This window comes from Pseudophryne corroboree, unplaced genomic scaffold, assembly GCF_028390025.1.
Source record: "Pseudophryne corroboree isolate aPseCor3 unplaced genomic scaffold, aPseCor3.hap2 scaffold_735, whole genome shotgun sequence".
Taxonomy (NCBI): Eukaryota; Metazoa; Chordata; class Amphibia; order Anura; family Myobatrachidae; genus Pseudophryne; species Pseudophryne corroboree.
Genome location: NW_026970316.1, coordinates 143,332 through 287,510, shown reverse-complemented (window position 1 = coordinate 287,510; position 144,179 = coordinate 143,332).

Here is a 144,179-nt window from a genome sequence, read left to right as displayed (position 1 = left end):
AACGTCACATGGAGGTTTTGCCGTATAAAGGGGAGGAGTTATTTGGAGTTGGTCTATCAGACTTGGTGGCCACGGCTACTGCCGGGAAATCCACTTTTTTACCTCAAGTCACTCCCCAACAGAGAAAGGCACCGACCTTTCAACCGCAGCCTTTTCGCTCCTACAAAAATAAGAGAGCAAAGGGCTTGTCGTACCTGCCACGAGGCAGAGGAAGAGGGAAGAGACACCAACAGGCAGCTCCTTCCCAGGAACAGAAGCCCTCCCCGGCTCCTGCAAAAACCTCAGCATGACGCTGGGGCCTCTCAAGCGGACTCGGGGACAGTGGGGGGCCGTCTCAAAAATTACAGCGCGCAGTGGGCTCACTCGCAGGTAGACCCCTGGATCCTGCAGATAATATCTCAGGGGTACAGGTTGGAATTAGAGACGGATCCTCCTCATCGTTTCCTGAAGTCTGCCTTACCAACCGTCTCTTCCGAAAGGGAGAGGGTGTTGGAAGCCATTCACAAGCTGTACGCTCAGCAGGTGATAGTCAAAGTACCCCTATTACAACAAGGAAAGGGGTATTATTCCACTCTATTTGTGGTACCGAAGCCGGATGGCTCGGTAAGGCCTATTCTAAATCTGAAGTCCTTGAACCTCTACATAAAAAAGTTCAAGTTCAAGATGGAGTCACTCAGAGCAGTGATAGCGAACCTGGAAGAAGGGGACTTTATGGTATCCTTGGACATCAAGGATGCGTATCTACACGTTCCGATTTACCCCGCACACCAGGGGTACCTCAGGTTCATTGTTCAAAACTGTCACTATCAGTTTCAGACGCTGCCGTTCGGATTGTCCACGGCGCCTCGGGTCTTTACCAAGGTAATGGCCGAGATGATGATTCTTCTTCGAAGAAAAGGCGTATTAGTTATCCCATACTTGGACGATCTCCTAATAAGGGCAAGGTCCAGAGAACAGCTGGAGACAGCTTTAGCACTATCTCAAGAGGTGCTAAGACAACACGGGTGGATTCTGAATATTCCAAAATCCCATTTAATCCCGACAACTCGTCTGCTGTTCCTAGGAATGATTCTGGACACGGTTCAGAAAAAGGTTTTCCTTCCAGAGGAAAAAGCCAAGGAGTTATCCGATCTGGTCAGGAACCTCCTAAAACCAGGAAAAGTGTCAGTACATCAATGCACAAGAGTCCTGGGAAAAATGGTGGCTTCTTACGAAGCAATTCCATTCGGCAGATTCCATGCAAGAATATTCCAAAGGGATCTGTTGGACAAATGGTCAGGGTCGCATCTGCAGATGCACCTGCGAATAACCCTGTCACCAAAGACAAGGGTGTCACTTCTGTGGTGGTTGCAGAAGGCTCACCTATTAGAAGGCCGCAGATTCGGCATTCAGGATTGGATCCTGGTGACCACGGACGCCAGCCTGAGAGGCTGGGGAGCAGTCACACAAGGAAGAAACTTCCAGGGAGTATGGACGAGTCTGGAAAAGTCTCTTCACATAAACATTCTGGAACTAAGAGCAATCTACAATGCTCTAAGCCAGGCGGAACTTCTCCTGCAAGGAAAGCCGGTGTTGATTCAGTCGGACAACATCACGGCGGTCGCCCATGTAAACAGGCAGGGCGGCACAAGAAGCAGGAGTGCAATGGCAGAAGCTGCCAAGATTCTTCGCTGGGCGGAGAATCACGTGATAGCACTGTCAGCAGTGTTCATCCCGGGCGTGGACAACTGGGAAGCAGACTTCCTCAGCAGACACGATCTTCATCCGGGAGAGTGGGGTCTACATCCAGAAGTCTTCAACATGTTAATAGACCGTTGGGAAAGACCAATTGTAGACATGATGGCGTCTCGCCTCAACAAGAAACTGGACAAATATTGCGCCAGGTCAAGAGATCCACAGGCAATAGCTGTGGACGCACTGGTAACTCCTTGGGTGTACCAGTCAGTGTATGTGTTTCCTCCTCTGCCGCTCATACCAAAGGTATTGAAGATCATACGGCAAAGAAGAGTAAGAACAATACTAGTGGTTCCGGATTGGCCGAGAAGGACTTGGTATCCGGAACTTCAAGAGATGCTCACGGACGAACCGTGGCCTCTACCTCTGAGAAGGGACCTGCTACAGCAGGGTCCCTGTCTTTTTCAAGACTTACCGCGGCTGCGTTTGACGGCATGGCGGTTGAACGCCAGATCCTAAAAGGGAAAGGCATTCCAGAAGAAGTCATTCCTACCTTGATTAAGGCACGGAAGGAAGTCACCGTGAAACATTATCACCGCATTTGGCGAAAATATGTAGCGTGGTGCGAGGATCGGAGGGTTCCGACGGAGGAATTCCAACTGGGTCGTTTCCTACATTTCCTGCAATCAGGATTATCTATGGGTCTCAAATTGGGATCCATTAAGGTTCAAATTTCGGCCCTGTCAATATTCTTCCAAAAAGAATTGGCCTCTGTCCCTGAGGTCCAGACTTTTGTCAAGGGAGTACTGCATATACAGCCTCCTGTGGTGCCTCCGGTGGCACCGTGGGATCTAAATGTAGTTTTAGATTTCCTCAAATCCCATTGGTTTGAACCATTGAAAAGGGTGGATTTGAAATATCTCACATTGAAAGTGACTATGTTACTAGCCCTGGCCTCTGCCAGGAGAGTATCTGAATTGGCGGCTTTATCTTATAAAAGTCCTTATCTAATCTTCCATTCGGATAGGGCAGAACTGCGGACTCGTCCGCATTTTCTCCCTAAAGTGGTATCAGCATTTCATCTGAACCAACCTATTGTGGTGCCTGCGGCCACTAGCGACTTGGAGGACTCCAAGTTGTTGGACGTTGTCAGAGCCTTAAAAATATACATTGCAAGGACGGCTGGAGTCAGAAAATCTGACTCGCTGTTTATATTGTATGCACCCAACAAGTTGGGCGCACCTGCTTCTAAGCAGTCGATTGCTCGTTGGATTTGTAACACAATTCAACTTGCACATTCTGTGGCAGGCCTGCCACAGCCTAAAACTGTAAAAGCCCACTCCACAAGGAAGGTGGGCTCATCTTGGGCGGCTGCCCGAGGGGTCTCGGCATTACAACTCTGCCGAGCAGCTACGTGGTCGGGGGAGAACACGTTTGTAAAATTTTACAAATTTGATACCCTGGCAAAGGAGGACCTGGAGTTCTCTCATTCGGTGCTGCAGAGTCATCCGCACTCTCCCGCCCGTTTGGGAGCTTTGGTATAATCCCCATGGTCCTTTCAGGAACCCCAGCATCCACTTAGGACGATAGAGAAAATAAGAATTTACTTACCGATAATTCTATTTCTCGGAGTCCGTAGTGGATGCTGGGCGCCCATCCCAAGTGCGGATTATCTGCAATACTTGTACATAGTTATTGTTAACTAATTCGGGTTATTGTTAAGGAGCCATCTTTAAGAGGCCCTTTCTGTTGTCATACTGTTAACTGGGTTTAGATCACAAGTTGTACGGTGTGATTGGTGTGGCTGGTATGAGTCTTACCCGGGATTCAAAATGCCTCCCTTATTGTGTATGCTCGTCCGGGCACAGTACCTAACTGGAGTCTGGAGGAGGGTCATAGGGGGAGGAGCCAGTGCACACCACCTGACCTAGTAAAGCTTTACTTTTTTGTGCCCTGTCTCCTGCGGAGCCGCTATTCCCCATGGTCCTTTCAGGAACCCCAGCATCCACTACGGACTCCGAGAAATAGAATTATCGGTAAGTAAATTCTTATTTATTTCAGTATGTGTAACAATCGGTGATATATTATCTCAGTATGTGTGTCCATCGGTGATGATATATTATCTCAGTATGTGTGGGCATCGGGGATGATATACTATCTCAATGTGTGTGGCCATCGGGGATGATATATTATCTCTGTGTGTGTGGCCATCGCTGATGCTATATTATCTCAGTGTGTGTGGCCATCGGTGATGATATATTATCTCAGTGTGTGTGGCCATTGGTGATGATATATTATCTCAGTATGTGTCACCATCGGTGATGATATATTATCTCAGTGTGTGTGGCTATCGGTGATACTATATTATCTCAGTGTGTGTGACCATTGGTGATGATATATTATCTCAGTGTGTTTGGCCATAGGTGATGATATATTATCTCAGTATGTGTGGCCATCGGTGATGATATATTATTTCAGTATGTGTGACCATCGGTGATGATATATTATCTCAGTGTCTGTGGCCATCGGTGATGATATATTATCTCAGTGTGTGGCCATCGGTGATGATATATTATCTCAGTATGTGTGGCCATCGGTGATAAAGTATTATCTCAGTATGCGTGACAATCGGTGATGATATATTATCTCAGTATGTGTGACCATCGGTGATGATATATTATCTCAGGATGTGTGTCCATCGGTGATGATATATTATCTCAGTATGTGTGGGCATCGGGGATGATATACTTTCTCAATGTGTGTGGCCATCGGGGATGATATATTATCTCAGTGTGTGTGGCCATCGGTGATGCTATATTATCTCAGTGTGTGTGGCCATCGGTGATGATATATTATCTCAGTGTGTGTGGCCATCGGTGATGACGTATTATCTCAGTGTGTGTGGCCATCGGTGATGATATATTATCTCAGTATGTGTGGCCATCGGGGATGATATATTATCTCAGTGTGTGTGAGACCATCGGTGATGATATATTATCTCAGTGTGTGTGGCCATCGGTGATGATATATTATCTAAGTATGTGTGACCATCGGTGATGATATATTATCTCAGTATGTATGGCCATCGGTGATGATATATTATCTCAATATGTGTGATAACTGGTGATGATATAGTATCTTGGCATGTGTGGCCATCAGTGATGATATATTATCTCAGTGTGTGTGGCCATCGGTGATGATTAATTATCTCAGTGTGTGTGACCATAGGTGATGACATATTATCTCAGTATGTGTGACCATCGGTGATGATGTATTATCTCAGTATGTGTGGCCATCGGTGATAATGTATTATCTCAGTATGTGTGACAATCGGTGATGATATATTATCTCTGTTTGTGTGGGCATCAGTGATGATATACTATCTCCATGTGTGTGGCCATTGGGGATGATATATTATCTCAGTGTGTGTGGCCATCGGTGATGCTATATTATCTCAGTGTGTGTGGCTATCGGTGATGATATATTATCTCAGTGTGTGTGGCGATAGGTGATGATATATTATCTCAGTTTGTGTGACCATTGGTGATGATATATTATCTCAGTGTGTGTGACCATCGGTGATGACATATTATCTCAGTATGTGTGACCATCGGTGATGATATATTATCTCAGTATGTGTGACCATCAGTGATGATATATTATCTCAGTATGTGTGACCATCAGTGATGATATATTATCTCAGTATGTGCGGCCATCGGTGATGATATATTATCTCAGTATGTGTGGCCATCGGTGATAATATATTATTTCAGTATGTGTGGCCATTGGTGATGATATATTATCTCAGTATGTATGGCCATCTGTGATGATATATTATCTCAGTATGTGTGATAACTGGTGATGATATAGTATCTTGGCATGTGTGGCCATCGGTGATGATATATTATCTCAGTGTGTGTGGCCATCGTTGATGATTAATTATCTCAGTATGTGTGGCCATCGGTGATGATATATTATCTCAGTGTGTGTGGCCATCGGCGATGATTAATTATCTCAGTGTGTGTGACCATAGGTGATGACATATTATCTCAGTATGTGTGGCCATCGGTTATAATGTATTATTTCAGTATGTGTAACAATCGGTGATATATTATCTCAGTATGTGTGTCCATCGGTGATGATATATTATCTCAGTATGTGTGGGCATCGGGGATGATATACTATCTCAATGTGTGTGGCCATCGGGGATGATATATTATCTCTGTGTGTGTGGCCATCGCTGATGCTATATTATCTCAGTGTGTGTGGCCATCGGTGATGATATATTATCTCAGTGTGTGTGGCCATTGGTGATGATATATTATCTCAGTATGTGTCACCATCGGTGATGATATATTATCTCAGTGTGTGTGGCTATCGGTGATACTATATTATCTCAGTGTGTGTGACCATTGGTGATGATATATTATCTCAGTGTGTTTGGCCATAGGTGATGATATATTATCTCAGTATGTGTGGCCATCGGTGATGATATATTATTTCAGTATGTGTGACCATCGGTGATGATATATTATCTCAGTGTCTGTGGCCATCGGTGATGATATATTATCTCAGTGTGTGTGGCCATCGGTGATGATATATTATCTCAGTATGTGTGACCATCGGTGATGATATATTATCTCAGGATGTGTGTCCATCGGTGATGATATATTATCTCAGTATGTGTGGGCATCGAGGATGATATACTTTCTCAATGTGTGTGGCCATCGGGGATGATATATTATCTCAGTGTGTGTGGCCATCGGTGATGCTATATTATCTCAGTGTGTGTGGCCATCGGTGATGATATATTATCTCAGTGTGTGTGGCCATCGGTGATGATGTATTATCTCAGTGTGTGTGGCCATCGGTGATGATATATTATCTCAGTATGTGTGACCATCGGTGATGATATTTTATCTCAGTGTGTGTGAGACCATCGGTGATGACATATTATCTCAGTGTGTGTGACCATCGGTGATGATATATTATCTCAGTATGTGTGGCCATCAGTGATAATGTATTATCTCAGTATGTGTGAAAAACGGTGATGATATATTATGTCAGTATGTGTGGCCATCGGTGATGACATATTATCTCAGTGTGTGTGACCATCGGTGATGACATATTATCTCAGTATGTGTGACCATCGGTGATGATATATTATCTCAGTATGTGTGACCAACAGTGATGATATATTATCTCAGTATGTGTGACCATCGGTGATGATATATTATCTCAGTGTGTGTGACCATCGGTGATGATATATTATCTCAGTATGTGTGGCTATCGGTGATGATATATTATCTCAGCATGTGTGTCCATCGGTGATGATATATTATCTCAGTATGTGTGGGCATCGGGGATGATATACTTTCTCAATGTGTGTGGCCATCGGGGATGATATATTATCTCAGTGTGTGTGGCCATCGGTGATGATATATTATCTCAGTGTGTGTGGCCATCGGTGATGATATATTATCTAAGTATGTGTGACCATCGGTGATGATATATTATCTCAGTATGTATGGCCATCGGTGATGATATATTATCTCAATATGTGTGATAACTGGTGATGATATAGTATCTTGGCATGTGTGGCCATCGGTGATGATATATTATCTCAGTGTGTGTGGCCATCGGTGATGATTAATTATCTCAGTGTGTGTGACCATAGGTGATGACATATTATCTCAGTATGTGTGACCATCGGTGATGATGTATTATCTCAGTATGTGTGGCCATCGGTGATAATGTATTATCTCAGTATGTGTGACAATCGGTGATGATATATTATCTCTGTTTGTGTGGGCATCAGTGATGATATACTATCTCCATGTGTGTGGCCATTGGGGATGATATATTATCTCAGTGTGTGTGGCCATCGGTGATGCTATATTATCTCAGTGTGTGTGGCTATCGGTGATGATATATTATCTCAGTGTGTGTGGCGATAGGTGATGATATATTATCTCAGTTTGTGTGACCATTGGTGATGATATATTATCTCAGTGTGTTTGGCCATCGGTGATGATATATTATCTCAGTATGTGTGGCCATCGGTGATGATATATTATCTCAGTATGTATGGCCATCGGTGATGATATATTATCTCAGTATGTGTGATAACTGGTGATGATATAGTATCTTGGCATGTGTGGCCATCGGTGATGATATAGTATCTCAGTGTGTGTGGCCATCGGTGATGATTAATTATCTCAGTGTGTGTGGCCATCGGTGATGATATATTATCTCAGTGTGTGTGGCCATCGGTGATGATTAATTATCTCAGTGTGTGTGACCATAGGTGATGACATATTATCTCAGTATGTGTGACCATCGGTGATGATATATTATCTCAGTATGTGTGGCCATCGGTGATAAAGTATTATCTCAGTATGCGTGACAATCGGTGATGATATATTATCTCAGTATGTGTGACCATCGGTGATGATATATTATCTCAGGATGTGTGTCCATCGGTGATGATATATTATCTCAGTATGTGTGGGCATCGGGGATGATATACTTTCTCAATGTGTGTGGCCATCGGGGATGATATATTATCTCAGTGTGTGTGGCCATCGGTGATGATATATTATCTCAGTGTGTGTGGCCATCGGTGATGATATATTATCTAAGTATGTGTGACCATCGGTGATGATATATTATCTCAGTATGTATGGCCATCGGTGATGATATATTATCTCAATATGTGTGATAACTGGTGATGATATAGTATCTTGGCATGTGTGGCCATCAGTGATGATATATTATCTCAGTGTGTGTGGCCATCGGTGATGATTAATTATCTCAGTGTGTGTGACCATAGGTGATGACATATTATCTCAGTATGTGTGACCATCGGTGATGATGTATTATCTCAGTATGTGTGGCCATCGGTGATAATGTATTATCTCAGTATGTGTGACAATCGGTGATGATATATTATCTCTGTTTGTGTGGGCATCAGTGATGATATACTATCTCCATGTGTGTGGCCATTGGGGATGATATATTATCTCAGTGTGTGTGGCCATCGGTGATGCTATATTATCTCAGTGTGTGTGGCTATCGGTGATGATATATTATCTCAGTGTGTGTGGCGATAGGTGATGATATATTATCTCAGTTTGTGTGACCATTGGTGATGATATATTATCTCAGTGTGTGTGACCATCGGTGATGACATATTATCTCAGTATGTGTGACCATCGGTGATGATATATTATCTCAGTATGTGTGACCATCAGTGATGATATATTATCTCAGTATGTGTGACCATCAGTGATGATATATTATCTCAGTATGTGCGGCCATCGGTGATGATATATTATCTCAGTATGTGTGGCCATCGGTGATAATATATTATTTCAGTATGTGTGGCCATTGGTGATGATATATTATCTCAGTATGTATGGCCATCTGTGATGATATATTATCTCAGTATGTGTGATAACTGGTGATGATATAGTATCTTGGCATGTGTGGCCATCGGTGATGATATATTATCTCAGTGTGTGTGGCCATCGTTGATGATTAATTATCTCAGTATGTGTGGCCATCGGTGATGATATATTATCTCAGTGTGTGTGGCCATCGGCGATGATTAATTATCTCAGTGTGTGTGACCATAGGTGATGACATATTATCTCAGTATGTGTGGCCATCGGTTATAATGTATTATTTCAGTATGTGTAACAATCGGTGATATATTATCTCAGTATGTGTGTCCATCGGTGATGATATATTATCTCAGTATGTGTGGGCATCGGGGATGATATACTATCTCAATGTGTGTGGCCATCGGGGATGATATATTATCTCTGTGTGTGTGGCCATCGCTGATGCTATATTATCTCAGTGTGTGTGGCCATCGGTGATGATATATTATCTCAGTGTGTGTGGCCATTGGTGATGATATATTATCTCAGTATGTGTCACCATCGGTGATGATATATTATCTCAGTGTGTGTGGCTATCGGTGATACTATATTATCTCAGTGTGTGTGACCATTGGTGATGATATATTATCTCAGTGTGTTTGGCCATAGGTGATGATATATTATCTCAGTATGTGTGGCCATCGGTGATGATATATTATTTCAGTATGTGTGACCATCGGTGATGATATATTATCTCAGTGTCTGTGGCCATCGGTGATGATATATTATCTCAGTGTGTGTGGCCATCGGTGATGATATATTATCTCAGTATGTGTGACCATCGGTGATGATATATTATCTCAGGATGTGTGTCCATCGGTGATGATATATTATCTCAGTATGTGTGGGCATCGAGGATGATATACTTTCTCAATGTGTGTGGCCATCGGGGATGATATATTATCTCAGTGTGTGTGGCCATCGGTGATGCTATATTATCTCAGTGTGTGTGGCCATCGGTGATGATATATTATCTCAGTGTGTGTGGCCATCGGTGATGATGTATTATCTCAGTGTGTGTGGCCATCGGTGATGATATATTATCTCAGTATGTGTGACCATCGGTGATGATATTTTATCTCAGTGTGTGTGAGACCATCGGTGATGACATATTATCTCAGTGTGTGTGACCATCGGTGATGATATATTATCTCAGTATGTGTGGCCATCAGTGATAATGTATTATCTCAGTATGTGTGAAAAACGGTGATGATATATTATGTCAGTATGTGTGGCCATCGGTGATGACATATTATCTCAGTGTGTGTGACCATCGGTGATGACATATTATCTCAGTATGTGTGACCATCGGTGATGATATATTATCTCAGTATGTGTGACCAACAGTGATGATATATTATCTCAGTATGTGTGACCATCGGTGATGATATATTATCTCAGTGTGTGTGACCATCGGTGATGATATATTATCTCAGTATGTGTGGCTATCGGTGATGATATATTATCTCAGCATGTGTGTCCATCGGTGATGATATATTATCTCAGTATGTGTGGGCATCGGGGATGATATACTTTCTCAATGTGTGTGGCCATCGGGGATGATATATTATCTCAGTGTGTGTGGCCATCGGTGATGATATATTATCTCAGTGTGTGTGGCCATCGGTGATGATATATTATCTAAGTATGTGTGACCATCGGTGATGATATATTATCTCAGTATGTATGGCCATCGGTGATGATATATTATCTCAATATGTGTGATAACTGGTGATGATATAGTATCTTGGCATGTGTGGCCATCGGTGATGATATATTATCTCAGTGTGTGTGGCCATCGGTGATGATTAATTATCTCAGTGTGTGTGACCATAGGTGATGACATATTATCTCAGTATGTGTGACCATCGGTGATGATGTATTATCTCAGTATGTGTGGCCATCGGTGATAATGTATTATCTCAGTATGTGTGACAATCGGTGATGATATATTATCTCTGTTTGTGTGGGCATCAGTGATGATATACTATCTCCATGTGTGTGGCCATTGGGGATGATATATTATCTCAGTGTGTGTGGCCATCGGTGATGCTATATTATCTCAGTGTGTGTGGCTATCGGTGATGATATATTATCTCAGTGTGTGTGGCGATAGGTGATGATATATTATCTCAGTTTGTGTGACCATTGGTGATGATATATTATCTCAGTGTGTTTGGCCATCGGTGATGATATATTATCTCAGTATGTGTGGCCATCGGTGATGATATATTATCTCAGTATGTATGGCCATCGGTGATGATATATTATCTCAGTATGTGTGATAACTGGTGATGATATAGTATCTTGGCATGTGTGGCCATCGGTGATGATATAGTATCTCAGTGTGTGTGGCCATCGGTGATGATTAATTATCTCAGTGTGTGTGGCCATCGGTGATGATATATTATCTCAGTGTGTGTGGCCATCGGTGATGATTAATTATCTCAGTGTGTGTGACCATAGGTGATGACATATTATCTCAGTATGTGTGACCATCGGTGATGATATATTATCTCAGTATGTGTGGCCATCGGTGATAAAGTATTATCTCAGTATGCGTGACAATCGGTGATGATATATTATCTCAGTATGTGTGACCATCGGTGATGATATATTATCTCAGGATGTGTGTCCATCGGTGATGATATATTATCTCAGTATGTGTGGGCATCGGGGATGATATACTTTCTCAATGTGTGTGGCCATCGGGGATGATATATTATCTCAGTGTGTGTGGCCATCGGTGATGATATATTATCTCAGTGTGTGTGGCCATCGGTGATGATATATTATCTAAGTATGTGTGACCATCGGTGATGATATATTATCTCAGTATGTATGGCCATCGGTGATGATATATTATCTCAATATGTGTGATAACTGGTGATGATATAGTATCTTGGCATGTGTGGCCATCAGTGATGATATATTATCTCAGTGTGTGTGGCCATCGGTGATGATTAATTATCTCAGTGTGTGTGACCATAGGTGATGACATATTATCTCAGTATGTGTGACCATCGGTGATGATGTATTATCTCAGTATGTGTGGCCATCGGTGATAATGTATTATCTCAGTATGTGTGACAATCGGTGATGATATATTATCTCTGTTTGTGTGGGCATCAGTGATGATATACTATCTCCATGTGTGTGGCCATTGGGGATGATATATTATCTCAGTGTGTGTGGCCATCGGTGATGCTATATTATCTCAGTGTGTGTGGCTATCGGTGATGATATATTATCTCAGTGTGTGTGGCGATAGGTGATGATATATTATCTCAGTTTGTGTGACCATTGGTGATGATATATTATCTCAGTGTGTGTGACCATCGGTGATGACATATTATCTCAGTATGTGTGACCATCGGTGATGATATATTATCTCAGTATGTGTGACCATCAGTGATGATATATTATCTCAGTATGTGTGACCATCAGTGATGATATATTATCTCAGTATGTGCGGCCATCGGTGATGATATATTATCTCAGTATGTGTGGCCATCGGTGATAATATATTATTTCAGTATGTGTGGCCATTGGTGATGATATATTATCTCAGTATGTATGGCCATCTGTGATGATATATTATCTCAGTATGTGTGATAACTGGTGATGATATAGTATCTTGGCATGTGTGGCCATCGGTGATGATATATTATCTCAGTGTGTGTGGCCATCGTTGATGATTAATTATCTCAGTATGTGTGGCCATCGGTGATGATATATTATCTCAGTGTGTGTGGCCATCGGCGATGATTAATTATCTCAGTGTGTGTGACCATAGGTGATGACATATTATCTCAGTATGTGTGGCCATCGGTTATAATGTATTATTTCAGTATGTGTAACAATCGGTGATATATTATCTCAGTATGTGTGTCCATCGGTGATGATATATTATCTCAGTATGTGTGGGCATCGGGGATGATATACTATCTCAATGTGTGTGGCCATCGGGGATGATATATTATCTCTGTGTGTGTGGCCATCGCTGATGCTATATTATCTCAGTGTGTGTGGCCATCGGTGATGATATATTATCTCAGTGTGTGTGGCCATTGGTGATGATATATTATCTCAGTATGTGTCACCATCGGTGATGATATATTATCTCAGTGTGTGTGGCTATCGGTGATACTATATTATCTCAGTGTGTGTGACCATTGGTGATGATATATTATCTCAGTGTGTTTGGCCATAGGTGATGATATATTATCTCAGTATGTGTGGCCATCGGTGATGATATATTATTTCAGTATGTGTGACCATCGGTGATGATATATTATCTCAGTGTCTGTGGCCATCGGTGATGATATATTATCTCAGTGTGTGTGGCCATCGGTGATGATATATTATCTCAGTATGTGTGACCATCGGTGATGATATATTATCTCAGGATGTGTGTCCATCGGTGATGATATATTATCTCAGTATGTGTGGGCATCGAGGATGATATACTTTCTCAATGTGTGTGGCCATCGGGGATGATATATTATCTCAGTGTGTGTGGCCATCGGTGATGCTATATTATCTCAGTGTGTGTGGCCATCGGTGATGATATATTATCTCAGTGTGTGTGGCCATCGGTGATGATGTATTATCTCAGTGTGTGTGGCCATCGGTGATGATATATTATCTCAGTATGTGTGACCATCGGTGATGATATTTTATCTCAGTGTGTGTGAGACCATCGGTGATGACATATTATCTCAGTGTGTGTGACCATCGGTGATGATATATTATCTCAGTATGTGTGGCCATCAGTGATAATGTATTATCTCAGTATGTGTGAAAAACGGTGATGATATATTATGTCAGTATGTGTGGCCATCGGTGATGACATATTATCTCAGTGTGTGTGACCATCGGTGATGACATATTATCTCAGTATGTGTGACCATCGGTGATGATATATTATCTCAGTATGTGTGACCAACAGTGATGATATATTATCTCAGTATGTGTGACCATCGGTGATGATATATTATCTCAGTGTGTGTGACCATCGGTGATGATATATTATCTCAGTATGTGTGGCTATCGGTGATGATATATTATCTCAGCATGTGTGTCCATCGGTGATGATATATTATCTCAGTATGTGTGGGCATCGGGGATGATATACTTTCTCAATGTGTGTGGCCATCGGGGATGATATATTATCTCAGTGTGTGTGGCCATCGGTGATGATATATTATCTCAGTGTGTGTGGCCATCGGTGATGATATATTATCTAAGTATGTGTGACCATCGGTGATGATATATTATCTCAGTATGTATGGCCATCGGTGATGATATATTATCTCAATATGTGTGATAACTGGTGATGATATAGTATCTTGGCATGTGTGGCCATCGGTGATGATATATTATCTCAGTGTGTGTGGCCATCGGTGATGATTAATTATCTCAGTGTGTGTGACCATAGGTGATGACATATTATCTCAGTATGTGTGACCATCGGTGATGATGTATTATCTCAGTATGTGTGGCCATCGGTGATAATGTATTATCTCAGTATGTGTGACAATCGGTGATGATATATTATCTCTGTTTGTGTGGGCATCAGTGATGATATACTATCTCCATGTGTGTGGCCATTGGGGATGATATATTATCTCAGTGTGTGTGGCCATCGGTGATGCTATATTATCTCAGTGTGTGTGGCTATCGGTGATGATATATTATCTCAGTGTGTGTGGCGATAGGTGATGATATATTATCTCAGTTTGTGTGACCATTGGTGATGATATATTATCTCAGTGTGTTTGGCCATCGGTGATGATATATTATCTCAGTATGTGTGGCCATCGGTGATGATATATTATCTCAGTATGTATGGCCATCGGTGATGATATATTATCTCAGTATGTGTGATAACTGGTGATGATATAGTATCTTGGCATGTGTGGCCATCGGTGATGATATAGTATCTCAGTGTGTGTGGCCATCGGTGATGATTAATTATCTCAGTGTGTGTGGCCATCGGTGATGATATATTATCTCAGTGTGTGTGGCCATCGGTGATGATTAATTATCTCAGTGTGTGTGACCATAGGTGATGACATATTATCTCAGTATGTGTGACCATCGGTGATGATATATTATCTCAGTATGTGTGGCCATCGGTGATAAAGTATTATCTCAGTATGCGTGACAATCGGTGATGATATATTATCTCAGTATGTGTGACCATCGGTGATGATATATTATCTCAGGATGTGTGTCCATCGGTGATGATATATTATCTCAGTATGTGTGGGCATCGGGGATGATATACTTTCTCAATGTGTGTGGCCATCGGGGATGATATATTATCTCAGTGTGTGTGGCCATCGGTGATGCTATATTATCTCAGTGTTTGTGGCCATCGGTGATGATATATTATCTCAGTATGTGTGGCCATCGGTGATAAAATATTATTTCAGTATGTGTGGCCATTGGTGATGATATATTATCTCAGTATGTATGGCCATCTGTGATGATATATTATCTCAGTATGTGTGATAACTGGTGATGATATAGTATCTTGGCATGTGTGGCCATCGGTGATGATATATTATCTCAGTGTGTGTGGCCATCGTTGATGATTAATTATCTCAGTATGTGTGGCCATCGGTGATGATATATTATCTCAGTGTGTGTGGCCATCGGCGATGATTAATTATCTCAGTGTGTGTGACCATAGGTGATGACATATTATCTCAGTATGTGTGGCCATCGGTTATAATGTATTATTTCAGTATGTGTAACAATCGGTGATATATTATCTCAGTATGTGTGTCCATCGGTGATGATATATTATCTCAGTATGTGTGGGCATCGGGGATGATATACTATCTCAATGTGTGTGGCCATCGGGGATGATATATTATCTCAGTGTGTGTGGCCATCGCTGATGCTATATTATCTCAGTGTGTGTGGCCATCGGTGATGATATATTATCTCAGTGTGTGTGGCCATTGGTGATGATATATTATCTCAGTATGTGTCACCATCGGTGATGATATATTATCTCAGTGTGTGTGGCTATCGGTGATACTATATTATCTCAGTGTGTGTGACCATTGGTGATGATATATTATCTCAGTGTGTTTGGCCATAGGTGATGATATATTATCTCAGTATGTGTGGCCATCGGTGATGATATATTATTTCAGTATGTGTGACCATCGGTGATGATATATTATCTCAGTGTCTGTGGCCATCGGTGATGATATATTATCTCAGTGTGTGTGGCCATCGGTGATGATATATTATCTCAGTATGTGTGACCATCGGTGATGATATATTATCTCAGGATGTGTGTCCATCGGTGATGATATATTATCTCAGTATGTGTGGGCATCGGGGATGATATACTTTCTCAATGTGTGTGGCCATCGGGGATGATATATTATCTCAGTGTGTGTGGCCATCGGTGATGCTATATTATCTCAGTGTGTGTGGCCATCGGTGATGATATATTATCTTAGTGTGTGTGGCCATCGGTGATGATGTATTATCTCAGTGTGTGTGGCCATCGGTGATGATATATTATCTCAGTATGTGTGACCATCGGTGATGATATTTTATCTCAGTGTGTGTGAGACCATCGGTGATGACATATTATCTCAGTGTGTGTGACCATCGGTGATGATATATTATCTCAGTATGTGTGGCCATCAGTGATAATGTATTATCTCAGTATGTGTGAAAAACGGTGATGATATATTATGTCAGTATGTGTGGCCATCGGTGATGACATATTATCTCAGTGTGTGTGACCATCGGTGATGACATATTATCTCAGTATGTGTGACCATCGGTGATGATATATTATCTCAGTATGTGTGACCAACAGTGATGATATATTATCTCAGTATGTGTGACCATCGGTGATGATATATTATCTCAGTGTGTGTGACCATCGGTGATGATATATTATCTCAGTATGTGTGGCTATCGGTGATGATATATTATCTCAGCATGTGTGTCCATCGGTGATGATATATTATCTCAGTATGTGTGGGCATCGGGGATGATATACTTTCTCAATGTGTGTGGCCATCGGGGATGATATATTATCTCAGTGTGTGTGGCCATCGGTGATGATATATTATCTCAGTGTGTGTGGCCATCGGTGATGATATATTATCTAAGTATGTGTGACCATCGGTGATGATATATTATCTCAGTATGTATGGCCATCGGTGATGATATATTATCTCAATATGTGTGATAACTGGTGATGATATAGTATCTTGGCATGTGTGGCCATCGGTGATGATATATTATCTCAGTGTGTGTGGCCATCGGTGATGATTAATTATCTCAGTGTGTGTGACCATAGGTGATGACATATTATCTCAGTATGTGTGACCATCGGTGATGATGTATTATCTCAGTATGTGTGGCCATCGGTGATAATGTATTATCTCAGTATGTGTGACAATCGGTGATGATATATTATCTCTGTTTGTGTGGGCATCAGTGATGATATACTATCTCCATGTGTGTGGCCATTGGGGATGATATATTATCTCAGTGTGTGTGGCCATCGGTGATCCTATATTATCTCAGTGTGTGTGGCTATCGGTGATGATATATTATCTCAGTGTGTGTGGCGATAGGTGATGATATATTATCTCAGTTTGTGTGACCATTGGTGATGATATATTATCTCAGTGTGTTTGGCCATCGGTGATGATATATTATCTCAGTATGTGTGGCCATCGGTGATGATATATTATCTCAGTATGTATGGCCATTGGTGATGATATATTATCTCAGTATGTGTGATAACTGGTGATGATATAGTATCTTGGCATGTGTGGCCATCGGTGATGATATAGTATCTCAGTGTGTGTGGCCATCGGTGATGATTAATTATCTCAGTGTGTGTGGCCATCGGTGATGATATATTATCTCAGTGTGTGTGGCCATCGGTGATGATTAATTATCTCAGTGTGTGTGACCATAGGTGATGACATATTATCTCAGGTTGTGTGACCATCGGTGATGATATATTATCTCAGTATGTGTGGCCATCGGTGATAAAGTATTATCTCAGTATGCGTGACAATCGGTGATGATATATTATCTCAGTATGTGTGACCATCGGTGATGATATATTATCTCAGGATGTGTGTCCATCGGTGATGATATATTATCTCAGTATGTGTGGGCATCGGGGATGATATACTTTCTCAATGTGTGTGGCCATCGGGGATGATATATTATCTCAGTGTGTGTGGCCATCGGTGATGCTATATTATCTCAGTGTGTGTGGCCATCGGTGATGATATATTATCTCAGTATGTGTGGCCATCGGTGATAATATATTATTTCAGTATGTGTGGCCATTGGTGATGATATATTATCTCAGTATGTATGGCCATCTGTGATGATATATTATCTCAGTATGTGTGATAACTGGTGATGATATAGTATCTTGGCATGTGTGGCCATCGGTGATGATATATTATCTCAGTGTGTGTGGCCATCGTTGATGATTAATTATCTCAGTATGTGTGGCCATCGGTGATGATATATTATCTCAGTGTGTGTGGCCATCGGCGATGATTAATTATCTCAGTGTGTGTGACCATAGGTGATGACATATTATCTCAGTATGTGTGGCCATCGGTTATAATGTATTATTTCAGTATGTGTAACAATCGGTGATATATTATCTCAGTATGTGTGTCCATCGGTGATGATATATTATCTCAGTATGTGTGGGCATCGGGGATGATATACTATCTCAATGTGTGTGGCCATCGGGGATGATATATTATCTCAGTGTGTGGCCATCGCTGATGCTATATTATCTCAGTGTGTGTGGCCATCGGTGATGATATATTATCTCAGTGTGTGTGGCCATTGGTGATGATATATTATCTCAGTATGTGTCACCATCGGTGATGATATATTATCTCAGTGTGTGTGGCTATCGGTGATACTATATTATCTCAGTGTGTGTGACCATTGGTGATGATATATTATCTCAGTGTGTTTGGCCATAGGTGATGATATATTATCTCAGTATGTGTGGCCATCGGTGATGATATATTATTTCAGTATGTGTGACCATCGGTGATGATATATTATCTCAGTGTCTGTGGCCATTGGTGATGATATATTATCTCAGTGTGTGTGGCCATCGGTGATGATATATTATCTCAGTATGTGTTACCATCGGTGATGATATATTATCTCAGGATGTGTGTCCATCGGTGATGATATATTATCTCAGTATGTGTGGGCATCGGGGATGATATACTTTCTCAATGTGTGTGGCCATCGGGGATGATATATTATCTCAGTGTGTGTGGCCATCGGTGATGCTATATTATCTCAGTGTGTGTGGCCATCGGTGATGATATATTATCTCAGTGTGTGTGGCCATCGGTGATGATGTATTATCTCAGTGTGTGTGGCCATCGGTGATGATATATTATCTCAGTATGTGTGACCATCGGTGATGATATTTTATCTCAGTGTGTGTGAGACCATCGGTGATGACATATTATCTCAGTGTGTGTGACCATCGGTGATGATATATTATCTCAGTATGTGTGGCCATCAGTGATAATGTATTATCTCAGTATGTGTGAAAAACGGTGATGATATATTATGTCAGTATGTGTGGCCATCGGTGATGACATATTATCTCAGTGTGTGTGACCATCGGTGATGACATATTATCTCAGTATGTGTGACCATCGGTGATGATATATTATCTCAGTGTGTGTGACCATCGGTGATGATATATTATCTCAGTATGTGTGGCTATCGGTGATGATATATTATCTCAGCATGTGTGTCCATCGGTGATGATATATTATCTCAGTATGTGTGGGCATCGGGGATGATATACTTTCTCAATGTGTGTGGCCATCGGGGATGATATATTATCTCAGTGTGTGTGGCCATCGGTGATGATATATTATCTCAGTGTGTGTGGCCATCGGTGATAATATATTATCTAAGTATGTGTGACCATCGGTGATGATATATTATCTCAGTATGTGTGGCCATCAGTGATAATGTATTATCTCAGTATGTGTGAAAAACGGTGATGATATATTATGTCAGTATGTGTGGCCATCGGTGATGACATATTATCTCAGTATGTGTGACCAACAGTGATGATATATTATCTCAGTATGTGTGACCATCGGTGATGATATATTATCTCAGTGTGTGTGACCATCGGTGATGATATATTATCTCAGTATGTGTGGCTATCGGTGAGGATATATTATCTCAGCATGTGTGTCCATCGGTGATGATATATTATCTCAGTATGTGTGGGCATCGGGGATGATATACTTTCTCAATGTGTGTGGCCATCGGGGATGATATATTATCTCAGTGTGTGTGGCCATCGGTGATGATATATTATCTCAGTGTGTGTGGCCATCGGTGATGATATATTATCTAAGTATGTGTGACCATCGGTGATGATATATTATCTCAGTATGTATGGCCATCGGTGATGATATATTATCTCAATATGTGTGATAACTGGTGATGATATAGTATCTTGGCATGTGTGGCCATCAGTGATGATATATTATCTCAGTGTGTGTGGCCATCGGTGATGATTAATTATCTCAGTGTGTGTGACCATAGGTGATGACATATTATCTCAGTATGTGTGACCATCGGTGATGATGTATTATCTCAGTATGTGTGGCCATCGGTGATAATGTATTATCTCAGTATGTGTGACAATCGGTGATGATATATTATCTCTGTTTGTGTGGGCATCAGTGATGATATACTATCTCCATGTGTGTGGCCATTGGGGATGATATATTATCTCAGTGTGTGTGGCCATCGGTGATGCTATATTATCTCAGTGTGTGTGGCTATCGGTGATGATATATTATCTCAGTGTGTGTGGCGATAGGTGATGATATATTATCTCAGTTTGTGTGACCATTGGTGATGATATATTATCTCAGTGTGTGTGACCATCGGTGATGACATATTATCTCAGTATGTGTGACCATCGGTGATGATATATTATCTCAGTATGTGTGACCATCAGTGATGATATATTATCTCAGTATGTGTGACCATCAGTGATGATATATTATCTCAGTATGTGCGGCCATCGGTGATGATATATTATCTCAGTATGTGTGGCCATCGGTGATAATATATTATTTCAGTATGTGTGGCCATTGGTGATGATATATTATCTCAGTATGTATGGCCATCTGTGATGATATATTATCTCAGTATGTGTGATAACTGGTGATGATATAGTATCTTGGCATGTGTGGCCATCGGTGATGATATATTATCTCAGTGTGTGTGGCCATCGTTGATGATTAATTATCTCAGTATGTGTGGCCATCGGTGATGATATATTATCTCAGTGTGTGTGGCCATCGGCGATGATTAATTATCTCAGTGTGTGTGACCATAGGTGATGACATATTATCTCAGTATGTGTGGCCATCGGTTATAATGTATTATTTCAGTATGTGTAACAATCGGTGATATATTATCTCAGTATGTGTGTCCATCGGTGATGATATATTATCTCAGTATGTGTGGGCATCGGGGATGATATACTATCTCAATGTGTGTGGCCATCGGGGATGATATATTATCTCTGTGTGTGTGGCCATCGCTGATGCTATATTATCTCAGTGTGTGTGGCCATCGGTGATGATATATTATCTCAGTGTGTGTGGCCATTGGTGATGATATATTATCTCAGTATGTGTCACCATCGGTGATGATATATTATCTCAGTGTGTGTGGCTATCGGTGATACTATATTATCTCAGTGTGTGTGACCATTGGTGATGATATATTATCTCAGTGTGTTTGGCCATAGGTGATGATATATTATCTCAGTATGTGTGGCCATCGGTGATGATATATTATTTCAGTATGTGTGACCATCGGTGATGATATATTATCTCAGTGTCTGTGGCCATCGGTGATGATATATTATCTCAGTGTGTGTGGCCATCGGTGATGATATATTATCTCAGTATGTGTGACCATCGGTGATGATATATTATCTCAGGATGTGTGTCCATCGGTGATGATATATTATCTCAGTATGTGTGGGCATCGGGGATGATATACTTTCTCAATGTGTGTGGCCATCGGGGATGATATATTATCTCAGTGTGTGTGGCCATCGGTGATGCTATATTATCTCAGTGTGTGTGGCCATCGGTGATGATATATTATCTCAGTATGTGTGGCCATCGGTGATGATGTATTATCTCAGTGTGTGTGGCCATCGGTGATGATATATTATCTCAGTATGTGTGACCATCGGTGATGATATTTTATCTCAGTGTGTGTGAGACCATCGGTGATGACATATTATCTCAGTGTGTGTGACCATCGGTGATGATATATTATCTCAGTATGTGTGGCCATCAGTGATAATGTATTATCTCAGTATGTGTGAAAAACGGTGATGATATATTATGTCAGTATGTGTGGCCATCAGTGATGACATATTATCTCAGTGTGTGTGACCATCGGTGATGACATATTATCTCAGTATGTGTGACCATCGGTGATGATATATTATCTCAGTATGTGTGACCAACAGTGATGATATATTATCTCAGTATGTGTGACCATCGGTGATGATATATTATCTCAGTGTGTGTGACCATCGGTGATGATATATTATCTCAGTATGTGTGGCTATCGGTGATGATATATTATCTCAGCATGTGTGTCCATCGGTGATGATATATTATCTCAGTATGTGTGGGCATCGGGGATGATATACTTTCTCAATGTGTGTGGCCATCGGGGATGATATATTATCTCAGTGTGTGTGGCCATCGGTGATGATATATTATCTCAGTGTGTGTGGCCATCGGTGATGATATATTATCTAAGTATGTGTGACCATCGGTGATGATATATTATCTCAGTATGTATGGCCATCGGTGATGATATATTATCTCAATATGTGTGATAACTGGTGATGATATAGTATCTTGGCATGTGTGGCCATCGGTGATGATATATTATCTCAGTGTGTGTGGCCATCGGTGATGATTAATTATCTCAGTGTGTGTGGCCATCGGTGATAATGTATTATCTCAGTATGTGTGACAATCGGTGATGATAAATTATCTCAGTATGTGTGGGCATCAGTGATGATATACTATCTCCATGTGTGTGGCCATCGGGGATGATATATTATCTCAGTGTGTGTGGCCATCCGGGATGATATATTATCTCAGTGTATGTGGCTATCGGTGATGATATATTATCTCAGTGTTTGTGGCGATAGGTGATGATATATTATCTCAGTATGTGTGACCATCGGTGATGATATATTATCTAAGTGTGCGTGGCCATCGGTGATGATATATTATCTCAGTGTGTGTGACCATTGGTGATGATATATTATCTCAGTGTTTTTGGCCATCGGTGATGATATATTATCTCAGTATGTGTGGCCATCGGTGATGATATATTATCTCAGTATGTATGGCCATCGGTGATTATATATTATCTCAGTATGTGTGATATCTGGTGATGATATAGTATCTTGGCATGTGTGGCCATCGGTGATGATATATTATCTCAGTGTGTGTGGCCATCGGTGATGATTAATTATCTCAGTGTGTGTGACCATAGGTGATGACATATTATCTCAGTATGTGTGACCATCGGTGATGATGTATTATCTCAGTATGTGTGGCCATCGGTGATAATGTATTATCTCAGTATGTGTGACAATCGGTGATGATATATTATCTCAGTATGTGTGGGCATCAGTGATGATATACTATCTCCATGTGTGTGGCCATCGGGGATGATATATTATCTCAGTGTGTGTGGCCATCGGGGATGATATATTATCTCAGTGTGTGTGGCTATCGGTGATGATATATTATCTCAGTGTGTGTGGCGATAGGTGATGATATATTATCTCAGTATGTGTGACCATCGGTGATGATATATTATCTCAGTGTGCGTGGCCATCGGTGATGATATATTATCTCAGTGTGTGTGACCATTGGTGATGATATATTATCTCAGTGTTTTTGGCCATCGGTGATGATATATTATCTCAGTATGTGTGGCCATCGGTGATGATATATTATCTCAGTATGTATGGCCATCGGTGATGATATATTATCTCAGTATGTGTGATATCTGGTGATGATATAGTATCTTGGCATGTGTGGCCATCGGTGATGATATATTATCTAAGTGTGTGTGACCATCGGTGATGATTAATTATCTCAGTGTGTGTGACCATAGGTGATGACATATTATCTCAGTATGTGTGACCATCGGTGATGATGTATTATCTCAGTATGTGTGGCCATCGGTGATAATGTATTATCTCAGTATGTGTGACAATCGGTGATGATATATTATCACTGTTTGTGTGGGCATCAGTGATGATATACTATCTCCATGTGTGTGGCCATTGGGGATGACATATTATCTAAGTGTGTGTGGCCATCGGTGATGATATATTATCTCAGTGTGTGTGGCCATCGGTGATGACATATTTTCTCAGTATATGTGACCATCGGTGATGATATATTATCTCAGTATGTGTGGCCATCGGTGATAATATATTATCTCAGTATGTGTGACAATCTGTTATATATTATCTCATTATGTGTGACCATCGGTGATGATATATTATCTCAGTGTGTGTAGCCATCGGTGATAATGTATTATCTCAGTATGTGTGACAATCGGTGATGATATATTATCACTGTTTGTGTGGGCATCAGTGATGATATACTATCTCCATGTGTGTGGCCATTGGGGATGATATATTATCTCAGTGTGTGTGGCCATCGGTGATGCTATATTATCTCAGTGTGTGTGGCTATCGGTGATGATATATTATCTCAGTGTGTGTGGCGATAGGTGATGATATATTATCTCAGTTTGTGTGACCATTGGTGATGATATATTATCTCAGTGTGTTTGGCCATCGGTGATGATATATTATCTCAGTATGTGTGGCCATCGGTGATGATATATTATCTCAGTATGTATGGCCATCGGTGATGATATATTATCTCAGTATGTGTGATAACTGGTGATGATATAGTATCTTGGCATGTGTGGCCATCGGTGATGATTTATTTTCTCAGTGTGTGTGGCCATCGGTGATGATTAATTATCTAAGTGTGTGTGGCCATCGGTGATGATATATTATCTCAGTGTGTGTGGCCATCGGTGATGACATATTTTCTCAGTATATGTGACCATCGGTGATGATATATTATCTCAGTATGTGTTGCCATCGGTGATAATATATTATCTCAGTATGTGTGACAATCTGTTATATATTATCTCATTATGTGTGACCATCGGTGATGATATATTATCTCAGTGTGTGTGACCATCGGTGATGATATATTATCTCAGTATGTGCGGCTATCGGTGATGATATATTATCTCAGTATGTGTGGGCATCAGTGATGATATACTATCTCCATGTGTGTGGCCATCGGGGATGATATATTATCTCAGTATGTGTGGCCATCGGTGATAATGTATTATCTCAGTATGTGTGACAATCTGTTATATATTATCTCAGTATGTGTGACCATCAGTGATGATATATTATCTCAGTGTGTGTGACCATCGGTGATAATATATTATCTCAGTATGTGTGACAATCGGTGATTATATATTATCTCAGTATGTGGGGGCATCAGTGATGATATACTATCTCCATGTGTGTGGCCATCGGGGATGATATATTATCTCATTGTGTGTGGCCATCGGGGATGATATATTATCTCAGTATGTGTGACCATCGGTGATGATATATTATCTCAGTGTGCGTGGTCATCGGTGATGATATATTATCTCAGTGTGTGTGACCATTGGTGATGATATATTATCTCAGTGTGTTTGGCCATCGGTGATGATATATTATCTCAGTATGTGTGGCCATCGGTGATGATATATTATCTCAGTATGTATGGCCATCGGTGATGATATATTATCTCAATATGTGTGATAACTGGTGATGATACAGTATCTTGGCATGTGTGGCCATCGGTGATGATATATTATCTCAGTGTGTGTGGCCATCGGTGATGATTAATTATCTCAGTGTGTGTGACCATAGGTGATGACATATTATCTCAGTATGTGTGACCATCGGTGATGATGTATTATCTCAGTATGTGTGGCCATTGGTGATAATGTATTATCTCAGTATGTGTGACAATCGGTGATGATATATTATCTCTGTTTGTGTGGGCATCAGTGATGATATACTGTCTCCATGTGTGTGGCCATTGGGGATGATATATTATCTCAGTGTGTGTGGCCATCAGTGATGCTATATTATCTCAGTGTGTGTGGCTATCGGTGATGATATATTATCTCAGTGTGTGTGGCGATAGGTGATGATATATTATATCAGTTTGTGTGACCATTGGTGATGATATATTATCTCAGTGTGTTTGGCCATCGGTGATGATATATTATCTCAGTATGTGTGGCCATCGGTTATGATATATTATCTCAGTATGTATGGCCATCGGTGATGATATATTATCTCAGTATGTGTGATAACTGGTGATGATATAGTATCTTCGCATGTGTGGCCATCGGTGATGATTTATTATCTCAGTGTGTGTGGCCATCGGTGATGATTAATTATCTAAGTGTGTGTGGCCATCGGTGATGATATATTATCTCAGTGTGTGTGACCATCGGTGATTATTAATTATCTCAGTGTGTGTGGCCATCGGTGATGGTATATTGTCTCAGTGTGTGTGGCCATCGGTGATGATTAATTAACTCAGTGTGTGTGACCATCGGTGATTACATATTTTCTCAGTATATGTGACCATCGGTGATGATATATTATCTCAGTATGTGTGGCCATCGGTGATAATGTATTATCTCAGTATGTGTGACAATCGGTGATGATAAATTATCTCAGTATGTTTGGGCATCAGTGATGATATACTATCTCCATGTGTGTGGCCATCGGTGATGATATATTATCTCAGTGTGTGTGGCCATCGGGGATGATATATTATCTCAGTGTATGTGGCTATCGGTGATGATATATTATCTCAGTGTTTGTGGCGATAGGTGATGATATATTATCTCAGTATGTGTGACCATCGGTGATGATATATTATCTCAGTGTGCGTGGCCATCGGTGATGATATATTATCTCAGTGTGTGTGACCATTGGTGATGATATATTATCTCAGTGTTTTTGGCCATCGTGATGATATATTATCTCAGTATGTGTGGCCATCGGTGATGATATATTATCTCAGTATGTATGGCCATCGGTGATGATATATTATCTCAGTATGTGTGATAACTGGTGATGATATAGTATCTTGGCATGTGTGGCCATCGGTGATGATATATTATCTCAGTGTGTGTGGCCATCGGTGATGATTAATTATCTCAGTGTGTGACCATAGGTGATGACATATTATCTAAGTATGTGTGACCATCGGTGATGATGTATTATCTCAGTATGTGTGGCCATCGGTGATAATGTATTATCTCAGTATGTGTGACAATCGGTGATGATATATTATCTCAGTATGTGTGGGCATCAGTGATGATATACTATCTCCATGTGTGTGGCCATCGGGGATGATATATTATCTCAGTGTGTGTGGCCATCGGGGATGATATATTATCTCAGTGTATGTGGCTATCGGTGTTGATATATTATCTCAGTGTGTGTGGCGATAGGTGATGATATATTATCTCAGTATGTGTGACCATCGGTGATGATATATTATCTCAGTGTGCGTGGCCATCGGTGATGATATATTATCTCAGTGTGTGTGACCATTGGTGATGATATATTATCTCAGTGTTTTTGGCCATCGGTGATGATATATTATCTCAGTATGTGTGGCCATCGGTGATGATATATTATCTCAGTATGTATGGCCATCGGTGATGATATATTATCTCAGTATGTGTGATATCTGGTGATGATATAGTATCTTGGCATGTGTGGCCATCGGTGATGATATATTATCTCAGTGTGTGTGGCCATCGGTGATGATTAATTATCTCAGTGTGTGTGACCATAGGTGATGACATATTATCTCAGTATGTGTGACCATCGGTGATGATGTATTATCTCAGTATGTGTGGCCATCGGTGATAATGTATTATCTCAGTATGTATGACAATCGGTGATGATATATTATCACTGTTTGTGTGAGCATCAGTGATGATATATCATCCCCAATGGCCACACACATGGAGATAGTATATTATCTCAGTGTGTGTGGTCATCGGTGATGCTATATTATCTCAGTGTGTGTGGCTATCGGTGATGATATATTATCTCAGTGTGTGTGGCGATAGGTGATGATATATTATCTCAGTTTGTGTGACCATTGGTGATGATATATTATCTCAGTGTGTTTGGCCATCGGTGATGATATATTATCTCAGTATGTGTGGCCATCGGTGATGATATATTATCTCAGTATGTATGGCCATCGGTGATGATATATTATCTCAGTATGTGTGATAACTGATGATGATATAGTATCTTGGCATGTGTGGCCATCGGTGATGATTTATTTTCTCAGTGTGTGTGGCCATCGGTGATGATTAATTATCTAAGTGTGTGTGGCCATCGGTGATGATATATTATCTCAGTGTGTGTGGCCATCGGTGATGACATATTTTCTCAGTATATGTGACCATCGGTGATGATATATTATCTCAGTATGTGTGGCCATCGGTGATAATATATTATCTCAGTATGTGTGACAATCTGTTATATATTATCTCATTATGTGTGACCATCGGTGATGATATATTATCTCAGTATGTGTGACCATCGGTGATGATATATTATCTCAGTGTGCGTGGCCATCGGTGATGATATATTATCTCAGTGTGTGTGACCATTGGTGATGATATATTATCTCAGTGTTTTTGGCCATCGGTGATGATATATTATCTCAGTATGTGTGGCCATCGGTGATGATATATTATCTCAGTATGTATGGCCATCGGTGATTATATATTATCTCAGTATGTGTGATAACTGGTGATGATATAGTATCTTGGCATGTGTGGCCATCGGTGATGATATATTATCTCAGTGTGTTTGGCCATCGGTGATGATTAATTATCTCAGTATGTGTGACCATAGGTGATGACATATTATCTCAGTATGTGTGACTATCGGTGATGATGTATTATCTCAGTATGTGTGGCCATCGGTGATAATGTATTATCTCAGTATGTGTGACAATCGGTGATGATATATTATCTCAGTATGTGTGGGCATCAGTGATGATATACTATCTCAATGTGTGTGGCCATCGGGGATGATATATTATCTCAGTGTGTGTGGCCATCGGGGATGATATATTATCTCAGTGTATGTGGCTATCGGTGATGATATATTATCTCAGTGTGTGTGGCGATAGGTGATGATATATTATCTCAGTATGTGTGACCATCGGTGATGATATATTATCTCAGTGTGCGTGGCCATCGGTGATGATATATTATCTCAGTGTGTGTGACCATTGGTGATGATATATTATCTCAGTGTTTTTGGCCATCGGTGATGATATATTATCTCAGTATGTGTGGCCATCGGTGATGATATATTATCTCAGTATGTATGGCCATCGGTGATGATATATTATCTCAGTATGTGTGATATCTGGTGATGATATAGTATCTTGGCATGTGTGGCCATCGGTGATGATATATTATCTCAGTGTGTGTGACCATCGGTGATGATTAATTATCTCAGTGTGTGTGACCATAGGTGATGACATATTATCTCAGTATGTGTGACCATCGGTGATGATGTATTATCTCAGTATGTGTGGCCATCGGTGATAATGTATTATCTCAGTATGTGTGACAATCGGTGATGATATATTATCACTGTTTGTGTGGGCATCAGTGAAGATATACTATCTCCATGTGTGTGGCCATTGGGGATGATATATTATCTAAGTGTGTGTGGCCATCGGTGATGATATATTATCTCAGTGTGTGTGGCCATCGGTGATGACATATTTTCTCAGTATATGTGACCATCGGTGATGATATATTATCTCAGTATGTTTGGCCATCGGTGATAATATATTATCTCAGTATGTGTGACAATCTGTTATATATTATCTCATTATGTGTGACCATCGGTGATGATATATTATCTCAGTGTGTGTGGCCATGGGTGATAATGTATTATCTCAGTATGTGTGACAATCGGTGATGATATATTATCACTGTTTGTGTGGGCATCAGTGATGATATACTATCTCCATGTGTGTGGCCATTGGGGATAATACATTATCTCAGTGTGTGTGGCCATCGGTGATGCTATATTATCTCAGTGTGTGTGGCTATCGGTGATGATATATTATCTCAGTGTGTGTGGCGATAGGTGATGATATATTATCTCAGTTTGTGTGACCATTGGTGATGATATATTATCTCAGTGTGTTTGGCCATCGGTGATGATATATTATCTCAGTATGTGTGGCCATCGGTGATGATATATTATCTCAGTATGTATGGCCATCGGTGATGATATATTATCTCAGTATGTGTGATAACTGGTGATGATATAGTATCTTGGCATGTGTGGCCATCGGTGATGATTTATTTTCTCAGTGTGTGTGGCCATCGGTGATGATTAATTATCTAAGTGTGTGTGGCCATCGGTGATGATATATTATCTCAGTGTGTGTGGCCATCGGTGATGACATATTTTCTCAGTATATGTGACCATCGGTGATGATATATTATCTCAGTATGTGTGGCCATCGGTGATAATATATTATCTCAGTATGTGTGACAATCTGTTATATATTATCTCATTATGTGTGACCACCGGTGATGATATATTATCTCAGTGTGTGTGACCATCGGTGATGATATATTATCTCAGTATGTGTGGCTATCGGTGATGATATATTATCTCAGTATGTGTGTGCATCAGTGATGATATACTATCTCCATGTGTGTGGCCATCGGGGATGATATATTATCTCAGTATGTGTGGCCATCGGTGATAATGTATTATCTCAGTATGTGTGACAATCTGTTATATATTATCTCAGTGTGTGTGACCATCGGTGATAATATATTATCTCAGTTTGTGTGACAATCGGTGATGATATATTATCTCAGTATGTGTGGGCATCAGTGATGATATACTATCTCCATGTGTGTGGCCATCGGGGATGATATATTATCTCAGTGTGTGTGGCCATCGGGGATGATATATTATCTCAGTATGTGTGACCATCGGTGATGATATATTATCTCAGTGTGCGTGGTCATCGGTGATGATATATTATCTCAGTGTGTGTGACCATTGGTGATGATATATTATCTCAGTGTGTTTGGCCATCGGTGATGATATATTATCTCAGTATGTGTGGCCATCGGTGATGATATATTATCTCAGTATGTGTGGCCATCGGTGATGATTAATTATCTCAGTATGTATGGCCATCGGTGATGATATATTATCTCAATATGTGTGATAACTGGTGATGATATAGTATCTTGGCATGTGTGGCCATCGGTGATGATATATTATCTCAGTGTGTGTGGCCATCGGTGATGATTAATTATCTCAGTGTGTGTGACCATAGGTGATGACATATTATCTCAGTATGTGTGACCATCGGTGATGATGTATTATCTCAGTATGTGTGGCCATCGGTGATAATGTATTATCTCAGTATGTGTGACAATCGGTGATGATATATTATCTCAGTATGTATGGGCATCAGTGATGATATACTATCTCCATGTGTGTGGCCATTGGGGATGATATATTATCTCAGTGTGTGTGGCCATCGGTGATGCTATATTATCTCAGTGTGTGTGGCTATCGGTGATGATATATTATCTCAGTGTGTGTGGCGATAGGTGATGATATATTATCTCAGTTTGTGTGACCATTGGTGATGATATATTATCTCAGTGTGTTTGGCCATCGGTGATGATATATTATCTCAGTATGTGTGGCCATCGGTTATGATATATTATCTCAGTATGTATGGCCATCGGTGATGATATATTATCTCAGTATGTGTGATAACTGGTGATGATATAGTATCTTCGCATGTGTGGCCATCGGTGATGATTTATTATCTCAGTGTGTGTGGCCATCGGTGATGATTAATTATCTAAGTGTGTGTGGCCATCGGTGATGATATATTATCTCAGTGTGTGTGACCATCGGTGATGATTAATTATCTCAGTGTGTGTGGCCATCGGTGATGGTATATTGTCTCAGTGTGTGTGGCCATCGGTGATGATTAATTAACTCAGTGTGTGTGACCATCGGTGATGACATATTTTCTCAGTATATGTGACCATCGGTGATGATATATTATCTCAGTATGTGTGGCCATCGGTGATAATATATTATCTCAGTATGTGTGACAATCTGTTATATATTATCTCATTATGTGTGACCATCGGTGATGATATATTATCTCAGTGTGTGTGACCATCGGTGATGATATATTATCTCAGTATGTGTGGCTATCGGTGATGATATATTATCTCAGTGTGTGTGGCCATCGGTGATGATTAATTAACTCAGTGTGTGTGACCATCGGTGATGACATATTTTCTCAGTATATGTGACCATCGGTGATGATATATTATCTCAGTATGTGTGGCCATCGGTGATAATGTATTATCTCAGTATGTGTGACAATCTGTTATATATTATCTCAGTATGTGTGACCATCAGTGATGATATATTATCTCAGTGTGTGTGACCATCGGTGATAATATATTATCTCAGTATGTGTAACAATCGGTGATGATATATTATCTCAGTATGTGTGGGCATCAGTGATGATATACTATCTCCATGTGTGTGGCCATCGGGGATGATATATTATCTCAGTGTGTGTGGCCATCGGGGATGATATATTATCTCAGTATGTGTGACCATCGGGGATGATATATTATCTCAGTGTGCGTGGCCATCGGTGATGATATATTATCTCAGTGTGTGTGACCATTGGTGATGATATATTATCTCAGTGTGTTTGGCCATCGGTGATGATATATTATCTCAGTATGTGTGGCCATCGGTGATGATATATTATCTCAGTATGTATGGCCATCGGTGATGATATATTATCTCAGTATGTGTGATAACTGGTGATGATATAGTATCTTGGCATGTGTGGCCATCGGTGATGATATATTATCTCAGTGTGTGTGGCCATCGGTGATGATTAATTATCTCAGTGTGTGTGACCATAGGTGATGACATATTATCTCAGTATGTGTGACCATCGGTGATGCTGTATTATCTCAGTATGTGTGGCCATCGGTGATAATGTATTATCTCAGTATGTGTGACAATCGGTGATGATATATTATCTCTGTTTGTGTGGGCATCAGTGATGCTATATTATCTCAGTGTGTGTGGTTATCGGTGATGATATATTATCTCAGTGTGTGTGGGCATCAGTGATGATATACTATCTCCATGTGTGTGGCCATTGGGGATGCTATATTATCTCAGTGTGTGTGGCTATCGGTGATGATATATTATCTCAGTGTGTGTGGCGATAGGTGATGATATATTATCTCAGTTTGTGTGACCATTGGTGATGATATATTATCTCAGTGTGTTTGGCCATCGGTGATGATATATTATCTCAGTATGTGTGGCCATCGGTTATGATATATTATCTCAGTATGTATGGCCATCGGTGATGATATATTATCTCAGTATGTGTGATAACTGGTGATGATATAGTATCTTCGCATGTGTGGCCATCGGTGATGATTTATTATCTCAGTGTGTGTGGCCATCGGTGATGATTAATTATCTAAGTGTGTGTGGCCATCGGTGATGATATATTATCTCAGTGTGTGTGACCATCGGTGATGATATATTATCTCAGTATGTGTGGGCATCAGTGATGATATACTATCTCCATGTGTGTGGCCATTGCGGATGATATATTATCTCAGTGTGTGTGGCCATCGGTGATGCTATATTATCTCAGTGTGTGTGGCTATCGGTGATGATATATTATCTCAGTGTGTGTGGCGATAGGTGATGATATATTATCTCAGTTTGTGTGACCATTGGTGATGATATATTATCTCAGTGTTTGGCCATCGGTGATGATATATTATCTCAGTATGTGTGGCCATCGGTTATGATATATTATCTCAGTATGTATGGCCATCGGTGATGATATATTATCTCAGTATGTGTGATAACTGGTGATGATACAGTATCTTCGCATGTGTGGCCATCGGTGATGATTTATTATCTCAGTGTGTGTGGCCATCGGTGATGATTAATTATCTAAGTGTGTGTGGCCATCGGTGATGATATATTATCTCAGTGTGTGTGACCATCGGTGATGATATATTATCTCAGTATGTGTGGCTATCGGTGATGATATATTATCTTAGCATGTGTGTCCATCGGTGATGATATTTTATCTCAGTATGTGTGGCCATCGGGGATGATTTACTATCTAAATGTGTGTGGCCATCGGGGATGATATATTATCTCAGTGTGTGTGGCCATCGGTGATGCTATATTATCTCAGTATGTGTGGCCATCGGTGATGATATATTATCTCAGTATGTGTGGCCATCGGTTATGATATATTATCTCAGTATGTATGGCCATCGGTGATGATATATTATCTCAGTATGTGTGATAACTGGTGATGATATAGTATCTTGGCATGTGTGGCCATCGGTGATGATATATTATCTCAGTATGTGTGGCCATCGGTGATGATATATTATCTCAGTATGTGTGGCCATCGGTGATGATATATTATCTCAGTATGTATGGCCATCGGTGATGATATATTATCTCAGTATGTGTGATAACTGGTGATGATATAGTATCTTGGCATGTGTGGCCATCGGTGATGATATATTATCTCAGTGTGTGTGGCCATCGGTGATGATTAATTATCTCAGTGTGTGTGGCCATCGGTGATGATTAATTATCTCAGTGTGTGTGGCCATCGGTGATGATATATTATCTCAGCATGTGTGTCCATCGGTGATGATATTTTATCTCAGTATGTGTGGCCATCGGGGATGATTTACTATCTAAATGTGTGTGGCCATCGGGGATGATATACTCTCTCAGTGTGTGTGGCCATCGGTGATGATTAATTATCTCAGTGTGTGTGACCATAGGTGATGACATATTATCTCTGTGTGTGTGACCATCGGTGATGATATATTATCTCAGTATGTGTGATAACTGGTGATGATATAGTATCTTGGCATGTGTGGCCATCGGTGATTATATATTATCTCAGTGTGTGTGGCCATCGGTGATGATTAATTATCTCAGTATGTGTGACCATAGGTGATGACATATTATCTCATTATGTGTGGCCATCGGTGACGATATATTATCTCAGTATGTGTGACCATCGGTGACGATATATTATCTCAGTATGTGTGGCCATCGGTGATAAAGTATTATCTCAGTATGTGTGACAATCGGTGATGATATATTATCTCAGTATGCGTGACAATCGGTGATGATATATTATCTCAGTATGTGTGACCATCGGTGATGATATATTATCTCAGGATGTGTGTCCATCGGTGATGATATATTATCTCGGTATGTGTGGGCATCGGGGATGATATACTATCTCAATGTGTGTGGCCATCGGGGATGATATATTATCTCAGTGTGTGTGGCCATCGGTGATGCTATATTATCTCAGTGTGTGTGGCCATCGGTGATGATATATTATCTCAGTGTGTGTGGCCATCGGTGATGATATATTATCTCAGTATGTGTCACCATCGGTGATGATATATTATCTCAGTGTGTGTGGCCATCGGTGATATTATATTATCTCAGAGTGTGTGACCATCGGTGATGATATATTATCTCAGTGTGTTTGGCCATCGGTGATGATATATTATCTCAGTATGTGTGGCCATCGGCAATGATATATTATATCAGTATGTGTGGCCATCGGTGATGATATATTATCTCAGTGTCTGTGGCCATCGGTGATGATATATTATTTCAGTGTGTGTGGCCATCGGTGATGATATATTATCTCAGTGTGTGTGGCCATCGTTGATGATATATTATCTCAGTGTGTGTGGCCATCGGTGATGATATATTATGTCAGTATGTGTGGCCATCGGTGATGATATATTATGTCAGTATGTGTAGCCATCGGTGATGATATATTATCTCAGTATGTATGGCCATCGGTGATGATATATTATCTCAGTATGTGTGATGTCAAAGTCAGAAAAATGTCTCTATGCACGTTGCCATATTTGCACCGCACACTGGTCCGCGCTGCGCATGCGTACGCTCTCCCGTGAAGGCGCATACCCGCAATAGCGTGCACTCGCAGGCGCGGTATGCGTATTTACGGTAGAGTTTATGTAGTCGTAGCGTGCGACTCATTCGTTACATATTTTCACAATTAATGTAGTTTATAGATCATGATCCCTTTGATAGTTTCTGAAAGTTTGGTTAATATAGAAGGTCCCTGAGCTGAGGAGTCCCTCTTTGCATCGTACGAAGGGTTTAACAGGAATCATACAGCAGTGTTTGGTACCCATCGGAAGAGTATTTAATTAGCAATATTCCGGTGTTGGTTTGGAGCGTATTAATCGCTCGTGCGAATAGTTATGGACATAAGAAGTTTATGTCCATTTCTATTATTTACTCATACTCAGGTATGCGGCGGGAAACCCAGTTTCCCACCCACCTGAGCTGTTGGAAATCGTCACAGCCCACCTGTATGAATCACCCTATGACCTTTTGTTATGATGCAGGGCCGAATTCCTTCGGCCAATGGACAATGGGATTGTAGGGACTATGAGATTGCATTGTGTGTGGGGCATAAATAGGCAGGCCGACCATATCCAACTTCACTCACTCTCATCAACGGTTATCTGCTGATAGCCGGGAGCTGGATATCGAGGCGCAGGCGATCATACCCTTTGTGCGTAAGTTTCTCTCCGTAATCATTGTCTTTCTGTGAGCCAATTTCTCTCATCCCTCTCCGTCTCTCTCTCTCTCCCTGTTCTTTTCTCTCATATCTCCCCTAGACTAGGCTAGTATTGTATTGTATTAGATAGTATTGTATTGTATTGCATTTAGGTCAGAGTAGTATTGTCTTTTAGTATTTATTGTTTAGGTCTGTGGTTAGGAAGTCTCTGTTATATTGTAGTGTATCATTTGTACTGTTATCCCCTTTTACAAGTATATTAGATATAATACAGTTAATAGGCTTTGGAACCTAAACCAGTATCTGTGTATTTTCTATAGTGTTAAGTGTTCACTTGAGCGTCGGTGACGCTCAAGCAGCTTTGTAGTTAGTCAGGTTACACAAGGTTGCACTTACACCCTGTACTCACATTAAGGTATTCAGTGTATTTCATTGGTATAAGGTCTTAACATAAAGGTATAGTGTTGTGAGCGTCTGCATCGCTGGTGACCTCCTCGTGGTCTCGAGCGTATGCTACGCCATAGCGAATCATTCCCCTAGTCATAACCAATAACGTGTCCTGTGATCACTGGGCCGCGAGCGAACGTGACGCTTGAGCGTCTCGCCTACGGCTGAGCGATCGTTACGCAGATAGCGTACCCATACGGTATTTCTTAAGCAAACAGCGTACAGTGTTCTTAGCTTCATAAAGGGTTGTTTATACGACAAAGGAATTTAGCATTGTCAATTGGGGACTCGTCCGATCCTTCTCATATCTGCACTAGGTAGATCAGCAGACATTATCCCTCCAGCAAAAGGGTGGGAGGTTGTCTCGCAGTTGCTGACGGGATAAGCGTCTGCTTCGCTTAGATAAAGAGTGCTGAAGGAATCCGGGAACCGGAAGTAAGAACAAAACGCTTGTGTCTTTTTAAAACTGTTTTATTCCTCTTCTGTCTTGCGTATACACGCACGCATACATATATATCTGCATTTTCTGTTTCATTTTCGTATATCACTATTCCTGTTTGCCAATTTTATAGTTGATAGAAAGTGCTAAAAGAGATTTGCTGTTATTTCATAGTAAAGGTAATAGTTAAAGTATAGAACAACACACGGTTTGTCTAGGAGACAAGGCAGTCAGTGTGAATTGCGGTGGATGATCAGGGATCATTTACATTGATAAAAGTATATATTGTGTTACGGTGGATCTTTACATTGCGTACACGTGTCGCTAACAAAGACTAGCGTACGCAATCCAAAAGGCAGACGCACGCAGCGTTCATTACGCAACGTAGCGTCCGGTTACGCCCACGTAGCTCAAGTCACGAAAAGCGATAATTAGCGCAAAGGCGATAAGTAACGCACAGCGGTAGATAACGCGACGCGGTAAATAACGCAAATCTATTTTTGGAAAATCTGAAATTTAGTTTAACAGATCCTGCTCCTAATTGGTAACACTGTTGGACTGAAGACAATTTCTGCGCAGAAATAGATATAGAAACAAAGTGTACATGTGTTGAGTGAGTGTGGTTTTGTATACATAAGTTTATACAACTTTAAGGTGGAACCAAAAGGAAAGCCGGGTACTCGTCAAGGGACATACGTGTAAGTGACATATACGGTGGCTAGGGAGGCATCCCTGGTTAAATAATATTTGAGCATTAGAGTATAGCGGACCATAAGGTAACAGACCAGGAGGTCATTTAACAAGACCAGGAGGTCGTAAGGTACTAAAGAGGTCCGCTATAAAAGTCCAGTGGCACAACGCCTGGGGTGTTGGTGCAGAACCCATATAGGCCATACAAGCTCTTGCTGAAGGAATCGCGGCCGGAAACATCGATTCCATTGATCTTTCAGTACATGACAAGTAGTGCTCGTGTACTGAACGATTGGACCACACGTAATTGTGTGCAGTAGTTAGTAATCTGACCTAATACCATTAGAGTAAAGTGGTCACAAACGCTATTTGTACATTCTGACGTGATTTGTGTAATTTTTTATTTTTGGAAGGGAAGTTCGCTGGTCACTCAGGAACTATCTAACAACCCCAACTTTACTGGAAAGAGTAAGTGTCCTGCGGGTAACCCTCATATGTTCCAGTAAACTGAAGGTTCCATAGGGGCCCTGTATCGAGTACGCTGGCATCATAACGGTGTTTACAGGTCGTATTGGTCGAGGTGGGCGAGTGAGTGGGGTACTCGGTAAACCGCCACCGCCGGCCTACTGTGGAGTAATTTGGTTGTCTGTAAAGGCTTGCTGAAAACCTTGATACAGAAATCCAAGGAGTAGTAAGCAACACCTGCAGACTATGGGGGCCAGTTGCTCAGGTAGGGGGCGATCAACCCAGGTTCAGGTTGATTCTGTGAACCGACCAGTTGGGTCGGCACGATATGTAATGTGTGAAAAATATGGAAGTCACACCGAATCTTTATGTGATGAATGGGAAAGAATGACTGCACAAGACAGGGACAAATTCCCAAGAATAGGTAGCTTTAGTCCAGAAGTGTTACAAAATTTAAGGAGGAGGATATGTCTCGTAAAATCATCAAAGAGACGAATTCAGCATCATGATTACTTACAGTTATGGCACCAGGAAGGTGAGATACAGAGAGGTTTGGCTCTGGCGGCGGGATCTGGGGCAGTCAGGAAGCTGATAGCCACAGCTCCTCCTCCACCATACATTGCAGGAGAGAAGTTGATTGCGGAGAGAAACGCACTGGGTTGTAAAACACAAACTCTTAGTAACCCTGTAAATGTTAATGATGTTAACCAAATAACTCATGCAAGTATTAACCCGTGCAAGATGTACCCTGTTTTGAACCTTCCTCAGGAGTGTGATCAAGAAGAAGATTCGGCAACAATTTCAGCTCTCTCTCTTGCGGCCACCATAGCAGAGACCACAGTAGGCACAGCGACACCCACGAGATTAGTGAAAGCCCCTAGCGGAGGGATAGGTGAGGTCGTGTCAACGGGTAAGTACGGCACCATGCACTACACTGAAACAATTGTACCACAAGTTGTAGAATCTATGCAGAATGAGGAGGCTGTTAGAATTGCTCCTGTAAGGGTAATAGCAGTTCCCAATGGAAAAACAGATGTGTCTGGAGCCACTCCCATAAGGAACATTGCCATGTACACTCCATTTTCCAGAATGGAATTAAGAACAATAGTGTCCGAATTTCCTGACCCCAGGAAGGACTTAGTTGCTAGCCAAAAATACATCAGGGATCTAGGTAACACTGCAGAACCCAACAACAAGGATTGGCAGATACTGCTAAGAGCTTGTTTACCTTCCAATGTTGATGCAACTCAGTTCTTAGCTGACTGTGCATTGGATAAAGATGTACCGCTTACAGACGTGTACAACAAGGATAATGTAAAAAGGATAAATCTGCAGCTAAAGGAGTATTTCCCAGCCGTTGTTAAATGGAATAAAATATTTTCCATTAAGCAAAAGGAGTCCGAAACGGCAATAGAATATTTTCACCGGGCACTATTAGAAATGGCAAAGTACACTGGTATAGAAGACATAAAGACCAACCCAAACCATCGAGAAGTAGCAGTATCTGTACTGATGGATGGTTTGAAAGAAACATTAAAAGCTAGGGTACAGACCACGCAACCATGCTGGCGAGGTCTGTCAGTATCCACATTGAGAGAGGCTGCTATTGATCACGACAGAAACATCACTAGGCACAGGGAGTCGCAAAGTGATAAGTTGATGTCCGTAAGTATACAGGCGCTGACCACAAGGCAGCCTGCGTATGTACCACCGAATCCTGTGGGTAAGGCAAGTGTAATAACATGTTTTTCTTGTAACAGACCGGGACACTTTGCATGAGAATGTAGAACAAAGAATGTACAAAGATCTTTTCAACCCCCTAGACAACAACACAACACACGACATTGGGAGCAGGGTCCACAGAGGCGGAGTTTTGAGCCACATACAGGGGAAACAAAAAGATACCCCCCGAACAGAGATTGGCATGCCTCTGGTAGTTCCCAGCTAACTCCCCCACAAATAGTCGCTGCCAATGGGATTCAGGGAGGTCAGCATACCCACTAGGGGTGTGGCCATACCTGTAATCTGCAGCCAGTTAAATTGATTGCCAGTCTTGGAAGTGAACCAGAGATTGCAATCAATGTGGCTGGTAAAACTTTAAATTTTCTTGTAGACACAGGGGCGGCCAAGTCAGTGATAAATTCGACAGTGGGCATGAGAACCACTGGTAGGACAATTCCAGCCATGGGAGTAACAGGAGTAGTCCAGCACTACCCTGTTAGCAAACCAGCCGAGATTACAATAGGGCCTTTGCATACCAAGCATTCCTTTTTGCTGGCTGCATCGGCACCAACTAATCTCCTGGGTAGAGACTTACTATGTAAAATGGGTTGCGTCATTTATTGTACTCCTGAAGGTGTATTCTTGGATATCCCTGAGAATCACGCTCAGGAAGTACGAGACATGTTAGACTCCCCATCAAAATTAATGTCACATTCCATTATGACAAATAGGAATCCTTCCCAAGTAGAAGAGATGACATCTCAGATACCAGAGTCACTTTGGACAAAAGATGGACAGGACACTGGATTAATGGCAAACGTAGCTCCAGTAGTAGTACAAGTAAAAGATGGTAGGATAGCTCCAAAAATCCCACAGTATCCTCTGAAGCCAGAGGTGGAGTTAGGAGTTTTCCCAGTGATAGAGCGCTTGCTACAACAGGGCATTCTGGTAAGAACGTCCAGCACAGCAAATAGTCCCATCTTCCCTGTTAAAAAGAGTGGGGGGAGGGGTTACAGGCTAGTGCAGGATCTAAGGGGGATTAACAAAATAGTCGAGAGTCAGTTCCCCGTAGTGCCAAATCCAGCTGTCATCCTAATGCAAATTCCTCCCACTGCCAAATTTTTCACTGTTATTGACCTCTGCTCCGCATTCTTTTCGGTACCTCTGCACCCTGACAGCCAATATTTGTTTGCATTCACATACAGAGGAGTCCAATACACGTGGACTCGGTTACCCCAAGGTTTCATAGATAGTCCAAGTATATTTTCTCAGGCTTTGCATGATTGTTTACAGTCTTTCCAACCAGAGAGTGGATCAGTATTGATACAGTATGTGGATGATTTACTGCTGTGTTCAGATTCACTGGAAGCTTCCCTGAAGGATACGAAACAGCTCCTGTTTCATCTTTCAGACACGGGTCACAAGGTTTCCAAAGACAAGTTACAATTATGCCAGACTAAGGTAAAATATTTGGGACACTGTCTAACACAAGGACTGAGACACCTGACCGCTGATAGAATCCAAGCCATTAGAGACATGACACTGCCACAAACCCAGCAACAGATCAGGACGTTTTTAGGAATGTGTGGGTATTGCCGTAATTGGATCCCAGGGTTTTCCATATTGGCGCTACCTTTGCAGGAAATGGTCTCCTCAAACAAACCTGATCGGATTTCGCATACAGACGAATCCGAAACAGCATTTGAGAGACTCAAACAGTGCCTAACGCAGGCACCAGCACTAGGTATGCCAGACTATGGGAAACCCTTTGAACTATACGGAACAGAAAGTGCTGGGTGCGCAGCAGGTGTACTAACACAAAAACACGGTGATGCCAGCAGGCCAATTGCATACTACAGCGCCCAGCTAGACACGGTAGCGCGGTCCCTCCCCGCATGCTTGCGTAGCGTTGCGGCGATAGCATTGCTAGTGACGAAAAGCGAAGATGTCGTGCTAGGCCACAACCTCACAATCCATACACCGCATGCGGTATCTGCCTTATTGAATTCTGCCCAAACCAGACACGTCTCATCAGCAAGGTTTACAAGATGGGAATTGGCATTAATGGCCCCCGTAAACATCACCATAAGGAGATGCAGTGCATTAAATCCTGCAACTTTTCTCCCAGGTGTGCCTGGTCAGGCACAAAGGGTGGAAGGTGAGAGTGATGGGGAAGGAGGATTTAATGCAAAGGAAGATACACATGATTGTATGGAATATTTGACCCAAAATTTTACCGCAAGGCCTGACATCAGTGACAATCCACTGGAAGATGCAGAACTCACGTTCTACACGGACGGTAGTTGTCACAGACAGTCAGACTCGGGAGACTTGTGTACTGGATACGCAGTCGTAGATGACCAAGACACCATAGAAGCGGAACCGCTAGGCCCACCTCACTCAGCCCAGGTTGCTGAACTGGTCGCCCTAACCAGAGCATGTGAATTGGCTAAGGGTAAGTCTGCCAATATCTACACCGATTCTAGATACGCGTTCGGGGTAGTCCATGATTTCGGAGCCCTATGGCGGCTCAGAAATTTCATGACGGCGGCTGGTACACCGATAGCGCATGCAGCTCACATAAAAAGGCTTCTAACAGCGATACAGGAACCCGACAGAGTGGCTGTTATCAAATGTAAAGCACATACATATAGTCAAGACCCAGTGTCACTTGGTAACAGCCGAGCAGACGAAGCCGCAAAGCTTGCAGCTGCTACCCCCATACGGACAGACACCACACAACTGATGGTATTTAATACCATCAACACACAGAAGTTGTGTGAGATGCAGAATTTGTGTTCCACACAGGAAAGAGCAGTCTGGAAGGCAAAGGGATATGGCCAGGAGTCCTCAGGGCTCTGGACGGATGGACATGGTAAACCAGTGGCCCCCAGGGCATACCTTCCATGTCTGGCTGAAGCAGCTCACGGGCTGACTCATCTAGGCAAGGAGGGGATGTGCAAATTGGTAAGAGCATACTGGTGCGCCCCAGGATTCTCCTCTCATGCTAGTAAAAGAGCAATGTCATGCCTTACCTGTCTGAGAAAGAATATTGGAAAAGCAATACCTACAGAACCATCCCATATCCCACCTGCCGGCGGCCCTTTCCAAGTAATACAAATTGACTTCATTCAATTACCCCCATGTCGAAATTTGAAATATGTACTTGTCTGTATAGATGTTTTCTCGAATTGGGTCGAAGCTTTTCCAGCAGCTACAAATACCGCTATGTTTACAGCTAAGAAAATTGTGCAGGAATTTGTATGTAGATATGGTATCCCTAGAATCATTGAAAGTGATAGGGGTACCCATTTTACAGGTGATGTCTTTCAAGGAATGTGTAAGTTGATGGGAATTGATAGCAAGCTGCACACTCCGTACCGTCCACAGGCGAGCGCGAAGGTCGAAAGAGTGAACAGCACTATTAAAAATAAATTGAGTAAAGTAATGGCAGAGACAGGATTGACGTGGCCAGAAGCTTTACCCATTGTTTTGTATAGCATCAGAACCACTCCCAGGTCCCCTCTTAATCTGTCTCCTTTTGAAATTCTGTTTGGTCGACAACCGCATGTCATGATTAACCCTCAGGATGATTTGAAATGTAACAATGAAGTAACTGTAAAGTACTTGATTAACATGAGTAAACAGTTGAGGAATCAAAATGATAACCTGAAGTTGGTGATTCCTGATTTACCAGATAGTAATTGTCATGACATTGAACCTGGGGATTATGTAATGATACGAAATTTTCTACGCTCAGGTTGTCTTATTGATAGATGGGAAGGACCATACCAGGTCTTATTGACTAGCACCACAGCATTGAAGGTTGCTGAGAGAGAGACTTGGGTCCATTCATCCCACTGCAAGAAGGTTGCTGATCCCGAGAAGTCCCGTGAGAAGGAACAGACGGTAGAGGTTGTATCACTGGAGTGTCTGTTCCAGGAGGACTGAGGCGGCACCTGAGCCTTGAAGACCGGAAGCAGTTGTCGACTCCCCTCTCCCTTTTATTGTTTTTCTCCACTTCCCATCCCCTCTCCCTTAAAATTTCTTTTTCCCCCTTCTCATTCTTCTCTATTTCCTCCTCAAAGATGGACTTGCCCCAAGAGACTGTGATCCGGATTTTGATGTTAACCATGATGTTGACCAGAGCAGTCTGTTCCGGCGAGAGTACCATAGAGGTCGAGAGAGGTTCTGGAATGGGTTCCGATTATGATGATGGAGGCGTAGTTTTCCAAGATCAACCAAACCAACAAGCAAAGGCGAGTATCAGAAAACGATCCGATAGAAGAAATTGTGATGGATTGTTAGCTGAAGAAAATTGTATCTGTAGGCTCTGTGATAATTTGGTTGAAGATGGATGCATAAAGAAATGCCAATCTAGTTTTAATATCCATATGGACCGGCATCCATTGAGTGACTATCACTCCTTAGTGGGTAACGTGTTAAACCAAACAGATTGTTGGGTATGCTCTCAAGTACCTCAGGGTCATAGCAAATCAGGGCTAGTACCATTTCCTTTAACGTTAGGGGAGGTACTTGAGCTAAGTGGTGGGAGACCGGTGGACCGGAGGTTTAACATCTCCAGCCCTCCTAGTTTGAAGCTCCACCAATACCATGTGGATAGGTCCCTCATATGTTTTAATATCTCCAATCCTAGAAAACCGGGAAATTGGGAAGTGTCATGGAGTAACCACACCATGACCTTTTCACACAGAGCAGATAGAATGCCTACAGATACAGAGCTGGTACGCCACATAGCCAGTAGAGGAAAATCTTTCCGATATCGATATACCTTAGGAAATAGGATTACTAGAGTTGGAGAGGTATCACCAGGATACTGTGCACATATCGTACAAACCGATACGTGCATTAAGCAGATGGAAGAATTAGGGTCAGGAGATTTCACCTGGAAGGTTTGTAACATGGTCATGTCCTTCTCCGTCCCTTATGTTCTCCCCAATGATGCATATTTCATATGCGGGAGAAAGGCGTACAAATGGCTTGCCCCAAACTCTGAAGGATTGTGTTATATTGGAAAAGTATTGCCTGAAGTGATGACTGTTACACATGACAAAATGAAGGACATACACCGTGGTGCCCAAGCTCCTTATACTCACACTCATTACGAGCACCGAGTTAAAAGACAACTGTCAGAAAGGTTAGAGCATCCGGCCTCTGATCTTATCCATGAATCCACCGGGATTCAGGTTCTGGTAGCGTTAGATTTCACTCGTACCGCTCGAGGAGTGATGAATTATAGATACATTTCCGCACTCGCCAATTTGTTAGATAATATCACTGAAATGTATGATGACACGTTTAGATACACTGGAAGAGAACTTCAAGCTTATAAAACAGAACTGGTTCAGCATAGGATGGTTCTTAATTATCTTACAGCAGTAACAGGCGGATATTGTGTTACATTGGCAACACAGTACGGCATAAAGTGTTGCACGTATATCACGAATAGCACCGAGGATCCGGTAGAGGTCATAGACCAAAAGATGGATGATAGTCTCCAATTGAAGTGGGAATTTCGTCGAAAACACAATCTCACCCTTGCTGCTGTAGGTAATGAGCTGACTGGTTGGGTGTCATGGTTGAACCCGCGAAATTGGTTCTCCGGTTTGGGAGAATGGGCTCAAGGAGTCATAATGGATGTTGGAAAGTTTCTACTATGTATCTTGGGTGTCATTATATCAATTGGATTGATATTTAGATGCGGGCAGGCTTTAATGAGGTGCAAACAAAGTACAAAAGTGATGAGCTTGAGGAGTGAGGAAACCGTAATTAACCTGGATTTGATTTATGACCCAATGATAGAAACCAGAATGTGATGAAAATGCGATTATACGGTCCGTTTCTTTCACCTGTTTTTCTGCTTTTCTCCAAGATATAAAGACCCCCTTGGACGAGGAAGTTGACGAGACGGTATACAGACAAGACAACAGACAAGACCAAAGATGAAGCTTTTGACCACTTGAGAAATGGACACTTGATGAACTTTGCCATGGATCCCCAGTTTCCCTAGTACATTTAAACTCACGCTAGCCCAACATTTTTTGTAAATCTGATGGCTCAGACAAAGCTATTTGCTCATGCCCAAGGAGCAATACAGCGCAAAGAAGACGACTCTCAACAGATACCGAACACAACTTCGACGACAGATGTACATTTCCCTGACATAGAATATCGTTGCATTTTCCATAAGTGTTCTTTATCTTCATCTCTACAACACTCAGGTAATGACACACATAGTCGATAGGGAATACAGGCACAGATATCAGCAACCACATACCTCCCCCATTCATGTATCATCAACTAAAATGTGCATCCCCATTTTGTTACAACCATAGCCGAAATGAGCTCGGTAGAGTTTGACAGCCCATCCACAGACCCTTAGTACGGGATAAGAAGGAATTCAAATGTATACTTCGCAATACCTCGAAGCTTGATTTACCACACGTACGGCACGATGATACATGACCCTCCAAACATGGACTCATACACACATGCTTCTACTTTCTCACTAGGTCATACCCTTTTCACACCTACTCCTCTCTTCTTCCTTACCCCACCATGGAAATCAATTAACCCCTGACTTACATTTTTCTCCTTAAATGTTTTGTGGCAGTTATTATTGACTGCCAAAGGGTGGACTGTCAAAGTCAGAAAAATGTCTCTATGCACGTTGCCATATTTGCACCGCACACTGGTCCGCGCTGCGCATGCGTACGCTCTCCCGTGAAGGCGCATACCCGCAATAGCGTGCACTCGCAGGCGCGGTATGCGTATTTACGGTAGAGTTTATGTAGTCGTAGCGTGCGACTCATTCGTTACATATTTTCACAATTAATGTAGTTTATAGATCATGATCCCTTTGATAGTTTCTGAAAGTTTGGTTAATATAGAAGGTCCCTGAGCTGAGGAGTCCCTCTTTGCATCGTACGAAGGGTTTAACAGGAATCATACAGCAGTGTTTGGTACCCATCGGAAGAGTATTTAATTAGCAATATTCCGGTGTTGGTTTGGAGCGTATTAATCGCTCGTGCGAATAGTTATGGACATAAGAAGTTTATGTCCATTTCTATTATTTACTCATACTCAGGTATGCGGCGGGAAACCCAGTTTCCCACCCACCTGAGCTGTTGGAAATCGTCACAGCCCACCTGTATGAATCACCCTATGACCTTTTGTTATGATGCAGGGCCGAATTCCTTCGGCCAATGGACAATGGGATTGTAGGGACTATGAGATTGCATTGTGTGTGGGGCATAAATAGGCAGGCCGACCATATCCAACTTCACTCACTCTCATCAACGGTTATCTGCTGATAGCCGGGAGCTGGATATCGAGGCGCAGGCGATCATACCCTTTGTGCGTAAGTTTCTCTCCGTAATCATTGTCTTTCTGTGAGCCAATTTCTCTCATCCCTCTCCGTCTCTCTCTCTCTCCCTGTTCTTTTCTCTCATATCTCCCCTAGACTAGGCTAGTATTGTATTGTATTAGATAGTATTGTATTGTATTGCATTTAGGTCAGAGTAGTATTGTCTTTTAGTATTTATTGTTTAGGTCTGTGGTTAGGAAGTCTCTGTTATATTGTAGTGTATCATTTGTACTGTTATCCCCTTTTACAAGTATATTAGATATAATACAGTTAATAGGCTTTGGAACCTAAACCAGTATCTGTGTATTTTCTATAGTGTTAAGTGTTCACTTGAGCGTCGGTGACGCTCAAGCAGCTTTGTAGTTAGTCAGGTTACACAAGGTTGCACTTACACCCTGTACTCACATTGAGGTATTCAGTGTATTTCATTGGTATAAGGTCTTAACATAAAGGTATAGTGTTGTGAGCGTCTGCATCGCTGGTGACCTCCTCGTGGTCTCGAGCGTATGCTACGCCATAGCGAATCATTCCCCTAGTCATAACCAATAACGTGTCCTGTGATCACTGGGCCGCGAGCGAACGTGACGCTTGAGCGTCTCGCCTACGGCTGAGCGATCGTTACGCAGATAGCGTACCCATACGGTATTTCTTAAGCAAACAGCGTACAGTGTTCTTAGCTTCATAAAGGGTTGTTTATACGACAAAGGAATTTAGCATTGTCAGTGATAACTGGTGATGATATAGTATCTTCGCATGTGTGGCCATTGGGGATGATATATTATCTAAGTGTGTGTGGCCATCGGTGATGATTAATTATCTAAGTGTGTGTGGCCATCGGTGATGATATATTATCTCAGTGTGTGTGACCATCGGTGATGATATATTATCTCAGTATGTGTGGGCATCAGTGATAATATATTATCTCAGTATGTGTGACAATCTGTTATATATTATCTCATTATGTGTGACCATCGGTGATGATATATTATCTCAGTGTGTGTGGCCATCGGTGATAATGTATTATCTCAGTATGTGTGACAATCGGTGATGATATATTATCACTGTTTGTGTGGGCATCAGTGATGATATACTATCTCCATGTGTGTGGCCATTGGGGATGATACATTATCTCAGTGTGTGTGGCCATCGGTGATGCTATATTATCTCAGTGTGTGTGGCTATCGGTGATGATATATTATCTCAGTGTGTGTGGCGATAGGTGATGATATATTATCTCAGTTTGTGTGACCATTGGTGATGATATATTATCTCAGTGTGTTTGGCCATCGGTGATGATATATTATCTCAGTATGTGTGGCCATCGGTGATGATATATTATCTCAGTATGTATGGCCATCGGTGATGATATATTATCTCAGTATGTGTGATAACTGGTGATGATATAGTATCTTGGCATGTGTGGCCATCGGTGATGATTTATTTTCTCAGTGTGTGTGGCCATCGGTGATGATTAATTATCTAAGTGTGTGTGGCCATCGGTGATGATATATTATCTCAGTGTGTGTGGCCATCGGTGATGACATATTTTCTCAGTATATGTGACCATCGGTGATGATATATTATCTCAGTATGTGTGGCCATCGGTGATAATATATTATCTCAGTATGTGTGACAATCTGTTATATATTATCTCATTATGTGTGACCACCGGTGATGATATATTATCTCAGTGTGTGTGACCATCGGTGATGATATATTATCTCAGTATGTGTGGCTATCGGTGATGATATATTATCTCAGTATGTGTGGGCATCAGTGATGATATACTATCTCCATGTGTGTGGCCATCGGGGATGATATATTATCTCAGTATGTGTGGCCATCGGTGATAATGTATTATCTCAGTATGTGTGACAATCTGTTATATATTATCTCAGTGTGTGTGACCATCGGTGATAATATATTATCTCAGTATGTGTGACAATCGGTGATGATATATTATCTCAGTATGTGTGGGCATCAGTGATGATATACTATCTCCATGTGTGTGGCCATCGGGGATGATATATTATCTCAGTGTGTGTGGCCATCGGTGATGATATATTATCTCAGTATGTGTGACCATCGGTGATGATATATTATCTCAGTGTGCGTGGTCATCGGTGATGATATATTATCTCAGTGTGTGTGACCATTGGTGATGATATATTATCTCAGTGTGTTTGGCCATCGGTGATGATATATTATCTCAGTATGTGTGGCCATCGGTGATGATTAATTATCTCAGTATGTATGGCCATCGGTGATGATATATTATCTCAATATGTGTGATAACTGGTGATGATATAGTATCTTGGCATGTGTGGCCATCGGTGATGATATATTATCTCAGTGTGTGTGGCCATCGGTGATGATTAATTATCTCAGTGTGTGTGACCATAGGTGATGACATATTATCTCAGTATGTGTGACCATCGGTGATGATGTATTATCTCAGTATGTGTGGCCATCGGTGATAATGTATTATCTCAGTATGTGTGACAATCGGTGATGATATATTATCTCTGTTTGTGTGGGCATCAGTGATGATATACTATCTCCATGTGTGTGGCCATTGGGGATGATATATTATCTCAGTGTGTGTGGCCATCGGTGATGCTATATTATCTCAGTGTGTGTGGCTATCGGTGATGATATATTATCTCAGTGTGTGTGGCGATAGGTGATGATATATTATCTCAGTTTGTGTGACCATTGGTGATGATATATTATCTCAGTGTGTTTGGCCATCGGTGATGATATATTATCTCAGTATGTGTGGCCATCGGTTATGATATATTATCTCAGTATGTATGGCCATCGGTGATGATATATTATCTCAGTATGTGTGATAACTGGTGATGATATAGTATCTTCGCATGTGTGGCCATCGGTGATGATTTATTATCTCAGTGTGTGTGGCCATCGGTGATGATTAATTATCTAAGTGTGTGTGGCCATCGGTGATGATATATTATCTCAGTGTGTGTGACCATCGGTGATGATTAATTATCTCAGTGTGTGTGGCCATCGGTGATGGTATATTGTCTCAGTGTGTGTGGCCATCGGTGATGATTAATTAACTCAGTGTGTGTGACCATCGGTGATGACATATTTTCTCAGTATATGTGACCATCGGTGATGATATATTATCTCAGTATGTGTGGCCATCGGTGATAATATATTATCTCAGTATGTGTGACAATCTGTTATATATTATCTCATTATGTGTGACCATCGGTGATGATATATTATCTCAGTGTGTGTGACCATCGGTGATGATATATTATCTCAGTATGTGTGGCTATCGGTGATGATATATTATCTCAGTATGTGTGGGCATCAGTGATGATATACTATCTCCATGTGTGTGGCCATCGGGGATGATATATTATCTCAGTGTGTGTGGCCATCGGTGATAATGTATTATCTCAGTATGTGTGACAATCTGTTATATATTATCTCAGTATGTGTGACCATCAGTGATGATATATTATCTCAGTGTGTGTGACCATCGGTGATAATATATTATCTCAGTATGTGTGACAATCGGTGATGATATATTATCTCAGTATGTGTGGGCATCAGTGATGATATACTATCTCCATGTGTGTGGCCATCGGGGATGATATATTATCTCAGTGTGTGTGGCCATCGGGGATGATATATTATCTCAGTATGTGTGACCATCGGGGATGATATATTATCTCAGTGTGCGTGGCCATCGGTGATGATATATTATCTCAGTGTGTGTGACCATTGGTGATGATATATTATCTCAGTGTGTTTGGCCATCGGTGATGATATATTATCTCAGTATGTGTGGCCATCGGTGATGATATATTATCTCAGTATGTATGGCCATCGGTGATGATATATTATCTCAGTATGTGTGATAACTGGTGATGATATAGTATCTTGGCATGTGTGGCCATCGGTGATGATATATTATCTCAGTGTGTGTGGCCATCGGTGATGATTAATTATCTCAGTGTGTGTGACCATAGGTGATGACATATTATCTCAGTATGTGTGACCATCGGTGATGCTGTATTATCTCAGTATGTGTGGCCATCGGTGATAATGTATTATCTCAGTATGTGTGACAATCGGTGATGATATATTATCTCTGTTTGTGTGGGCATCAGTGATGCTATATTATCTCAGTGTGTGTGGCTATCGGTGATGATATATTATCTCAGTGTGTGTGGGCATCAGTGATGATATACTATCTCCATGTGTGTGGCCATTGGGGATGATATATTATCTCAGTGTGTGTGGCCATCGGTGATGCTATATTATCTCAGTGTGTGTGGCTATCGGTGATGATATATTATCTCAGTGTGTGTGGCGATAGGTGATGATATATTATCTCAGTTTGTGTGACCATTGGTGATGATATATTATCTCAGTGTGTGTGGCCATCGGTGATGCTATATTATCTCAGTGTGTGTGGCTATCGGTGATGATATATTATCTCAGTGTGTGTGGCGATAGGTGATGATATATTATCTCAGTTTGTGTGACCATTGGTGATGATATATTATCTCAGTGTTTGGCCATCGGTGATGATATATTATCTCAGTATGTGTGGCCATCGGTTATGATATATTATCTCAGTATGTATGGCCATCGGTGATGATATATTATCTCAGTATGTGTGATAACTGGTGATGATATAGTATCTTCGCATGTGTGGCCATCGGTGATGATTTATTATCTCAGTGTGTGTGGCCATCGGTGATGATTAATTATCTAAGTGTGTGTGGCCATCGGTGATGATATATTATCTCAGTGTGTGTGACCATCGGTGATGATATATTATCTCAGTATGTGTGGCTATCGGTGATGATATATTATCTTAGCATGTGTGTCCATCGGTGATGATATTTTATCTCAGTATGTGTGGCCATCGGGGATGATTTACTATCTAAATGTGTGTGGCCATCGGGGATGATATATTATCTCAGTGTGTGTGGCCATCGGTGATGCTATATTATCTCAGTGTGTGTGGCCATCGGTGATGATATATTATCTCAGTATGTGTGGCCATCGGTGATGATATATTATCTCAGTATGTGTGGCCATCGGTGATGATATATTATCTCAGTATGTATGGCCATCGGTGATGATATATTATCTCAGTATGTGTGATAACTGGTGATGATATAGTATCTTGGCATGTGTGGCCATCGGTGATGATATATTATCTCAGTATATGTGGCCATCGGTGATGATATATTATCTCAGTATGTGTGGCCATCGGTGATGATATATTATCTCAGTATGTATGGCCATCGGTGATGATATATTATCTCAGTATGTGTGATAACTGGTGATGATATAGTATCTTGGCATGTGTGGCCATCGGTGATGATATATTATCTCAGTGTGTGTGGCCATCGGTGATGATTAATTATCTCAGTGTGTGTGGCCATCGGTGATGATATATTATCTCAGCATGTGTGTCCATCGGTGATGATATTTTATCTCAGTATGTGTGGCCATCGGGGATGATTTACTATCTAAATGTGTGTGGCCATCGGGGATGATATATTCTCTCAGTGTGTGTGGCCATCGGTGATGATTAATTATCTCAGTCTGTGTGACCATAGGTGATGACATATTATCTCTGTGTGTGTGACCATCGGTGATGATATATTATCTCAGTATGTGTGATAACTGGTGATGATATAGTATCTTGGCATGTGTGGCCATCGGTGATTATATATTATCTCAGTGTGTGTGGCCATCGGTGATGATTAATTATCTCAGTATGTGTGACCATAGGTGATGACATATTATCTCATTATGTGTGGCCATCGGTGACGATATATTATCTCAGTATGTGTGACCATCGGTGACGATATATTATCTCAGTATGTGTGGCCATCGGTGATAAAGTATTATCTCAGTATGTGTGACAATCGGTGATGATATATTATCTCAGTATGCGTGACAATCGGTGATGATATATTATCTCAGTATGTGTGACCATCGGTGATGATATATTATCTCAGGATGTGTGTCCATCGGTGATGATATATTATCTCGGTATGTGTGGGCATCGGGGATGATATACTATCTCAATGTGTGTGGCCATCGGGGATGATATATTATCTCAGTGTGTGTGGCCATCGGTGATGCTATATTATCTCAGTGTGTGTGGCCATCGGTGATGATATATTATCTCAGTGTGTGTGGCCATCGGTGATGATATATTATCTCAGTATGTGTCACCATCGGTGATGATATATTATCTCGGTGTGTGTGGCCATCGGTGATATTATATTATCTCAGAGTGTGTGACCATCGGTGATGATATATTATCTCAGTGTGTTTGGCCATCGGTGATGATATATTATCTCAGTATGTGTGGCCATCGGCGATGATATATTATATCAGTATGTGTGGCCATCGGTGATGATATATTATTTCAGTATGTGTGACCATCGGTGATGATATATTATCTCAGTGTCTGTGGCCATCGGTGATGATATATTATTTCAGTGTGTGTGGCCATCGGTGATGATATATTATCTCAGTGTGTGTGGCCATCGTTGATGATATATTATCTCAGTGTGTGTGGCCATCGGTGATGATATATTATGTCAGTATGTGTGGCCATCGGTGATGATATATTATGTCAGTATGTGTAGCCATCGGTGATTATATATTATCTCAGTATGTGTGACCATCGGTGATGATATATTATCTCAGTATGTGTGGCCATCGGTGATGATATATTATCTCAGTATGTATGGCCATCGGTGATGATATATTATCTCAGTATGTGTGATAACTGGTGATGATATAGTATCTTGGCATGTGTGGCCATCGGTGATGATATATTATCTCAGTGTGTGTGGCCATCGGTGATGATTAATTATCTCAGTGTGTGTGGCCATCGGTGATGATATATTATCTCGGTGTGTGTGACCATCGGTGATGACATATTATCTCAGTATGTGTGACAATCGGTGATGATATATTATGTCAGTATGTGCGGCCATCGGTGATGATATATTATCTCAGTATGGGTGGCCATCGGTGATGATATATTATCTCAGTATGTGTGGCCATCGGTGATGATATATTATATCAGTATGTATGGCCATCGGTGATGATATATTATCTCAGTATGTGTGATAACTGGTGATGATATAGTATCTTGGCATGTGTGGCCATCGGTGATGATATATTATCTTAGTATGTGTGGCCATCGGTGATGATATATTATCTCAGTATGTATGGCCATCGGTGATGATATATTATCTCAGTATGTGTGATAATTGGTGATGATATAGTATCTTGGCATGTGTGGCCATCTGTGATGATTTATTATCTCAGTGTGTGTGGCCATCGGTGATGAAAAATTATCTCAGTGTGTGTGGCCATCGGTGATGATATATTATCTCAGTGTGTGTGGCCATCGGTGATGATTAATTATCTCAGTGTGTGCGACCATCGGTGATGACATATTTTCTCAGTATATGTGACCATCGGTGATGATATATTATCTCAGTATGTGTGGCCATCGGTGATAATGTATTATCTCAGTATGTGTGACAATCTGTGATATATTATCTCAGTATGTGTGACCATCGGTGATGATATATTATCTCAGTGTGTGTGACCATCGGTGATGATATATTATCTCAGTATGTGTGACAATCGGTGATGATATATTATCACTGTTTGTGTGGGCATCAGTGATGATATACTATCTCCATGTGTGTGGCCATTGGGGATGATACATTATCTCAGTGTGTGTGGCCATCGGTGATGCTATATTATCTCAGTGTGTGTGGCTATCGGTGATGATATATTATCTCAGTGTGTGTGGCGATAGGTGATAATATATTATCTCAGTTTGTGTGACCATTGGTGATGATATATTATCTCAGTGTGTTTGGCCATCGGTGATGATATATTATCTCAGTATGTGTGGCCATCGGTGATGATATATTATCTCAGTATGTATGGCCATCGGTGATGATATATTATCTCAGTATGTGTGATAACTGGTGATGATATAGTATCTTGGCATGTGTGGCCATCGGTGATGATTTATTTTCTCAGTGTGTGTGGCCATCGGTGATGATTAATTATCTAAGTGTGTGTGGCCATCGGTGATGATATATTATCTCAGTGTGTGTGGCCATCGGTGATGACATATTTTCTCAGTATATGTGACCATCGGTGATGATATATTATCTCAGTATGTGTGGCCATCGGTGATAATATATTATCTCAGTATGTGTGACAATCTGTTATATATTATCTCATTATGTGTGACCACCGGTGATGATATATTATCTCAGTGTGTGTGACCATCGGTGATGATATATTATCTCAGTATGTGTGGCTATCGGTGATGATATATTATCTCAGTATGTGTGGGCATCAGTGATGATATACTATCTCCATGTGTGTGGCCATCGGGGATGATATATTATCTCAGTGTGTGTGGCCATCGGTGATAATGTATTATCTCAGTATGTGTGACAATCTGTTATATATTATCTCAGTGTGTGTGACCATCGGTGATAATATATTATCTCAGTATGTGTGACAATCGGTGATGATATATTATCTCAGTATGTGTGGGCATCAGTGATGATATACTATCTCCATGTGTGTGGCCATCGGGGATGATATATTATCTCAGTGTGTGTGGCCATCGGGGATGATATATTATCTCAGTATGTGTGACCATCGGTGATGATATATTATCTCAGTGTGCGTGGTCATCGGTGATGATATATTATCTCAGTGTGTGTGACCATTGGTGATGATATATTATCTCAGTGTGTTTGGCCATCGGTGATGATATATTATCTCAGTATGTGTGGCCATCGGTGATGATTAATTATCTCAGTATGTATGGCCATCGGTGATGATATATTATCTCAATATGTGTGATAACTGGTGATGATATAGTATCTTGGCATGTGTGGCTATCGGTGATGATATATTTTCTCTATCGTCCTAAGTGGATGCTGGGGTTCCTGAAAGGACCATGGGGAATAGCGGCTCCGCAGGAGACAGGGCACAAAAAAGTAAAGCTTTACTAGGTCAGGTGGTGTGCACTGGCTCCTCCCCCTATGACCCTCCTCCAGACTCCAGTTAGATTTTGTGCCCGAACGAGAAGGGTGCAATCTAGGTGGCTCTCCTAAAGAGCTGCTTAGAGAAAGTTTAGTTTAGGTTTTTTTCTTTACAGTGAGTCCTGCTGGCAACAGGATCACTGCAACGTGGGACTTAGGGGGAAAGTAGTAAACTCACCTGCATGCAGAGTGGATTTGCTGCTTGGCTACTGGACACCATTAGCTCCAGAGGGATCGAACACAGGCCCAGCCGTGGAGTCCGGTCCCGGAGCCGCGCCGCCGACCCCCTTGCAGATGCTGAAGCGTGAAGAGGTCCGGAAACCGGCGGCTGAAGACTCCTCAGTCTTCATAAGGTAGCGCACAGCACTGCAGCTGTGCGCCATTTTCCTCTCAGCACACTTCACTGGGCAGTCACTGAGGGTGCAGAGCGCTGGGGGGGGGCGCTCTGAGAGGCAAATATAAACCTTATACAAGGCTAAAAATACCTCACATATAGCCCATAGGGGCTATATGGAGATATTTAACCCCTGCCTGACTGGAAAAATAGCGGGAGAAGAACCCGCCGAAAAAGGGGCGGGGCCTATCTCCTCAGCACACGGCGCCATTTTCTGTCACAGCTCCGCTGGTCAGAACGGCTCCCAGGTCTCTCCCCTGCACTGCACTACAGAAACAGGGTAAAACAGAGAGGGGGGGCACATTAATGGCTATATATATATATATTAAAGCAGCTATAAGGGAGCACTTAATATAAGGATATCCCTTGTATATATAGCGCTTTGTGGTGTGTGCTGGCAGACTCTCCCTCTGTCTCCCCAAAAGGGCTAGTGGGTCCTGTCTTCATTAGAGCATTCCCTGTGAGTTTGCGGTGTGTGTCGGTACGTGGTGTCGACATGTATGAGGACGATATTGGTGTGGAGGCGGAGCAATTGCCAAATATGCAGATGTCACCCCCCAGGGGGTCGACACCAGAATGGATGCCTTTATTTGTGGAATTACGTGATGGTTTATCTTCCCTTAAACAGTCAGTTGAGGACATGAGGCGGCCGGACAATCAATTAATGCCTGTCCAGGCGCCTCAAACACCGTCAGGGGCTGTAAAACGCCCTTTGCCTCAGTCGGTCGACACAGACCCAGACACGGGCACTGATTCCAGTGACGACGGTAGAAATTCAAACGTATTTTCCAGTAGGGCCACACGTTATATGATTTTGGCAATGAAGGAGACGTTACATTTAGCTGATACTACAGATACCGTAAAACAGGGTATTATGTATGGTGTGAAAAAACTACAAACAGTTTTTCCTGAATCAGAAGAATTAAATGACGTGTGTGATGAAGCGTGGGTTGCTCCTGATAAAAAGTTGATAATTTCAAAAAAGTTATTGGCATTATACCCTTTCCCGCCAGAGGTTAGGGCGCGCTGGGAAACACCCCCTAAGGTGGACAAGGCGCTCACACGCTTATCCAAACAAGTGGCGTTACCCTCTCCTGAGACGGCCGCACTTAAGGATCCATCAGATAGAAAGATGGAAGTTATTCAAAAGAATATATACACACATGCAGGTGTTATACTACGACCAGCTATAGCAACTGCCTGGATGTGCAGTGCTGGAGTAGTTTGGTCAGAATCCCTGATTGAAAATATTGATACCCTAGATAGGGACAATGTTTTACTGTCGTTAGAACAAATAAAGGATGCATTTATCTATATGCGTGATGCACAGAGGGATATTTGCACACTGGCATCTCGGATGAGTGCTATGTCCATTTCAGCCAGAAGAGCCTTATGGACACGACAGTGGACAGGCGATGCGGATTCAAAACGTCACATGGAGGTTTTGCCGTATAAAGGGGAGGAGTTATTTGGAGTTGGTCTATCAGACTTGGTGGCCACGGCTACTGCCGGAAATCCACTTTTTTACCTCAAGTCACTCCCCAACAGAGAAAGGCACCGACCTTTCAACCGCAGCCTTTTCGCTCCTACAAAAATAAGAGAGCAAAGGGCTTGTCGTACCTGCCACGAGGCAGAGGAAGAGGGAAGAGACACCAACAGGCAGCTCCTTCCCAGGAACAGAAGCCCTCCCCGGCTCCTGCAAAAACCTCAGCATGACGCTGGGGCCTCTCAAGCGGACTCGGGGACAGTGGGGGGCCGTCTCAAAAATTACAGCGCGCAGTGGGCTCACTCGCAGGTAGACCCCTGGATCCTGCAGATAATATCTCAGGGGTACAGGTTGGAATTAGAGACGGATCCTCCTCATCGTTTCCTGAAGTCTGCCTTACCAACCGTCTCTTCCGAAAGGGAGAGGGTGTTGGAAGCCATTCACAAGCTGTACGCTCAGCAGGTGATAGTCAAAGTACCCCTATTACAACAAGGAAAGGGGTATTATTCCACTCTATTTGTGGTACCGAAGCCGGATGGCTCGGTAAGGCCTATTCTAAATCTGAAGTCCTTGAACCTCTACATAAAAAAGTTCAAGTTCAAGATGGAGTCACTCAGAGCAGTGATAGCGAACCTGGAAGAAGGGGACTTTATGGTATCCTTGGACATCAAGGATGCGTAGCTACACGTTCCGATTTACCCCGCACACCAGGGGTACCTCAGGTTCATTGTTCAAAACTGTCACTATCAGTTTCAGACGCTGCCGTTCGGATTGTCCACGGCGCCTCGGGTCTTTACCAAGGTAATGGCCGAGATGATGATTCTTCTTCGAAGAAAAGGCGTATTAGTTATCCCATACTTGGACGATCTCCTAATAAGGGCAAGGTCCAGAGAACAGCTGGAGACAGCTTTAGCACTATCTCAAGAGGTGCTAAGACAACACGGGTGGATTCTGAATATTCCAAAATCCCATTTAATCCCGACAACTCGTCTGCTGTTCCTAGGAATGATTCTGGACACGGTTCAGAAAAAGGTTTTCCTTCCAGAGGAAAAAGCCAAGGAGTTATCCGATCTGGTCAGGAACCTCCTAAAACCAGGAAAAGTGTCAGTACATCAATGCACAAGAGTCCTGGGAAAAATGGTGGCTTCTTACGAAGCAATTCCATTCGGCAGATTCCATGCAAGAATATTCCAAAGGGATCTGTTGGACAAATGGTCAGGGTCGCATCTGCAGATGCACCTGCGAATAACCCTGTCACCAAAGACAAGGGTGTCACTTCTGTGGTGGTTGCAGAAGGCTCACCTATTAGAAGGCCGCAGATTCGGCATTCAGGATTGGATCCTGGTGACCACGGACGCCAGCCTGAGAGGCTGGGGAGCAGTCACACAAGGAAGAAACTTCCAGGGAGTATGGACGAGTCTGGAAAAGTCTCTTCACATAAACATTCTGGAACTAAGAGCAATCTACAATGCTCTAAGCCAGGCGGAATTTCTCCTGCAAGGAAAGCCGGTGTTGATTCAGTCGGACAACATCACGGCGGTCGCCCATGTAAACAGGCAGGGCGGCACAAGAAGCAGGAGTGCAATGGCAGAAGCTGCCAAGATTCTTCGCTGGGCGGAGAATCACGTGATAGCACTGTCAGCAGTGTTCATCCCGGGCGTGGACAACTGGGAAGCAGACTTCCTCAGCAGACACGATCTTCATCCGGGAGAGTGGGGTCTACATCCAGAAGTCTTCAACATGTTAATAGACCGTTGGGAAAGACCAATTGTAGACATGATGGCGTCTCGCCTCAACAAGAAACTGGACAAATATTGCGCCAGGTCAAGAGATCCACAGGCAATAGCTGTGGACGCACTGGTAACTCCTTGGGTGTACCAGTCAGTGTATGTGTTTCCTCCTCTGCCGCTCATACCAAAGGTATTGAAGATCATACGGCAAAGAAGAGTAAGAACAATACTAGTGGTTCCGGATTGGCCGAGAAGGACTTGGTATCCGGAACTTCAAGAGATGCTCACGGACGAACCGTGGCCTCTACCTCTGAGAAGGGACCTGCTACAGCAGGGTCCCTGTCTTTTTCAAGACTTACCGCGGCTGCGTTTGACGGCATGGCGGTTGAACGCCAGATCCTAAAAGGGAAAGGCATTCCAGAAGAAGTCATTCCTACCTTGATTAAGGCACGGAAGGAAGTCACCGTGAAACATTATCACCGCATTTGGCGAAAATATGTAGCGTGGTGCGAGGATCGGAGGGTTCCGACGGAGGAATTCCAACTGGGTCGTTTCCTACATTTCCTGCAATCAGGATTATCTATGGGTCTCAAATTGGGATCCATTAAGGTTCAAATTTCGGCCCTGTCAATATTCTTCCAAAAAGAATTGGCCTCTGTCCCTGAGGTCCAGACTTTTGTCAAGGGAGTACTGCATATACAGCCTCCTGTGGTGCCTCCGGTGGCACCGTGGGATCTAAATGTAGTTTTAGATTTCCTCAAATCCCATTGGTTTGAACCATTGAAAAAGGTGGATTTGAAATATCTCACATTGAAAGTGACTATGTTACTAGCCCTGGCCTCTGCCAGGAGAGTATCTGAATTGGCGGCTTTATCTTATAAAAGTCCTTATCTAATCTTCCATTCGGATAGGGCAGAACTGCGGACTCGTCCGCATTTTCTCCCTAAAGTGGTATCAGCATTTCATCTGAACCAACCTATTGTGGTGCCTGCGGCCACTAGCGACTTGGAGGACTCCAAGTTGTTGGACGTTGTCAGAGCCTTAAAAATATACATTGCAAGGACGGCTGGAGTCAGAAAATCTGACTCGCTGTTTATATTGTATGCACCCAACAAGTTGGGCGCACCTGCTTCTAAGCAGTCGATTGCTCGTTGGATTTGTAACACAATTCAACTTGCACATTCTGTGGCAGGCCTGCCACAGCCTAAAACTGTAAAAGCCCACTCCACAAGGAAGGTGGGCTCATCTTGGGCGGCTGCCCGAGGGGTCTCGGCATTACAACTCTGCCGAGCAGCTACGTGGTCGGGGGAGAACACGTTTGTAAAATTTTACAAATTTGATACCCTGGCAAAGGAGGACCTGGAGTTCTCTCATTCGGTGCTGCAGAGTCATCCGCACTCTCCCGCCCGTTTGGGAGCTTTGGTATAATCCCCATGGTCCTTTCAGGAACCCCAGCATCCACTTAGGACGATAGAGAAAATAAGAATTTACTTACCGATAATTCTATTTCTCGGAGTCCGTAGTGGATGCTGGGCGCCCATCCCAAGTGCGGATTATCTGCAATACTTGTACATAGTTATTGTTAACTAATTCGGGTTATTGTTAAGGAGCCATCTTTAAGAGGCCCTTTCTGTTGTCATACTGTTAACTGGGTTTAGATCACAAGTTGTACGGTGTGATTGGTGTGGCTGGTATGAGTCTTACCCGGGATTCAAAATGCCTCCCTTATTGTGTATGCTCGTCCGGGCACAGTACCTAACTGGAGTCTGGAGGAGGGTCATAGGGGGAGGAGCCAGTGCACACCACCTGACCTAGTAAAGCTTTACTTTTTTGTGCCCTGTCTCCTGCGGAGCCGCTATTCCCCATGGTCCTTTCAGGAACCCCAGCATCCACTACGGACTCCGAGAAATAGAATTATCGGTAAGTAAATTCTTATTATCTCAGTGTGTGTGGCCATCGGTGATGATTAATTATCTCAGTGTGTGTGACCATAGGTGATGACATATTATCTCAGTATGTGTGACCATCGGTGATGATGTATTATCTCAGTATGTGTGGCCATCGGTGATAATGTATTATCTCAGTATGTGTGACAATCGGTGATGATATATTATCTCTGTTTGTGTGGGCATCAGTGATGATATACTATCTCCATGTGTGTGGCCATTGGGGATGATATATTATCTCAGTGTGTGTGGCCATCGGTGATGCTATATTATCTCAGTGTGTGTGGCTATCGGTGATGATATATTATCTCAGTGTGTGTGGCGATAGGTGATGATATATTATCTCAGTTTGTGTGACCATTGGTGATGATATATTATCTCAGTGTGTTTGGCCATCGGTGATGATATATTATCTCAGTATGTGTGGCCATCGGTTATGATATATTATCTCAGTATGTATGGCCATCGGTGATGATATATTATCTCAGTATGTGTGATAACTGGTGATGATATAGTATCTTCGCATGTGTGGCCATCGGTGATGATTTATTATCTCAGTGTGTGTGGCCATCGGTGATGATTAATTATCTAAGTGTGTGTGGCCATCGGTGATGATATATTATCTCAGTGTGTGTGACCATCGGTGATGATTAATTATCTCAGTGTGTGTGGCCATCGGTGATGGTATATTGTCTCAGTGTGTGTGGCCATCGGTGATGATTAATTAACTCAGTGTGTGTGACCATCGGTGATGACATATTTTCTCAGTATATGTGACCATCGGTGATGATATATTATCTCAGTATGTGTGGCCATCGGTGATAATATATTATCTCAGTATGTGTGACAATCTGTTATATATTATCTCATTATGTGTGACCATCGGTGATGATATATTATCTCAGTGTGTGTGACCATCGGTGATGATATATTATCTCAGTATGTGTGGCTATCGGTGATGATATATTATCTCAGTATGTGTGGGCATCAGTGATGATATACTATCTCCATGTGTGTGGCCATCGGGGATGATATATTATCTCAGTATGTGTGGCCATCGGTGATAATGTATTATCTCAGTATGTGTGACAATCTGTTATATATTATCTCAGTATGTGTGACCATCAGTGATGATATATTATCTCAGTGTGTGTGACCATCGGTGATAATATATTATCTCAGTATGTGTGACAATCGGTGATGATATATTATCTCAGTATGTGTGGGCATCAGTGATGATATACTATCTCCATGTGTGTGGCCATCGGGGATGATATATTATCTCAGTGTGTGTGGCCATCGGGGATGATATATTATCTCAGTATGTGTGACCATCGGGGATGATATATTATCTCAGTGTGCGTGGCCATCGGTGATGATATATTATCTCAGTGTGTGTGACCATTGGTGATGATATATTATCTCAGTGTGTTTGGCCATCGGTGATGATATATTATCTCAGTATGTGTGGCCATCGGTGATGATATATTATCTCAGTATGTATGGCCATCGGTGATGATATATTATCTCAGTATGTGTGATAACTGGTGATGATATAGTATCTTGGCATGTGTGGCCATCGGTGATGATATATTATCTCAGTGTGTGTGGCCATCGGTGATGATTAATTATCTCAGTGTGTGTGACCATAGGTGATGACATATTATCTCAGTATGTGTGACCATCGGTGATGCTGTATTATCTCAGTATGTGTGGCCATCGGTGATAATGTATTATCTCAGTATGTGTGACAATCGGTGATGATATATTATCTCTGTTTGTGTGGGCATCAGTGATGCTATATTATCTCAGTGTGTGTGGCTATCGGTGATGATATATTATCTCAGTGTGTGTGGGCATCAGTGATGATATACTATCTCCATGTGTGTGGCCATTGGGGATGATATATTATCTCAGTGTGTGTGGCCATCGGTGATGCTATATTATCTCAGTGTGTGTGGCTATCGGTGATGATATATTATCTCAGTGTGTGTGGCGATAGGTGATGATATATTATCTCAGTTTGTGTGACCATTGGTGATGATATATTATCTCAGTGTGTGTGGCCATCGGTGATGCCATATTATCTCAGTGTGTGTGGCTATCGGTGATGATATATTATCTCAGTGTGTGTGGCGATAGGTGATGATATATTATCTCAGTTTGTGTGACCATTGGTGATGATATATTATCTCAGTGTTTGGCCATCGGTGATGATATATTATCTCAGTATGTGTGGCCATCGGTTATGATATATTATCTCAGTATGTATGGCCATCGGTGATGATATATTATCTCAGTATGTGTGATAACTGGTGATGATATAGTATCTTCGCATGTGTGGCCATCGGTGATGATTTATTATCTCAGTGTGTGTGGCCATCGGTGATGATTAATTATCTAAGTGTGTGTGGCCATCGGTGATGATATATTATCTCAGTGTGTGTGACCATCGGTGATGATATTTTATCTCAGTATGTGTGGCCATCGGGGATGATTTACTATCTAAATGTGTGTGGCCATCGGGGATGATATATTATCTCAGTGTGTGTGGCCATCGGTGATGCTATATTATCTCAGTGTGTGTGGCCATCGGTGATGATATATTATCTCAGTATGTGTGGCCATCGGTGATGATATATTATCTCAGTATGTGTGGCCATCGGTGATGATATATTATCTCAGTATGTATGGCCATCGGTGATGATATATTATCTCAGTATGTGTGATAACTGGTGATGATATAGTATCTTGGCATGTGTGGCCATCGGTGATGATATATTATCTCAGTATATGTGGCCATCGGTGATGATATATTATCTCAGTATGTGTGGCCATCGGTGATGATATATTATCTCAGTATGTATGGCCATCGGTGATGATATATTATCTCAGTATGTGTGATAACTGGTGATGATATAGTATCTTGGCATGTGTGGCCATCGGTGATGATATATTATCTCAGTGTGTGTGGCCATCGGTGATGATTAATTATCTCAGTGTGTGTGGCCATCGGTGATGATATATTATCTCAGCATGTGTGTCCATCGGTGATGATATTTTATCTCAGTATGTGTGGCCATCGGGGATGATTTACTATCTAAATGTGTGTGGCCATCGGGGATGATATATTCTCTCAGTGTGTGTGGCCATCGGTGATGATTAATTATCTCAGTCTGTGTGACCATAGGTGATGACATATTATCTCTGTGTGTGTGACCATCGGTGATGATATATTATCTCAGTATGTGTGATAACTGGTGATGATATAGTATCTTGGCATGTGTGGCCATCGGTGATTATATATTATCTCAGTGTGTGTGGCCATCGGTGATGATTAATTATCTCAGTATGTGTGACCATAGGTGATGACATATTATCTCATTATGTGTGGCCATCGGTGACGATATATTATCTCAGTATGTGTGACCATCGGTGACGATATATTATCTCAGTATGTGTGGCCATCGGTGATAAAGTATTATCTCAGTATGTGTGACAATCGGTGATGATATATTATCTCAGTATGCGTGACAATCGGTGATGATATATTATCTCAGTATGTGTGACCATCGGTGATGATATATTATCTCAGGATGTGTGTCCATCGGTGATGATATATTATCTCGGTATGTGTGGGCATCGGGGATGATATACTATCTCAATGTGTGTGGCCATCGGGGATGATATATTATCTCAGTGTGTGTGGCCATCGGTGATGCTATATTATCTCAGTGTGTGTGGCCATCGGTGATGATATATTATCTCAGTGTGTGTGGCCATCGGTGATGATATATTATCTCAGTATGTGTCACCATCGGTGATGATATATTATCTCGGTGTGTGTGGCCATCGGTGATATTATATTATCTCAGAGTGTGTGACCATCGGTGATGATATATTATCTCAGTGTGTTTGGCCATCGGTGATGATATATTATCTCAGTATGTGTGGCCATCGGCGATGATATATTATATCAGTATGTGTGGCCATCGGTGATGATATATTATTTCAGTATGTGTGACCATCGGTGATGATATATTATCTCAGTGTCTGTGGCCATCGGTGATGATATATTATTTCAGTGTGTGTGGCCATCGGTGATGATATATTATCTCAGTGTGTGTGGCCATCGTTGATGATATATTATCTCAGTGTGTGTGGCCATCGGTGATGATATATTATGTCAGTATGTGTGGCCATCGGTGATGATATATTATGTCAGTATGTGTAGCCATCGGTGATTATATATTATCTCAGTATGTGTGACCATCGGTGATGATATATTATCTCAGTATGTGTGGCCATCGGTGATGATATATTATCTCAGTATGTATGGCCATCGGTGATGATATATTATCTCAGTATGTGTGATAACTGGTGATGATATAGTATCTTGGCATGTGTGGCCATCGGTGATGATATATTATCTCAGTGTGTGTGGCCATCGGTGATGATTAATTATCTCAGTGTGTGTGGCCATCGGTGATGATATATTATCTCGGTGTGTGTGACCATCGGTGATGACATATTATCTCAGTATGTGTGACAATCGGTGATGATATATTATGTCAGTATGTGCGGCCATCGGTGATGATATATTATCTCAGTATGGGTGGCCATCGGTGATGATATATTATCTCAGTATGTGTGGCCATCGGTGATGATATATTATATCAGTATGTATGGCCATCGGTGATGATATATTATCTCAGTATGTGTGATAACTGGTGATGATATAGTATCTTGGCATGTGTGGCCATCGGTGATGATATATTATCTTAGTATGTGTGGCCATCGGTGATGATATATTATCTCAGTATGTATGGCCATCGGTGATGATATATTATCTCAGTATGTGTGATAATTGGTGATGATATAGTATCTTGGCATGTGTGGCCATCTGTGATGATTTATTATCTCAGTGTGTGTGGCCATCGGTGATGAAAAATTATCTCAGTGTGTGTGGCCATCGGTGATGATATATTATCTCAGTGTGTGTGGCCATCGGTGATGATTAATTATCTCAGTGTGTGCGACCATCGGTGATGACATATTTTCTCAGTATATGTGACCATCGGTGATGATATATTATCTCAGTATGTGTGGCCATCGGTGATAATGTATTATCTCAGTATGTGTGACAATCTGTGATATATTATCTCAGTATGTGTGACCATCGGTGATGATATATTATCTCAGTGTGTGTGACCATCGGTGATGATATATTATCTCAGTATGTGTGACAATCGGTGATGATATATTATCACTGTTTGTGTGGGCATCAGTGATGATATACTATCTCCATGTGTGTGGCCATTGGGGATGATATATTATCTCAGTGTGTGTGGCCATCGGTGATGCTATATTATCTCAGTGTGTGTGGCTATCGGTGATGATATATTATCTCAGTGTGTGTGGCGATAGGTGATGATATATTATCTCAGTTTGTGTGACCATTGGTGATGATATATTATCTCAGTGTGTTTGGCCATCGGTGATGATATATTATCTCAGTATGTGTGGCCATCGGTTATGATATATTATCTCAGTATGTATGGCCATCGGTGATAATATATTATCTCAGTATGTGTGATAACTGGTGATGATATAGTATCTTCGCATGTGTGGCCATCGGTGATGATTTATTATCTCAGTGTGTGTGGCCATCGGTGATGATTAATTATCTAAGTGTGTGTGGCCATCGGTGATGATATATTATCTCAGTGTGTGTGACCATCGGTTATGATTAATTATCTCAGTGTGTGTGGCCATCGGTGATGGTATATTGTCTCAGTGTGTGTGGCCATCGGTGATGATTAATTAACTCAGTGTGTGTGACCATCGGTGATGACATATTTTCTCAGTATATGTGACCATCGGTGATGATATATTATCTCAGTATGTGTGGCCATCGGTGATAATATATTATCTCAGTATGTGTGACAATCTGTTATATATTATCTCATTATGTGTGACCATCGGTGATGATATATTATCTCAGTGTGTGTGACCATCGGTGATGATATATTATCTCAGTATGTGTGGCTATCGGTGATGATATATTATCTCAGTATGTGTGGGCATCAGTGATGATATACTATCTCCATGTGTGTGGCCATCGGGGATGATATATTATCTCAGTATGTGTGGCCATCGGTGATAATGTATTATCTCAGTATGTGTGACAATCTGTTATATATTATCTCAGTATGTGTGACCATCAGTGATGATATATTATCTCAGTGTGTGTGACCATCGGTGATAATATATTATCTCAGTATGTGTGACAATCGGTGATGATATATTATCTCAGTATGTGTGGGCATCAGTGATATACTATTTCCATGTGTGTGGCCATCGGGGATGATATATTATCTCAGTGTGTGTAGCCATTGGGGATGATATATTATCTCAGTATGTGTGACCATCGGGGATGATATATTATCTCAGTGTGCGTGGCCATCGGTGATGATATATTATCTCAGTGTGTGTGACCATTGGTGATGATATATTATCTCAGTGTGTTTGGCCATCGGTGATGATATATTATCTCAGTATGTGTGGCCATCGGTGATGATATATTATCTCAGTATGTATGGCCATCGGTGATGATATATTATCTCAGTATGTGTGATAACTGGTGATGATATAGTATCTTGGCATGTGTGGCCATCGGTGATGATATATTATCTCAGTGTGTGTGGCCATCGGTGATGATTAATTATCTCAGTGTGTGTGACCATAGGTGATGACATATTATCTCAGTATGTGTGACCATCGGTGATGCTGTATTATCTCAGTATGTGTGGCCATCGGTGATAATGTATTATCTCAGTATGTGTGACAATCGGTGATGATATATTATCTCTGTTTGTGTGGGCATCAGTGATGCTATATTATCTCAGTGTGTGTGGCTATCGGTGATGATATATTATCTCAGTGTGTGTGGGCATCAGTGATGATTTACTATCTCCATGTGTGTGGCCATTGGGGATGATATATTATCTCAGTGTGTGTGGCCATCGGTGATGCTATATTATCTCAGTGTGTGTGGCTATCGGTGATGATATAATGCTATATTATCTCAGTGTGTGTGGCCATCGGTGATGATATATTATCTCAGTGTGTGTGGCCATCGGTGATGATGTATTATCTCAGTGTGTGTGGCCATCGGTGATGATATATTATCTCAGTATGTGTGACCATCGGTGATGATATTTTATCTCAGTGTGTGTGAGACCATCGGTGATGACATATTATCTCAGTGTGTGTGACCATCGGTGATGATATATTATCTCAGTATGTGTGGCCATCAGTGATAATGTATTATCTCAGTATGTGTGAAAAACGGTGATGATATATTATGTCAGTATGTGTGGCCATCGGTGATGACATATTATCTCAGTGTGTGTGACCATCGGTGATGACATATTATCTCAGTATGTGTGACCATCGGTGATGATATATTATCTCATTATGTGTGACCATCAGTGATGATATATTATCTCAGTATGTGTGACCATCAGTGATGATATATTATCTCAGTATGTGCGGCCATCGGTGATGATATATTATCTCAGTATGTGTGGCCATCGGTGATAATATATTATCTCAGTATGTGTGGCCATTGGTGATGATATATTATCTCAGTATGTATGGCCATCTGTGATGATATATTATCTCAGTATGTGTGATAACTGGTGATGATATAGTATCTTGGCATGTGTGGCCATCGGTGATGATATATTATCTCAGTGTGTGTGGCCATCGTTGATGATTAATTATCTCAGTATGTGTGGCCATCGGTGATGATATATTATCTCAGTGTGTGTGGCCATCGGCGATGATTAATTATCTCAGTGTGTGTGACCATAGGTGATGACATATTATCTCAGTATGTGTGGCCATCGGTTATAATGCATTTTCTCTATCGTCCTAAGTGGATGCTGGGGTTCCTGAAAGGACCATGGGGAATAGCGGCTCCGCAGGAGACAGGGCACAAAAAAGTAAAGCTTTACTAGGTCAGGTGGTGTGCACTGGCTCCTCCCCCTATGACCCTCCTCCAGACTCCAGTTAGATTTTGTGCCCGAACGAGAAGGGTGCAATCTAGGTGGCTCTCCTAAAGAGCTGCTTAGAGAAAGTTTAGTTTAGGTTTTTTTCTTTACAGTGAGTCCTGCTGGCAACAGGATCACTGCAACGTGGGACTTAGGGGGAAAGTAGTAAACTCACCTGCATGCAGAGTGGATTTGCTGCTTGGCTACTGGACACCATTAGCTCCAGAGGGATCGAACACAGGCCCAGCCGTGGAGTCCGGTCCCGGAGCCGCGCCGCCGACCCCCTTGCAGATGCTGAAGCGTGAAGAGGTCCGGAAACCGGCGGCTGAAGACTCCTCAGTCTTCATAAGGTAGCGCACAGCACTGCAGCTGTGCGCCATTTTCCTCTCAGCACACTTCACTGGGCAGTCACTGAGGGTGCAGAGCGCTGGGGGGGGGCGCTCTGAGAGGCAAATATAAACCTTATACAAGGCTAAAAATACCTCACATATAGCCCATAGGGGCTATATGGAGATATTTAACCCCTGCCTGACTGGAAAAATAGCGGGAGAAGAACCCGCCGAAAAAGGGGCGGGGCCTATCTCCTCAGCACACGGCGCCATTTTCTGTCACAGCTCCGCTGGTCAGAACGGCTCCCAGGTCTCTCCCCTGCACTGCACTACAGAAACAGGGTAAAACAGAGAGGGGGGGCACATTAATGGCTATATATATATATATTAAAGCAGCTATAAGGGAGCACTTAATATAAGGATATCCCTTGTATATATAGCGCTTTGTGGTGTGTGCTGGCAGACTCTCCCTCTGTCTCCCCAAAAGGGCTAGTGGGTCCTGTCTTCATTAGAGCATTCCCTGTGAGTTTGCGGTGTGTGTCGGTACGTGGTGTCGACATGTATGAGGACGATATTGGTGTGGAGGCGGAGCAATTGCCAAATATGCAGATGTCACCCCCCAGGGGGTCGACACCAGAATGGATGCCTTTATTTGTGGAATTACGTGATGGTTTATCTTCCCTTAAACAGTCAGTTGAGGACATGAGGCGGCCGGACAATCAATTAATGCCTGTCCAGGCGCCTCAAACACCGTCAGGGGCTGTAAAACGCCCTTTGCCTCAGTCGGTCGACACAGACCCAGACACGGGCACTGATTCCAGTGACGACGGTAGAAATTCAAACGTATTTTCCAGTAGGGCCACACGTTATATGATTTTGGCAATGAAGGAGACGTTACATTTAGCTGATACTACAGATACCGTAAAACAGGGTATTATGTATGGTGTGAAAAAACTACAAACAGTTTTTCCTGAATCAGAAGAATTAAATGACGTGTGTGATGAAGCGTGGGTTGCTCCTGATAAAAAGTTGATAATTTCAAAAAAGTTATTGGCATTATACCCTTTCCCGCCAGAGGTTAGGGCGCGCTGGGAAACACCCCCTAAGGTGGACAAGGCGCTCACACGCTTATCCAAACAAGTGGCGTTACCCTCTCCTGAGACGGCCGCACTTAAGGATCCATCAGATAGAAAGATGGAAGTTATTCAAAAGAATATATACACACATGCAGGTGTTATACTACGACCAGCTATAGCAACTGCCTGGATGTGCAGTGCTGGAGTAGTTTGGTCAGAATCCCTGATTGAAAATATTGATACCCTAGATAGGGACAATGTTTTACTGTCGTTAGAACAAATAAAGGATGCATTTATCTATATGCGTGATGCACAGAGGGATATTTGCACACTGGCATCTCGGGTGAGTGCTATGTCCATTTCAGCCAGAAGAGCCTTATGGACACGACAGTGGACAGGCGATGCGGATTCAAAACGTCACATGGAGGTTTTGCCGTATAAAGGGGAGGAGTTATTTGGAGTTGGTCTATCAGACTTGGTGGCCACGGCTACTGCCGGGAAATCCACTTTTTTACCTCAAGTCACTCCCCAACAGAGAAAGGCACCGACCTTTCAACCGCAGCCTTTTCGCTCCTACAAAAATAAGAGAGCAAAGGGCTTGTCGTACCTGCCACGAGGCAGAGGAAGAGGGAAGAGACACCAACAGGCAGCTCCTTCCCAGGAACAGAAGCCCTCCCCGGCTCCTGCAAAAACCTCAGCATGACGCTGGGGCCTCTCAAGCGGACTCGGGGACAGTGGGGGGCCGTCTCAAAAATTACAGCGCGCAGTGGGCTCACTCGCAGGTAGACCCCTGGATCCTGCAGATAATATCTCAGGGGTACAGGTTGGAATTAGAGACGGATCCTCCTCATCGTTTCCTGAAGTCTGCCTTACCAACCGTCTCTTCCGAAAGGGAGAGGGTGTTGGAAGCCATTCACAAGCTGTACGCTCAGCAGGTGATAGTCAAAGTACCCCTATTACAACAAGGAAAGGGGTATTATTCCACTCTATTTGTGGTACCGAAGCCGGATGGCTCGGTAAGGCCTATTCTAAATCTGAAGTCCTTGAACCTCTACATAAAAAAGTTCAAGTTCAAGATGGAGTCACTCAGAGCAGTGATAGCGAACCTGGAAGAAGGGGACTTTATGGTATCCTTGGACATCAAGGATGCGTATCTACACGTTCCGATTTACCCCGCACACCAGGGGTACCTCAGGTTCATTGTTCAAAACTGTCACTATCAGTTTCAGACGCTGCCGTTCGGATTGTCCACGGCGCCTCGGGTCTTTACCAAGGTAATGGCCGAGATGATGATTCTTCTTCGAAGAAAAGGCGTATTAGTTATCCCATACTTGGACGATCTCCTAATAAGGGCAAGGTCCAGAGAACAGCTGGAGACAGCTTTAGCACTATCTCAAGAGGTGCTAAGACAACACGGGTGGATTCTGAATATTCCAAAATCCCATTTAATCCCGACAACTCGTCTGCTGTTCCTAGGAATGATTCTGGACACGGTTCAGAAAAAGGTTTTCCTTCCAGAGGAAAAAGCCAAGGAGTTATCCGATCTGGTCAGGAACCTCCTAAAACCAGGAAAAGTGTCAGTACATCAATGCACAAGAGTCCTGGGAAAAATGGTGGCTTCTTACGAAGCAATTCCATTCGGCAGATTCCATGCAAGAATATTCCAAAGGGATCTGTTGGACAAATGGTCAGGGTCGCATCTGCAGATGCACCTGCGAATAACCCTGTCACCAAAGACAAGGGTGTCACTTCTGTGGTGGTTGCAGAAGGCTCACCTATTAGAAGGCCGCAGATTCGGCATTCAGGATTGGATCCTGGTGACCACGGACGCCAGCCTGAGAGGCTGGGGAGCAGTCACACAAGGAAGAAACTTCCAGGGAGTATGGACGAGTCTGGAAAAGTCTCTTCACATAAACATTCTGGAACTAAGAGCAATCTACAATGCTCTAAGCCAGGCGGAACTTCTCCTGCAAGGAAAGCCGGTGTTGATTCAGTCGGACAACATCACGGCGGTCGCCCATGTAAACAGGCAGGGCGGCACAAGAAGCAGGAGTGCAATGGCAGAAGCTGCCAAGATTCTTCGCTGGGCGGAGAATCACGTGATAGCACTGTCAGCAGTGTTCATCCCGGGCGTGGACAACTGGGAAGCAGACTTCCTCAGCAGACACGATCTTCATCCGGGAGAGTGGGGTCTACATCCAGAAGTCTTCAACATGTTAATAGACCGTTGGGAAAGACCAATTGTAGACATGATGGCGTCTCGCCTCAACAAGAAACTGGACAAATATTGCGCCAGGTCAAGAGATCCACAGGCAATAGCTGTGGACGCACTGGTAACTCCTTGGGTGTACCAGTCAGTGTATGTGTTTCCTCCTCTGCCGCTCATACCAAAGGTATTGAAGATCATACGGCAAAGAAGAGTAAGAACAATACTAGTGGTTCCGGATTGGCCGAGAAGGACTTGGTATCCGGAACTTCAAGAGATGCTCACGGACGAACCGTGGCCTCTACCTCTGAGAAGGGACCTGCTACAGCAGGGTCCCTGTCTTTTTCAAGACTTACCGCGGCTGCGTTTGACGGCATGGCGGTTGAACGCCAGATCCTAAAAGGGAAAGGCATTCCAGAAGAAGTCATTCCTACCTTGATTAAGGCACGGAAGGAAGTCACCGTGAAACATTATCACTGCATTTGGCGAAAATATGTAGCGTGGTGCGAGGATCGGAGGGTTCCGACGGAGGAATTCCAACTGGGTCGTTTCCTACATTTCCTGCAATCAGGATTATCTATGGGTCTCAAATTGGGATCCATTAAGGTTCAAATTTCGGCCCTGTCAATATTCTTCCAAAAAGAATTGGCCTCTGTCCCTGAGGTCCAGACTTTTGTCAAGGGAGTACTGCATATACAGCCTCCTGTGGTGCCTCCGGTGGCACCGTGGGATCTAAATGTAGTTTTAGATTTCCTCAAATCCCATTGGTTTGAACCATTGAAAAAGGTGGATTTGAAATATCTCACATTGAAAGTGACTATGTTACTAGCCCTGGCCTCTGCCAGGAGAGTATCTGAATTGGCGGCTTTATCTTATAAAAGTCCTTATCTAATCTTCCATTCGGATAGGGCAGAACTGCGGACTCGTCCGCATTTTCTCCCTAAAGTGGTATCAGCATTTCATCTGAACCAACCTATTGTGGTGCCTGCGGCCACTAGCGACTTGGAGGACTCCAAGTTGTTGGACGTTGTCAGAGCCTTAAAAATATACATTGCAAGGACGGCTGGAGTCAGAAAATCTGACTCGCTGTTTATATTGTATGCACCCAACAAGTTGGGCGCACCTGCTTCTAAGCAGTCGATTGCTCGTTGGATTTGTAACACAATTCAACTTGCACATTCTGTGGCAGGCCTGCCACAGCCTAAAACTGTAAAAGCCCACTCCACACGGAAGGTGGGCTCATCTTGGGCGGCTGCCCGAGGGGTCTCGGCATTACAACTCTGCCGAGCAGCTACGTGGTCGGGGGAGAACACGTTTGTAAAATTTTACAAATTTGATACCCTGGCAAAGGAGGACCTGGAGTTCTCTCATTCGGTGCTGCAGAGTCATCCGCACTCTCCCGCCCGTTTGGGAGCTTTGGTATAATCCCCATGGTCCTTTCAGGAACCCCAGCATCCACTTAGGACGATAGAGAAAATAAGAATTTACTTACCGATAATTCTATTTCTCGGAGTCCGTAGTGGATGCTGGGCGCCCATCCCAAGTGCGGATTATCTGCAATACTTGTACATAGTTATTGTTAACTAATTCGGGTTATTGTTAAGGAGCCATCTTTAAGAGGCCCTTTCTGTTGTCATACTGTTAACTGGGTTTAGATCACAAGTTGTACGGTGTGATTGGTGTGGCTGGTATGAGTCTTACCCGGGATTCAAAATGCCTCCCTTATTGTGTATGCTCGTCCGGGCACAGTACCTAACTGGAGTCTGGAGGAGGGTCATAGGGGGAGGAGCCAGTGCACACCACCTGACCTAGTAAAGCTTTACTTTTTTGTGCCCTGTCTCCTGCGGAGCCGCTATTCCCCATGGTCCTTTCAGGAACCCCAGCATCCACTACGGACTCCGAGAAATAGAATTATCGGTAAGTAAATTCTTATTATTTCAGTATCTGTAACAATCGGTGATATATTATCTCAGTATGGGTGTCCATCGGTGATGATATATTATCTCAGTATGTGTGGGCATCGGGGATGATATACTATCTCAATGTGTGTGGCCATCGGGGATGATATATTATCTCAGTGTGTGTGGCCATCGCTGATGCTATATTATCTCAGTGTGTGTGGCCATCGGTGATGATATATTATCTCAGTGTGTGTGGCCATTGGTGATGATATATTATCTCAGTATGTGTCACCATCGGTGATGATATATTATCTCAGTGTGTGTGGCCATCGGTGATACTATATTATCTCAGTGTGTGTGACCATTGGTGATGATATATTATCTCAGTGTGTTTGGCCATAGGTGATGATATATTATCTCAGTATGTGTGGCCATCGGTGATGATATATTATTTCAGTATGTGTGACCATCGGTGATGATATATTATCTCAGTGTCTGTGGCCATCGGTGATGATATATTATCTCAGTGTGTGTGGCCATCGGTGATGATATATTATCTCAGTGTGTGTGACCATCGGTGATGATATATGATCTCAGGATGTGTGTCCATCGGTGATGATATATTATCTCAGTATGTGTGGGCATCGGGGATGATATACTTTCTCAATGTGTGTGGCCATCGGGGATGATATATTATCTCAGTGTGTGTGGCCATCGGTGATGCTATATTATCTCAGTGTGTGTGGCCATCGGTGATGATATATTATCTCAGTGTGTGTGGCCATCGGTGATGATGTTTTATCTCAGTGTGTGCGGCCATCGGTGATGATATATTATCTCAGTATGTGTGACCATCGGTGATGATATTTTATCTCAGTGTGTGTGAGACCATCGGTGATGACATATTATCTCAGTGTGTGTGACCATCGGTGTTGATATATTATCTCAGTATGTGTGGCCATCAGTGATAATGTATTATCTCAGTATGTGTGAAAAACGGTGATGATATATTATGTCAGTATGTGTGGCCATCGGTGATGACATATTATCTCAGTGTGTGTGACCATCGGTGATGACATATTATCTCAGTATGTGTGACCATCGGTGATGATATATTATCTCAGTATGTGTGACCATCAGTGATGATATATTATCTCAGTATGTGTGACCATCGGTGATGATATATTATCTCAGTGTGTGTGACCATCAGTGATGATATATTATCTCAGTATGTGTGGCTATCGGTGATGATATATTATCTCAGCATGTGTGTCCATCGGTGATGATATATTATCTCAGTATGTGTGGGCATCGGGGATGATATACTTTCTCAATGTGTGTGGCCATCGGGGATGATATATTATCTCAGTGTGTGTGGCCATCGGTGATGCTATATTATCTCAGTGTGTGTGGCCATCGGTGATGATATATTATCTAAGTATGTGTGACCATCGGTGATGATATATTATCTCAGTATGTGCGGCCATCGGTGATGATATATTATCTCAGTATGTATGGCCATCGGTGATGATATATTATCTCAGTATGTGTGATAACTGGTGATGATATAGTATCTTGGCATGTGTGGCCATCGGTGATGATTTATTATCTCAGTGTGTGTGGCCATCGGTGATGATTAATTATCTCAGTGTGTGTGGCCATCGGTGATGATATATTGTCTCAGTGTGTGTGGCCATCGGTGATGATTAATTAACTCAGTGTGTGTGACCATCGGTGATGACATATTTTCTCAGTATATGTGACCATCGGTGATGATATATTATCTCAGTATGTGTGGCCATCGGTGATAATGTATTATCTCAGTATGTGTGACAATCGGTGATGATAAATTATCTCAGTATGTGTGGGCATCAGTGATGATATACTATCTCCATGTGTGTGGCCATCGGGGATGATATATTATCTCAGTGTGTGTGGCCATCGGGGATGATATATTATCTCAGTGTGTGTGGCCATCGGGGATGATATATTATCTCAGTGTGTGTGGCCATTGGGATGATATATTATCTCAGTGTTTTTGGCCATCGGTGATGATATATTATCTCAGTATGTGTGGCCATCGGTGATGATATATTATCTCAGTATGTATGGCCATCGGTGATGATATATTATCTCAGTATGTGTGATAACTGGTGATGATTTAGTATCTTGGCATGTGTGGCCATCGGTGATGATATATTATCTCAGTGTGTGTGGCCATCGGTGATGATTAATTATCTCAGTGTGTGTGACCATAGGTGATGACATATTATCTCAGTATGTGTGACCATCGGTGATGATGTATTATCTCAGTATGTGTGGCCATCGGTGATAATGTATTATCTCAGTATGTGTGACAATCGGTGATGATATATTATCTCAGTATGTGTGGGCATCAGTGATGATATACTATCTCCATGTGTGTGGCCATCGGGGATGATATATTATCTCAGTGTGTGTGGCCATCGGGGATGATATATTATCTCAGTGTATGTGGCTATCGGTGATGATATATTATCTCAGTGTGTGTGGCGATAGGTGATGATATATTATCTCAGTATGTGTGACCATCGGTGATGATATATTATCTCAGTGTGCGTGGCCATCGGTGATGATATATTATCTCAGTGTGTGTGACCATTGGTGATGATATATTATCTCAGTGTTTTTGGCCACCGGTGATGATATATTATCTCAGTATGTGTGGCCATCGGTGATGATATATTATCTCAGTATGTATAGCCATCGGTGATGATATATTATCTCAGTATGTGTGATATCTGGTGATGATATAGTATCTTGGCATGTGTGGCCTTCGGTGATGATATATTATCTCAGTGTGTGTGGCCATCGGTGATGATTAATTATCTCAGTGTGTGTGACCATAGGTGATGACATATTATCTCAGTATGTGTGACCATCGGTGATGATGTATTATCTCAGTATGTGTGGCCATCGGTGATAATGTATTATCTCAGTATGTGTGACAATCGGTGATGATATATTATCACTGTTTGTGTGGGCATCAGTGATGATATACTATCTCCATGTGTGTGGCCATTGGGGATGATATATTATCTCAGTGTGTGTGGCCATCGGTGATGCTATATTATCTCAGTGTGTGTGGCTATCGGTGATGATATATTATCTCAGTGTGTGTGGCGATAGGTGATGATATATTATCTCAGTTTGTGTGACCATTGGTGATGATATATTATCTCAGTGTTTTTGGCCATCGGTGATGATATATTATCTCAGTATGTGTGGCCATCGGTGATGATATATTATCTCAGTATGTATGGCCATCGGTGATGATATATTATCTCAGTATGTGTGATAACTGGTGATGATATAGTATCTTGGCATGTGTGGCCATCGGTGATGATTTATTTTCTCAGTGTGTGTGGCCATCGGTGATGATTAATTATCTAAGTGTGTGTGGCCATCGGTGATGATATATTATCTCAGTGTGTGTGGCCATCGGTGATGACATATTTTCTCAGTATATGTGACCATCGGTGATGATATATTATCTCAGTATGTGTGGCCATCGGTGATAATATATTATCTCAGTATGTGTGACAATCTGTTATATATTATCTCATTATGTGTGACCATCGGTGATGATATATTATCTCAGTGTGTGTGACCATCGGTGATGATATATTATCTCAGTATGTGTGGCTGTCGGTGATGATATATTATCTCAGTATGTGTGGGCATCAGTGATGATATACTATCTCCATGTGTGTGGCCATCGGGGATGATATATTATCTCAGTATGTGTGGCCATCGGTGATAATGTATTATCTCAGTATGTGTGACAATCTGTTATATATTATCTCAGTATGTGTGACCATCAGTGATGATATATTATCTCAGTGTGTGTGACCATCGGTGATAATATATTATCTCAGTATGTGTGACAATCGGTGATGATATATTATCTCAGTATGTGTGGGCATCAGTGATGATATACTATCTCCATGTGTGTGGCCATCGGGGATGATATATTATCTCAGTGTGTGTGGCCATCGGGGATGATATATTATCTCAGTATGTGTGACCATCGGTGATGATATATTATCTCAGTGTGCGTGGTCATCGGTGATGATATATTATCTCAGTGTGTGTGACCATTGGTGATGATATATTATCTCAGTGTGTTTGGCCATCGGTGATGATATATTATCTCAGTATGTGTGGCCATCGGTGATGATATATTATCTCAGTATGTATGGCCATCGGTGATGATATATTATCTCAATATGTGTGATAACTGGTAATGATATAGTATCTTGGCATGTGTGGCCATCGGTGATGATATATTATCTCAGTGTGTGTGGCCATCGGTGATGATTAATTATCTCAGTGTGTGTGACCAAAGGTGATGACATATTATCTCAGTATGTGTGACCATCGGTGATGATGTATTATCTCAGTATGTGTGGCCATCGGTGATAATGTATTATCTCAGTATGTGTGACAATCGGTGAAGATATATTATCTCTGTTTGTGTGGGCATCAGTGATGATATACTATCTCCATGTGTGTGGCCATTGGGGATGATATATTATCTCAGTGTGTGTGGCCATTGGGGATGATATATTATCTCAGTGTGTGTGGCCATCGGTGATGCTATATTATCTCAGTGTGTGTGGCGATAGGTGATGATATATTATCTCAGTTTGTGTGACCATTGGTGATGATATATTATCTCAGTGTGTTTGGCCATCGGTGATGATATATTATCTCAGTATGTGTGGCCATCGGTTATGATATATTATCTCAGTATGTATGGCCATCGGTGATGATATATTATCTCAGTATGTGTGATAACTGGTGATGATATAGTATCTTCGCATGTGTGGCCATCGGTGATGATTTATTATCTCAGTGTGTGTGGCCATCGGTGATGATTAATTATCTAAGTGTGTGTGGCCATCGGTGATGATATATTATCTCAGTGTGTGTGACCATCGGTGATGATTAATTATCTCAGTGTGTGTGGCCATCGGTGATGGTATATTGTCTCAGTGTGTGTGGCCATCGGTGATGATTAATTAACTCAGTGTGTGTGACCATCGGTGATGACATATTTTCTCAGTATATGTGACCATCGGTGATGATATATTATCTCAGTATGTGTGGCCATCGGTGATAATGTATTATCTCAGTATGTGTGACAATCGGTGATGATAAATTATCTCAGTATGTGTGGGCATCAGTGATGATATACTATCTCCATGTGTGTGGCCATCGGGGATGATATATTATCTCAGTGTGTGTGGCCATCGGGGATGATATATTATCTCAGTGTATGTGGCTATCGGTGATGATATATTATCTCAGTGTTTGTGGCGATAGGTGATGATATATTATCTCAGTATGTGTGACCATCGGTGATGATATATTATCTCAGTGTGCGTGTCCATCGGTGATGATATATTATCTCAGTGTGTGTGACCATTGGTGATGATATATTATCTCAGTGTTTTTGGCCATCGGTGATGATATATTATCTCAGTATGTGTGGCCATCGGTGATGATATATTATCTCAGTATGTATGGCCATCGGTGATGATATATTATCTCAGTATGTGTGATAACTGGTAATGATATAGTATCTTGGCATGTGTGGCCATCGGTGATGATATATTATCTCAGTGTGTGTGGCCATCGGTTATGATTAATTATCTCAGTGTGTGTGACCATAGGTGATGACATATTATCTCAGTATGTGTGACCATCGGTGATGATGTATTATCTCAGTATGTGTGGCCATCGGTGATAATGTATTATCTCAGTATGTGTGACAATCGGTGATGATATATTATCTCAGTATGTGTGGGCATCAGTGATGATATACTATCTCCATGTGTGTGGCCATCGGGGATGATATATTATCTCAGTGTGTGTGGCCATCGGGGATGATATATTATCTCAGTGTATGTGGCTATCGGTGATGATATATTATCTCAGTGTGTGTGGCGATAGGTGATGATATATTATCTCAGTATGTGTGACCATCGGTGATGATATATTAACTCAGTGTGCGTGGCCATCGGTGATGATATATTATCTCAGTGTGTGTGACCATTGGTGATGATATATTATCTCAGTGTTTTTGGCCATCGGTGATGATATATTATCTCAGTATGTGTGGCCATCGGTGATGATATATTATCTCAGTATGTATGGCCATCGGTGATGATATATTATCTCAGTATGTGTGATATCTGGTGATATATTATCTCAGTATGTATGGCCATCGGTGATGATATATTATCTCAGTATGTGTGATATCTGGTGATGATATAGTATCTTGGCATGTGTGGCCATCGGTGATGATATATTATCTCAGTGTGTGTGGCCATCGGTGATGATTAATTATCTCAGTGTGTGTGACCATAGGTGATGACATATTATCTCAGTATGTGTGACCATCGGTGATGATGTATTATCTCAGTATGTGTGGCCATCGGTGATAATGTATTATCTCAGTATGTGTGACAATCGGTGATGATATATTATCACTGTTTGTGTGGGCATCAGTGATGATATACTATCTCCATGTGTGTGGCCATTGGGGAGGATATATTATCTCAGTGTGTGTGGCCATCGGTGATGCTATATTATCTCAGTGTGTGTGGCTATCGGTGATGATATATTATCTCAGTGTGTGTGGCGATAGGTGATGATATATTATCTCAGTTTGTGTGACCATTGGTCATGATATATTATCTCAGTGTGTTTGGCCATCGGTGATGATATATTATCTCAGTATGTGTGGCCATCGGTGATGATATATTATCTCAGTATGTATGGCCATCGGTGATGATATATTATCTCAGTATGTGTGATAACTGATGATGTTATAGTATCTTGGCATGTGTGGCCATCGGTGATGATTTATTTTCTCAGTGTGTGTGGCCATCGGTGATGATTAATTATCTAAGTGTGTGTGGCCATCGGTGATGATATATTATCTCAGTGTGTGTGGTCATCGGTGATGACATATTTTCTCAGTATATGTGACCATCGGTGATGATATATTATCTCAGTATGTGTGGCCATCGGTGATAATATATTATCTCAGTATGTGTGACAATCTGTTATATATTATCTCATTATGTGTGACCATCGGTGATGATATATTATCTCAGTGTGTGTGACCATCGGTGATGATATATTATCTCAGTATGTGTAGCTATCGGTGATGATATATTATCTCAGTATGTGTGGGCATCAGTGATGATATACTATCTCCATGTGTGTGGCCATCGGGGATGATATATTATCTCAGTATGTGTGGCCATCGGTGATAATGTATTATCTCAGTATGTGTGACAATCTGTTATATATTATCTCAGTATGTGTGACCATCAGTGATGATATATTATCTCAGTGTGTGTGACCATCGGTTATAATATATTATCTCAGTATGTGTGACAATCGGTGATGATATATTATCTCAGTATGTGTGGGCATCAGTGATGATATACTATCTCCATGTGTGTGGCCATCGGGGATGATATATTATCTCAGTGTGTGTGGCCATCGGGGATGATATATTATCTCAGTATGTGTGACCATCGGTGATGATATATTATCTCAGTGTGCGTGGCCATCGGTGATGTTATATTATCTCAGTGTGTGTGACCATTGGTGATGATATATTATCTCAGTGTGTTTGGCCATCGGTGATGATATATTATCTCAGTATGTGTGGCCATCAGTGATGATATATTATCTCAGTATGTATGGCCATCGGTGATGATATATTATCTCAGTATGTGTGATAACTGGTGATGATATAGTATCTTGGCATGTGTGGCCATCGGTGATGATATATTATCTCAGTGTGTGTGGCCATCGTGATGATTAATTATCTCAGTGTGTGTGACCATAGGTGATGACATATTATCTCAGTATGTGTGACCATCGGTGATGATGTATTATCTCAGTATGTGTGGCCATCGGTGATAATGTATTATCTCAGTATGTGTGACAATCGGTGATGATATATTATCTCTGTTTGTGTGGGCATCAGTGATGATATACTATCTCCATGTGTGTGGCCATTGGGGATGATATATTATCTCAGTGTGTGTGGCCATCGGTGATGCTATATTATCTCAGTGTGTGTGGCTATCGGTGATGATATATTATCTCAGTGTGTGTGGCGATAGGTGATGATATATTATCTCAGTTTGTGTGACCATTGGTGATGATATATTATCTCAGTGTGTTTGGCCATCGGTGATGATATATTATCTCAGTATGTGTGGCCATCGGTTATGATATATTATCTCAGTATGTATGGCCATCGGTGATGATATATTATCTCTGTATGTGTGATAACTGGTGATGATATAGTATCTTCGCATGTGTGGCCATCGGTGATGATTTATTATCTCAGTGTGTGTGGCCATCGGTGATGATTAATTATCTAAGTGTGTGTGGCCATCGGTGATGATATATTATCTCAGTGTGTGTGACCATCGGTGATGATATATTATCTCAGTATGTGTGGCTATCGGTGATGATATATTATCTTAGCATGTATGTCCATCGGTGATGATATTTTATCTCAGTATGTGTGGCCATCGGGGATGATTTACTATCTAAATGTGTGTGGCCATCGGGGATGATATATTCTCTCAGTGTGTGTGGCCATCGATGATGCTATATTATCTCAGTGTGTGTGGCCATCGGTGATGATATATTATCTCAGTATGTGTGGCCATCGGTGATGATATATTATCTCAGTATGTGCAGCCATCGGTGATGATATATTATCTCAGTATGTGTGATAACTGGTGATGATATATTATATCAGCATGTGTGTCCATCTGTGATGATATATTATCTCAGTATGTGTGGCTATCGGTGATGATATATTATCTCAGTATGTGTGGCCATCGGTGATGATATATTATCTCAGTATGTATGGCCATCGGTGATGATATATTATCTCAGTATGTGTGAAAAACGGTGATGATATATTATGTCAGTATGTATGGCCATCAGTGATAATGTATTATCTCAGTATGTGTGAAAAACGGTGATGATATATTATGTCAGTATGTGTGGCCATCGGTAATGACATATTATCTCAGTGTGTGTGACCATCGGTGATGACATATTATCTCAGTATGTGTGACCATCGGTGATGATATATTATCTCAGTATGTGTGACCATCAGTGATGATATATTATCTCAGTATGTGTGACCATCAGTGATGATATATTATCTCAGTATGTGCGGCCATCGGTGATGATATATTATCTCTGTATGTGCGGCCATCGGTGATGATATATTATCTCAGTATGTGTGGCCATCGGTGATAATATATTATCTCAGTATGTGTGGCCATTGGTGATGATATATTATCTCAGTATGTATGGCCATCTGTGATGATATATTATCTCTGTATGTGTGATAACTGGTGATGATATAGTATCTTGGCATGTGTGGCCATCGGTGATGATATATTATCTCAGTGTGTGTGGCCATCGTTGATGATTAATTATCTCAGTATGTGTGGCCATCGGTTATAATGTATTATTTCAGTATGTGTAACAATCGGTGATATATTATCTCAGTATGTGTGTCCATCGGTGATGATATATTATCTCAGTATGTGTGGGCATCGGGGATGATATACTATCTCAATGTGTGTGGCCATCGGGGATGATATATTATCTCAGTGTGTGTGGCCATCGGTGATGCTATATTATCTCAGTGTGTGTGGCCATCGGTGATGATATATTATCTCAGTGTGTGTGGCCATTGGTGATGATATATTATCTCAGTATGTGTCACCATCGGTGATGATATATTATCTCAGTGTGTGTGGCCATCGGTGATACTATATTATCTCAGTGTGTGTGACCATTGGTGATGATATATTATCCCAGTGTGTTTGGCCATAGGTGATGATATATTATCTCAGTATGTGTGGCCATCGGTGATGATATATTATTTCAGTATGTGTGACCATCGGTGATGATATATTATCTCAGTGTCTGTGGCCATCGGTGATGATATATTATCTCAGTGTGTGTGGCCATCGGTGATGATATATTATCTCAGTATGTGTGATCATCGGTGATGATATATTATCTCAGGATGTGTGTCCATCGGTGATGATATATTATCTCAGTATGTGTGGGCATCGGGGATGATATACTTTCTCAATGTGTGTGGCCATCGTGGATGATATATTATCTCAGTGTGTGTGGCCATCGGTGACGCTATATTATCTCAGTGTGTGTGGCCATCGGTGATGATATATTATCTCAGTGTGTGTGGCCATCGGTGATGATGTATTATCTCAGTGTGTGTGGCCATCGGTGATGATATATTATCTCAGTATGTGTGACCATCGGTGATGATATTTTATCTCAGTGTGTGTGAGACCATCGGTGATGACATATTATCTCAGTGTGTGTGACCATCGGTGATGATATATTATCTCAGTATGTGTGGCCATCAGTGATAATGTATTATCTCAGTATGTGTGAAAAACGGTGATGATATATTATGTCAGTATGTGTGGCCATCGGTGATGACATATTATCTCAGTGTGTGTTACCATCAGTGATGACATATTATCTCAGTATGTGTGACCATCGGTGATGATATATTATCTCAGTATGTGTGACCATCAGTGATGATATATTATCTCAGTATGTGTGACCATCGGTGATGATATATTATCTCAGTGTGTGTGACCATCGGTGATGATATATTATCTCAGTATATGTGGCTATCGGTGATGATATATTATCTCAGCATGTGTGTCCATCGGTGATGATATATTATCTCAGTATGTGTGGGCATCGGGGATGATATACTTTCTCAATGTGTGTGGCCATCGGGGATGATATATTATCTCAGTGTGTGTGGCCATCGGTGATGCTATATTATCTCAGTGTGTGTGGCCATCGGTGATGATATATTATCTAAGTATGTGTGACCATCGGTGATGATATATTATCTCAGTATGTGCGGCCATCGGTGATGATATATTATCTCAGTATGTATGGCCATCGGTGATGATATATTATCTCAGTATGTGTGATAACTGGTGATGATATAGTATCTTGGCATGTGTGGCCATCGGTGATGATTTATTATCTCAGTGTGTGTGGCCATCGGTGATGATTAATTATCTCAGTGTGTGTGGCCATCGGTGATGATATATTGTCTCAGTGTGTGTGGCCATCGGTGATGATTAATTATCTCAGTATGTGTGACCATCGGTGATGATGTATTATCTCAGTATGTGTGGCCATCGGTGATAATGTATTATCTCAGTATGTGTGACAATCGGTGATGATATATTATCTCTGTTTGTGTGGGCATCAGTGATGATATATTATCTCAGTATGTGTGGGCATCAGTGATGATATACTATCTCCATGTGTGTGGCCATTGGGGATGATATATTATCTCAGTGTGTGTGGCCAACGGTGATGCTATATTATCTCAGTGTGTGTGGCTATCGGTGATGATATATTATCTCAGTGTGTGTGGCGATAGGTGATGCTATATTATCTCAGTTTGTGTGACCATTGGTGATGATATATTATCTCAGTGTGTTTGGCCATCGGTGATGATATTTTATCTCAGTATGTGTGGCCATCGGTTATGATATATTATCTTAGTATGTATGGCCATCGGTAATGATATATTATCTCAGTATGTGTGATAACTGGTGATGATATAGTATCTTCGCATGTGTGGCCATCGGTGATGATTTATTATCTCAGTGTGTGTGGCCATCGGTGATGATTAATTATCTAAGTGTGTGTGGCCATCGGTGATGATATATTATCTCAGTGTGTGTGGCCATCGGTGATGACATATTTTCTCAGTATATGTGACCATCGGTGATGATATATTATCTCAGTATGTGTGGCCATCGGTGATAATGTATTATCTCAGTATGTGTGACAATCTGTTATATATTATCTCAGTATGTGTGACCATCGGTGATGATATATTATCTCAGTGTGTGTGACCATCGGTGATGATATATTATCTCAGTATGTGTGGCTATCGGTGATGATATATTATCTCAGCATGTGTGTCCATCGGTGATGATATTTTATCTCAGTATGTGTGGCCATCGGGGATGATTTACTATCTAAATGTGTGTGGCCATCGGGGATGATATATTCTCTAAGTGTGTGTGGCCATCGGTGATGCTATATTATCTCAGTGTGTGTGGCCATCGGTGATGATATATTATCTCAGTATGTGTGGCCATCGGTGATGATATATTATCTCAGTATGTGCAGCCATCGGTAATGATATATTATCTCAGTATGTATGGCCATCGGTGATGATATATTATCTCAGTATGTGTGGCCATCGGTGATGATTAATTATCTCAGTGTGTGTGACCATAGGCGATGACATATTATCTCTGTGTGTGTGACCATCGGTGATGATATATTATCTCAGTATGTGTGATAACTGGTGATGATATAGTATCTTGGCATGTATGGCCATCGGTGATGATATATTATCTCAGTGTGTGTGGCCATCGTGATGATTAATTATCTCAGTGTGTGTGACCATAGGTGATGACATATTATCTCATTATGTGTGACCATCGGTGACGATATATTATCTCAGTATGTGTGGCCATCGGTGATAAAGTATTATCTCAGTATGTGTGACAATCGGTGATGATATATTATCTCAGTATGCGTGACAATCGGTGAGGATATATTATCTCAGTATGTGTGACCATCGGTGATGATATATTATCTCAGGATGTGTGTCCATCGGTGATGATATATTATCTCAGTATGTGTGGGCATCGGGGATGATATACTATCTCAATGTGTGTGGCCATCGGGGATGATATATTATCTCAGTGTGTGTGGCCATCGGTGATGCTATATTATCTCAGTGTGTGTGGCCATCGGTGATGATATATTATCTCAGTGTGTGTGGCCATCGGTGATGATATATTATCTCAGTATGTGTCACCATCGGTGATGATATATTATCTCAGTGTGTGTGGCCATCGGTGATATTATATTATCTCAGTGTGTGTGACCATCGGTGATGATATATTATCTCAGTGTGTTTGGCCATCGGTGATGATATATTATCTCAGTATGTGTGGCCATCGGCGATGATATATTATATCAGTATGTGTGACCATCGGTGATGATATATTATCTCAGTGTCTGTGGCCATCGGTGATGATATATTATTTCAGTGTGTGTGGCCATCGGTGATGATATATTATCTCAGTGTGTGTGGCCATCGGTGATGCTATATTATCTCAGTGTGTGTGGCCATCGTTGATGATATATTATCTCAGTGTGTGTGGCCATCGGTGATGATATATTATGTCAGTATGTGTGGCCATCGGTGATGATATATTATGTCAGTATGTGTAGCCATCGGTGATTATATATTATCTCAGTATGTGTGACCATCGGTGATGATATATTATCTCAGTATGTGTGGCCATCGGTGATGAAATATTATCTCAGTATGTATGGCCAGCGGTGATGATATATTATCTCAGTATGTGTGATAACTGGTGATGATATAGTATCTTGGCATGTGTGGCCATCGGTGATGATATATTATCTCAGTATGTGTGGCCATCGGTGATGATATATTATCTCAGTATGTATGGCCATCGGTGATGATATATTATCTCAGTATGTGTGATAACTGGTGATGATATAGTATCTTGGCATGTGTGGCCATCTGTGATGATTTATTATCTCAGTGTGTGTGGCCATCGGTGATGATTAATTATCTCAGTGTGTGTGGCCATCGGTGATGATATATTATCTCAGTGTGTGTGGCCATCGGTGATGATTAATTATCTCAGTGTGTGTGACCATCGGTGATGACATATTTTCTCAGTATATGTGACCATCGGTGATGATATATTATCTCAGTATGTGTGGCCATCGGTGATAATGTATTATCTCAGTATGTGTGACAATCTGTTATATATTATCTCAGTATGTGTGACCATCGGTGATGATATATTATCTCAGTGTGTGTGACCATCGGTGATGATATATTATCTCAGTATGTGTGGCTATCGGTGATGATATATTATCTCAGCATGTGTGTCCATCGGTGATGATATTTTATCTCAGTATGTGTGGCCATCGGGGATGATTTACTATCTAAATGTGTGTGGCCATCGGGGATGATATATTCTCTAAGTGTGTGTGGCCATCGGTGATGCTATATTATCTCAGTGTGTGTGGCCATCGGTGATGATATATTATCTCAGTATGTGTGGCCATCGGTGATGATATATTATCTCAGTATGTGCAGCCATCGGTAATGATATATTATCTCAGTATGTATGGCCATCGGTGATGATATATTATCTCAGTATGTGTGGCCATCGGTGATGATTAATTATCTCAGTGTGTGTGACCATAGGCGATGACATATTATCTCTGTGTGTGTGACCATCGGTGATGATATATTATCTCAGTATGTGTGATAACTGGTGATGATATAGTATCTTGGCATGTATGGCCATCGGTGATGATATATTATCTCAGTGTGTGTGGCCATCGGTGATGATTAATTATCTCAGTGTGTGTGACCATAGGTGATGACATATTATCTCATTATGTGTGACCATCGGTGACGATATATTATCTCAGTATGTGTGGCCATCGGTGATAAAGTATTATCTCAGTATGTGTGACAATCGGTGATGATATATTATCTCAGTATGCGTGACAATCGGTGAGGATATATTATCTCAGTATGTGTGACCATCGGTGATGATATATTATCTCAGGATGTGTGTCCATCGGTGATGATATATTATCTCAGTATGTGTGGGCATCGGGGATGATATACTATCTCAATGTGTGTGGCCATCGGGGATGATATATTATCTCAGTGTGTGTGGCCATCGGTGATGCTATATTATCTCAGTGTGTGTGGCCATCGGTGATGATATATTATCTCAGTGTGTGTGGCCATCGGTGATGATATATTATCTCAGTATGTGTCACCATCGGTGATGATATATTATCTCAGTGTGTGTGGCCATCGGTGATATTATATTATCTCAGTGTGTGTGACCATCGGTGATGATATATTATCTCAGTGTGTTTGGCCATCGGTGATGATATATTATCTCAGTATGTGTGGCCATCGGCGATGATATATTATATCAGTATGTGTGACCATCGGTGATGATATATTATCTCAGTGTCTGTGGCCATCGGTGATGATATATTATTTCAGTGTGTGTGGCCATCGGTGATGATATATTATCTCAGTGTGTGTGGCCATCGGTGATGCTATATTATCTCAGTGTGTGTGGCCATCGTTGATGATATATTATCTCAGTGTGTGTGGCCATCGGTGATGATATATTATGTCAGTATGTGTGGCCATCGGTGATGATATATTATGTCAGTATGTATAGCCATCGGTGATTATATATTATCTCAGTATGTGTGACCATCGGTGATGATATATTATCTCAGTATGTGTGGCCATCGGTGATGAAATATTATCTCAGTATGTATGGCCAGCGGTGATGATATATTATCTCAGTATGTGTGATAACTGGTGATGATATAGTATCTTGGCATGTGTGGCCATCGGTGATGATATATTATCTCAGTATGTGTGGCCATCGGTGATGATATATTATCTCAGTATGTATGGCCATCGGTGATGATATATTATCTCAGTATGTGTGATAACTGGTGATGATATAGTATCTTGGCATGTGTGGCCATCTGTGATGATTTATTATCTCAGTGTGTGTTACCATCAGTGATGACATATTATCTCAGTATGTGTGACCATCGGTGATGATATATTATCTCAGTATGTGTGACCATCAGTGATGATATATTATCTCAGTATGTGTGACCATCGGTGATGATATATTATCTCAGTGTGTGTGACCATCGGTGATGATATATTATCTCAGTATATGTGGCTATCGGTGATGATATATTATCTCAGCATGTGTGTCCATCGGTGATGATATATTATCTCAGTATGTGTGGGCATCGGGGATGATATACTTTCTCAATGTGTGTGGCCATCGGGGATGATATATTATCTCAGTGTGTGTGGCCATCGGTGATGCTATATTATCTCAGTGTGTGTGGCCATCGGTGATGATATATTATCTAAGTATGTGTGACCATCGGTGATGATATATTATCTCAGTATGTGCGGCCATCGGTGATGATATATTATCTCAGTATGTATGGCCATCGGTGATGATATATTATCTCAGTATGTGTGATAACTGGTGATGATATAGTATCTTGGCATGTGTGGCCATCGGTGATGATTTATTATCTCAGTGTGTGTGGCCATCGGTGATGATTAATTATCTCAGTGTGTGTGGCCATCGGTGATGATATATTGTCTCAGTGTGTGTGGCCATCGGTGATGATTAATTATCTCAGTATGTGTGACCATCGGTGATGATGTATTATCTCAGTATGTGTGGCCATCGGTGATAATGTATTATCTCAGTATGTGTGACAATCGGTGATGATATATTATCTCTGTTTGTGTGGGCATCAGTGATGATATATTATCTCAGTATGTGTGGGCATCAGTGATGATATACTATCTCCATGTGTGTGGCCATTGGGGATGATATATTATCTCAGTGTGTGTGGCCAACGGTGATGCTATATTATCTCAGTGTGTGTGGCTATCGGTGATGATATATTATCTCAGTGTGTGTGGCGATAGGTGATGCTATATTATCTCAGTTTGTGTGACCATTGGTGATGATATATTATCTCAGTGTGTTTGGCCATCGGTGATGATATTTTATCTCAGTATGTGTGGCCATCGGTTATGATATATTATCTTAGTATGTATGGCCATCGGTAATGATATATTATCTCAGTATGTGTGATAACTGGTGATGATATAGTATCTTCGCATGTGTGGCCATCGGTGATGATTTATTATCTCAGTGTGTGTGGCCATCGGTGATGATTAATTATCTAAGTGTGTGTGGCCATCGGTGATGATATATTATCTCAGTGTGTGTGGCCATCGGTGATGACATATTTTCTCAGTATATGTGACCATCGGTGATGATATATTATCTCAGTATGTGTGGCCATCGGTGATAATGTATTATCTCAGTATGTGTGACAATCTGTTATATATTATCTCAGTATGTGTGACCATCGGTGATGATATATTATCTCAGTGTGTGTGACCATCGGTGATGATATATTATCTCAGTATGTGTGGCTATCGGTGATGATATATTATCTCAGCATGTGTGTCCATCGGTGATGATATTTTATCTCAGTATGTGTGGCCATCGGGGATGATTTACTATCTAAATGTGTGTGGCCATCGGGGATGATATATTCTCTAAGTGTGTGTGGCCATCGGTGATGCTATATTATCTCAGTGTGTGTGGCCATCGGTGATGATATATTATCTCAGTATGTGTGGCCATCGGTGATGATATATTATCTCAGTATGTGCAGCCATCGGTAATGATATATTATCTCAGTATGTATGGCCATCGGTGATGATATATTATCTCAGTATGTGTGGCCATCGGTGATGATTAATTATCTCAGTGTGTGTGACCATAGGCGATGACATATTATCTCTGTGTGTGTGACCATCGGTGATGATATATTATCTCAGTATGTGTGATAACTGGTGATGATATAGTATCTTGGCATGTATGGCCATCGGTGATGATATATTATCTCAGTGTGTGTGGCCATCGTGATGATTAATTATCTCAGTGTGTGTGACCATAGGTGATGACATATTATCTCATTATGTGTGACCATCGGTGACGATATATTATCTCAGTATGTGTGGCCATCGGTGATAAAGTATTATCTCAGTATGTGTGACAATCGGTGATGATATATTATCTCAGTATGCGTGACAATCGGTGAGGATATATTATCTCAGTATGTGTGACCATCGGTGATGATATATTATCTCAGGATGTGTGTCCATCGGTGATGATATATTATCTCAGTATGTGTGGGCATCGGGGATGATATACTATCTCAATGTGTGTGGCCATCGGGGATGATATATTATCTCAGTGTGTGTGGCCATCGGTGATGCTATATTATCTCAGTGTGTGTGGCCATCGGTGATGATATATTATCTCAGTGTGTGTGGCCATCGGTGATGATATATTATCTCAGTATGTGTCACCATCGGTGATGATATATTATCTCAGTGTGTGTGGCCATCGGTGATATTATATTATCTCAGTGTGTGTGACCATCGGTGATGATATATTATCTCAGTGTGTTTGGCCATCGGTGATGATATATTATCTCAGTATGTGTGGCCATCGGCGATGATATATTATATCAGTATGTGTGACCATCGGTGATGATATATTATCTCAGTGTCTGTGGCCATCGGTGATGATATATTATTTCAGTGTGTGTGGCCATCGGTGATGATATATTATCTCAGTGTGTGTGGCCATCGGTGATGCTATATTATCTCAGTGTGTGTGGCCATCGTTGATGATATATTATCTCAGTGTGTGTGGCCATCGGTGATGATATATTATGTCAGTATGTGTGGCCATCGGTGATGATATATTATGTCAGTATGTGTAGCCATCGGTGATTATATATTATCTCAGTATGTGTGACCATCGGTGATGATATATTATCTCAGTATGTGTGGCCATCGGTGATGAAATATTATCTCAGTATGTATGGCCAGCGGTGATGATATATTATCTCAGTATGTGTGATAACTGGTGATGATATAGTATCTTGGCATGTGTGGCCATCGGTGATGATATATTATCTCAGTATGTGTGGCCATCGGTGATGATATATTATCTCAGTATGTATGGCCATCGGTGATGATATATTATCTCAGTATGTGTGATAACTGGTGATGATATAGTATCTTGGCATGTGTGGCCATCTGTGATGATTTATTATCTCAGTGTGTGTGGCCATCGGTGATGATTAATTATCTCAGTGTGTGTGGCCATCGGTGATGATATATTATCTCAGTGTGTGTGGCCATCGGTGATGATTAATTATCTCAGTGTGTGTAACCATCGGTGATGACATATTTTCTCAGTATATGTGACCATCGGTGATGATATATTATCTCAGTATGTGTGGCCATCGGTGATAATGTATTATCTCAGTATGTGTGACAATCTGTTATATATTATCTCAGTATGTGTGACCATCGGTGATGATATATTATCTCAGTGTGTGTGACCATCGGTGATGATATATTATCTCAGTATGTGTGGCTATCGGTGATGATATATTATCTCAGCATGTGTGTCCATCGGTGATGATATTTTATCTCAGTATGTGTGGCCATCGGGGATGATTTACTATCTAAATGTGTGTGGCCATCGGGGATGATATATTCTCTAAGTGTGTGTGGCCATCGGTGATGCTATATTATCTCAGTGTGTGTGGCCATCGGTGATGATATATTATCTCAGTATGTGTGGCCATCGGTGATGATATATTATCTCAGTATGTGCAGCCATCGGTAATGATATATTATCTCAGTATGTATGGCCATCGGTGATGATATATTATCTCAGTATGTGTGGCCATCGGTGATGATTAATTATCTCAGTGTGTGTGACCATAGGCGATGACATATTATCTCTGTGTGTGTGACCATCGGTGATGATATATTATCTCAGTATGTGTGATAACTGGTGATGATATAGTATCTTGGCATGTATGGCCATCGGTGATGATATATTATCTCAGTGTGTGTGGCCATCGGTGATGATTAATTATCTCAGTGTGTGTGACCATCGGTGATGACATATTTTCTCAGTATATGTGACCATCGGTGATGATATATTATCTCAGTATGTGTGGCCATCGGTGATAATGTATTATCTCAGTATGTGTGACAATCTGTTATATATTATCTCAGTATGTGTGACCATCGGTGATGATATATTATCTCAGTGTGTGTGACCATCGGTGATGATATATTATCTCAGTATATGTGGCTATCGGTGATGATATATTATCTCAGCATGTGTGTCCATCGGTGATGATATATTATCTCAGTATGTGTGGGCATCGGGGATGATATACTTTCTCAATGTGTGTGGCCATCGGGGATGATATATTATCTCAGTGTGTGTGGCCATCGGTGATGCTATATTATCTCAGTGTGTGTGGCCATCGGTGATGATATATTATCTAAGTATGTGTGACCATCGGTGATGATATATTATCTCAGTATGTGCGGCCATCGGTGATGATATATTATCTCAGTATGTATGGCCATCGGTGATGATATATTATCTCAGTATGTGTGATAACTGGTGATGATATAGTATCTTGGCATGTGTGGCCATCGGTGATGATTTATTATCTCAGTGTGTGTGGCCATCGGTGATGATTAATTATCTCAGTGTGTGTGGCCATCGGTGATGATATATTGTCTCAGTGTGTGTGGCCATCGGTGATGATTAATTATCTCAGTATGTGTGACCATCGGTGATGATGTATTATCTCAGTATGTGTGGCCATCGGTGATAATGTATTATCTCAGTATGTGTGACAATCGGTGATGATATATTATCTCTGTTTGTGTGGGCATCAGTGATGATATATTATCTCAGTATGTGTGGGCATCAGTGATGATATACTATCTCCATGTGTGTGGCCATTGGGGATGATATATTATCTCAGTGTGTGTGGCCAACGGTGATGCTATATTATCTCAGTGTGTGTGGCTATCGGTGATGATATATTATCTCAGTGTGTGTGGCGATAGGTGATGCTATATTATCTCAGTTTGTGTGACCATTGGTGATGATATATTATCTCAGTGTGTTTGGCCATCGGTGATGATATTTTATCTCAGTATGTGTGGCCATCGGTTATGATATATTATCTTAGTATGTATGGCCATCGGTAATGATATATTATCTCAGTATGTGTGATAACTGGTGATGATATAGTATCTTCGCATGTGTGGCCATCGGTGATGATTTATTATCTCAGTGTGTGTGGCCATCGGTGATGATTAATTATCTAAGTGTGTGTGGCCATCGGTGATGATATATTATCTCAGTGTGTGTGGCCATCGGTGATGACATATTTTCTCAGTATATGTGACCATCGGTGATGATATATTATCTCAGTATGTGTGGCCATCGGTGATAATGTATTATCTCAGTATGTGTGACAATCTGTTATATATTATCTCAGTATGTGTGACCATCGGTGATGATATATTATCTCAGTGTGTGTGACCATCGGTGATGATATATTATCTCAGTATGTGTGGCTATCGGTGATGATATATTATCTCAGCATGTGTGTCCATCGGTGATGATATTTTATCTCAGTATGTGTGGCCATCGGGGATGATTTACTATCTAAATGTGTGTGGCCATCGGGGATGATATATTCTCTAAGTGTGTGTGGCCATCGGTGATGCTATATTATCTCAGTGTGTGTGGCCATCGGTGATGATATATTATCTCAGTATGTGTGGCCATCGGTGATGATATATTATCTCAGTATGTGCAGCCATCGGTAATGATATATTATCTCAGTATGTATGGCCATCGGTGATGATATATTATCTCAGTATGTGTGGCCATCGGTGATGATTAATTATCTCAGTGTGTGTGACCATAGGCGATGACATATTATCTCTGTGTGTGTGACCATCGGTGATGATATATTATCTCAGTATGTGTGATAACTGGTGATGATATAGTATCTTGGCATGTATGGCCATCGGTGATGATATATTATCTCAGTGTGTGTGGCCATCGTGATGATTAATTATCTCAGTGTGTGTGACCATAGGTGATGACATATTATCTCATTATGTGTGACCATCGGTGACGATATATTATCTCAGTATGTGTGGCCATCGGTGATAAAGTATTATCTCAGTATGTGTGACAATCGGTGATGATATATTATCTCAGTATGCGTGACAATCGGTGAGGATATATTATCTCAGTATGTGTGACCATCGGTGATGATATATTATCTCAGGATGTGTGTCCATCGGTGATGATATATTATCTCAGTATGTGTGGGCATCGGGGATGATATACTATCTCAATGTGTGTGGCCATCGGGGATGATATATTATCTCAGTGTGTGTGGCCATCGGTGATGCTATATTATCTCAGTGTGTGTGGCCATCGGTGATGATATATTATCTCAGTGTGTGTGGCCATCGGTGATGATATATTATCTCAGTATGTGTCACCATCGGTGATGATATATTATCTCAGTGTGTGTGGCCATCGGTGATATTATATTATCTCAGTGTGTGTGACCATCGGTGATGATATATTATCTCAGTGTGTTTGGCCATCGGTGATGATATATTATCTCAGTATGTGTGGCCATCGGCGATGATATATTATATCAGTATGTGTGACCATCGGTGATGATATATTATCTCAGTGTCTGTGGCCATCGGTGATGATATATTATTTCAGTGTGTGTGGCCATCGGTGATGATATATTATCTCAGTGTGTGTGGCCATCGGTGATGCTATATTATCTCAGTGTGTGTGGCCATCGTTGATGATATATTATCTCAGTGTGTGTGGCCATCGGTGATGATATATTATGTCAGTATGTGTGGCCATCGGTGATGATATATTATGTCAGTATGTGTAGCCATCGGTGATTATATATTATCTCAGTATGTGTGACCATCGGTGATGATATATTATCTCAGTATGTGTGGCCATCGGTGATGAAATATTATCTCAGTATGTATGGCCAGCGGTGATGATATATTATCTCAGTATGTGTGATAACTGGTGATGATATAGTATCTTGGCATGTGTGGCCATCGGTGATGATATATTATCTCAGTATGTGTGGCCATCGGTGATGATATATTATCTCAGTATGTATGGCCATCGGTGATGATATATTATCTCAGTATGTGTGATAACTGGTGATGATATAGTATCTTGGCATGTGTGGCCATCTGTGATGATTTATTATCTCAGTGTGTGTGGCCATCGGTGATGATTAATTATCTCAGTGTGTGTGGCCATCGGTGATGATATATTATCTCAGTGTGTGTGGCCATCGGTGATGATTAATTATCTCAGTGTGTGTAACCATCGGTGATGACATATTTTCTCAGTATATGTGACCATCGGTGATGATATATTATCTCAGTATGTGTGGCCATCGGTGATAATGTATTATCTCAGTATGTGTGACAATCTGTTATATATTATCTCAGTATGTGTGACCATCGGTGATGATATATTATCTCAGTGTGTGTGACCATCGGTGATGATATATTATCTCAGTATGTGTGGCTATCGGTGATGATATATTATCTCAGCATGTGTGTCCATCGGTGATGATATTTTATCTCAGTATGTGTGGCCATCGGGGATGATTTACTATCTAAATGTGTGTGGCCATCGGGGATGATATATTCTCTAAGTGTGTGTGGCCATCGGTGATGCTATATTATCTCAGTGTGTGTGGCCATCGGTGATGATATATTATCTCAGTATGTGTGGCCATCGGTGATGATATATTATCTCAGTATGTGCAGCCATCGGTAATGATATATTATCTCAGTATGTATGGCCATCGGTGATGATATATTATCTCAGTATGTGTGGCCATCGGTGATGATTAATTATCTCAGTGTGTGTGACCATAGGCGATGACATATTATCTCTGTGTGTGTGACCATCGGTGATGATATATTATCTCAGTATGTGTGATAACTGGTGATGATATAGTATCTTGGCATGTATGGCCATCGGTGATTATATATTATCTCAGTGTGTGTGGCCATCGGTGATGATTAATTATCTCAGTGTGTGTGACCATCGGTGATGACATATTTTCTCAGTATATGTGACCATCGGTGATGATATATTATCTCAGTATGTGTGGCCATCGGTGATAATGTATTATCTCAGTATGTGTGACAATCTGTTATATATTATCTCAGTATGTGTGACCATCGGTGATGATATATTATCTCAGTGTGTGTGACCATCGGTGATGATATATTATCTCAGTATGTGTGGCTTATCGGTGATGATATATTATCTCAGCATGTGTGTCCATCGGTGATGATATATTATCTCAGTATGTGTGGGCATCGGGGATGATATACTTTCTCAATGTGTGTGGCCATCGGGGATGATATATTATCTCAGTGTGTGTGGCCATCGGTGATGCTATATTATCTCAGTGTGTGTGGCCATCGGTGATGATATATTATCTAAGTATGTGTGACCATCGGTGATGATATATTATCTCAGTATGTGCGGACATCGGTGATGATATATTATCTCAGTATGTGTGGCCATCGGTGATGATATATTATCTCAGTATGTGCAGCCATCGGTAATGATATATTATCTCAGTATGTATGGCCATCGGTGATGATATATTATCTCAGTATGTGTGGCCATCGGTGATGATTAATTATCTCAGTGTGTGTGACCATAGGCGATGACATATTATCTCTGTGTGTGTGACCATCGGTGATGATATATTATCTCAGTATGTGTGATAACTGGTGATGATATAGTATCTTGGCATGTATGGCCATCGGTGATGATATATTATCTCAGTGTGTGTGGCCATCGGTGATGATTAATTATCTCAGTGTGTGTGACCATAGGTGATGACATATTATCTCATTATGTGTGACCATCGGTGACGATATATTATCTCAGTATGTGTGGCCATCGGTGATAAAGTATTATCTCAGTATGTGTGACAATCGGTGATGATATATTATCTCAGCATGTGTGTCCATCGGTGATGATATATTATCTCAGTATGTGTGGGCATCGGGGATGATATACTTTCTCAATGTGTGTGGCCATCGGGGATGATATATTATCTCAGTGTGTGTGGCCATCGGTGATGCTATATTATCTCAGTGTGTGTGGCCATCGGTGATGATATATTATCTAAGTATGTGTGACCATCGGTGATGATATATTATCTCAGTATGTGCGGACATCGGTGATGATATATTATCTCAGTATGTGTGGCCATCGTTGATGATATATTATCTCAGTATGTGCAGCCATCGGTAATGATATATTATCTCAGTATGTATGGCCATCTGTGTGATGATATATTATCTCAGTATGTGTGATAACTGGTGATGATATAGTATCTTGGCATGTGTGGCCATCGGTGATGATATATTATCTCAGTGTGTGTGGCCATCGTTGATGATTAATTATCTCAGTATGTGTGGCCATCGGTGATGATATATTATCTCAGTGTGTGTGGCCATCGGTGATGATTAATTATCTCAGTGTGTGTGACCATAGGTGATGACATATTATCTCAGTATGTGTGGCCATCGGTGATGATATATTATCTCTGTTTGTGTGGGCATCAGTGATGATATACTATCTCCATGTGTGTGGCCATTGGGGATGATATATTATCTCAGTGTGTGTGGCCATCGGTGATGCTATATTATCTCAGTGTGTGTGGCTATCGGTGATGATATATTATCTCAGTGTGTGTGACCATTGGTGATGATATATTATCTCAGTGTGTTTGGCCATCGGTGATGATATATTATCTCAGCATGTGTGTCCATCGGTGATGATATATTATCTCAGTATGTGTGGGCATCGGGGATGATATACTTTCTCAATGTGTGTGGCCATCGGGGATGATATATTATCTCAGTGTGTGTGGCCATCGGTGATGCTATATTATCTCAGTGTGTGTGGCCATCGGTGATGATATATTATCTAAGTATGTGTGACCATCGGTGATGATATATTATCTCAGTATGTGCGGACATCGGTGATGATATATTATCTCAGTATGTGTGGCCATCGGTGATGATATATTATCTCAGTATGTGCAGCCATCGGTAATGATATATTATCTCAGTATGTATGGCCATCGGTGATGATATATTATCTCAGTATGTGTGGCCATCGGTGATGATTAATTATCTCAGTGTGTGTGACCATAGGCGATGACATATTATCTCTGTGTGTGTGACCATCGGTGATGATATATTATCTCAGTATGTGTGATAACTGGTGATGATATAGTATCTTGGCATGTATGGCCATCGGTGATGATATATTATCTCAGTGTGTGTGGCCATCGGTGATGATTAATTATCTCAGTGTGTGTGACCATAGGTGATGACATATTATCTCATTATGTGTGACCATCGGTGACGATATATTATCTCAGTATGTGTGGCCATCGGTGATAAAGTATTATCTCAGTATGTGTGACAATCGGTGATGATATATTATCTCAGTATGCGTGACAATCGGTGAGGATATATTATCTCAGTATGTGTGACCATCGGTGATGATATATTATCTCAGGATGTGTGTCCATCGGTGATGATATATTATCTCAGTATGTGTGGGCATCGGGGATGATATACTATCTCAATGTGTGTGGCCATCGGGGATGATATATTATCTCAGTGTGTGTGGCCATCGGTGATGCTATATTATCTCAGTGTGTGTGGCCATCGGTGATGATATATTATCTCAGTGTGTGTGGCCATCGGTGATGATATATTATCTCAGTATGTGTCACCATCGGTGATGATATATTATCTCAGTGTGTGTGGCCATCGGTGATATTATATTATCTCAGTGTGTGTGACCATCGGTGATGATATATTATCTCAGTGTGTTTGGCCATCGGTGATGATATATTATCTCAGTATGTGTGGCCATCGGCGATGATATATTATATCAGTATGTGTGACCATCGGTGATGATATATTATCTCAGTGTCTGTGGCCATCGGTGATGATATATTATTTCAGTGTGTGTGGCCATCGGTGATGATATATTATCTCAGTGTGTGTGGCCATCGGTGATGCTATATTATCTCAGTGTGTGTGGCCATCGTTGATGATATATTATCTCAGTGTGTGTGGCCATCGGTGATGATATATTATGTCAGTATGTGTGGCCATCGGTGATGATATATTATGTCAGTATGTATAGCCATCGGTGATTATATATTATCTCAGTATGTGTGACCATCGGTGATGATATATTATCTCAGTATGTGTGGCCATCGGTGATGAAATATTATCTCAGTATGTATGGCCAGCGGTGATGATATATTATCTCAGTATGTGTGATAACTGGTGATGATATAGTATCTTGGCATGTGTGGCCATCGGTGATGATATATTATCTCAGTATGTGTGGCCATCGGTGATGATATATTATCTCAGTATGTATGGCCATCGGTGATGATATATTATCTCAGTATGTGTGATAACTGGTGATGATATAGTATCTTGGCATGTGTGGCCATCTGTGATGATTTATTATCTCAGTGTGTGTGGCCATCGGTGATGATTAATTATCTCAGTGTGTGTGGCCATCGGTGATGATATATTATCTCAGTGTGTGTGGCCATCGGTGATGATTAATTATCTCAGTGTGTGTGACCATCGGTGATGACATATTTTCTCAGTATATGTGACCATCGGTGATGATATATTATCTCAGTATGTGTGGCCATCGGTGATAATGTATTATCTCAGTATGTGTGACAATCTGTGATATATCATCTCAGTATGTGTGACCATCGGTGATGATATATGATCTCAGTGTGTGTGACCATCGGTGATGATATATTATCTCAGTATGTGTGGCTTATCGGTGATGATATATTATCTCAGCATGTGTGTCCATCGGTGATGATATATTATCTCAGTATGTGTGGGCATCGGGGATGATATACTTTCTCAATGTGTGTGGCCATCGGGGATGATATATTATCTCAGTGTGTGTGGCCATCGGTGATGCTATATTATCTCAGTGTGTGTGGCCATCGGTGATGATATATTATCTAAGTATGTGTGACCATCGGTGATGATATATTATCTCAGTATGTGCGGACATCGGTGATGATATATTATCTCAGTATGTATGGCCATCGGTGATGATATATTATCTCAGTATGTGTGATAACTGGTGATGAAATAGTATCTTGGCATGTGTGGCCATCGGTGATGATATATTATCTCAGTATGTGTGGCCATCGGTGATGATATATTATCTAAGTATGTGTGGCCATCGGTGATGATATATTATCTCAGTATGTATGGCCATCGGTGATGATATATTATCTCAGTATGTGTGATAACTGGTGATGATATAGTATCTTGGCATGTGTGGCCATCGGTGATGATATTTCTCTATCGTCCTAGTGGATGCTGGGGTTCCTGAAAGGACCATGGGGAATAGCGGCTCCGCAGGAGACAGGGCACAAAAAGTAAAGCTTTACGATCATGTGGTGTGTACTGGCTCCTCCCCCTATGACCCTCCTCCAAGCCTCAGTTAGGTTTTTGTGCCCGAACGAGAAGGGTGCAATCTAGGTGGCTCTCCTAAAGAGCTGCTTAGAAAAGTTTAGCTTAGGTTTTTTATTTTACAGTGAGTCCTGCTGGCAACAGGATCACTGCAGCGAGGGACTTAGGGGAGAAGGAGTGAACTCACCTGCGTGCAGGATGGATTGGCTTCTTGGCTACTGGACATTAAGCTCCAGAGGGACGATCACAGGTACAGCCTGGATCGGTCACCGGAGCCTCGCCGCTGGCCCCCTTGCAGATGCTGAATACAGAAGATGGTCCAGAATCGGCGGCAGAAGACTCCTCAGTCTTCCTAAGGTAGCGCACAGCACTGCAGCTGTGCGCCATTGCTCTCAGCACACTTCACACGGCAGTCACTGAGGGTGCAGGGCGCTGGGGGGGGGGGCGCCCTGGGCAGCAATGAAATACCTTTTTTAGGCTAAAAATACCTCACATATAGCCTCCGGGGGGCTATATGGAGATATTTAACCCCTGCCTGGTTCAGTTGAAGAGCGGGAGACGAGCCCGCCGAAAAAGGGGCGGGGCCTATCTCCTCAGCACACGGCGCCATTTTCCTCACACAGCTCCGCTGGTCATGAAGGCTCCCAGTCTCTCCCCTGCACTGCACTACAGAAACAGGGTAAAACAAGAGAGGGGGGGCAAATTTGTGGCAATATATATATATATTTTAAAGCAGCTATATAGGGAGCACTTATTATAAGGCTATCCCTGTCATATATAGCGCTTTTTTGGTGTGTGCTGGCAAACTCTCCCTCTGTCTCCCCAAAGGGCTAGTGGGTCCTGTCTTCGTTAGGAGCATTCCCTGTGTGTCTGCTGTGTGTCGGTACGTGTGTGTCGACATGTATGAGGACGATATTGGTGTGGAGGCGGAGCAATTGCCAAATATGGGGCTGTCACCCCCTAGGGAGTCGACACCAGAATGGATGGCTTTATTTATGGAATTACGTGATAGTGTCAACACGCTGAAGCAGTCGGTTGACGACATGAGGCGGCCGGAAAATCAATTAGCACTTGTCCAGGCGCCTCAGACACCGTCAGGGGCTGTAAAACGCCCGTTACCTCAGTCGGTCGACACAGACCCAGACACAGGCACTGATTCCAGTGGCGACGGTGACGAATCAAATGTATTTTCCAGTAGGGCCACACGTTATATGATTTTGGCAATGAAGGAGGCGTTACATATTTCTGATACTACAAGTACCACAAAACAGGGTATTATGTGGGGTGTGAAAAAACTACCTATAGTTTTTCCTGAATCAGATGAATTAAATGAGGTGTGTGATGAAGCGTGGGTTGCCCCCGATAAAAAACTGCTAATTTCAAAGACGTTATTGGCTTTATACCCTTTCCCGCCAGAGGTTAGGGCGCGCTGGGAAACACCTCCTAGGGTGGACAAGGCGCTCACACGCTTATCAAAACAAGTGGCGTTACCCTCTCCTGAGACGGCCGCACTTAAAGATCCAGCAGATAGGAGGATGGAAAATATCCAAAAAAGTATATACACACATACAGGTGTTATACTACGACCAGCTATAGCGACAGCCTGGATGTGCAGTGCTGGGGTAGCGTGGTCAGAGTCCCTGATTGAAAATATTGATACCCTGGATAGGGACAATGTTTTACTGTCTTTAGAGCAGATAAAGGATGCATTTCTTTATATGCGTGATGCACAGAGGGATATTTGCACACTGGCATCACGGGTAAGTGCTATGTCCATTTCGGCCAGAAGAAGTTTATGGACGCGACAGTGGTCAGGTGATGCGGACTCAAAACGGCATATGGAAGTTTTGCCGTATAAAGGGGAGGAGTTATTTGGTGTCGGTCTATCGGATTTGGTGGCCACGGCTACAGCCGGGAAATCCACCTTTTTACCTCAAGTCACTCCCCAACAGAAAAAGACACCGACTTTTCAGCCGCAGCCCTTTCGTTCCTTTAAAAACAAGAGAGCAAAGGGATATTCATATCTGCCACGAGGCAGAGGTAGGGGGAAGAGACTGCAACAGGCAGCTCCTTCCCAGGAACAGAAGCCCTCCCCCGCTTCTACAAAAGCCTCAGCATGACGCTGGGGTTGCTCAAGCGGACTCGGGGGCGGTGGGGGGTCGTCTCAAGTACTTCAGCGCGCAGTGGGCTCACTCGCAAGTGGATCCCTGGATCCTGCAGATAATATCTCAGGGTTACAGGTTGGAACTAGAGACGTCTCCACCTCGCCGTTTCCTGAAGTCTGCTTTACCAACGTCCCCCTCCGACAGGGTGACAGTCTTGGAAGCCATTCACAAGCTGTACTCTCAGCAGGTGATAGTCAAGGTACCCCTGTTACAACAAGGAAAGGGGTATTATTCCACTCTATTTGTGGTACCGAAGCCGGATGGCTCGGTAAGACCTATTCTAAATCTGAAATCCCTGAACCTGTACATAAAAAAGTTCAAGTTCAAGATGGAATCACTCAGAGCGGTGATAGCGAACCTGGAAGAAGGGGACTTTATGGTATCCTTGGACATCAAGGATGCGTATCTCCACGTCCCAATTTACCCCTCACACCAGGGGTACCTCAGGTTCGTCGTACAAAACTGTCACTATCAGTTTCAGACGCTGCCGTTTGGATTGTCCACGGCACCTCGGGTCTTTACCAAGGTAATGGCCGAGATGATGATTCTTCTTCGAAGAAAAGGCGTGTTAATTATCCCATACTTGGACGATCTCCTAATAAGGGCAAGATCAAGAGAACAGCTAGAGATGGGAGTAGCACTGTCTCAAGAAGTGCTAAAGCAGCACGGGTGGATTCTGAATATTCCAAAATCCCAGTTAATTCCGACAACACGTCTGCTGTTCCTAGGGATGATTCTGGACACGGTTCAGAAAAAGGTATTTCTCCCGGAGGGAAAAGCCAAGGAGCTGTCCGAACTTGTCAGGAACCTCCTAAAGCCAGGAAAGGTGTCTGTACATCAATGCACAAGAGTCCTGGGAAAAATGGTGGCTTCTTACGAAGCAATTCCATTCGGCAGATTCCATGCAAGAATTTTCCAGAGGGATCTGCTCGACAAATGGTCAGGGTCGCATCTTCAGATGCACCGGCGGATAACCCTGTCTCCAAGGACAAGGGTATCTCTTCTGTGGTGGTTGCAGAGTGCTCATCTATTGGAGGGCCGCAGATTCGGCATACAGGATTGGATCCTGGTGACCACGGACGCCAGCCTGAGAGGCTGGGGTGCAGTCACACAAGGAAGGAACTTCCAGGGCGTGTGGTCGAGCCTGGAGAAGTCTCTTCACATAAACATTCTGGAACTAAGAGCAATCTACAATGCTCTAAGCCAGGCAGAACCTCTGCTTCAAGGAAAACCGGTGTTGATCCAGTCGGACAACATCACGGCAGTCGCCCATGTAAACAGACAGGGCGGCACAAGAAGCAGGAGTGCAATGGCAGAAGCTGCGAGGATTCTTCGCTGGGCGGAGAATCATGTGATAGCACTGTCAGCAGTGTTCATCCCGGGAGTGGACAACTGGGAAGCAGACTTCCTCAGCAGACACGACCTTCACCCGGGAGAGTGGGGACTTCATCCAGAAGTTTTCCACATGCTTGTAACCCGTTGGGAAAGACCAATGGTGGACATGATGGCGTCTCGCCTCAACAAAAAACTGGACAGGTATTGCGCCAGGTCAAGAGATCCGCAGGCAATAGCTGTGGACGCGCTGGTAACGCCTTGGGTGTACCAGTCGGTGTATGTGTTTCCTCCTCTGCCTCTCATACCAAAGGTATTGAGAATTATACGGCTAAGAGGCGTAAGAACGATACTAGTGGCTCCGGATTGGCCAAGAAGGACTTGGTACCCGGAACTTCAAGAGATGATCACGGAGGATCCGTGGCCTCTACCTCTGAGAAGGGACCTGCTTCAGCAAGGTCCCTGTCTGTTTCAAGACTTACCGCGGCTGCGTTTGACGGCATGGCGGTTGAACGCCGGATCCTAAAGGGAAAAGGCATTCCGGAAGAAGTCATTCCTACCTTGATTAGAGCAAGGAAGGAAGTAACCGTGAAACATTATCACCGCATTTGGCGAAAATATGTTGCGTGGTGTGAGGATCGGAGTGCTCCGACGGAGGAATTTCAACTGGGTCGTTTTCTACATTTCCTGCAATCAGGATTGTCTATGGGTCTCAAATTGGGATCTATTAAAGTTCAAATCTCGGCCCTGTCAATTTTCTTCCAGAAAGAATTGGCTTCAGTTCCTGAAGTCCAGACCTTTGTTAAGGGAGTACTGCATATACAGCCCCCTGTGGTGCCTCCAGTGGCACCGTGGGATCTCAATGTGGTTTTGGATTTTCTCAAATCACATTGGTTTGAACCACTAAAAAACGTGGATTTGAAGTATCTCACATGGAAAGTGACCATGCTACTAGCCCTGGCTTCGGCCAGGAGAGTGTCAGAACTGGCAGCTTTATCTTACAAAAGCCCATATCTGATCTTCCATTCGGATAGGGCAGAACTGCGGACTCGTCCGCATTTTCTTCCTAAGGTGGTGTCAGCGTTTCACCTGAACCAGCCTATTGTAGTGCCTGCGACTTCAAGCGACTTGGAGGACTCCAAGTTGTTGGACGTTGTCAGAGCTTTGAAAATATACATTTCAAGCACAGCTGGAGTCAGAAAATCTGACTCGTTGTTTATACTATATGCTCCCAACAAGTTGGGCGCTTCTGCGTCGAAGCAGACGATTGCTCGCTGGATTTGTAGTACAATTCAGCTTGCACATTCTGTGGCAGGCCTGCCACAGCCAAAATCAGTAAATGCCCACTCCACAAGGAAGGTGGGCTCATCTTGGGCGGCTGCCCGAGGGGTCTCGGCATTACAACTCTGCCGAGCGGCTACGTGGTCTGGGGAAAACACGTTTGTAAAATTCTACAAATTTGATACCCTGGCTCAGGAGGACCTGGAGTTCTCTCATTCGGTGCTGCAGAGTCATCCGCACTCTCCCGCCCGTTTGGGAGCTTTGGTATAATCCCCATGGTCCTTTCAGGAACCCCAGCATCCACTAGGACGATAGAGAAAATAAGAATTTACTTACCGATAATTCTATTTCTCGGAGTCCGTAGTGGATGCTGGGCGCCCATCCCAAGTGCGGATTATCTGCAATAATTGTACATAGTTATTGTTGCCTAAATCGGGTTATTGTTGTAGGAAGCCATCTTTCAGAGGCTCCTCTGTTATCATACTGTTAACTGGGTTTAGATCACAGGTTGTACGGTGTGATTGGTGTGGCTGGTATGAGTCTTACCCGGGATTCAAGATCCTTCCTTATTGTGTACGCTCGTCCGGGCACAGTACCTAACTGAGGCTTGGAGGAGGGTCATAGGGGAAGGAGCCAGTACACACCACATGATCGTAAAGCTTTACTTTTTGTGCCCTGTCTCCTGCGGAGCCGCTATTCCCCATGGTCCTTTCAGGAACCCCAGCATCCACTACGGACTCCGAGAAATAGAATTATCGGTAAGTAAATTCTTATTAGTATCTCAGTGTGTGTGGCCATCGGTGATGATTAATTATCTCAGTGTGTGTGGCCATCGGTGATGATTAATTATCTCAGTGTGTGTGACCATAGGTGATGACATATTATCTCTGTGTGTGTGACCATCGGTGATGATATATTATCTCAGTATGTGTGATAACTGGTGATGATATAGTATCTTGGCATGTGTGGCCATCGGTGATGATATAGTATCTCAGTGTGTGTGGCCATCGGTGATGCTATATTATCTCAGTGTGTGTGGCCATCGGTGATGATATATTATCTCAGTGTGTGTGGCCATCGGTGATGATATATTATCTCAGTATGTGTCACCATCGGTGATGATATATTATCTCAGTGTGTGTGGCCATCGGTGATATTATATTATCTCAGTGTGTGTGACCATCGGTGATGATATATTATCTCAGTGTGTTTGGCCATCGGTGATGATATATTATCTCAGTATGTGTGGCCATCGGCGATGATATATTATATCAGTATGTGTGGCCATCGGTGATGATATATTATTTCAGTATGTGTGACCATCGGTGATGATATATTATCTCAGTGTCTGTGGCCATCGGTGATGATATATTATTTCAGTATGTGTGGCCATCGGTGATGATATATTATTTCAGTATGTGTGACCATCGGTGATGATATATTATCTCAGTGTCTGTGGCCATCGGTGATGATATATTATCTCAGTGTGTGTGGCCATCGGTGATGCTATATTATCTCAGTGTGTGTGGCCATCGTTGATGATATATTATCTCAGTGTGTGTGGCCATCGGTGATGATATATTATGTCAGTATGTGTGGCCATCGGTGATGATATATTATGTCAGTATGTGTAGCCATCGGTGATTATATATTATCTCAGTATGTGTGACCATCGGTGATGATATATTATCTCAGTATGTGTGGCCATCGGTGATGATATATTATCTCAGTATGTATGGCCAGCGGTGATGATATATTATCTCAGTATGTGTGATAACTGGTGATGATATAGTATCTTGGCATGTGTGGCCATCGATGATGATATATTATCTCAGTGTGTGTGGCCATCGGTGATGATTAATTATCTCAGTGTGTGTGGCCATCGGTGATGATATATTATCTCGGTGTGTGTGACCATCGGTGATGACATATTATCTCAGTATGTGTGACAATCGGTGATGATATATTATGTCAGTATGTGCGGCCATCGGTGATGATATATTATCTCAGTATGTGTGGCCATCGGTGATGATATATTATCTCAGTATGTGTGGCCATCGGTGATGATATATTATCTCAGTATGTATGGCCATCGGTGATGATATATTATCTCAGTATGTGTGATAACTGGTGATGATATAGTATCTTGGCATGTGTGGCCATCGGTGATGATATATTATCTCAGTATGTGTGGCCATCGGTGATGATATATTATCTCAGTATGTATGGCCATCGGTGATGATATATTATCTCAGTATGTGTGATAACTGGTGATGATATAGTATCTTGGCATGTGTGGCCATCTGTGATGATTTATTATCTCAGTGTGTGTGGCCATCGGTGATGATTAATTATCTCAGTGTGTGTGGCCATCGGTGATGATATATTATCTCAATGTGTGTGGCCATCGGTGATGATTAATTATCTCAGTGTGTGTGACCATCGGTGATGACATATTTTCTCAGTATATGTGACCATCGATGATGATATATTATCTCAGTATGTGTGGCCATCGGTGATAATGTATTATCTCAGTATGTGTGACAATCTGTGATATATTATCTTAGTATGTGTGACCATCGGTGATGATATATTATCTCAGTGTGTGTGACCATCGGTGATGATATATTATCTCAGTATGTGTGGCTATCGGTGATGATATATTATCTCAGCATGTGTGTCCATCGGTGATGATATATTATCTCAGTATGTGTGGGCATCGAGGATGATATACTTTCTCAATGTGTGTGGCCATCGGGGATGATATATTATCTCAGTGTGTGTGGCCATCGGTGATGCTATATTATCTCAGTGTGTGTGGCCATCGGTGATGATATATTATCTAAGTATGTGTGACCATTGGTGATGATATATTATCTCAGTATGTGCGGCCATCGGTGATGATATATTATCTCAGTATGTATGGCCATCGGTGATGATATATTATCTCAGTATGTGTGATAACTGGTGATGAAATAGTATCTTGGCATGTGTGGCCATCGGTGATGATATATTATCTCAGTATGTGTGGCCATCGGTGATGATATATTATCTCAGTATGTATGGCCATCGGTGATGATATATTATCTCAGTATGTGTGATAACTGGTGATGATATAGTATCTTGGCATGTGTGGCCATCGGTGATGATATATTATCTCAGTGTGTGTGGCCATCGGTGATGATTAATTATCTCAGTGTGTGTGGCCATCGGTGATGATTAATTATCTCAGTGTGTGTGACCATAGGTGATGACATATTATCTCTGTGTGTGTGACCATCGGTGATGATATATTATCTCAGTATGTGTGATAACTGGTGATGATATAGTATCTTGGCATGTGTGGCCATCGGTGATGATATAGTATCTCAGTGTGTGTGGCCATCGGTGATGATTAATTATCTCAGTGTGTGTGGCCATCGGTGATGATATATTATCTCAGTGTGTGTGGCCATCGGTGATGATTAATTATCTCAGTGTGTGTGACAATAGGTGATGACATATTATCTCAGTATGTGTGACCATCGGTGATGATATATTATCTCAGTATGTGTGGCCATCGGTGATAAAGTATTATCTCAGTATGTGTGACAATCGGTGATGATATATTATCTCAGTATGCGTGACAATCGGTGATGATATATTATCTCAGTATGTGTGACCATCGGTGATGATATATTATCTCAGGATGTGTGTCCATCGGTGATGATATATTATCTCAGTATGTGTGGGCATCGGGGATGATATACTTTCTCAATGTGTGTGGCCATCGGGGATGATATATTATCTCAGTGTGTGTGGCCATCGGTGATGCTATATTATCTCAGTGTGTGTGGCCATCGGTGATGATATATTATCTCAGTGTGTGTGGCCATCGGTGATGATGTATTATCTCAGTGTGTGTGGCCATCCGTGATGATATATTATCTCAGTATGTGTGACCATCGGTGATGATATTTTATCTCAGTGTGTGTGAGACCATCGGTGATGACATATTATCTCAGTATGTGTGACCATCGGTGATGATATATTATCTCAGTATGTGTGGCCATCAGTGATAATGTATTATTTATCTCAGTATGTGTGAAAAACGGTGATGATATATTATGTCAGTATGTGTGGCCATCGGTGATGACATATTATCTCAGTGTGTGTGACCATCGGTGATGACATATTATCTCAGTATGTGTGACCATCGGTGATGATATATTATCTCAGTATGTGTGACCATCAGTGATGATATATTATCTCAGTATGTGTGACCATCAGTGATGATATATTATCTCAGTATGTGCGGCCATCGGTGATGATATATTATCTCAGTATGTGCGGCCATCGGTGATGATATATTATCTCAGTATGTGTGACCATCGGTGATGATATATTATCTCAGTATGTGTGGCCATTGGTGATGATATATTATCTCAGTATGTATGGCCATCTGTGTGATGATATATTATCTCAGTATGTGTGATAACTGGTGATGATATAGTATCTTGGCATGTGTGGCCATCGGTGATGATATATTATCTCAGTGTGTGTGGCCATCGTTGATGATTAATTATCTCAGTATGTGTGGCCATCGGTGATGATATATTATCTCAGTGTGTGTGGCCATCGGTGATGATTAATTATCTCAGTGTGTGTGACCATAGGTGATGACATATTATCTCAGTATGTGTGGCCATCGGTGATGATATATTATCTCTGTTTGTGTGGGCATCAGTGATGATATACTATCTCCATGTGTGTGGCCATTGGGGATGATATATTATCTCAGTGTGTGTGGCCATCGGTGATGCTATATTATCTCAGTGTGTGTGGCTATCGGTGATGATATATTATCTCAGTGTGTGTGGCGATAGGTGATGATATATTATCTCAGTTTGTGTGACCATTGGTGATGATATATTATCTCAGTGTGTTTGGCCATCGGTGATGATATATTATCTCAGTATGTGTGGCCATCGGTGATGATATATTATCTCAGTATGTATGGCCATTGGTGATGATATATTATCTCAGTATGTGTGATAACTGGTGATGATATAGTATCTTGGCATGTGTGGCCATCGGTGATGATATAGTATCTCAGTGTGTGTGGCCATCGGTGATGATTAATTATCTCAGTGTGTGTGGCCATCGGTGATGATATATTATCTCAGTGTGTGTGGCCATCGGTGATGATTAATTATCTCAGTGTGTGTGACCATAGGTGATGACATATTATCTCAGTATGTGTGACCATCGGTGATGATATATTATCTCAGTATGTGTGGCCATCGGTGATAAAGTATTATCTCAGTATGCGTGACAATCGGTGATGATATATTATCTCAGTATGTGTGACCATCGGTGATGATATATTATCTCAGGATGTGTGTCCATCGGTGATGATATATTATCTCAGTATGTGTGGGCATCGGGGATGATATACTTTCTCAATGTGTGTGGCCATCGGGGATGATATATTATCTCAGTGTGTGTGGCCATCGGTGATGCTATATTATCTCAGTGTGTGTGGCCATCGGTGATGATATATTATCTCAGTATGTGTGGCCATCGGTGATAATATATTATTTCAGTATGTGTGGCCATTGGTGATGATATATTATCTCAGTATGTATGGCCATCTGTGATGATATATTATCTCAGTATGTGTGATAACTGGTGATGATATAGTATCTTGGCATGTGTGGCCATCGGTGATGATATATTATCTCAGTGTGTGTGGCCATCGTTGATGATTAATTATCTCAGTATGTGTGGCCATCGGTGATGATATATTATCTCAGTGTGTGTGGCCATCGGCGATGATTAATTATCTCAGTGTGTGTGACCATAGGTGATGACATATTATCTCAGTATGTGTGGCCATCGGTTATAATGTATTATTTCAGTATGTGTAACAATCGGTGATATATTATCTCAGTATGTGTGTCCATCGGTGATGATATATTATCTCAGTATGTGTGGGCATCGGGGATGATATACTATCTCAATGTGTGTGGCCATCGGGGATGATATATTATCTCAGTGTGTGGCCATCGCTGATGCTATATTATCTCAGTGTGTGTGGCCATCGGTGATGATATATTATCTCAGTGTGTGTGGCCATTGGTGATGATATATTATCTCAGTATGTGTCACCATCGGTGATGATATATTATCTCAGTGTGTGTGGCTATCGGTGATACTATATTATCTCAGTGTGTGTGACCATTGGTGATGATATATTATCTCAGTGTGTTTGGCCATAGGTGATGATATATTATCTCAGTATGTGTGGCCATCGGTGATGATATATTATTTCAGTATGTGTGACCATCGGTGATGATATATTATCTCAGTGTCTGTGGCCATCGGTGATGATATATTATCTCAGTGTGTGTGGCCATCGGTGATGATATATTATCTCAGTATGTGTTACCATCGGTGATGATATATTATCTCAGGATGTGTGTCCATCGGTGATGATATATTATCTCAGTATGTGTGGGCATCGGGGATGATATACTTTCTCAATGTGTGTGGCCATCGGGGATGATATATTATCTCAGTGTGTGTGGCCATCGGTGATGCTATATTATCTCAGTGTGTGTGGCCATCGGTGATGATATATTATCTCAGTGTGTGTGGCCATCGGTGATGATGTATTATCTCAGTGTGTGTGGCCATCGGTGATGATATATTATCTCAGTATGTGTGACCATCGGTGATGATATTTTATCTCAGTGTGTGTGAGACCATCGGTGATGACATATTATCTCAGTGTGTGTGACCATCGGTGATGATATATTATCTCAGTATGTGTGGCCATCAGTGATAATGTATTATCTCAGTATGTGTGAAAAACGGTGATGATATATTATGTCAGTATGTGTGGCCATCGGTGATGACATATTATCTCAGTGTGTGTGACCATCGGTGATGACATATTATCTCAGTATGTGTGACCATCGGTGATGATATATTATCTCAGTGTGTGTGACCATCGGTGATGATATATTATCTCAGTATGTGTGGCTATCGGTGATGATATATTATCTCAGCATGTGTGTCCATCGGTGATGATATATTATCTCAGTATGTGTGGGCATCGGGGATGATATACTTTCTCAATGTGTGTGGCCATCGGGGATGATATATTATCTCAGTGTGTGTGGCCATCGGTGATGATATATTATCTCAGTGTGTGTGGCCATCGGTGATGATATATTATCTAAGTATGTGTGACCATCGGTGATGATATATTATCTCAGTATGTATGGCCATCGGTGATGATATATTATCTCAATATGTGTGATAACTGGTGATGATATAGTATCTTGGCATGTGTGGCCATCAGTGATGATATATTATCTCAGTGTGTGTGGCCATCGGTGATGATTAATTATCTCAGTGTGTGTGACCATAGGTGATGACATATTATCTCAGTATGTGTGACCATCGGTGATGATGTATTATCTCAGTATGTGTGGCCATCGGTGATAATGTATTATCTCAGTATGTGTGACAATCGGTGATGATATATTATCTCTGTTTGTGTGGGCATCAGTGATGATATACTATCTCCATGTGTGTGGCCATTGGGGATGATATATTATCTCAGTGTGTGTGGCCATCGGTGATGCTATATTATCTCAGTGTGTGTGGCTATCGGTGATGATATATTATCTCAGTGTGTGTGGCGATAGGTGATGATATATTATCTCAGTTTGTGTGACCATTGGTGATGATATATTATCTCAGTGTGTGTGACCATCGGTGATGACATATTATCTCAGTATGTGTGACCATCGGTGATGATATATTATCTCAGTATGTGTGACCATCAGTGATGATATATTATCTCAGTATGTGTGACCATCAGTGATGATATATTATCTCAGTATGTGCGGCCATCGGTGATGATATATTATCTCAGTATGTGTGGCCATCGGTGATAATATATTATTTCAGTATGTGTGGCCATTGGTGATGATATATTATCTCAGTATGTATGGCCATCTGTGATGATATATTATCTCAGTATGTGTGATAACTGGTGATGATATAGTATCTTGGCATGTGTGGCCATCGGTGATGATATATTATCTCAGTGTGTGTGGCCATCGTTGATGATTAATTATCTCAGTATGTGTGGCCATCGGTGATGATATATTATCTCAGTGTGTGTGGCCATCGGCGATGATTAATTATCTCAGTGTGTGTGACCATAGGTGATGACATATTATCTCAGTATGTGTGGCCATCGGTTATAATGTATTATTTCAGTATGTGTAACAATCGGTGATATATTATCTCAGTATGTGTGTCCATCGGTGATGTTATATTATCTCAGTATGTGTGGGCATCGGGGATGATATACTATCTCAATGTGTGTGGCCATCGGGGATGATATATTATCTCTGTGTGTGTGGCCATCGCTGATGCTATATTATCTCAGTGTGTGTGGCCATCGGTGATGATATATTATCTCAGTGTGTGTGGCCATTGGTGATGATATATTATCTCAGTATGTGTCACCATCGGTGATGATATATTATCTCAGTGTGTGTGGCTATCGGTGATACTATATTATCTCAGTGTGTGTGACCATTGGTGATGATATATTATCTCAGTGTGTTTGGCCATAGGTGATGATATATTATCTCAGTATGTGTGGCCATCGGTGATGATATATTATTTCAGTATGTGTGACCATCGGTGATGATATATTATCTCAGTGTCTGTGGCCATCGGTGATGATATATTATCTCAGTGTGTGTGGCCATCGGTGATGATATATTATCTCAGTATGTGTGACCATCGGTGATGATATATTATCTCAGGATGTGTGTCCATCGGTGATGATATATTATCTCAGTATGTGTGGGCATCGGGGATGATATACTTTCTCAATGTGTGTGGCCATCGGGGATGATATATTATCTCAGTGTGTGTGGCCATCGGTGATGCTATATTATCTCAGTGTGTGTGGCCATCGGTGATGATATATTATCTCAGTGTGTGTGGCCATCGGTGATGATGTATTATCTCAGTGTGTGTGGCCATCGGTGATGATATATTATCTCAGTATGTGTGACCATCGGTGATGATATTTTATCTCAGTGTGTGTGAGACCATCGGTGATGACATATTATCTCAGTGTGTGTGACCATCGGTGATGATATATTATCTCAGTATGTGTGGCCATCAGTGATAATGTATTATCTCAGTATGTGTGAAAAACGGTGATGATATATTATGTCAGTATGTGTGGCCATCAGTGATGACATATTATCTCAGTGTGTGTGACCATCGGTGATGACATATTATCTCAGTATGTGTGACCATCGGTGATGATATATTATCTCAGTATGTGTGACCAACAGTGATGATATATTATCTCAGTATGTGTGACCATCGGTGATGATATATTATCTCAGTGTGTGTGACCATCGGTGATGATATATTATCTCAGTATGTGTGGCTATCGGTGATGATATATTATCTCAGCATGTGTGTCCATCGGTGATGATATATTATCTCAGTATGTGTGGGCATCGGGGATGATATACTTTCTCAATGTGTGTGGCCATCGGGGATGATATATTATCTCAGTGTGTGTGGCCATCGGTGATGATATATTATCTCAGTGTGTGTGGCCATCGGTGATGATATATTATCTAAGTATGTGTGACCATCGGTGATGATATATTATCTCAGTATGTATGGCCATCGGTGATGATATATTATCTCAATATGTGTGATAACTGGTGATGATATAGTATCTTGGCATGTGTGGCCATCGGTGATGATATATTATCTCAGTGTGTGTGGCCATCGGTGATGATTAATTATCTCAGTGTGTGTGGCCATCGGTGATAATGTATTATCTCAGTATGTGTGACAATCGGTGATGAGAAATTATCTCAGTATGTGTGGGCATCAGTGATGATATACTATCTCCATGTGTGTGGCCATCGGGGATGATATATTATCTCAGTGTGTGTGGCCATCCGGGATGATATATTATCTCAGTGTATGTGGCTATCGGTGATGATATATTATCTCAGTGTTTGTGGCGATAGGTGATGATATATTATCTCAGTATGTGTGACCATCGGTGATGATATATTATCTCAGTGTGCGTGGCCATCGGTGATGATATATTATCTCAGTGTGTGTGACCATTGGTGATGATATATTATCTCAGTGTTTTTGGCCATCGGTGATGATATATTATCTCAGTATGTGTGGCCATCGGTGATGATATATTATCTCAGTATGTATGGCCATCGGTGATTATATATTATCTCAGTATGTGTGATATCTGGTGATGATATAGTATCTTGGCATGTGTGGCCATCGGTGATGATATATTATCTCAGTGTGTGTGGCCATCGGTGATGATTAATTATCTCAGTGTGTGTGACCATAGGTGATGACATATTATCTCAGTATGTGTGACCATCGGTGATGATGTATTATCTCAGTATGTGTGGCCATCGGTGATAATGTATTATCTCAGTATGTGTGACAATCGGTGATGATATATTATCTCAGTATGTGTGGGCATCAGTGATGATATACTATCTCCATGTGTGTGGCCATCGGGGATGATATATTATCTCAGTGTGTGTGGCCATCGGGGATGATATATTATCTCAGTGTGTGTGGCTATCGGTGATGATATATTATCTCAGTGTGTGTGGCGATAGGTGATGATATATTATCTCAGTATGTGTGACCATCGGTGATGATATATTATCTCAGTGTGCGTGGCCATCGGTGATGATATATTATCTCAGTGTGTGTGACCATTGGTGATGATATATTATCTCAGTGTTTTTGGCCATCGGTGATGATATATTATCTCAGTATGTGTGGCCATCGGTGATGATATATTATCTCAGTATGTATGGCCATCGGTGATGATATATTATCTCAGTATGTGTGATATCTGGTGATGATATAGTATCTTGGCATGTGTGGCCATCGGTGATGATATATTATCTAAGTGTGTGTGGCCATCGGTGATGATTAATTATCTCAGTGTGTGTGACCATAGGTGATGACATATTATCTCAGTATGTGTGACCATCGGTGATGATGTATTATCTCAGTATGTGTGGCCATCGGTGATAATGTATTATCTCAGTATGTGTGACAATCGGTGATGATATATTATCACTGTTTGTGTGGGCATCAGTGATGATATACTATCTCCATGTGTGTGGCCATTGGGGATGACATATTATCTAAGTGTGTGTGGCCATCGGTGATGATATATTATCTCAGTGTGTGTGGCCATCGGTGATGACATATTTTCTCAGTATATGTGACCATCGGTGATGATATATTATCTCAGTATGTGTGGCCATCGGTGATAATATATTATCTCAGTATGTGTGACAATCTGTTATATATTATCTCATTATGTGTGACCATCGGTGATGATATATTATCTCAGTGTGTGTAGCCATCGGTGATAATGTATTATCTCAGTATGTGTGACAATCGGTGATGATATATTATCACTGTTTGTGTGGGCATCAGTGATGATATACTATCTCCATGTGTGTGGCCATTGGGGATGATATATTATCTCAGTGTGTGTGGCCATCGGTGATGCTATATTATCTCAGTGTGTGTGGCTATCGGTGATGATATATTATCTCAGTGTGTGTGGCGATAGGTGATGATATATTATCTCAGTTTGTGTGACCATTGGTGATGATATATTATCTCAGTGTGTTTGGCCATCGGTGATGATATATTATCTCAGTATGTGTGGCCATCGGTGATGATATATTATCTCAGTATGTATGGCCATCGGTGATGATATATTATCTCAGTATGTGTGATAACTGGTGATGATATAGTATCTTGGCATGTGTGGCCATCGGTGATGATTTATTTTCTCAGTGTGTGTGGCCATCGGTGATGATTAATTATCTAAGTGTGTGTGGCCATCGGTGATGATATATTATCTCAGTGTGTGTGGCCATCGGTGATGACATATTTTCTCAGTATATGTGACCATCGGTGATGATATATTATCTCAGTATGTGTGGCCATCGGTGATAATATATTATCTCAGTATGTGTGACAATCTGTTATATATTATCTCATTATGTGTGACCATCGGTGATGATATATTATCTCAGTGTGTGTGACCATCGGTGATGATATATTATCTCAGTATGTGCGGCTATCGGTGATGATATATTATCTCAGTATGTGTGGGCATCAGTGATGATATACTATCTCCATGTGTGTGGCCATCGGGGATGATATATTATCTCAGTATGTGTGGCCATCGGTGATAATGTATTATCTCAGTATGTGTGACAATCTGTTATATATTATCTCAGTATGTGTGACCATCAGTGATGATATATTATCTCAGTGTGTGTGACCATCGGTGATAATATATTATCTCAGTATGTGTGACAATCGGTGATGATATATTATCTCAGTATGTGGGGGCATCAGTGATGATATACTATCTCCATGTGTGTGGCCATCGGGGATGATATATTATCTCATTGTGTGTGGCCATCGGGGATGATATATTATCTCAGTATGTGTGACCATCGGTGATGATATATTATCTCAGTGTGCGTGGTCATCGGTGATGATATATTATCTCAGTGTGTGTGACCATTGGTGATGATATATTATCTCAGTGTGTTTGGCCATCGGTGATGATATATTATCTCAGTATGTGTGGCCATCGGTGATGATATATTATCTCAGTATGTATGGCCATCGGTGATGATATATTATCTCAATATGTGTGATAACTGGTGATGATACAGTATCTTGGCATGTGTGGCCTTCGGTGATGATATATTATCTCAGTGTGTGTGGCCATCGGTGATGATTAATTATCTCAGTGTGTGTGACCATAGGTGATGACATATTATCTCAGTATGTGTGACCATCGGTGATGATGTATTATCTCAGTATGTGTGGCCATTGGTGATAATGTATTATCTCAGTATGTGTGACAATCGGTGATGATATATTATCTCTGTTTGTGTGGGCATCAGTGATGATATACTGTCTCCATGTGTGTGGCCATTGGGGATGATATATTATCTCAGTGTGTGTGGCCATCAGTGATGCTATATTATCTCAGTGTGTGTGGCTATCGGTGATGATATATTATCTCAGTGTGTGTGGCGATAGGTGATGATATATTATATCAGTTTGTGTGACCATTGGTGATGATATATTATCTCAGTGTGTTTGGCCATCGGTGATGATATATTATCTCAGTATGTGTGGCCATCGGTTATGATATATTATCTCAGTATGTATGGCCATCGGTGATGATATATTATCTCAGTATGTGTGATAACTGGTGATGATATAGTATCTTCGCATGTGTGGCCATCGGTGATGATTTATTATCTCAGTGTGTGTGGCCATCGGTGATGATTAATTATCTAAGTGTGTGTTGCCATCGGTGATGATATATTATCTCAGTGTGTGTGACCATCGGTGATTATTAATTATCTCAGTGTGTGTGGCCATCGGTGATGGTATATTGTCTCAGTGTGTGTGGCCATCGTTGATGATTAATTAACTCAGTGTGTGTGACCATCGGTGATGACATATTTTCTCAGTATATGTGACCATCGGTGATGATATATTATCTCAGTATGTGTGGCCATCGGTGATAATGTATTATCTCAGTATGTGTGACAATCGGTGATGATAAATTATCTCAGTATGTTTGGGCATCAGTGATGATATACTATCTCCATGTGTGTGGCCATCGGGGATGATATATTATCTCAGTGTGTGTGGCCATCGGGGATGATATATTATCTCAGTGTATGTGGCTATCGGTGATGATATATTATCTCAGTGTTTGTGGCGATAGGTGATGATATATTATCTCAGTATGTGTGACCATCGGTGATGATATATTATCTCAGTGTGCGTGGCCATCGGTGATGATATATTATCTCAGTGTGTGTGACCATTGGTGATGATATATTATCTCAGTGTTTTTGGCCATCGTGATGATATATTATCTCAGTATGTGTGGCCATCGGTGATGATATATTATCTCAGTATGTATGGCCATCGGTGATGATATATTATCTCAGTATGTGTGATAACTGGTGATGATATAGTATCTTGGCATGTGTGGCCATCGGTGATGATATATTATCTCAGTGTGTGTGGCCATCGGTGATGATTAATTATCTCAGTGTGTGTGACCATAGGTGATGACATATTATCTAAGTATGTGTGACCATCGGTGATGATGTATTATCTCAGTATGTGTGGCCATCGGTGATAATGTATTATCTCAGTATGTGTGACAATCGGTGATGATATATTATCTCAGTATGTGTGGGCATCAGTGATGATATACTATCTCCATGTGTGTGGCCATCGGGGATGATATATTATCTCAGTGTGTGTGGCCATCGGGGATGATATATTATCTCAGTGTATGTGGCTATCGGTGATGATATATTATCTCAGTGTGTGTGGCGATAGGTGATGATATATTATCTCAGTATGTGTGACCATCGGTGATGATATATTATCTCAGTGTGCGTGGCCATCGGTGATGATATATTATCTCAGTGTGTGTGACCATTGGTGATGATATATTATCTCAGTGTTTTTGGCCATCGGTGATGATATATTATCTCAGTATGTGTGGCCATCGGTGATGATATATTATCTCAGTATGTATGGCCATCGGTGATGATATATTATCTCAGTATGTGTGATATCTGGTGATGATATAGTATCTTGGCATGTGTGGCCATCGGTGATGATATATTATCTCAGTGTGTGTGGCCATCGGTGATGATTAATTATCTCAGTGTGTGTGACCATAGGTGATGACATATTATCTCAGTATGTGTGACCATCGGTGATGATGTATTATCTCAGTATGTGTGGCCATCGGTGATAATGTATTATCTCAGTATGTATGACAATCGGTGATGATATATTATCACTGTTTGTGTGAGCATCAGTGATGATATATCATCCCCAATGGCCACACACATGGAGATAGTATATTATCTCAGTGTGTGTGGTCATCGGTGATGCTATATTATCTCAGTGTGTGTGGCTATCGGTGATGATATATTATCTCAGTGTGTGTGGCGATAGGTGATGATATATTATCTCAGTTTGTGTGACCATTGGTGATGATATATTATCTCAGTGTGTTTGGCCATCGGTGATGATATATTATCTCAGTATGTGTGGCCATCGGTGATGATATATTATCTCAGTATGTATGGCCATCGGTGATGATATATTATCTCAGTATGTGTGATAACTGATGATGATATAGTATCTTGGCATGTGTGGCCATCGGTGATGATTTATTTTCTCAGTGTGTGTGGCCATCGGTGATGATTAATTATCTAAGTGTGTGTGGCCATCGGTGATGATATATTATCTCAGTGTGTGTGGCCATCGGTGATGACATATTTTCTCAGTATATGTGACCATCGGTGATGATATATTATCTCAGTATGTGTGGCCATCGGTGATAATATATTATCTCAGTATGTGTGACAATCTGTTATATATTATCTCATTATGTGTGACCATCGGTGATGATATATTATCTCAGTATGTGTGACCATCGGTGATGATATATTATCTCAGTGTGCGTGGCCATCGGTGATGATATATTATCTCAGTGTGTGTGACCATTGGTGATGATATATTATCTCAGTGTTTTTGGCCATCGGTGATGATATATTATCTCAGTATGTGTGGCCATCGGTGATGATATATTATCTCAGTATGTATGGCCATCGGTGATTATATATTATCTCAGTATGTGTGATAACTGGTGATGATATAGTATCTTGGCATGTGTGGCCATCGGTGATGATATATTATCTCAGTGTGTTTGGCCATCGGTGATGATTAATTATCTCAGTATGTGTGACCATAGGTGATGACATATTATCTCAGTATGTGTGACTATCGGTGATGATGTATTATCTCAGTATGTGTGGCCATCGGTGATAATGTATTATCTCAGTATGTGTGACAATCGGTGATGATATATTATCTCAGTATGTGTGGGCATCAGTGATGATATACTATCTCAATGTGTGTGGCCATCGGGGATGATATATTATCTCAGTGTGTGTGGCCATCGGGGATGATATATTATCTCAGTGTATGTGGCTATCGGTGATGATATATTATCTCAGTGTGTGTGGCGATAGGTGATGATATATTATCTCAGTATGTGTGACCATCGGTGATGATATATTATCTCAGTGTGCGTGGCCATCGGTGATGATATATTATCTCAGTGTGTGTGACCATTGGTGATGATATATTATCTCAGTGTTTTTGGCCATCGGTGATGATATATTATCTCAGTATGTGTGGCCATCGGTGATGATATATTATCTCAGTATGTATGGCCATCGGTGATGATATATTATCTCAGTATGTGTGATATCTGGTGATGATATAGTATCTTGGCATGTGTGGCCATCGGTGATGATATATTATCTCAGTGTGTGTGACCATCGGTGATGATTAATTATCTCAGTGTGTGTGACCATAGGTGATGACATATTATCTCAGTATGTGTGACCATCGGTGATGATGTATTATCTCAGTATGTGTGGCCATCGGTGATAATGTATTATCTCAGTATGTGTGACAATCGGTGATGATATATTATCACTGTTTGTGTGGGCATCAGTGATGATATACTATCTCCATGTGTGTGGCCATTGGGGATGATATATTATCTAAGTGTGTGTGGCCATCGGTGATGATATATTATCTCAGTGTGTGTGGCCATCGGTGATGACATATTTTCTCAGTATATGTGACCATCGGTGATGATATATTATCTCAGTATGTTTGGCCATCGGTGATAATATATTATCTCAGTATGTGTGACAATCTGTTATATATTATCTCATTATGTGTGACCATCGGTGATGATATATTATCTCAGTGTGTGTGGCCATGGGTGATAATGCATTATCTCAGTATGTGTGACAATCGGTGATGATATATTATCACTGTTTGTGTGGGCATCAGTGATGATATACTATCTCCATGTGTGTGGCCATTGGGGATAATACATTATCTCAGTGTGTGTGGCCATCGGTGATGCTATATTATCTCAGTGTGTGTGGCTATCGGTGATGATATATTATCTCAGTGTGTGTGGCGATAGGTGATGATATATTATCTCAGTTTGTGTGACCATTGGTGATGATATATTATCTCAGTGTGTTTGGCCATCGGTGATGATATATTATCTCAGTATGTGTGGCCATCGGTGATGATATATTATCTCAGTATGTATGGCCATCGGTGATGATATATTATCTCAGTATGTGTGATAACTGGTGATGATATAGTATCTTGGCATGTGTGGCCATCGGTGATGATTTATTTTCTCAGTGTGTGTGGCCATCGGTGATGATTAATTATCTAAGTGTGTGTGGCCATCGGTGATGATATATTATCTCAGTGTGTGTGGCCATCGATGATGACATATTTTCTCAGTATATGTGACCATCGGTGATGATATATTATCTCAGTATGTGTGGCCATCGGTGATAATATATTATCTCAGTATGTGTGACAATCTGTTATATATTATCTCATTATGTGTGACCACCGGTGATGATATATTATCTCAGTGTGTGTGACCATCGGTGATGATATATTATCTCAGTATGTGTGGCTATCGGTGATGATATATTATCTCAGTATGTGTGTGCATCAGTGATGATATACTATCTCCATGTGTGTGGCCATCGGGGATGATATATTATCTCAGTATGTGTGGCCATCGGTGATAATGTATTATCTCAGTATGTGTGACAATCTGTTATATATTATCTCAGTGTGTGTGACCATCGGTGATAATATATTATCTCAGTTTGTGTGACAATCGGTGATGATATATTATCTCAGTATGTGTGGGCATCAGTGATGATATACTATCTCCATGTGTGTGGCCATCGGGGATGATATATTATCTCAGTGTGTGTGGCCATCGGGGATGATATATTATCTCAGTATGTGTGACCATCGGTGATGATATATTATCTCAGTGTGCGTGGTCATCGGTGATGATATATTATCTCAGTGTGTGTGACCATTGGTGATGATATATTATCTCAGTGTGTTTGGCCATCGGTGATGATATATTATCTCAGTATGTGTGGCCATCGGTGATGATATATTATCTCAGTATGTGTGGCCATCGGTGATGATTAATTATCTCAGTATGTATGGCCATCGGTGATGATATATTATCTCAATATGTGTGATAACTGGTGATGATATAGTATCTTGGCATGTGTGGCCATCGGTGATGATATATTATCTCAGTGTGTGTGGCCATCGGTGATGATTAATTATCTCAGTGTGTGTGACCATAGGTGATGACATATTATCTCAGTATGTGTGACCATCGGTGATGATGTATTATCTCAGTATGTGTGGCCATCGGTGATAATGTATTATCTCAGTATGTGTGACAATCGGTGATGATATATTATCTCAGTATGTATGGGCATCAGTGATGATATACTATCTCCATGTGTGTGGCCATTGGGGATGATATATTATCTCAGTGTGTGTGGCCATCGGTGATGCTATATTATCTCAGTGTGTGTGGCTATCGGTGATGATATATTATCTCAGTGTGTGTGGCGATAGGTGATGATATATTATCTCAGTTTGTGTGACCATTGGTGATGATATATTATCTCAGTGTGTTTGGCCATCGGTGATGATATATTATCTCAGTATGTGTGGCCATCGGTTATGATATATTATCTCAGTATGTATGGCCATCGGTGATGATATATTATCTCAGTATGTGTGATAACTGGTGATGATATAGTATCTTCGCATGTGTGGCCATCGGTGATGATTTATTATCTCAGTGTGTGTGGCCATCGGTGATGATTAATTATCTAAGTGTGTGTGGCCATCGGTGATGATATATTATCTCAGTGTGTGTGACCATCGGTGATGATTAATTATCTCAGTGTGTGTGGCCATCGGTGATGGTATATTGTCTCAGTGTGTGTGGCCATCGGTGATGATTAATTAACTCAGTGTGTGTGACCATCGGTGATGACATATTTTCTCAGTATATGTGACCATCGGTGATGATATATTATCTCAGTATGTGTGGCCATCGGTGATAATATATTATCTCAGTATGTGTGACAATCTGTTATATATTATCTCATTATGTGTGACCATCGGTGATGATATATTATCTCAGTGTGTGTGACCATCGGTGATGATATATTATCTCAGTATGTGTGGCTATCGGTGATGATATATTATCTCAGTGTGTGTGGCCATCGGTGATGATTAATTAACTCAGTGTGTGTGACCATCGGTGATGACATATTTTCTCAGTATATGTGACCATCGGTGATGATATATTATCTCAGTATGTGTGGCCATCGGTGATAATGTATTATCTCAGTATGTGTGACAATCTGTTATATATTATCTCAGTATGTGTGACCATCAGTGATGATATATTATCTCAGTGTGTGTGACCATCGGTGATAATATATTATCTCAGTATGTGTGACAATCGGTGATGATATATTATCTCAGTATGTGTGGGCATCAGTGATGATATACTATCTCCATGTGTGTGGCCATCGGGGATGATATATTATCTCAGTGTGTGTGGCCATCGGGGATGATATATTATCTCAGTATGTGTGACCATCGGGGATGATATATTATCTCAGTGTGCGTGGCCATCGGTGATGATATATTATCTCAGTGTGTGTGACCATTGGTGATGATATATTATCTCAGTGTGTTTGGCCATCGGTGATGATATATTATCTCAGTATGTGTGGCCATCGGTGATGATATATTATCTCAGTATGTATGGCCATCGGTGATGATATATTATCTCAGTATGTGTGATAACTGGTGATGATATAGTATCTTGGCATGTGTGGCCATCGGTGATGATATATTATCTCAGTGTGTGTGGCCATCGGTGATGATTAATTATCTCAGTGTGTGTGACCATAGGTGATGACATATTATCTCAGTATGTGTGACCATCGGTGATGCTGTATTATCTCAGTATGTGTGGCCATCGGTGATAATGTATTATCTCAGTATGTGTGACAATCGGTGATGATATATTATCTCTGTTTGTGTGGGCATCAGTGATGCTATATTATCTCAGTGTGTGTGGCTATCGGTGATGATATATTATCTCAGTGTGTGTGGGCATCAGTGATGATATACTATCTCCATGTGTGTGGCCATTGGGGATGATATATTATCTCAGTGTGTGTGGCCATCGGTGATGCTATATTATCTCAGTGTGTGTGGCTATCGGTGATGATATATTATCTCAGTGTGTGTGGCGATAGGTGATGATATATTATCTCAGTTTGTGTGACCATTGGTGATGATATATTATCTCAGTGTGTTTGGCCATCGGTGATGATATATTATCTCAGTATGTGTGGCCATCGGTTATGATATATTATCTCAGTATGTATGGCCATCGGTGATGATATATTATCTCAGTATGTGTGATAACTGGTGATGATATAGTATCTTCGCATGTGTGGCCATCGGTGATGATTTATTATCTCAGTGTGTGTGGCCATCGGTGATGATTAATTATCTAAGTGTGTGTGGCCATCGGTGATGATATATTATCTCAGTGTGTGTGACCATCGGTGATGATATATTATCTCAGTATGTGTGGGCATCAGTGATGATATACTATCTCCATGTGTGTGGCCATTGCGGATGATATATTATCTCAGTGTGTGTGGCCATCGGTGATGCTATATTATCTCAGTGTGTGTGGCTATCGGTGATGATATATTATCTCAGTGTGTGTGGCGATAGGTGATGATATATTATCTCAGTTTGTGTGACCATTGGTGATGATATATTATCTCAGTGTTTGGCCATCGGTGATGATATATTATCTCAGTATGTGTGGCCATCGGTTATGATATATTATCTCAGTATGTATGGCCATCGGTGATGATATATTATCTCAGTATGTGTGATAACTGGTGATGATACAGTATCTTCGCATGTGTGGCCATCGGTGATGATTTATTATCTCAGTGTGTGTGGCCATCGGTGATGATTAATTATCTAAGTGTGTGTGGCCATCGGTGATGATATATTATCTCAGTGTGTGTGACCATCGGTGATGATATATTATCTCAGTATGTGTGGCTATCGGTGATGATATATTATCTTAGCATGTGTGTCCATCGGTGATGATATTTTATCTCAGTATGTGTGGCCATCGGGGATGATTTACTATCTAAATGTGTGTGGCCATCGGGGATGATATATTATCTCAGTGTGTGTGGCCATCGGTGATGCTATATTATCTCAGTATGTGTGGCCATCGGTGATGATATATTATCTCAGTATGTGTGGCCATCGGTTATGATATATTATCTCAGTATGTATGGCCATCGGTGATGATATATTATCTCAGTATGTGTGATAACTGGTGATGATATAGTATCTTGGCATGTGTGGCCATCGGTGATGATATATTATCTCAGTATGTGTGGCCATCGGTGATGATATATTATCTCAGTATGTGTGGCCATCGGTGATGATATATTATCTCAGTATGTATGGCCATCGGTGATGATATATTATCTCAGTATGTGTGATAACTGGTGATGATATAGTATCTTGGCATGTGTGGCCATCGGTGATGATATATTATCTCAGTGTGTGTGGCCATCGGTGATGATTAATTATCTCAGTGTGTGTGGCCATCGGTGATGATTAATTATCTCAGTGTGTGTGGCCATCGGTGATGATATATTATCTCAGCATGTGTGTCCATCGGTGATGATATTTTATCTCAGTATGTGTGGCCATCGGGGATGATTTACTATCTAAATGTGTGTGGCCATCGGGGATGATATATTCTCTCAGTGTGTGTGGCCATCGGTGATGATTAATTATCTCAGTGTGTGTGACCATAGGTGATGACATATTATCTCTGTGTGTGTGACCATCGGTGATGATATATTATCTCAGTATGTGTGATAACTGGTGATGATATAGTATCTTGGCATGTGTGGCCATCGGTGATTATATATTATCTCAGTGTGTGTGGCCATCGGTGATGATTAATTATCTCAGTATGTGTGACCATAGGTGATGACATATTATCTCATTATGTGTGGCCATCGGTGATGATATATTATCTCAGTATGTGTGGGCATCGGGGATGATATACTATCTCAATGTGTGTGGCCATCGGGGATGATATATTATCTCAGTGTGTGGCCATCGCTGATGCTATATTATCTCAGTGTGTGTGGCCATCGGTGATGATATATTATCTCAGTGTGTGTGGCCATTGGTGATGATATATTATCTCAGTATGTGTCACCATCGGTGATGATATATTATCTCAGTGTGTGTGGCTATCGGTGATACTATATTATCTCAGTGTGTGTGACCATTGGTGATGATATATTATCTCAGTGTGTTTGGCCATAGGTGATGATATATTATCTCAGTATGTGTGGCCATCGGTGATGATATATTATTTCAGTATGTGTGACCATCGGTGATGATATATTATCTCAGTGTCTGTGGCCATCGGTGATGATATATTATCTCAGTGTGTGTGGCCATCGGTGATGATATATTATCTCAGTATGTGTTACCATCGGTGATGATATATTATCTCAGGATGTGTGTCCATCGGTGATGATATATTATCTCAGTATGTGTGGGCATCGGGGATGATATACTTTCTCAATGTGTGTGGCCATCGGGGATGATATATTATCTCAGTGTGTGTGGCCATCGGTGATGCTATATTATCTCAGTGTGTGTGGCCATCGGTGATGATATATTATCTCAGTGTGTGTGGCCATCGGTGATGATGTATTATCTCAGTGTGTGTGGCCATCGGTGATGATATATTATCTCAGTATGTGTGACCATCGGTGATGATATTTTATCTCAGTGTGTGTGAGACCATCGGTGATGACATATTATCTCAGTGTGTGTGACCATCGGTGATGATATATTATCTCAGTATGTGTGGCCATCAGTGATAATGTATTATCTCAGTATGTGTGAAAAACGGTGATGATATATTATGTCAGTATGTGTGGCCATCGGTGATGACATATTATCTCAGTGTGTGTGACCATCGGTGATGACATATTATCTCAGTATGTGTGACCATCGGTGATGATATATTATCTCAGTGTGTGTGACCATCGGTGATGATATATTATCTCAGTATGTGTGGCTATCGGTGATGATATATTATCTCAGCATGTGTGTCCATCGGTGATGATATATTATCTCAGTATGTGTGGGCATCGGGGATGATATACTTTCTCAATGTGTGTGGCCATCGGGGATGATATATTATCTCAGTGTGTGTGGCCATCGGTGATGATATATTATCTCAGTGTGTGTGGCCATCGGTGATGATATATTATCTAAGTATGTGTGACCATCGGTGATGATATATTATCTCAGTATGTATGGCCATCGGTGATGATATATTATCTCAATATGTGTGATAACTGGTGATGATATAGTATCTTGGCATGTGTGGCCATCAGTGATGATATATTATCTCAGTGTGTGTGGCCATCGGTAATGATTAATTATCTCAGTGTGTGTGACCATAGGTGATGACATATTATCTCAGTATGTGTGACCATCGGTGATGATGTATTATCTCAGTATGTGTGGCCATCGGTGATAATGTATTATCTCAGTATGTGTGACAATCGGTGATGATATATTATCTCTGTTTGTGTGGGCATCAGTGATGATATACTATCTCCATGTGTGTGGCCATTGGGGATGATATATTATCTCAGTGTGTGTGGCCATCGGTGATGCTATATTATCTCAGTGTGTGTGGCTATCGGTGATGATATATTATCTCAGTGTGTGTGGCGATAGGTGATGATATATTATCTCAGTTTGTGTGACCATTGGTGATGATATATTATCTCAGTGTGTGTGACCATCGGTGATGACATATTATCTCAGTATGTGTGACCATCGGTGATGATATATTATCTCAGTATGTGTGACCATCAGTGATGATATATTATCTCAGTATGTGTGACCATCAGTGATGATATATTATCTCAGTATGTGCGGCCATCGGTGATGATATATTATCTCAGTATGTGTGGCCATCGGTGATAATATATTATTTCAGTATGTGTGGCCATTGGTGATGATATATTATCTCAGTATGTATGGCCATCTGTGATGATATATTATCTCAGTATGTGTGATAACTGGTGATGATATAGTATCTTGGCATGTGTGGCCATCGGTGATGATATATTATCTCAGTGTGTGTGGCCATCGTTGATGATTAATTATCTCAGTATGTGTGGCCATCGGTGATGATATATTATCTCAGTGTGTGTGGCCATCGGCGATGATTAATTATCTCAGTGTGTGTGACCATAGGTGATGACATATTATCTCAGTATGTGTGGCCATCGGTTATAATGTATTATTTCAGTATGTGTAACAATCGGTGATATATTATCTCAGTATGTGTGTCCATCGGTGATGTTATATTATCTCAGTATGTGTGGGCATCGGGGATGATATACTATCTCAATGTGTGTGGCCATCGGGGATGATATATTATCTCTGTGTGTGTGGCCATCGCTGATGCTATATTATCTCAGTGTGTGTGGCCATCGGTGATGATATATTATCTCAGTGTGTGTGGCCATTGGTGATGATATATTATCTCAGTATGTGTCACCATCGGTGATGATATATTATCTCAGTGTGTGTGGCTATCGGTGATACTATATTATCTCAGTGTGTGTGACCATTGGTGATGATATATTATCTCAGTGTGTTTGGCCATAGGTGATGATATATTATCTCAGTATGTGTGGCCATCGGTGATGATATATTATTTCAGTATGTGTGACCATCGGTGATGATATATTATCTCAGTGTCTGTGGCCATCGGTGATGATATATTATCTCAGTGTGTGTGGCCATCGGTGATGATATATTATCTCAGTATGTGTGACCATCGGTGATGATATATTATCTCAGGATGTGTGTCCATCGGTGATGATATATTATCTCAGTATGTGTGGGCATCGGGGATGATATACTTTCTCAATGTGTGTGGCCATCGGGGATGATATATTATCTCAGTGTGTGTGGCCATCGGTGATGCTATATTATCTCAGTGTGTGTGGCCATCGGTGATGATATATTATCTCAGTGTGTGTGGCCATCGGTGATGATGTATTATCTCAGTGTGTGTGGCCATCGGTGATGATATATTATCTCAGTATGTGTGACCATCGGTGATGATATTTTATCTCAGTGTGTGTGAGACCATCGGTGATGACATATTATCTCAGTGTGTGTGACCATCGGTGATGATATATTATCTCAGTATGTGTGGCCATCAGTGATAATGTATTATCTCAGTATGTGTGAAAAACGGTGATGATATATTATGTCAGTATGTGTGGCCATCAGTGATGACATATTATCTCAGTGTGTGTGACCATCGGTGATGACATATTATCTCAGTATGTGTGACCATCGGTGATGATATATTATCTCAGTATGTGTGACCAACAGTGATGATATATTATCTCAGTATGTGTGACCATCGGTGATGATATATTATCTCAGTGTGTGTGACCATCGGTGATGATATATTATCTCAGTATGTGTGGCTATCGGTGATGATATATTATCTCAGCATGTGTGTCCATCGGTGATGATATATTATCTCAGTATGTGTGGGCATCGGGGATGATATACTTTCTCAATGTGTGTGGCCATCGGGGATGATATATTATCTCAGTGTGTGTGGCCATCGGTGATGATATATTATCTCAGTGTGTGTGGCCATCGGTGATGATATATTATCTAAGTATGTGTGACCATCGGTGATGATATATTATCTCAGTATGTATGGCCATCGGTGATGATATATTATCTCAATATGTGTGATAACTGGTGATGATATAGTATCTTGGCATGTGTGGCCATCGGTGATGATATATTATCTCAGTGTGTGTGGCCATCGGTGATGATTAATTATCTCAGTGTGTGTGGCCATCGGTGATAATGTATTATCTCAGTATGTGTGACAATCGGTGATGAGAAATTATCTCAGTATGTGTGGGCATCAGTGATGATATACTATCTCCATGTGTGTGGCCATCGGGGATGATATATTATCTCAGTGTGTGTGGCCATCCGGGATGATATATTATCTCAGTGTATGTGGCTATCGGTGATGATATATTATCTCAGTGTTTGTGGCGATAGGTGATGATATATTATCTCAGTATGTGTGACCATCGGTGATGATATATTATCTCAGTGTGCGTGGCCATCGGTGATGATATATTATCTCAGTGTGTGTGACCATTGGTGATGATATATTATCTCAGTGTTTTTGGCCATCGGTGATGATATATTATCTCAGTATGTGTGGCCATCGGTGATGATATATTATCTCAGTATGTATGGCCATCGGTGATTATATATTATCTCAGTATGTGTGATATCTGGTGATGATATAGTATCTTGGCATGTGTGGCCATCGGTGATGATATATTATCTCAGTGTGTGTGGCCATCGGTGATGATTAATTATCTCAGTGTGTGTGACCATAGGTGATGACATATTATCTCAGTATGTGTGACCATCGGTGATGATGTATTATCTCAGTATGTGTGGCCATCGGTGATAATGTATTATCTCAGTATGTGTGACAATCGGTGATGATATATTATCTCAGTATGTGTGGGCATCAGTGATGATATACTATCTCCATGTGTGTGGCCATCGGGGATGATATATTATCTCAGTGTGTGTGGCCATCGGGGATGATATATTATCTCAGTGTGTGTGGCTATCGGTGATGATATATTATCTCAGTGTGTGTGGCGATAGGTGATGATATATTATCTCAGTATGTGTGACCATCGGTGATGATATATTATCTCAGTGTGCGTGGCCATCGGTGATGATATATTATCTCAGTGTGTGTGACCATTGGTGATGATATATTATCTCAGTGTTTTTGGCCATCGGTGATGATATATTATCTCAGTATGTGTGGCCATCGGTGATGATATATTATCTCAGTATGTATGGCCATCGGTGATGATATATTATCTCAGTATGTGTGATATCTGGTGATGATATAGTATCTTGGCATGTGTGGCCATCGGTGATGATATATTATCTAAGTGTGTGTGGCCATCGGTGATGATTAATTATCTCAGTGTGTGTGACCATAGGTGATGACATATTATCTCAGTATGTGTGACCATCGGTGATGATGTATTATCTCAGTATGTGTGGCCATCGGTGATAATGTATTATCTCAGTATGTGTGACAATCGGTGATGATATATTATCACTGTTTGTGTGGGCATCAGTGATGATATACTATCTCCATGTGTGTGGCCATTGGGGATGACATATTATCTAAGTGTGTGTGGCCATCGGTGATGATATATTATCTCAGTGTGTGTGGCCATCGGTGATGACATATTTTCTCAGTATATGTGACCATCGGTGATGATATATTATCTCAGTATGTGTGGCCATCGGTGATAATATATTATCTCAGTATGTGTGACAATCTGTTATATATTATCTCATTATGTGTGACCATCGGTGATGATATATTATCTCAGTGTGTGTAGCCATCGGTGATAATGTATTATCTCAGTATGTGTGACAATCGGTGATGATATATTATCACTGTTTGTGTGGGCATCAGTGATGATATACTATCTCCATGTGTGTGGCCATTGGGGATGATATATTATCTCAGTGTGTGTGGCCATCGGTGATGCTATATTATCTCAGTGTGTGTGGCTATCGGTGATGATATATTATCTCAGTGTGTGTGGCGATAGGTGATGATATATTATCTCAGTTTGTGTGACCATTGGTGATGATATATTATCTCAGTGTGTTTGGCCATCGGTGATGATATATTATCTCAGTATGTGTGGCCATCGGTGATGATATATTATCTCAGTATGTATGGCCATCGGTGATGATATATTATCTCAGTATGTGTGATAACTGGTGATGATATAGTATCTTGGCATGTGTGGCCATCGGTGATGATTTATTTTCTCAGTGTGTGTGGCCATCGGTGATGATTAATTATCTAAGTGTGTGTGGCCATCGGTGATGATATATTATCTCAGTGTGTGTGGCCATCGGTGATGACATATTTTCTCAGTATATGTGACCATCGGTGATGATATATTATCTCAGTATGTGTGGCCATCGGTGATAATATATTATCTCAGTATGTGTGACAATCTGTTATATATTATCTCATTATGTGTGACCATCGGTGATGATATATTATCTCAGTGTGTGTGACCATCGGTGATGATATATTATCTCAGTATGTGCGGCTATCGGTGATGATATATTATCTCAGTATGTGTGGGCATCAGTGATGATATACTATCTCCATGTGTGTGGCCATCGGGGATGATATATTATCTCAGTATGTGTGGCCATCGGTGATAATGTATTATCTCAGTATGTGTGACAATCTGTTATATATTATCTCAGTATGTGTGACCATCAGTGATGATATATTATCTCAGTGTGTGTGACCATCGGTGATAATATATTATCTCAGTATGTGTGACAATCGGTGATGATATATTATCTCAGTATGTGGGGGCATCAGTGATGATATACTATCTCCATGTGTGTGGCCATCGGGGATGATATATTATCTCATTGTGTGTGGCCATCGGGGATGATATATTATCTCAGTATGTGTGACCATCGGTGATGATATATTATCTCAGTGTGCGTGGTCATCGGTGATGATATATTATCTCAGTGTGTGTGACCATTGGTGATGATATATTATCTCAGTGTGTTTGGCCATCGGTGATGATATATTATCTCAGTATGTGTGGCCATCGGTGATGATATATTATCTCAGTATGTATGGCCATCGGTGATGATATATTATCTCAATATGTGTGATAACTGGTGATGATACAGTATCTTGGCATGTGTGGCCTTCGGTGATGATATATTATCTCAGTGTGTGTGGCCATCGGTGATGATTAATTATCTCAGTGTGTGTGACCATAGGTGATGACATATTATCTCAGTATGTGTGACCATCGGTGATGATGTATTATCTCAGTATGTGTGGCCATTGGTGATAATGTATTATCTCAGTATGTGTGACAATCGGTGATGATATATTATCTCTGTTTGTGTGGGCATCAGTGATGATATACTGTCTCCATGTGTGTGGCCATTGGGGATGATATATTATCTCAGTGTGTGTGGCCATCAGTGATGCTATATTATCTCAGTGTGTGTGGCTATCGGTGATGATATATTATCTCAGTGTGTGTGGCGATAGGTGATGATATATTATATCAGTTTGTGTGACCATTGGTGATGATATATTATCTCAGTGTGTTTGGCCATCGGTGATGATATATTATCTCAGTATGTGTGGCCATCGGTTATGATATATTATCTCAGTATGTATGGCCATCGGTGATGATATATTATCTCAGTATGTGTGATAACTGGTGATGATATAGTATCTTCGCATGTGTGGCCATCGGTGATGATTTATTATCTCAGTGTGTGTGGCCATCGGTGATGATTAATTATCTAAGTGTGTGTTGCCATCGGTGATGATATATTATCTCAGTGTGTGTGACCATCGGTGATTATTAATTATCTCAGTGTGTGTGGCCATCGGTGATGGTATATTGTCTCAGTGTGTGTGGCCATCGTTGATGATTAATTAACTCAGTGTGTGTGACCATCGGTGATGACATATTTTCTCAGTATATGTGACCATCGGTGATGATATATTATCTCAGTATGTGTGGCCATCGGTGATAATGTATTATCTCAGTATGTGTGACAATCGGTGATGATAAATTATCTCAGTATGTTTGGGCATCAGTGATGATATACTATCTCCATGTGTGTGGCCATCGGGGATGATATATTATCTCAGTGTGTGTGGCCATCGGGGATGATATATTATCTCAGTGTATGTGGCTATCGGTGATGATATATTATCTCAGTGTTTGTGGCGATAGGTGATGATATATTATCTCAGTATGTGTGACCATCGGTGATGATATATTATCTCAGTGTGCGTGGCCATCGGTGATGATATATTATCTCAGTGTGTGTGACCATTGGTGATGATATATTATCTCAGTGTTTTTGGCCATCGTGATGATATATTATCTCAGTATGTGTGGCCATCGGTGATGATATATTATCTCAGTATGTATGGCCATCGGTGATGATATATTATCTCAGTATGTGTGATAACTGGTGATGATATAGTATCTTGGCATGTGTGGCCATCGGTGATGATATATTATCTCAGTGTGTGTGGCCATCGGTGATGATTAATTATCTCAGTGTGTGTGACCATAGGTGATGACATATTATCTAAGTATGTGTGACCATCGGTGATGATGTATTATCTCAGTATGTGTGGCCATCGGTGATAATGTATTATCTCAGTATGTGTGACAATCGGTGATGATATATTATCTCAGTATGTGTGGGCATCAGTGATGATATACTATCTCCATGTGTGTGGCCATCGGGGATGATATATTATCTCAGTGTGTGTGGCCATCGGGGATGATATATTATCTCAGTGTATGTGGCTATCGGTGATGATATATTATCTCAGTGTGTGTGGCGATAGGTGATGATATATTATCTCAGTATGTGTGACCATCGGTGATGATATATTATCTCAGTGTGCGTGGCCATCGGTGATGATATATTATCTCAGTGTGTGTGACCATTGGTGATGATATATTATCTCAGTGTTTTTGGCCATCGGTGATGATATATTATCTCAGTATGTGTGGCCATCGGTGATGATATATTATCTCAGTATGTATGGCCATCGGTGATGATATATTATCTCAGTATGTGTGATATCTGGTGATGATATAGTATCTTGGCATGTGTGGCCATCGGTGATGATATATTATCTCAGTGTGTGTGGCCATCGGTGATGATTAATTATCTCAGTGTGTGTGACCATAGGTGATGACATATTATCTCAGTATGTGTGACCATCGGTGATGATGTATTATCTCAGTATGTGTGGCCATCGGTGATAATGTATTATCTCAGTATGTATGACAATCGGTGATGATATATTATCACTGTTTGTGTGAGCATCAGTGATGATATATCATCCCCAATGGCCACACACATGGAGATAGTATATTATCTCAGTGTGTGTGGTCATCGGTGATGCTATATTATCTCAGTGTGTGTGGCTATCGGTGATGATATATTATCTCAGTGTGTGTGGCGATAGGTGATGATATATTATCTCAGTTTGTGTGACCATTGGTGATGATATATTATCTCAGTGTGTTTGGCCATCGGTGATGATATATTATCTCAGTATGTGTGGCCATCGGTGATGATATATTATCTCAGTATGTATGGCCATCGGTGATGATATATTATCTCAGTATGTGTGATAACTGATGATGATATAGTATCTTGGCATGTGTGGCCATCGGTGATGATTTATTTTCTCAGTGTGTGTGGCCATCGGTGATGATTAATTATCTAAGTGTGTGTGGCCATCGGTGATGATATATTATCTCAGTGTGTGTGGCCATCGGTGATGACATATTTTCTCAGTATATGTGACCATCGGTGATGATATATTATCTCAGTATGTGTGGCCATCGGTGATAATATATTATCTCAGTATGTGTGACAATCTGTTATATATTATCTCATTATGTGTGACCATCGGTGATGATATATTATCTCAGTATGTGTGACCATCGGTGATGATATATTATCTCAGTGTGCGTGGCCATCGGTGATGATATATTATCTCAGTGTGTGTGACCATTGGTGATGATATATTATCTCAGTGTTTTTGGCCATCGGTGATGATATATTATCTCAGTATGTGTGGCCATCGGTGATGATATATTATCTCAGTATGTATGGCCATCGGTGATTATATATTATCTCAGTATGTGTGATAACTGGTGATGATATAGTATCTTGGCATGTGTGGCCATCGGTGATGATATATTATCTCAGTGTGTTTGGCCATCGGTGATGATTAATTATCTCAGTATGTGTGACCATAGGTGATGACATATTATCTCAGTATGTGTGACTATCGGTGATGATGTATTATCTCAGTATGTGTGGCCATCGGTGATAATGTATTATCTCAGTATGTGTGACAATCGGTGATGATATATTATCTCAGTATGTGTGGGCATCAGTGATGATATACTATCTCAATGTGTGTGGCCATCGGGGATGATATATTATCTCAGTGTGTGTGGCCATCGGGGATGATATATTATCTCAGTGTATGTGGCTATCGGTGATGATATATTATCTCAGTGTGTGTGGCGATAGGTGATGATATATTATCTCAGTATGTGTGACCATCGGTGATGATATATTATCTCAGTGTGCGTGGCCATCGGTGATGATATATTATCTCAGTGTGTGTGACCATTGGTGATGATATATTATCTCAGTGTTTTTGGCCATCGGTGATGATATATTATCTCAGTATGTGTGGCCATCGGTGATGATATATTATCTCAGTATGTATGGCCATCGGTGATGATATATTATCTCAGTATGTGTGATATCTGGTGATGATATAGTATCTTGGCATGTGTGGCCATCGGTGATGATATATTATCTCAGTGTGTGTGACCATCGGTGATGATTAATTATCTCAGTGTGTGTGACCATAGGTGATGACATATTATCTCAGTATGTGTGACCATCGGTGATGATGTATTATCTCAGTATGTGTGGCCATCGGTGATAATGTATTATCTCAGTATGTGTGACAATCGGTGATGATATATTATCACTGTTTGTGTGGGCATCAGTGATGATATACTATCTCCATGTGTGTGGCCATTGGGGATGATATATTATCTAAGTGTGTGTGGCCATCGGTGATGATATATTATCTCAGTGTGTGTGGCCATCGGTGATGACATATTTTCTCAGTATATGTGACCATCGGTGATGATATATTATCTCAGTATGTTTGGCCATCGGTGATAATATATTATCTCAGTATGTGTGACAATCTGTTATATATTATCTCATTATGTGTGACCATCGGTGATGATATATTATCTCAGTGTGTGTGGCCATGGGTGATAATGCATTATCTCAGTATGTGTGACAATCGGTGATGATATATTATCACTGTTTGTGTGGGCATCAGTGATGATATACTATCTCCATGTCTGTGGCCATTGGGGATAATACATTATCTCAGTGTGTGTGGCCATCGGTGATGCTATATTATCTCAGTGTGTGTGGCTATCGGTGATGATATATTATCTCAGTGTGTGTGGCGATAGGTGATGATATATTATCTCAGTTTGTGTGACCATTGGTGATGATATATTATCTCAGTGTGTTTGGCCATCGGTGATGATATATTATCTCAGTATGTGTGGCCATCGGTGATGATATATTATCTCAGTATGTATGGCCATCGGTGATGATATATTATCTCAGTATGTGTGATAACTGGTGATGATATAGTATCTTGGCATGTGTGGCCATCGGTGATGATTTATTTTCTCAGTGTGTGTGGCCATCGGTGATGATTAATTATCTAAGTGTGTGTGGCCATCGGTGATGATATATTATCTCAGTGTGTGTGGCCATCGATGATGACATATTTTCTCAGTATATGTGACCATCGGTGATGATATATTATCTCAGTATGTGTGGCCATCGGTGATAATATATTATCTCAGTATGTGTGACAATCTGTTATATATTATCTCATTATGTGTGACCACCGGTGATGATATATTATCTCAGTGTGTGTGACCATCGGTGATGATATATTATCTCAGTATGTGTGGCTATCGGTGATGATATATTATCTCAGTATGTGTGTGCATCAGTGATGATATACTATCTCCATGTGTGTGGCCATCGGGGATGATATATTATCTCAGTATGTGTGGCCATCGGTGATAATGTATTATCTCAGTATGTGTGACAATCTGTTATATATTATCTCAGTGTGTGTGACCATCGGTGATAATATATTATCTCAGTTTGTGTGACAATCGGTGATGATATATTATCTCAGTATGTGTGGGCATCAGTGATGATATACTATCTCCATGTGTGTGGCCATCGGGGATGATATATTATCTCAGTGTGTGTGGCCATCGGGGATGATATATTATCTCAGTATGTGTGACCATCGGTGATGATATATTATCTCAGTGTGCGTGGTCATCGGTGATGATATATTATCTCAGTGTGTGTGACCATTGGTGATGATATATTATCTCAGTGTGTTTGGCCATCGGTGATGATATATTATCTCAGTATGTGTGGCCATCGGTGATGATATATTATCTCAGTATGTGTGGCCATCGGTGATGATTAATTATCTCAGTATGTATGGCCATCGGT